Source organism: Podarcis vaucheri, assembly GCF_965113315.1.
Source record: "Podarcis vaucheri genome assembly, chromosome: 8".
Classification (NCBI taxonomy): domain Eukaryota; kingdom Metazoa; phylum Chordata; class Lepidosauria; order Squamata; family Lacertidae; genus Podarcis; species Podarcis vaucheri.
In genome coordinates, this window is record NC_138766.1 from 86044301 (window position 1) to 86182923 (window position 138623).

The following is a 138623-nucleotide window of genomic DNA, read 5'->3' on the forward strand; positions in this document are numbered from 1 at the left end:
TGGGAAACAAGAGCAGCTGTGGACAAGAGTGAATATGGGGCAAATGGGGACACAACCACCCTTTTGATTATTTTGATTTCATTATTTAATTTCTATACCGCTTAGTATATTTAAAATATCTCTAAGTGGTGTACAAAAAACTGAAGCAACAGCAGACATCTTATTACCAAAATACACAGTTACATTAAAAAATAATAATACATTAATACAAAGTTACTAATATATAGAGAACAGTGTCAATTCATTTTCCTTCTGACACACTCTGAGCCACCAGGTTCTCTTCTAGGGTCCAAACAAACTCTCAGCTAACCCACAAAAGTCTCACAATGAGAAGAGCTCCTGAAAACACTGGACATCACCCTAGTCTCTCACTCTAGGCTTGCTTTCTTATGGGCAGGCCCAAGGTGGAAGACACTTTCCCAGGCTGCTCACAGATATCCCATTCAATTGCATTTGCCACACACAGTTCCATGTGCAGCAGGTTGGCTGAGTATCCCAGGGAGTCCATGTTGGGAATCTGCATATGTGCAGCTACACACAGAGCCAATTAGGGTTTGGCCGACAGCCAAGGCAATGTGAAGGAGTAAGCCTGCCTAGTGATACAGAGGCATGGAGACAGTTCCATGATTGGTCAAGCTCTCTCACGGGAATAATGATTAATGACCTACTAACTGGAATGTGTACTAGAATGAGTGTGTCAGTGTAGGAGTTGTGAGTCGTGTATGAGAGAGCTAGTCAAAGATCCGTGTTCTGTTCTGTTCCTGTAAATAGTCCACTGTATATAATAAACACCTAACTACAAGTTCTACAAGTTCTTGGTTCCTGCTTCGTCCATCCTGTCTGCAGCCAAGTTGCCAATTGCTTTCGTGAACTCTGTGTTTACTCTGCTAGGTCTGGCTAAGGTCCTGCAACTAGTCAGAATTGCGTAACACTAATAGGTTTTGCCAATAGTCCAAAGAATGGGGAAAGGAGCCCTTCTATGAAAGAGGTGTGGAAGCTGGCATAAGAGCCGCTGGGCTCAGTTCAGTCAGCTGGGTCCTGGGGCAAATACACCAGCGTATCTCTGGCTGAGCCAAGGAGGGGAGTGTTATAGATCAGCTGTGCCAGGAACCTCCCACTTCAGCTAAAGTTCCACTGGATTCTAACCCATTCGTTCTGCTGGATCTTGCTATAGAATTGCTTCTGAGCACGCACACAAAGACTCTCTCTTTTGCATTTCCCAGCAAACTAGCACTTAAGGCTTATTGCAGTATGTTAAATTTAAAGCCAATTAAGCACAATGCTAAATCAGTGGAAATCATATTTCGGGATTTATCTACAGCATAATGAATACCATGTGTGGTGAGAGAAAAAAGGGGATTTGTACTGAATGAAATAACAAAATGCACTGGCAATTTGTGCAGTTCCCCCGCCACCCTTATGTCATACATCTTCATTATTTGGAAAATCCTCACTCTAATCTTTCATTGTAGGAGCATTATAAGAACACCTAAATGTATTAACTGACTACGTCTTCTTTTTTATTCATTCCTCCTTCCCCCTCCCTGCCAGGGTTTTTTTAAAAGGATGCATAATCCAGGAAGAATTCAACCCAATAATCTTTCCAAAGAAAGACATGGGAATTAAATCTCAGAAACTGACTACTTGTGGGAAAGGTTTTAGAACCAGCTGTCCCTAAAGCTTTCAAGAAGCCTGGCAATCTTCAAGATATTGATAGCAAGCTACTCAATTTCTACTCGTGGTTCTTGCAAGTTGTCAGGCTGAGTTGAAAAGACACCTTCATATATGGTTGCGCGCGCGCACACACACACACACACCACAGATGCTTCCAAAAACTTTCCTAGTCTTATTTCCAAAGAGGAATCAATGCATGTGAAATCCTTCCATTTTTACCCATGTTTTATTCTTCATTCTTGGGTACAAATTACTGCTTGTGAACAATTCATCACTGTCTCTAGCTGATTCGCATCTTTTCTACACTCTGTGTTAAAGAGGCATGTGATGGTGCTGAAAAACTTGATTGTCTTAATGACTGAATCAATATTCCTTTTGTGCGGTTGCATCTCATGTAGGAAAAATGGGGAAGCTGAGCTGCTAGCTGGAGTATGCTTGCTCTGGTGTTGGAAAGGTCTGTATTGGTTGGTATTTGTTTTCCAGGCTCAATTCTCAGAATTCTGAGATCCCCAGTGAACTCTCTCTGTTGGTGGTCCCCCACAGCTCAGATGTTTGCCTTGGGGGCTCTGTATTGTGGGGCCGATTCTGTGGAAGTCCCGTCCCTCAATGCTGAGACCTGAGCTTCTGGTGCTTGATGAAGACCTTTCTGTTTCAGCAGGCATCTTACAAATAAGCTTATCATATAGTCCAAAAATACTGAGAAAAATACACTTCAGAAGCACATAATCTCTTCAATGCCTTGCTAAATTCTCCCTGGAAATCTTTAGCAATTCTGCTTTTTCGCATTCCATGCACTCCTGACACTGTTACATCAACAGCACTATTCAGTCATCGTTAAAAACACTTATTCTATTCTAACAGCTTAATGCTACCTTAAGACATTTTCCTCTCAAATGCTCCTTCTAATTATGTTTCTCATAAGACTGATTGTACAAAGGACCACATTTATTCTGTTACATCAGTCTCCCCTGCACAGTTCTGCTTCATATTATTATTAACACAAACATCTGCTACTAAAACTTTAAATTGTAAGCCTTTTTATTACATTATGCATGCAAATATTGTTAGAAGAGCACCCTGCGTCTTGTAGAGATGCAAGGGGACGCAAAGATATAATGAATAAGAACTTTTTATCCTTAGTGTAATAGGATTTCTTTTTAATTGAAATCTTTATTCACTCGTAGAAATGGAGGTGTAGAGATACATGGTTTTTTTTGTTATTGGGGTTCTTAAGTATAACATGGGTATAGACACATCTGTACATAGCTGTCAACTTATTTGGTGGGAAAGTCCCTTATCCCAGTGCCGTGTCCCGCTGCTGTCCCTGATTGATGATGTCCCTTAAATTTCCCGGGTTTCAAAGGAAGCAGCTCCTCTCCCTCCCTCCCTCCCTCCCTGCCGGCCAGGGAGGAGGCGGGCTCCAACTGTGTTGCTTGGCTGCGTTGCTCACCCAATAAGGAGTTTAAGAACGACTGGGGGGGTGGAGCTCGCATGCCTTGTGCTGATCAAATCGGCCACATTGCCTGGGGACTCGCCTTTGCTCAGCGCTTCCCAGCAGAGAGGTGACGGTGGTTTTCCTTGCTGCATCCCCTTTGCCGGGTTGCTGCGCTGTGGGAACCACTGCTTGAGGCTTCGTTTGGCTGGGCTTTCTGCCTTTGGCTCGGAGGGGCTCAGAAGTTGAACATAGCTGTGCTCGCAAAATCCCTTATTTTGGCTGCTGATCCCTTATTTTTGAGGCTGCTGGTCCCTTATTTTCAAATCTGTAAGTTGACAGCTATGCATCTGTATCTCTCCTACAAACCTTTTTTTTTTTTATAAAATTTTTTATTGGTTTTACAAGAGTTTTTATAACAAACAAACATAAAAGAAAAACAGACAAACAAACAAATATAATTTCAAAATGTCCTTTCATAAACTTCTTTCCTCGGACTTCCCCATACCTCCCCTTTCTGCATCCTCATGTCCAAATTTTATAGCAACTTATAAATGTTTTTTCCGATCTTAATTCATCATAGTCCTTTCTTAATCTAATCTTATATTACTGCAACCCTTTCTCTCTGTAAAATCTCGACATTCTAAACTTCATCAAGTTTATAATAGTTCTTAAGATAAATCTTAAATTTCTTCCAGTCTTCTTCCGCAGTCTCCTTTCCCTGGTCACGAATTCTGCTCGTCATTTCCGCCAATGTCATATAGTCAATCACTTTCATCTGCCATTCTTCCAAGGTGGGTAAATCTTGTGTCTTCCAATACTTTGCGATCAGTATTCTTGCTGCTGTTGTTGCATACATGAAAAAAGTTCTATCCTTTTTTGGCACCAGTTGGCCGACAATGCCCAAGAGAAAGGCCTCTGGTTTCTTAAGAAAGGTATATTTAAATACCTTTTTCATTTCATTATATATCATCTCCCAGAAAACCTTAATCTTCGGGCATGTCCACCAAAGATGATAAAAATTACCTTCAGTTTCCTTACATTTCCAACATTTGTTATCAGGCAAATGGTAAATTTTTGCTAGCTTAACTGGAGTCATGTACCACCTATAAACCATTTTCATCACATTTTCCTTTAAAGCACTACATGCCGTAAATTTAATACCAGTGTTCCACAACCTTTCCCAGTCAGCGGACATAATATTATGACCAATGTCCTGTGCCCACTTAATCATAACTGATTTAACTGTTTCGTCTTGTGTATTCCATTTCAACAGCAAGTTATACATTCTTGACAAATTCTTAGTATTGGGTTCTAACAATTCTGTCTCAAGTTTTGATTTTTCCACCTGGAAGCCAATTTTCCTGTCTTGTTTAAAAACCTCCATTATTTGATAATAGTGGAGCCAATCTTGTACTTTGGGTTTTAATTTTTCATGGCTCTTTAATTTCAGTTTCTCTCCATCCTGTTCTAAGATCTCACAATACTTTGGCCATCCGACCTCCATATTAACTTTCTTGTGGGCCTTAGCCTCTAAGGGTGACAACCATCTAGGGGTTTTGTTTTCCAACAGATCTTTATATCTCATCCAAACATTAAACAACGCTTTCCTCACAATATGATTTTTAAAGGCACTATGCACTTTGATTTTGTCATACCATAGATATGCATGCCAGCCAAATGCATTATTGAAACCTTCTAAGTCCAAGATATCTGTATTCTCGAGGAGCATCCACTCTTTCAGCCAGCAGAATGCTGCTGCTTCATAGTACAATTTTAAGTCCGGCAGGGCAAACCCCCCTCTTTCTTTTGCATCTGTTAAAATTTTATATTTTATTCTGGGCTTTTTGCCCTGCCAGACAAATTTCGCAATGTCTTTCTGCCACCTCTTGAAACAGTCCATCTTGTCAATAATCTGCAAAGTTTGAAATAAGAATAACATTCTAGGCAGTACATTCATCTTAATCACTGCAATTCGGCCTAACATTGACAATCTCAGATTTAACCATATTTCTAAATCTTTTTTAATTTCTGACCAACATTTTTCATAATTGTCCTTATACAGATTCAAATTTTTAGATGTTAAATTAACCCCTAGACATTTCACCTTCTTAACCACCGTCAGACCTGTCTCTTCTTGAAACTTATTCTTTTCCATGTCTGTTAGGTTTTTCCCTAAGACTTTAGTTTTTTGTTTATTCAATTTAAATCCAGCTACCTGTCCAAATTGTTGGATTATTTCCAACACTCTTTTTGTACTAGTGTTTGGCTCCTGCAAGGTCAAAACAAGGTCATCTGCGAACGCTCTTAACTTATAGTGTTTGGTTCCGACCTTTACACCTTTAACCTGCTGGTCGTCTCTAATCATGTTCAGCAACACCTCCAGGACCGAAATAAAAAGCAATGGGGAAATTGGGCACCCCTGTCGTGTTCCTTTTTCTATCTTAAGTTCCTCAGTTATTACATTATTTACAATCAACTTAGCTTTTTGTTCGGAATATATTGCACCCATACCATTCTCAAATCCTTGTCCTACCCCCATCCCATGAAGATTCTTTTTCATAAAACTCCACGAAATATTGTCAAAGGCTTTCTCCGCATCCACAAATATCAAAACTGCTTTAGTATTTATGTTCACCTCTAATTTTTCCAAAATGTCTATTATATTCCTAACATTGTCTGAGAGGTGTCTTTTTGGGAGAAAGCCTGCTTGGTCTCTGTGAATCTTCTCCATCAATACTCTTTTAAATCTTTTTGCTAAAATGTCTGCAAAAATTTTGTAATCCACATTCAATAACGAAATTGGGCGGTAGTTCTTCAGTTGAGTCTTTTCAGTCTCTGTCTTTGGTATGAGTGAGATATATGCTTCTTTCCACGATTCGGGTGCCTTTTTTCCCTCTAAGATCTCGTTACAAACTTCCTTTAACGGTTGTATCAGCCATTCCTTTAAAGATTTGTAATATCTGGAAGTCAGTCCGTCTGGCCCTGGAGATTTGCCCAATTGCATGTCCTGAATGGCACCCTCTATCTCTTGTTCTGTTATTCTCTGGTTTAGATCCACCTTGCTATGATGAGAGATTTTTTGTAATCCATATTTATTAAGGAATTTATCTATGTCCTCTTCATTTTGTAATCCTTGGGAATAAAGTTTTTTAAAATAACTCACAAAACAATTTCTTATCTCGTTGGGTTTAGATATATTTTTTCCATCCACTTCTAGACTTGTGACTGTATTTAATTTCTGTCTTTTCTTAAGTTGCCATGCCAGAAGTTTACCACATTTGTCTGCCGACTCAAATGTCTTTTGTTTCATTTGCTTTATTTTCCATTCTATCTCTTGGTTCATCAATTCCATATATTGTGTTTGATACAACTTAATCTCCCTCAAAATCTCCTGGGACTTTGGTTTTGATCTTAATTTTTTCTCTCCTTCTTTTATCTTTTCCAAAATTTTTTCCTTTTTCTCATTCTGTTTTCTCTTCTTTATTGAATTTTGTTGAATCAAAAATCCTCGCATCACAGCTTTACTTGCGTCCCAGATCACTCTTTTTTCCACATCGCCCTTTAGATTGATTTCAAAATAGTCCTTTAGAGTTTTTTGGGCCTTCATGTGGATCTCTCTATCTCGGAATAGGGTGTCATTCATTCTCCATCTAAACTGACCAGTTGTTGTAAATTTCATTTCCATCTTCACGGCGTTATGGTCGGAACAGGTTTTTGGGCAGATTTCTACCTTCTTAATCTTCGGAGCCATTCCACTAGTAACCCATATTTGGTCGATTCTGGTCCAGGTCATCTTTGCATGGGAGAAAAAGGTTCCCTCTCTTTCAAGAGGGTTCCTTGTTCTCTAAATGTCTATTAAGTCCATATTTTCAGTCATTTCAAAGAAAGTCTTCGGGAGTCTCCCTTCTTTAGTAAGTGTCAGTCTTTGTGTCTTGTCCATGTTTGTAGAGACTACACCATTCATATCTCCCATGATTATCATATTGTATTCCAAATAATCCATCAAAGTTTCATGGAGTTTTTTGAAGAATTCTGCTTTACCTTCATTTGGTGCATAGATCCCAATTATCAAAAATTTTTCTCCTTGTACCTGAATCTCCACCGCTAAATATCTTCCTTGTTCATCTTTGAACATCATTTTTGGAGCCCACTTCTCTTTTACATAAATCACAACTCCTCTTTTTTTCACTTTGTCCGACGAAATAAATTCTTGTCCCAATTTTTTATTCATAAGCAGTCTCCTGTGTGCTCTAGTTATATGAGTTTCCTGCAAGCAAATCAAGTCCAGTTGTTCTCTATACAAAATATGGAATACTTGTCGTCTCTTCAAAGGACTGTTCATCCCATTACAATTCCAGCTAAGGAATTGCAGGGCCATCTTGTTACTTCTCTGGTATTCCTCCAACAGCTCCCAATTGTTGTTCCTCCTCTGTTGGTGGTGGAAGATTCTGTCCAAACGAAAGGTTCAGGATGTCTATTACACTCTTTTGCTCAGCAATTGGGTCTACAGTTCCTTTCTGTAAATCTTCTTGATTTCTTTGCAGGAACCTGTCTTTATCCTGTATCGTCTTTATTTTCACCTTCTTCCCCCTATAGTCAAAAGACAGTCCCTGTGGAAATTCCCACCTGAAGAGAATGGTGTTCTTCTTCAACAGGTAAACCAAATCCTTATAAGAAGCTCTCAAGTCCAAAATATATTTAGGAATGTCTTTAAAGATCTGTATCGGTGAGTTCCCAATTTGTAAGGCCTTTTCAAAGTGCAGTCTTAGAATTTTGTCTCTTTCCTCCTTCGATCTCAAGGTAATCAGACAGTCTCTCGGCGCCTTTCTGTTCTGTCTTCTGCCCAGTCTAAATGCTGTTGTAATTTTGAATTCGTCTTCCTCTAGATCTTCCCAGGAATCAGCAAACTCTTTCGTTAAAAAGTCCGTAAGATTGTCTCCTTCGTCCTCTGGAATTGATCGTAGTTTCAAATTCCTTTCTTTTCTTTGTAGTTCCCACAATGCCAGAGTTGCATCGTGGTCATAGACCTTCCTGGCAATCGGTTCTAATTTTTCCTGGGTCTCTCCAGCAATAGTTCTGGCTTCCTCTGCAATTTGACGTGTGGCAGAATTTTCTTGTGTAAGCCTGTTTATAGATTCTGTATTCAGGTCAAGTCTTGTTGTTAAATCTGCCAATTTCTGTGAATTCTCTGTCAATTTCTTGGTATTTTCAGCCGTCTGCTTTGTTAGATTCTCCAGAGACTGGTTTATCTTAAGAAGGGCTTGCGACACTGCATCCATGGAGACTGCTGTACCTTTTTCTTGTCCTGTTGTCACTATAGGGGTTATGCCTGAGATCGAGCCTCTTTTCTTGTGTTGCTGTAGCTGTTGTTGATATTGCCTTGTCTTGACTCTCGTGCTTATCTCGTCTGCTGGGCCACTCATATCTCAAGGTCGTTTCCCACGAGAGCCTTCTCCTAAAGGAAAATTCCACTGTCCCAAAGCGTAGCAACTTTTAATTTACCCTCTAGAGGGAGCAAATCAAAATGTCCGCAAACAAAGACAAAGAGTATTTAAGAAGCAAATTTATCGGGAGGCTTCTATATGTATATTGCAACACTTTCCCAATAGATAGAGTCCCAGCCTTCCCTGATATATTGTGTCCACAAAGTCCCAAAACTTTGTAACAAATAAGCAATGAGACTTCCACTTTGTTACTTTCACAGGAGTCTAAAGTCAGTTCAGTGTTCCTTTGTTTTAATAACAGTTTGTGCCAGGTTGAAGGCTGCAGAGAGTCCCCTTTCCTTTAAGTTGGTCATGCAGCTTATAAAATCCCTTATTCCTCCCCTCTGCCCTGCAAGCTAGAGGGGATAGTCAAAGTCCAAATGTCGGATTCAAGCAGTTAAAGACAATATCCCATATGGATGCAGCTCAGTAACTTTCGTTGCTTTAGTTGTCATGCAGTCGGGGGAAGGCAGACTTCCTTAATTTTCGCCTTTCCCGTTTTCAGCCTAATTTCAAGTAGTTTTGACACGAATAGAAGTTCAATCTTACTCACGGGTCTTTTTTGTCCAGATTATTCAGGAAGGGAATCGGCGCTCTCCACTAATGGCGACGCGGCTTCACCCTGCGGGCTGGGTAGCAATTCTCAGCACCGCGCTCCCCGTTGTCGTTCCGGAGCCTTTAAAAAGGCTCCTTCTGCGGTAAAGGGGGGCGCTTCAGGTGCCCACCGAATCTCCTTGTTCACAGGCTCCGTTCCTGTGATTTTAGGGGTCCCCCGCTTGCCGTAGCGGGTCAGACCCGAACTCGCAGAGCCGTCCTCTCTCCGGAGCTCGGAGAGGGAGCAGCCATTAGCGCTGGCGCCGAACCGGAAGTCCCTCTCCTACAAACCTTTTAATATATATATTATTTAATATATATATATTATTTGCAATGTGCTCCTATTGGTTGAGGGAGGGTGCATTAACATGGGACTGGTATGTGGGGGAAGGTACATCATGGGCATGTGAGCAAAATCGACTTACCAGCATTGTGATGCAGCCTGTTCCTTATAGGGGCTAGGTTGGTGAGTTGGCACATCCCTTATTCCTGTTGGTTGGGTAGTAAGCAGGGGCATGAAAATAACAGAACACATTGGGGAATCTTAAACATGAGTCTTACATTGTAGGGACTACATCTACAGTGTCTGCAGTGACCTAGGAGAACCAAATGTCCAGTAAGGACTCCAAGCATATTCCTTGGCCTCAGGGTTGAAGGGGCAGTTTACTACTGAAAACAAACATTCATTCATTCATTCATTCATTTCTTTTTTTTGTAAAATATTTATTAAAGGTTTTAAACAATACAACACCAAGCACATCCACAACCCCAAAACAATCAAAGACACCATCACCAAAATGAAAAGATACACACAGAACAACAACAACAAAAATCATATATAAGACATACAACATAGTTAAATTTCATAAACCAAATTTCCATAACCCTCTTTTCAGACTCCCTCACATCTCCCTTTCCTGTGTTCCCATTTACAAAGTCATGTTCAGCAATACTTCATCTTCTCTCAAATCTTGTTTTACATTCATTCATTCATTTCTATACAGTGGTACCTTGGTTTGCATACATCTTGGTTTGCATACTTTTTGGATTACAAACATGTCAAACCCAGAAGTGCGTGTCACGGTTTGCAACCTTTTTTTGGATTACAACCCATTTTTAGAGGGTTATGAATAAATTTTGGGGGGAGGCCCCATTGGGTTACAACCTGTTTTGGTTTACAAATAAACCTCCAGAGCAGATTATGGTTGTAAACCAAGGTACCACTGTACTGCTTTAAATTTTTAAGCGGGGGGGGGGGACCTCAAAGCGGTTTGCAATCTACGTTAAAAAATCAAATACAACAATCTAGAATAAAATGATAGCTCACTTGGTTAGAGCATGATTCTGATAATGTCAAGGTTGCAAGCTTGATCCCTGTATGGGGGTCAGCTGCATATTTCTTCTGACTCTATATGATTCTATTCCAGGCTTCCTCAACCTCAGCTCTCCAGATGTTTTTGGCCTACAGTTCCCATGATCCCTAGCTAGCAGGACTAGTGGTCAGGGATGATGGGAATTGTAGTCTCAAAATATCTGGAGGGCCGAGGTTGAGGAAGCCTGTCCTGTTCTATTCTATGAAAGTCAAGCATGCATTCCAAGCAATGTAGTGATCAGGAAGCAAAAATATTTTCTGAAAGATTTCAAAATAAAACATTACCTCTCAATGGACCCCTCACACTGGAGGAAAGCCCCCTTTTTCATCTATTCCTAATGGTTGTGAGGTCATCCCTTGTTCCTACTGGTGGGGCAAGGGGTGGGCCAACTTGAAAGGACTAGACACACTGGAGAATTTTAAACGCTGGCCCAGCAGTTGAAGGGACTACATCTGCAAATGAGCTCTACGTAAATCCATGTTCAGGGGGAACAACGGAAACAATTGAAATTAGCACCCACAGCTTAGGTCACAAGGACTTAACACTGGTTCCATCAGATTGGGGGCAATGAGTCGGTCATGTACATAGGTCACGCAACATCTTGAAACAAACTTTTTCCCAATTTTCTTAAAATATATAATTTATGTAAAATTCATATTAAATAATATAGGCATTATTTCAAGTCATATAAGCTTTATAAAAAGGGGTGGAACATCTGGTGAAAATGTGGTAGGGTCACCTGTCACTTTTTTGATGCGACATAGTAGTCCCAATATTCTTCAATTTTGATTTTATAATTACATTCATGTGATTTGTGAATGTGGGATGCTAGGCTTTAGAATTGTTTCATTTTACCAAGGCAAGATATTTACAGATAAAAGTACTTCCCTCTCCCTTTTTCTCTCTTTTTTTTCTTGTTAAAGAAGGTAAAATCCCATGGCTACAAATTATTGATTTCAAGATAGGTGGCTATTTGTGTTAATTTCCTCCCTTCCCCTTCTGCTCTTAAAAAAGAGTGAGAAAGATTCCACATCAGTCAAAATGGATGTTTTACCTGAAGCCACTGTTAAAGTCCAGACCAAGTTCATTCCAATGAACTGAAAAGTAAAGTATTTTTAATTTTACCTCCAATTATATCCAAGAAGATGAATGAAGCAGGGCAAATCCTTGATCAGAGCCAAAAGGGAGTCATAAATCATTCACTTAGATGATCAGATAATTTACAAACTCCTCAGGGCTTTGTGGGAATGGACAAGAATAGTTAAAACCTGTCTCTTCGCCACAGAACTGGGAGTCTGTGATAAATTAGAATCTGTCTTTTTTCTCCTCTCCAGTGATTGTCTTGAATACAACGGATATGTCCAGGCACCGGTTGCTTAATTGCAGATGGAACCCTCTCTCGCACTGAATCAATTCCCATCTTTTGTCAGGAGATAATGACAACACAGAGCGCTTCACCTTGAACAGCTAACAGGCTGTTCCACTCCGGGTCAATGCGAATGGATTCATTTCTCCAAATGGGTAGGAGGTCTAATTCGACTGGCATGCATGAAGTGGTTTATTAAACATACCATTCTTTTTTTAAAAATACATGCATGACTCACATCCATATGAAATGGAAAATCTCTTGCCAACTTGCATTTTTTAAGGTAAAAAAGGACTTAGTACTTGGAAGTGTCTGTAACACATTTTGTTTGGCTAGAGATAACATTTATAAGTAGATCAGCTGTGGCCTGTGCAGAGAATCCCTACCTTTTCTAACTATGACCATCCAGATGTCTATGAGAAGCGCATAAGACAGGACACGAGTACCATAGCATTCTCCTCACCAATGATCCCAGGCAACAGGTCCTCAGGAGAACTCTGCCTCTGACACTGCAGCCTGCTGTAGATAACATTTACCTCTGCAATAGTGTACTACAAGTCAGATGGATTGCTTAGGGTTGGCATATTTCAAAAAGTGAAAAATCTGGACACAAAGGTTGTTGAGCTTTCTTTCAGAGAAGTTGGGGAAAACGACACTGTTGACATGGGTTGCCATACGGCTGGAAATAATTTTGCTGATTTTCACTCGGACACTACTTCTGACTGCAGTATTCTGGGTATGTCTGGGAACGGGCAACCCTGGCATTGCTAGATCTGACCAAGAGGTCCATCTAGCCCAGGGATGGACATCCATGTAGGCTCTGAGGGTCACATGAGTGAGGGATTGCCCACTCACATACATGCAAACACACACAGCCTTCCATCCATTCACTGTCACACATGCACTTTCTATCACATATATGCACACACCTCTGAGTTCGGTGCAAAAACCGTGGGATGCAAATGTGAATAATATCAGATTACCAGGTGCGACACCATTTGTTATCTAGCATACTAGGATCCAGTTGATCTCTGGATCTGTTTGTTTTGGCTATGCACTGAGCAATGAATGTGGTCCCATTGCAAGGAATCAGAGGATGCTCTGTCCATTCAAACTAAGTGTGCCCCGCCCACAGCCAAGGAAGCTCAACCTAAGTATCAAGAGTGGTTCCTACCAAAGTTAATCCTCATAGTAACTGCTGTGCAGGAGAGTTTTCCCTGTCATAACCAATACACATTATGGATCATGTAAATGCAACCCTAATTAGTCCCCAGTTCTTCTATCACATTTAATGCAAGTAGACATAGTTATTTAGCGTTAATTAACTCTGGACAGTAGCAGAGGCAGCCTCTGGCAAGCGTCATCCCCTGGTAATTGGATTAAGTCTAGATTTTCATTGCTTGGCAAATGTCTCCACCTTTTCCCAGGAGAGCCGTCTCAGTCACGCAGCAGCATGTTCTGACCTCTCATGCCTAGCCAGCCACTCTCTGTCAGGGAAGCCATATTGCAATGTCTAATGACAGCTCCTTGACGGTTTCCTTTGTCTCTTGATGTCCCTACCACCCAGCCCTGACCTTAAGAAGTTCATCTTCTCTGTCAGAGCACATGCATGTCTTGAAATCTCTCCATTATAAATGGGCAACTCTCAGTCCCCACTTTGTTCAGCCAAATAATATCTTCCGGGAAGGTCAAAAAAGTTGGGCCAAATTCATTGGTTGCCCATTGGAACCGGTACCGTGGAAAGCATGGAGCCCACTAGTAGGTGGAGCCAAACCAATTCAGCCTCCACTGGTTGAATTCTTCAGCCTAGCACTACTTTATAGTGCTTCCCGACAAAGATTGCCAATGACCAACCAGAGTGGATGGAGTTCCCCCAGTAACTGGGAAACCTTTAGTATCTGAGGCAGAGGTGGGTGAGCAGTGTTCCTCCAGATGTTGGATTCCAGTTCCCATCAGCTCCAGGCAGCATGGCCAATAGTCAAGGATGATGGGACTTGCAATCCAGCAACATCTGGAAGGCCATAGGAAGCTACACCAATGTCTAGGCCAAGTGGATGACAACTGCCAGGCCAGGTACTGGAGCACCCAGTTCTACTTTCGCAGATAGTTGCTGAGTTCTGAAATATGTTTTTGCACAATCCCTAACATCAGTAAGCCAAGCTTGTTTTCGCCAGCTTTGCTGGCAATTCCGTCTCGGGCTTTCAGCCAGGCTTCAGCTTAGGAAGAACAACAGAAATAGAGTTAATGGTAAAGAATAAAACAGTCCAGAGCTCTGCGCTCAGGATTTTCCCTCTTTGATTTGCGTATTCATAATCCGATTTGAAGTCAGATGCCGGGTGGCATATGTCTAACAGAGGGAGATGGGATGTGGAAGCTATTTAAAAGGATTAAAATGATACAGTGTATCACTGGAAATGGCAAGAAGGTTGGCTTCCTCTTCCCTTCATTAGAATTTCGCACATCAATCCAAAAAGTTCCAGGAAGAGATCGAGGCAGGAAGAACTTACACGGGGAAATTTTAACGCTTTAATTACTTTTGTGGGTTTTTTTTTTTTAAATGTTCCCTCCGCCCCGCCCCCGGGAAGTCTCTTTCATTTGCTTTCAAAGGAAGAAAGCTAGATATGTCGGGAGCTGGTGAGAGTTAATTTGCAGGTCTGGCAACAAGAGCAAAATAAAGCAGGTATTCATGAGCTGGAATGATGAGAGGGATGAGAGTTTTGCACTGGCACAGAAGTGGTGTTCAGAACAGAATGCAAGTGGAAAGGAGCCATCTCTACAAAGGAATTACAGGCACCTGCTTCCGGCACTGATTGGGCTTTGTGGGAGTTTTGGTTCCGTTCTTCCAGTCCCCATAGTCCCAAAGCATAGAAGTTTCAGAGCGACCAAAGCTGAGCACTTTCAAACACCCAAACACATTTAAAGCACATCCGTCCCACAGAGAATCATGGGAACTGTGCTTTGACCATGGTGCTTGGCACTACAGTTCCCAAGACTCTTTGGGAGGGCAGATGTGCTCTAAATTTCTGGTGTGTTGCATAAAGGTAAAGGGACCCCTGAACATTAGGTCCAGTTGTGTCTGACTCTGGGGTTGCGACGCTCATCTCATTTTATTGGCTGAGAGAACCGGTGTACAGCTTCTGGGTCATGTGGCCAGCATGACTTAGCCGCTTCTGGTGAACCAGAGCAGCACATGGAAACGCCGTTTACCTTCCCGCTGGAGTGGTACCTATTTATCTACTTGCACTTTGACGTGCTTTTGAATTGCTAGGTTGGCAGGAGCAGGGACTGAGAAACGGGAGCTCACCCCATCATGGGGTTTCGAACTGTCGACCTTCTGATCAGCAAGTCCTAGGCTCTGTGATTTAACCCACAGCGCCACCTGCATCCCGGTGTTGCATAGTCCAAGTTTATTCATTTGTTCTCTACTTTTATATCCCGCCTTCCTCCCAAGGAGCTCACGGTTGCATGCATGGCCCTCTGCCTACCACCACCTGTTTTCCACCACTTCATGTCAGGGTGGGAATTCAAATGTTAGTATTTATACTGTATTTGTTAGAAAATGTATTTTACAAAGCAACAAATGATACTAGGGGAGAAGAAAAGCTACGTAATGTAACAGCTGCAAAATCTTGTGGCTCCAGTTAGGATCACAGATATATCTGTGTGTTGTATTAGTAGCAGTGGAGCAGAGTGAACCCTCTGGATATGAATTTAATTCATCCTGAGGGTCTGTGTGCACCTCAAAAAATCCATATCCAGAGGTGCCGCTTCTGCGCACGCATGGGGCACAATAGACCGCTTCTGTGCATGCGTGAGTGGCGAAACCTGGAAAAATACTTCTGGGTTTGCCGCTTTCACAACCCAAAGTTTACATTAGTCGAGAGTAAAGTAACCCAAAGGTCTACTATATATAACTAGGGGTTGTGCCTCTGCTCACTTAGCTCACCAACCTCTCCTTGCAAAGCCACCCCCCCTTTACTGCTTGAGAAAGCTACTGAATCCCTCCCTTTACTCCTCATGAATGCCAACCCCATCCTCTTTACTCTCGCCAAAACCACTCCTCTCATTTACAGTATTTTATACAGTTGGGGGGGGGGAAATACACCGATAAAAGAAAGATCCATTCAAAACTCATTCTCTGTGTTGGCATGCAGCCAAGGAAAGGGGGGCAATTGGCAGGCCCCCAGCTGGCTCCAGCCCACCGGCCAGTGTGCCGGGTGAACTCCGGTCCTTGGTGCAGCATGAATCTGTGGCCCAAACTTTAGAAGACTGAGCAGAGCAACACTGCGCAAACAAAAGTGGCACGGGAGGCTGTGTAAGCATATTTACAAGCAAGTTTATTCAGCGTAGATCAGGACAAAAGGAAACATGTCTGATCTCCTTCGTATCCAAAGCAAAGCAGCTAAAGCAAAAGCTATACACAAATGGAAGTTCCCAGCATACTGTGCTGGAGTGTAAACAGGCATGTGACACACAAGAATCATGCCTGTTCCTTAAGGTGGAATGGAATATCCCAACACTGCGTATTTACTATGAGAGAGAGACCGCAGCATCCTTGCCAAAGGGCCACACTGGAAATTTGCAAGCTGGAACTTGCCTTCCAATCAGCGTAACTGGGAAGTCTGACAATAATCATCTTTGGGAATTGTGACAGTTTTCCTCTCGCCTGCTGAGTCTGGAGGCCAGCTGGGTGACCGAGAATGCTGGCATTGCCGGCCCCAAATGTCCAAGAATTACGAAACAGGCCTTTCTTCAAAGCTGTGATATTTTAAAGAGAAAATAAATGTGGCTTTCCCTTTTATTTGCCTTCTGCTTTCTGAGATTTTAAGGTTCACAGTTGTTACACATAAATGGCAAATGTTGCCTCTCCCTTTCTGGCAAAGAAAGTTTGAAAAGGGAAAGGTTCCTCAATGGCAAATATAGAAGAGGTAGCACAATTGGAGGCAGGGATTTCATGTTTATTTAGAAAATTTAGATTCTGAAAGCCCTCAATGTGGTGTAAAAACATTTTTCAGGCAGGGCACATCAAAGCATCTCTGGTGCCCCACTTGTGCCTCCCATCTGCCTCCCCCCCCCCCAAGCAATTCCCTTCAGATATTTTTGCACTACAATTTCCACCAGCATCTCCAAGCACAGCTGGTGACCAGGTTGGATAGGAGCTGTAGACCAGCAACAACATCATTGCCAGAGAATCCTGGGAGCTGCCGTTTACCCCTCACAAAGCTACAATTCCCAGCACCCTTAACAAACCACATTGACTAAGATTTATGGGGGGGGGAGTAATGTGCTTTGAAAGGGACGTGGGTGGCACTGTGGGTTAAATCACAGAGCCTAGGACTTGCCGATCAGAAGGTTGGCAGTTTGAATCCACGCGACGGGGTGAGCTTCCATTGTTCGGTCCCTGCTCCTGCCAACCTAGGAGTTTGAAGAACGTCAAAAGTGCAAGTAGATAAATAGGTTCCGCTCTGGCGGGAAGGTAAACAGCATTTCCGTGTGCTGCTCTGGTTAGCCAGAAGCGGCTTAAGTCATGCTGGCCACATGACCCAGAAGCTGTACGCCCGGCTTCCTCGGCCAATAAAGTGAGATGAGCACCGCAACCCCAGAGTCGGCCACGACTGGACCTAATGGTCAGCGGTCCCTTTACCTTTACCTTAATGTGTTTTGATGTGCTTTAAATGTACAGTGTGGGTTGCATACCCTCCAACATCTCTCCAATGAAAATAGGGGTGCCCTATTCCACAATAATAGTTAATATAATGTTGTTATTTATACTCTGGGTGGCTTCCACCATACACAAAAACATAATAAGGAACATCCTAAGGAAAAGCGGGATGTTCCAGGATCAAATCAGAAACCTGGATGGCTTCTGTAAGTCCAGGACTGTCTCTGGAAAATAGGGACATTTGGAGGGTCTGGGGTTGTAGTGCAAAGCTGTATACAGAGCCCACTTTCTTGATGACACACAGAGAGAAATGCTCTTTATGAAACCTGTGGATCTAGATCTATATGTTTCATGACCTGTCTCTCGTGGAATGGGCTGATGTAATTAGAAAGGGAGACAGTATCAATCATTCGGCTAATGGCCTTTCTTTTTTCTATCATCAATTACTCTGAATTTCTCAGACAAAGGATCAGACCAGCCCTACCTCCTCACAGCCTACGATGCTGTCACCACGGCTAATAGAATTTTAAATCTTCCGTTGCATAGAGGTTCCTGCAGAGCCTATTTGGCAACTGCCAATTAAGGGGAAGCCAATTTGTGTAATCTCAGTGGAATTAGCCATAGATTTTCATAAATGTGGTTAAGGGTCCCTTGTCTGATTCAGAGCCATTCTTCTGACATTTGCTCTGTGCTAGGAGGGGAGAGGCTCTCACACACTGACTCTCAGTTATGACTGGAGCTAAAAAAAACATGCATAGTTCTACTACTAGCTGAGGGTTTAAAAAGCCTCTTGTAGAAAAGAGCAAATCATACAAGCTTAAAAAAAGGAGTTCTCGGCCAGGCTTAGATATGGAAGAGTTTGTGCTAAAGTGGACTTGCATTGGTTTGGAAAAGATTCAGCGGGGTTTCAAAAAGAAAAGCCATAGGAACCCATTGGGAATTTCACCCAGAATACCAAACCCACACATAAAAGGACATATTTGTCATTTATACCCCACCCATCTGAATGGATTGCCCCAGGCACTCTGGGTGGCTTCCACCATACACAAAAACATAATAAGGGAATTCTACTCAATATTGATCCAGAGCAGATTCCAACGTATACTAAAAACTTAAACATATTACAAGATTCCCAAAAAAACAGACCAGAGGCAATTAATATTTCATCCAGCTTTACTGCTACTTGAAGGCAAATGAGCATAATGGTCACAAATCCAATACAATCAGGATTGGCACTGTCCATAAGAAATCCAGACTTAACTTAAACTTACAGTAACTTATAAAACCTTAAAACTAAGCATACAGTGGTGCCTTGGGCTACATATGCTTCAGGTTACAGACGCTTCAGGTTACAGACTCTGCTAACCCAGAAATAGTACCTCAGGTTAAGAGCTTTGCTTCAGGATGAGAACAGAAATCGTGCTCTGGCGGTGTGGTGGCTGCGGGTTGCCCCATTAGCTAAAGTGGTGCTTCAGGTTAAGAACAGTTTCAGGTAAAGAACGGACCTCCGGAACGAATTAAGTTCTTAACCCAAGGTACCACTGTACTATGTATAGAACACCACACCAGAAGGAATAGAGATAGAAAGAGAAAGTGAAACCCTGGCTCCTTCTCGCCTATTTTTGTAGTCAGCCTAAACTTGACAGACGAGATCAGAGAACCAGTTTAAGTCAGCTGTACTCAGCTTCCCCTTCATGGATCACTGCCTTGCCGTGGCGAAGGGGCTTGAATAACTCAGAGAAGCTATGAGCTATGCCGTGCAGGGCTACCCAAGATGGACAGGTCATAGTGGAGAGTTTTGACCAAACGTGATCCACCTGGAGCAGGAACCGGCAGGCCACTCCAGTATCCCTGCCAAGAAAACTCCATGGACAAAGACAACAGGCATATAAAAGTTATGACGCTGGAAGATGAGCCCCTCAGGTCAGAAGGTGTCCAACATGCTACTGGGGAAGAGCGGAGGACAAGTACAAGTAGATTCAGAGCTGATGAAGCGGCTGGGCCAAAGCCGAAAGGACGCTCAGTTGCAGATATGCCTGGAAGCGAAAGGAAAGTCCAATGCTGTAAAGAAAAATATTGCATAGGAACCTGGAATGTAAGAACCATGAACCTTGGTAAGTTGGATGTAGTCAAAAATGAGATGGCAAGAATAAATATTGACATCCTGGGCATTAGTGAACTAAAATGGACAGGAATGGGCGAATTCAGTTCGGATGACCATCATATCTACTACTGTGGGCAAGAATCCCGTAAAAGAAATGGAGTGGCCCTCATAGTCAACAAAAGAGTGGCAAAAGCTGTACTGGGGTGCAATCTCAAAAATGATAGAATGATCTTGATACGAATCCAAGGCAGACCTTTTAACATCACAGTAATCCAAGTTTATGCACCAACTACTGGTGCTGAAGAAACTGAAATTGACCAATTCTATGAAGACTTACAACACCTTATAGAAATGACACCAAAAAATGATGTTCTTCTCATTATAGGGGATTGGAATGCTAAAGGAGGGAGTCAAGAGATAAAAGGAACAACTGGCAAGTTTGGCCTTGGAGATCAAAACGAAGCAGGGCAAAGGCTAATAGAGTTCTGCCAAGAGAACAAGCTGGTCATCACAAACACTCTTTTCCAATAACACAAGAGACAACTCTACACATGGACATCACCAGATAGGCAGCATCGAAATCAGATTGATTATATTCTCTGCAGCCAAAGCTCTATACAGTCAGCAAAAACAAGACCTGGAGCTGACTGTGGCTCGGATCATCAGCTTCTTATAGCAAAATTCAAGCTTAAACTGAAGAAAGTAGGAAAAACCACTGGGCCGGTAAGATACAATCTAAGTCAAATCCCTTATGAATACACAGTGGAAGTGAGAAACAGCTTTAAGGATTTAGATTTGGTGGACAGAGTGCCTGAAGAACTATGGATGGAGGCTCGTAACATTATACAGGAGGCAGCAGCTAAAACCATCCCAATGAAAAGGAAATGCAAGAAAGCAAAGTGGCTGTCCAACGAGGCCTTACAAATAGCGGGGGAGAGAAAGCAAACAAAATGTGAGGGAGATAGAGAAAGATACAGGAAATTGAATGCAGATTTCCAAAAAATAGCAAGGAGAGACAAGAAGGCCTTCTTAAACGAGCAATGCAAAGAAATAGAGGAAAACAATAGAATGGGAAAAACCAGAGATCTGTTCAAAAAAATTGGAGATATGAAAGGAACATTTCGTACAAAGATTACCATAATAAAAGACAAAAGTGGTAAGGACCTAACAGAAGCAGAAGACATCAAGAAGAGGTGGCAAGAATACACAGAGGAACTATACCAGAAAGAAATGGCTGCCTCATATACCCCAGGTAGTGTGGTTGCTGACCTTGAGCCAGACATCCTGGAGAGTGAAGTCAAATGGGCCTTAGAAAGCATTGCTAATAACAAGGCCAGTGGAAGTGATGATATTCCAGCTGAACTATTTAAAAATTTAAAAGATGATGCTGTTAAGGTGCTACACTCAATATGCCAGCAAATTTGGAAAACTCAGCAGTGGCCAGAGGATTGGAGAAGATCAGTCTACATCCCAATCCCAAAGAAGGGCAGTGCCAAAGAATGCTCCAACTACTGCACAATTGCACTCATTTCACACGCTAGCAAGGTTATGCTTAAAATTCTACAAGGCAGGCTTAAGCAGTATGTGGACCGAGAACTCCCTGAAGTGCAAGCTGGATTTCGAAGAGGTAGAGGAACCAGAGACCAAATTGCAAACATGCGCTGGATTATGGAGAAAGCTAGAGTGTTCCAGAAAGACATCTACTTCTGCTTCATTGACTATGCAAAAGCCTTTGACTGGCAAGTTCTTAAAGAAATGGGAGTGCCTGATCACCTCATCTGTCTGCTGAGAAATCTCTATGTGGGACAAGAAGCTACAGTTAGAACTGGATATGGAAAAACTGATTGGTTCAAAATTGGGAAAGGAGTACAACAAGGCTGTATATTGTCTCCCAGCTTATTTAACTTATATGCAGAATTCATCATGCGAAAGGCTGGACTGGATGAATCCCAAGCCGGAATTAAGATCGCCGGAAGAAATATCAACAACCTCAGATATGCAAATGACACAACCTTGATGGCAGAAAGTGAGGAGGAGTTGTTGTTGTTGTTGTTTAGTCGTGTCCGACTCTTCGTGACCCCATGGACCAGAGCACGCCAGGCACTTCTGTCCTCCACTGCCTCCTGCAGTTTGATCAAACTCATGCTGGTAGCTTCAAGAACACCATCCAACCATCTCATTCTCTGTCGTCCCCTTCTCCTTGTGCCCTCCATCTTTCCCAACATCAGGGTCTTTTCCAGGGAGTCTTCTCTTCTCATGAGGTGGCCAAAGTATTGGAGCCTCAGCTTCAGGATCTGTCCTTCCAGTGAGCACTCAGGGCTGATTTCCTTCAGAATGGAGAGGTTTGATCTTCTTGTAGTCCATGAGGAGCAGGCGTCTTTTAATTTCGTGACTGCTGTCACCATCTGCACTGATCAGGAGGAATTAAAGAACCTTTTAATGAGGGTGAAAGAGGAGAGCGCAAAATATGGTCTGAAGCTCAACATCAAAAAAAACCAAGATCATGGCCACTGGTCCCATCACCTCCTGGCAAATAGAAGGGGAAGATATGGAGGCAGTGAGAGATTTTACTTTCTTGGGCTCCATAATCACTGCAGATGGTGACAGCAGTCACGAAATTAAAAGACGTCTGCTCCTTGGGAGAAAGGCGATGGCAAACCTAGACAGCGTCTTAAAAAGCAGAGACATCACCTTGCCAACAAAGGTCCGTATAGTTAAAGCCATGGTTTTCCCAGTAGTGATGTATGGAAGTGAGAGCTGGACCATCAAGAAGGCTGATCGCCGAAGAATTGATGCTTTTGAATTATGGTGCTGGAGGAGACTCTTGAGAGTCCCATGGACTGCAAGAAGATCAAACATATCCATTCTTAAGGAAATCAGCCCTGAGTGCTCACTGGAAGGACAGATCCTGAAGCTGAGGCTCCAATACTTTGGCCACTTTATGAGAAGAGAAGACTCCCTGGAAAAGACCCTGATGTTGGGAAAGATTGAGGGCACAAGAAGAAGGGGACGACAGAGGACGAGATGGTTGGATGGTGTTCTCAAAACTACAAACATGAGTCTGACCAAACTGCGGGAGGCAGTGGAAGACAGAAGTGCCTGGCGTGCTCTGGTCCATGGGGTCACGAAGAGTCGGACACGACTAAACGACTAAACAACAACAACAAAACTCAGCTTCTCTGAAGGAATAACTCAAACATCATGAACCTCCTGCTTGTTACTTTCACACAGAGAATCTTCCAGAACCCTCTTGAATTAATTAGAATAGGAAAAATCTCTAAGGATCAGATCAATACTTTATCCGCTAAGAAATGCAAACTGACATGACTGACCCAAAGTCAAGCAGTGAGCTTCAGTAGCAGGCACAGAGTGGTCCAAGCCAGGATCAAGAGCTGTTCGACAGTGGAATTTGCTGCCAAGGAGTGTGGTGGAGTCTCCTTCTTTGGAGGTCTTCAAGCAGAGGCTTGACAACCATATGTCAGGAGTGCTCTGATGGTGTTTCCTGCTTGGCAGAGGGTTGGACTCAATGGCCCTTGTGGTCTCTTCCAACTCTATGATTCTAAGACCATGGAATAGGGGGAGGGGAACTTCAACAGTCTTGATCAGAACTTGATCAGAACTGCCTCCTCCTACAACTGGTGACTGCGATGGAAGATAAGTTCCCACCAAGGAAAGCTTTATTCCCATTGTAAATAGCAGGTCAGCAACCATGAGAGGGAGAGGGAGAGGGAGAGGGAGAGGGAGAGAGAGAGAGAGAGAGAGAGAGAGAGAGAGAGAGAGAGTTTTTTCACAATATACATGGATAGCTGTGATAGTACGTTTCCGAGCACAGTTCAAAGTGTTGGTGTTGACCTTTAAAGCCGTAAAAGGCCTTGGCCCAGTATACCTGAAGGAGCGTCTCCACCCCCATCATTCTACTTGGACACTGAGGTCCAGTACCAAGGGCCTTCTGGCAGCTCCCTCACTGCAAGAAGCAAAGCTACAGGGAACCAGGCAGAGGGCCTTCTTGGTAGTGGCGCCCACCCTTTGAAATGCTTTCCCATCAGATGTCAAAGAGAGAAACAACTACCTGACATTTAGAAAACGTCTGAAGGCAGCCCTGTTCAGGGAAGTTTTTAATGTGTGACATTTTGTTGTATTTTTAATCTTTGTTGGAAGCCGCCCAGAGTGGCTAGGAAAACCCAGCCAGATGGGCGGGGTACAAATAATTTATTATTATTATTATTATTATTATTATTATTATTATTATTTCTCCATTGCAGGAGATTGGACTAGATAATCCTCTAGATCCCTCCCAACTCTACAATTCTTGACCCCATGACACAAAACAGAACCATTAGCAAACAATGCTGGTCTGCCTCATAACAATGGAGTACGCCAAAGACAAAAGGTTGTTATCTGCATCACAAAGGCAACTGAAGGCATCTCCGCTGTATGATTCAAGGGAGGGCAAGAGTTTTTGTTGGTGGTGGTTCATTTATTGAAACAACATATGAATGGAAACTGTGTGCTATCAAAGTGATTACGTTTAGCTTTTCTTGAACAACCCTCCCAAGTGTTTTATTATGCCACCCAGACTTCATTGGAAATGCAATCCCCTTTTTCTGTTATCTATGCACATAGTTTTAGCAATGAAAATTTCTTCCATTGGTTTACATCCCTAAAATAATGATTATGACCATGATTAAATGTAATAGTTTGCATGTTTTTAATCCAACTCACTGAGTTTGGATTTATGTTTGGGGGCAGAGAAGGCAACAGTCCTCATAGAGAATTCCATTTTCTGTTTTAAAATCATTTCGTATTGATTTTTAAAACACACACACACACACACCAGAAATAAATAACAACAATTATATGGGTCACGTCTGCAAGCAGCACTTACAATCAATGTCCGCATCTGTTCAACACAGCCACAGTGAAAAACTGACCATATTATTCAAGGTGGGAGAAAAATACGTTTGCAACTTTAGTTGGATTGAAAGCTCTGAAAAGTGAAAAATGAAAAAATGAAAAATATCCTGGGGTTGATCTATGATACCCTGATTAAATTGAAAACTCTTGCTGGATGCTCCCCTCTCCCCAAAAATACCTCTTTTACAGCACCCACAAAGCAGACAGCAAGAACATTAATGACTGATAACAGCACCTAAAGAAAGCTTTAAGTCTGTCTACAGCGGCTTCACTAGCGAAACGACACTGAGATTTTTGCCTCAAATAGCTAGCCAGTGAGTCCACACCAATGGGAAAAAAAAACATTCAGCTTATATCACCTGTGAATGGCAGGCTAGGAAAATAAGATTTCCTTTCCAGGTCTTGCTGAGTACCCCTAGCAAAGCATAGGATCAGATTAGCACAGGTGAGCTAGGGGAGGAAATAGAGGATAATTCCTCCAGCATCCTCCAGGCCCAGCTGATACAAGTTGTTCAGAGCAGCCGAGGAAGCTTAAGAGGAGATATCCTGCTAAATGAAGAAATAATTCCCCCAGTGTGCTTTAGGCAGGAAGGGGAGATTTATCTGTTCCACTTTGAATTTAAAGTTGTTATTGGGGCCTGAACATTTTTCCTGGTGGAAAGAAAGTGATGAGTCCAAGCAGAGAACAAGAGAAGCATCTATTTCTCTGGAGACTTAGCATGGCGGCCACCTTGTGGAAACGGACAAGGTGTGGACGGGAAGAGAGACTGGTGTTTTGTGGCAAGTTTTGGTACTCATCAGACTGAGAAGAGCATTACTGAATCAGGCCAAAGGCCCATTTTGTGCAGCATCCTGTTTTCACAATGGAGGTAAAGGCCATCATGGCTACTGTGCTGCCAAATACAGCAGTTCTTTCCAAGAATATCAGGACAAAAGGAATGAGGAGGTCGAAGGGGAACCAAAACAGTTTTATTAACAAATAAACAGCAGGCATGCAAAGCATAAAATAAAACATACCCGACAGGGGCTACCCAATCTCCCCTTCAGCTGCCCAGAGCCCCAGGTAGAGCAGCAGGAGAAAGACCCCAACCGTCGGTCTCCCAGCATCAGGTCCCTTGATCTGGGTAGAAGCTCTCTGGGCCCCTCCCACCTATGGCTTTTATAGCCTGCCTTGATGTAATCAAGAGCAGCTGGCATTAATCATGAGCCCAGGACCCTGAGATGGAGCTAACACAGAGCGGCTGAGAGTCTCCCACTACCTGCAGCTGGGCATCCAGCCAGCACTTGCAACACAGAAGAACCCAAGAAACTCCCGACAGGTGTGTGAAACACAAGAATCCAGCAGACTTCAAACTGGGGATGTTAACAGGAAAGGGACATGCCTCCTAACTCCTCAAAATACATTTGTCTCCCACATTTCCACTACAGCTACTAACCGCAATGGCAATGCTCTAACCCATGGAAGACCCCATGTGTCCCTATTTTCCAGGAACAGTCCTGGATTTACAGAAGCTGTCCCCATTTCTGATTTGATCCCAGTATGTCCTGCTTTTCCTTAGGACGCCCCTATTGTCACCAGGGAAATGTTGGAGTTATGTGACCCCTGAGCCAAGGAGATCAGTAACTATGCAACCCGTAGCAGACATCTGAAGGCAGCCCTGTGTAGGGAAGTTTTTGTAATATTTAGTGTTTAATTTCTATGTTGGAAGCTGCCCACCAGAGTGGTTGGGGCAACTCAGTCAGATGCATGAGGTATAACTAATAAAATTATTTATTATTATTATTGAATAGGACATCCCTATTTTCATTGGAGAAATGTTGGAGGGCATGCCATGGTGAGACGCAGTATGGTTCTGCATACTATTTTCCAGTGCTTTCTTTCTATTAAAAAAATGTTTAGGGGTACTCTCATTTTCCTATTCATTGAAATACTGCACCTCAATAAGACCAAACTTAGATTCACAAAATGTTTAGGGGCATGTATACCCCCTGTGTCCCCCCAGAAAAAAGCACTGCTATTTTCTGGAAACTATGGGGGAGGATGCTCTTGTGTGTAGGTCCTCCTCATGAGACCCAGTGTGGTGTAGTGGTTAAGAGCAGTAGACTCATAATCTGGTGAACCGGGTTCGCTTCCTTGCTCCTCCACATGCAGCTGCTTGGTGACCTTGGGCTAGTCACACTTCTCTGAAGTCTCTCAGCCACACTCACCTCGCAGAGTGTTTGTTGTGGGGGATGAAGGGAAAGGAGATTGTTAGCCACTTTGAGACTCCTTCAGGTAGTGATAAAGCAGGATATCAAACTCCTCCTCCTCCTCCTCTTCTTCTGATATGCATCTCCCTCTCTGCTGTGAGAGCAGGGTGCTAGACTAGATGGGCCATTGGCCTGATCTAGTGGTTTCCCTTGTTGTTTTAATGGCCTACCAGATGTCTCTGGGAAGCCTAAAGATTGAACACAGCAGTTCTCTCCTTCTTTGGGAATCCCAGCAACTGGCAGGCATTTGATTGTTAGTTATTTTGGGTTACCTTAGACAAGATAAAGCAAATAATAATGATGGTGATAATAATAATAGCCGGCACACTGCCTGTGACCGTGGATGTAGGATATTGGCGTCACCATTAATATATTTATCCTCAGCTACAGCAGGCATGGCCAATAGCTGAAGGTGATGGGAGCTGTAGTTCAATAACATCTGGAGGGCCAAACACCCCCCACCCCTGATATAGGGAATCTTTTATAGTGGTCATCAGCACTTGGGCTGGGGAAGAAATTTCACTGAATTCATATTTAATGGTGGATCTACCTAATTTTCAGTTTTTGAAACATGAACTGAAAACACAGATTTGCATGTCTCAAAATATTTTTAATGCGGTTCTCTAGCCAAGTCAGTTTGTACAAAAATGTGTACAGAGAGATACATGTACATAAATTGTCCACATATGTTGGTGAACATAACATACAAAGGTGCAGTATATTAGGGAACATTGCTTTGCAAAATTGTATATACTAGGCAAAATTGCACACAGATATGTGTACCTTAAGAGAAATTTGCACTAAAATTCTGAAGGATTTCCATGAGGTCCCCTTTAAAATGAAATATAATAAAACTACAGCTGCAAATTTAGACAGTCTCAGATTGCAAAAGGAAGGCTATTAGAATAGCTTGTAGTCTAGCTGTCAATCCACAATTGAGAGTTTATGTTGGGCACCCTCTGCCACCTATGGCAATCTGGGTGTGTTTGACCCCACCAAAGATGCTGTCTTTGGGGTAGGAATTTCGCACCCCTGGGAAACTTTCTCATACTTTCATCTGTACAGAATTGATCTAGCCTGAATATTTTAATGATTTCTTCATGTACTTTGACTCTCTTGGTATGTGTGCCCACAGATCCGTATCTGTATCTTTATGAGGCTTTGCCTTTTGACACTTGTTATTAGAATATCATCCGACTTGATCATGTGTAAGCTTTATGGAGGCTTAGCTGGCTTTGCAGTGACGATGTCAAGAGGATTTCAGTTCTGCTTGTCTGACAGATGTCAGTTTATACCATCACCACGCAAACGTGCCTCACCTCCTACGTATGTGAAATGTTGGTGGGAGGCTTTTTGAGTTAATCGTTTTGCCCCTGGATTCTAGTAGCAAATTTACACAATCAGCAGACTCAGGCAGTAAAGGACCATGGCTCAGTAGTAGAATAGCTGCCTTGCATACAGCTCCAAGGTGAATTCCATCTTAAGGCAGGGATGGGAAAGACCCCTGACAGGAACTCCTGGTCAACCACAACCAGTTGGTGTAGACTAGGGGAGGCCCATGTAGTGCCGATGTGGGACAGACAAATCCAGTCCAGTCATTCTGCTTTAGTCTACTTCCTTCACCCAACATATTGAGAAACCTTCCTTTTGATTCCCAGCAGCCCCATTTGGGCCCTAAAGCCGTTGGCACTCACCCCCTGAGCTTGTTATTATAGGGAGTGATAGTTAGGATCATGGAGTTGAAAGGGACCCAGAGAATCATCTAGTCCACAGTTTCCCAAACTTGGGTCTCCAGCTGTTTTTGGACTACAGCTCCCATCTCCCTAGCTAGCAGGATCATTGGTCAGGGAGGATAGGAACTGTAGTCCAAAAACAGCAGGAGACCCAAGTTTGGGAAAGACTGGTGTAGTCCAGCCCCCTCCCACGCAGAAATATGCAGCTGTCCCTTTTGGGGATCAAAACCGCAACCTTGGTGTCATCAGCACCATACCCTAACCATGCTCTAACCAGGGGTGGAAGGGAAAAGGAGATTGTTAGCCGCTTTGAGACTCCTTCGGGTAGTGATAAAGCGGGATATCAAATCCAAACTCTTCTTCTTCTCTTCTTCAGCTGAGCTACTCAGTTAGAGTCAGGTTATTTCAAAGCAGAAGACAGGACCAACTGGATGCTGAACAAAACAAATTTGTTAAGATCAGTCTGAAAACAGAGCATAGAGAAGAGCCATAGCTCAGTGGTGAAGCATTTGCCTTGCATAATAATAATAATTTTTATTTATACCTAGCCCTCCCCGACCAAGACCGGGCTCAGGGCAGCTAACACCAGATATAAAAACAATGGATTAAAATATAACTTAAAAACAAGAATAAAATACAACATTAAGATGCAGCCTCATTTCATTTCAGTAGAAACTCAAATCAAAAACTTTTTGGGGCTGAAAACGTCAAATCTTCACCAAGGCCAACTATCCAGACTAGTCCTACGTGGGCCAGAAAAAAAGCCAGGAAAGTCTCCAAATAGGAATCCCATCACAGAAGGAGAAAGGGAAAAGGAAAGAGGGGAAGAGGATCAAGTTGATTCCAAGCCAAAGGCCAGGTGGAACAGCTCTGTCTTACAGGCCCTGCAGAAAGAAATCAGATCCCGCAGGGCCCTGGTCTCATGAGACAGATTGTTTCACCAGGCGGGAGCCAGTGTTGAAAAGGCCCTGGTTCTGGCTGAGGCTAATCTGACTTCCTTAGGGCCCGGGACCTCTAGGGTGTTGCTATTTATGGACCTTAAGGTCCTCCGCGGCGCATACCGGGAGAGGCAGTCCCATAAGTACGAGAGTCCTAGGCCATGAAGGGCTTTAATGGTCAAACCCAGCATGCAGACAGTACCAGGTTCAATTCTCAGTATCTCCAGGTAAAAAGGTAAAGGTAAAGGGACCCTTACCATTAGGTCCAGTCATGGCCAACTCTGAAGTTGCGGCACTCATCTCGCTTTATTGGCCGAAGGAGCTGGCATACAGCTTCTGGGTCATGTGGCCAGCATGACTAAGCTGCTTCTGGTGAACCAGAGAGGTGCACGGAATCACCGTTTACCTTCCCGCCAGAGCGGTTCCTATTTATCTATTTGCACTTTGACGTGCTTTTAAACTGCTAGGTTGGCAGGAGCAGGGACTGAGCAATGGGAGCTCACCCCGTCGCGGTGATTCGAACCGCCGACCTTCTGATCAGCAAGTCCTAGGCTCTGTGGTTTAACCCACAGCGCCACCCGCGTCCCTCCAGGTAGGGCTGTCTAAACCCCGGAGGGCTACTACCACTAAGTTTTGGCAATAATGAGCTTGATCTGACTTAGTACAAGGCAGTTTCTAGTGATCTTCGGTGCCTCAACTCGGGAAACAGCACTATCTGAGGTCAGCTTAGTCATGTAACAGTTGAAACTCGATTATACTTCTGCAACCCCATTGAAACATTTGTGAACGTTGACAGAAGCAACAAACACATTCATTAATCCAATCTGGACACTTTCCTAGGAATTATCACTGCAATTAAAATTGCCCGTTCCAGTCATTACATAGAGCATTACCCATCACCAGCACATTAGGGAATAGACTGCAGGCTTTGTGTCAGTTTTGAATGTGCCTCATGTGTGCTAGTAACTTCTAATTCAGGTACAAAAGGAACTTCCGATTAGTCACCCCCATGCACGGCATTCTACACCAGAAGCCAAATCTGCACCCCAATCAGGAGCAGGCGGTATATCCGTCCTCCTGTTGATCACCTCTGACTTGCTGGTCTATGCCTTTCCTTCTCTGAGCTGTTTCCTAACCCCCCTCTGGGCTCTTGTTGCTCGACGTCTGGCTCAGCAGCGCCTTCAGCCATTCGGAATGTTTCCTTGGCAAAGACAACGCTCAGTTGCTGAGATCAGGACTTTTAACAGCCTAGATGAAGCATCTGCAGAGTGCTTTTCCCGATTTCTGCTTGTCTTTGCAGAGGCAGCTCAGTTGGCAAGCTTCGCACATGGCTGATGGCGGTTAACGAGTTAGTACTTTGTTCGGGGCTGTTGTAAGGAGCAGCTGGCTTGCTGGGCCATTCCTTTAGGGTTGCCAAATCTTTCTCTCTCTCCCCTTCCTCTCTCTCCCCCTCCTCTTTGATTAAGAGGCCTTTCCCTTGCAATCAATTGGCTGCATCGCTTTTGATGTTCATTTTGAATGCCAGTGCCTTCTGAAGGGGATTACAGCAGGAAAGGAGATGAGAAACATTAGATACCCCCCTTTTTTTGCAAGCTACGCCATTTAACCAAACATCCATCTGGGCTCCTCTTTAATCTTAACACTGCACCAGATGCATTGGGAGGAAATGTTTACAGCCATGTTAAATCCAAAAGGAAACGGCGGGCGTAAGGTGGCATCTTCTGTTGTAGCAAAGTTCAATCAGAGGTATGCCCACCATAATGGGGAACGTAAACACAGAGGAAACAGCATAAGGGGGATCCAAAATGCACTATCAGAGATTTCCAAGTTATGTAGGCAAAAAGTCCAATCTCGCAGCTTTGAGAGCTTTCTTGATATTGTATTATCTGGTTATTTTCAGCTTGGCTATTTGGAACTTGCTTCAAGTGTGGTCAGTAAAAGGTAGCAGCAGCTAACCTACCCATTTCCATTTCTCTCTGTTGTGATTTTCTCCTGACATACACACATTTGTGTTCAGTTTTGCCCAATATACAGATTTTTGCAAAGCAATTTCCCCTGATGCAATTCTTTTGTTGCACACTGTTTCACCAATATATACGTTTTTATGCACACTTCATCCTAGCATATGCATTTTTGCACACATTACTTGACTGGAGAACTGCACTGCAAAATTCAAAGAAGTGCGAATTTCAAAAAATGACTGTGTTTTGATTTGCAGATTGTTCTCGGGGAGTGTAAATCAGGTAGCTTTGCCTTTAAATTTGAACTGAATCTAATTTCCCTTCATTCCTAGAAGGAGGTGCAAATCAAAAAAATCATAGAAATGACTGGCTCGCCTTGAAAACTCATCTTGAATTGATTCAGACTCCTACCCTCAAATGTCTGCAATAGGGTTATTGGGTCTTTGGCTGCAATCTGTTTTTCTGTGGAAAGAGGTCTATGGGGATTTTGCCCTCTCCCCCATGTCTGGTAGGCTATGGGGCTGTAATATACTGAAGGCAGATGATCCTGGCTCAATGTAATTAGAAGATGCCCATATAGCAAAAGATGAGGCCCCATGACAGTTATATAGCACTAGTCCAGTGGATTGACTGCAATAAGAAAGCCCAGCTGCCCTCCTCTTCATATAATCCAGGTGCAGCCAACACAATGCTCTTCAGATCTTGTTGGACTGCAGTCCCCATCAGCCCTAGACAGCCAGTGGTGAACAGACTAACTCCCTCAACACTAGAATTCAGCCTAAAAGCTTGAATAGCAATCATGCTTTGGGTTCTGTTGCTAGAGACTATCAACCTCATAAAACACTTAAGAAAGATAATTAGTGTTTCAATTAAATGGCCTATCATTGTTCTAAAACACTCATGCAAAAATTATCATTCCTTTCTGTGCTTCATAATTGCTCTGTTATGTGTCTGTAGAAGCACCAATCATTTGAAGTAAAGGCGAATCTATAAAAAATATATTTGATAACCAACCCACCCCTTATTGCTTAATTTTAGCTACTACTTTGGGACTTGATATTCTATTTTTCCCTTTAAAAAAAAGAAAATCCGTTAATTTGAGTAACAGTTCCAACTGCATGAACTAGACTCTAGCTGTCAAAAATTGCTATCATAATGTTCAAATCTAGTTTGTTGAAGCGTTGGCAATAGCATCATCTATCTGGGATTCCATCCTATAATCCTATGATTTCTGAGGATCATAGGTGTGCCGGGCACAGCAGTATGAATGAATTTTATTATATACGGTCACAGACCAGTTCCGGGTCACTTACAATATCAGGAAAATCATAAAACACAACAGGGATACATTGAATTGCAATTGGCTACAACAGAGACAATTCAGATATAGCAGCAGTTTATATATATATATATATATATATATATATATATATATATATATATATATATGCTTTCGTAGATTTTCACGGGTACAGGAATGCAGGTTTTGGTGTCTTCGGGTGTCTTCCCGTGTAAGAGTCGGGGTGTCTGTGCGACCAAGGGGTCTATGAAATACCCTGCAAAGTCTGCCCAGCCACGTACATTGGACAAACAAACAGACGAATAAATGCACGTATCGCAGAACACAAGAATGCCGTCAAAAAAGAAGAAAAAACTTCCTCTCTTTTCCAACACATGAAAGAAACAGGACACGAAATTAATTTTGCAGATTCCAAATTGCTCTTTAACATGGAACATCACCACAAGAGAATAATCATGGAAGCCATCGAGATAGAGAAACACCCTCACAACATGAACAAGCGTGACGACACGTCCCGCCTGCCAGACATCTGGAAATTAGCCCTCCCCACAAAAACCGACACCAGAACCAGAGGCACACAGAACGCCGTCACCAATCAACCACACCAGACCCAAACCCAGACCCTCTCCACAGACATATTACAGACTCCATCCAGTAGCCAAACTATAGTGGCACCTCCGGATGCTGCACCCCCCTGCAGTCCCTACACAGATCTGGCTGGCACAAGGCACAAAACCACAGCTCGCCCCTATACACGAAGCCAAGCCAAAGCACAACTAAATGCAGCACAGCCATCTTCTCAAAAAAACTCTTCACAAGCTCAAGAGGTCAAGACACGAAAGCTTTAGCAACTAATCTACACTTAATGACCCACCCAGTGGTATTCAGAATATCACTCATGAAATCACCCAAGATATCCCTCAAGTAATTAAGGAACAAAAGAAGAAAAGGCACACTAATCTAGGAACTTCCTCTCTGCCCAGAACGTTGGAGGCTATACACCACACCCCTCAACAGTATTTATAGGAACTCAAACACCAGACTCTGCTCTGTTCCAGTAACAAGAAGCCGAAAGCACCAGCCTGAAGATGACGAGTGAGACCTCGTCGAAACGTCGCACAGACACCCCGACTCTTACACGGGAAGACACCCGAAGACACCAAAACCTGCATATATATATATATATATATATGCAGGTTTTGGTGTCTTCGGGTGTCTTCCCGTGTAAGAGTCGGGGTGTCTGTGCGACGTTTCGACGAGGTCTCACTCGTCATCTTCAGGCTGGTGCTTTCGGCTTCTTGTTACTGGAACAGAGCTCTGTTCCAGTAACAAGAAGCCGAAAGCACCAGCCTGAAGATGACGAGTGAGACCTCGTCGAAACGTCGCACAGACACCCCGACTCTTACACGGGAAGACACCCGAAGACACCAAAACCTGCATTCCTATACCCGTGAAAATCTACGAAAGCATATATATATATATATATATATATATATATATAATCATGATCACTAAAATATAACCTATAATTATCATTTAAACCTTAATCATTTTGGTAGTACAGCTTGTTCCCTAAGTTTTATGGCAGTTGCACAGAATTTGGCCACCCTTAGCGTAATCTCCAGTTCCTTGTTTATATCGGGCACAGCAGTAGCTAAATACAACAAGACATAAGATCAGTGCTTTTTTTCTGGGGGGATGCAGGGGTACGTATACCCCTAAACATTTTGTGAATCTAAGTTTGGCCTCATTGAGGGGCAGTATTTCAATGTGAGTAGGAAAATGAGAGTATAGCCCTAAACATATTTTTTTTTAAGAAAAAAAGCACTGCGTAAGATCACTTGTTTTCTTGGACCAGCTCAGCATGGCTCAAAACACAATATCTCAAGGATCACCTTCCCCCTAATGAACCAATCTAGATCCTGCAATCATCATCTGAAGCCCTTCTTCATGAGCTTCCTCCATGACATGTCCACAGGGTGGCAACACAACAACAGGGCCATCTCTGTGGTGGCTACCCACTTGTGGAATGCTATCGCCAGGGAGGTTTGTCTGACACTTTCTTTACATATCTTTAGGTGCCAGGCAAAAACATTCCTCTTCTCCCAGGTCTTTGGCTAATGAAATGGTCTATGGCCTTTTAAACTGGGAGGAGGGGTTATTGTTTTCGTTTGTTATTATGGTATGTGTTTTGTATTTTGATATTGTAAACCGTCCTGTGATCTATGGATGAAGGTTGACCTAGAAAGTTAATTAACTAATTAACTAATTAATAATAAACATTTCTAGGCATACAGCTGTAACAAATCAAAATGTAAGTGAAGGGACGGGATGAGGACTGGTTAGCTACTAAGCTGGTTTTGTTCTCTCCTGGATATGTACCATGAACTTGACAGCTTGTTCAACAATACTCCAGAGTTGTGTTTACTGCTTTTTTCCATGTCATGAAATCCATATTTTTCTTGCTTAACACACGGTCTTACGAAAAGCATAGGAATGGATGAAACGATCAGTTTTAGTTTCTGTTATTTCCCCCTTTCCACCCCCCCAAAAATCTTAAATTCAGTCCATCTTATTTCTGCAGCGGTCTGCAGTTTGTAGCCAGTATACACCACACAGTGGGATAATAGGTGTGGTGTTCTTCCGAAAAAAGGATAACGTTTTTAAAGCCACTCCAGTTTCCTGAGACTGGGAGTAGCCTCTGCCTGTTAGAATAGGAACATACTGTAGCTGTCAGACCATCTCTCAGTTTAAGAACCTAAGACACCCAGCAAGACTTTTCAGTTTAGGAAAGATACCACAGCTCACCCCCAGATGAGCATTTCACTTCCCCCCTTCAGACTGTAAAATCCAACGAATTTTATCAACATGATAATATTGGTGGTTTTGTTGTTGTTTGCTGTGGCTGTTTCAATGTGGACATAGATTAAGAACATAAAATTAGCCTGCTGAATCAAGCCAGGTGCCCATCTAGACCAGCAATCTGTTCTCACAGAGGCCAACCGGGTGTCTGTGGGAAACCCACAAGCAGAATCTGAGTACAGTGGTACCTCGGGTTACATACACTTCAGGTTACATACGCTTCAGGTTACAGACTCCGCTAACCCAGAAATAGTACCTCGGGTTAAGAACTTTGCTTCAGGATGAGAACAGAAATTACACAGCAGCAGCGGGAGGCCCCATTAGCTAAAGTGGTGCTTCAGGTTAAGAAGAGTTTCAGGTTAAGAACGGACCTACAGAATGAATTAAGTACTTAACCCAAGGTACCACTGTACAAGAGCATTCTCCCCTTCCGTGGCTTCTAGCCACTGGCATTCAGAAGCATTGCACCCTTCAAATGCTGAGACAGGGCATAGACATTGTGACTAGTTTCTGCCAGGCAGTGTAGTATCGTCTACAGTGATTGGCAAGCACTTTCCAAAGCTCCAGGCAGGAGTGTCTCTTAGTCCTACGTGAAGCTCTTTAGCAGGGCAAACATGTAAGAAATACATTGATATGCAGCGGCGTAGCGTGAGTTCTCAGCACCCGGGGCAACGCAAGTAATTTGCGCCCCCTAACCCGGGGCAAGGCACGTAATTTGCGCCCCCCTACCCCCTAACCTGCGAGTTGCCGCTGGCGCTGCTGCCCAAATGACGCCGCTTGCCCGGAGGAGGAGGGGGGCAGAGAGACGAGGAAAATGCAACGGCCCAGCAGCTGCAGCAGCACCGGCGGAGGCGGGGCTGTGAGGAAGGGCTGCCTGGCGCGTCCTCCGCGGCGAGCGCTGAGAGCCGCTGCCTGCCGGGCGCCTTCAGCCGGGCGCTGGGAGACATGCGGCTCCGCTACAGCCTGCGCCCGAGGCTCTTCGGCGACTCCGGAGGCAGCGAGCGCCCCCCCCCCAGAAGTTGCACCCGGTGCGGCCGGCACCCCTGGCACCCCCCACGCTACGCCACTGTTGATATGCCTGCAAAATCTCATCTCCTTTCTTTATTTCGTCCACGTGCTACTCACAATTAGTTGTTTTCTCCTTCCCTCTTCTACAGTTTGCCTTTCTGCTGCAAAATGTAGGTGTCACAACTGTGAACATAATTGCACCCATTCCACAATGCCACGCATATGTACAATTTCATGTGCTTTCCCCCCTCCTCCCAAATTGCTTGCTTTTTATTGATAGTTTCCTGTCGTGATTACGAGAAGTGTGTTATTCCTCTATAACTTGATGATTCATGGCTTGCATTTCCTCTTCCCCCACCTTGACGTCGGCTGCTGCTTTGCAAACAAGAAACTCAAGAAATTGGCAAGAGGGTGCCTTGGCAAGGAATTTCACTTTTGGGTAAGCCTGCAAGGCAAAGCAATTGTGGGACTTTCAACTTGAAGTGGGAAGCATAGAGCATTTGAAGTGGTTTTCCAAGAAATGGCTTCCTTTTTGAAGCAGTGCAATTGCTGAGATTAAATTACTTAGGATGACTGTTGTACTTTATAGAGAAATGTATATATATATTTCTCTACTGTCTTAGTGTTTGGTGGCTGCTTTGTTGCATTGATGACTGGTGTCAAATTGGTGTGGGGGGGTTAATGGTAAGTTATAGCACAAAACTAACTGTAATGATGATGTTGGAGAGCTTGATGGGGGGGGTAAGATTGTGTGCTAGCAGAGAGGAGGATTGCTGGGGAAGGAGTGCTCTGCTGTGATGGCGACCCCATGCTTCACACTTGGTGGTTGGGAATAGGGATGGTGAATCTCTCAATTTCAGTTTCCACCAATTTCTCATTTTTCTGACCTTAGGCTCTGTTCTGCGCCTGTCTACATCAGTTTGTGATTCTTATTATTATTTAAAAAAATATTCTCAGCATTTTAAGTCAATTTTCTCCCAATATATCTGTAGGAAATTTTGCCTAAGTACACTGGTTCCTCAGGTTAAGAACCTAATTCGTTCTTAACCTGAAATGGTTCTTAACCTAAGGTGTGCTTTCGCCAATGGGGCCTCCTGCTTGCACTTATTTTTATCATATTTTTAACCAAATATTCTCGAATGCTGCCAAATAAGCTCAGATTTAGTGGAAATGAGCCAACTATGAGATTGTTTGGTCATATAAATCACAAACAAGCAGAATCAATGTCTTCCGGGGGGTCCACATCATGCCTTTTAAAACACTATTTTGCCGAGGGAATTGCACAGGGGTTTATCGGCACTGGCAAACAAATTTAAATGAGCCAGTGTTTTGCCTGCTGCCCACCAGTGCTCAGAGTGCTGCTGTTGTACTGGTGAATTGAAAGACACAGCCACTGATGAAGGCAGTACCTCATGAAAAGTGGAAGCTGGCTTTGCTGCTGGCCAAGGTGCATGGAAGGCAGATCAATAGATCTGCTAGTTAAAGGGTGGGAGCCCTGAGGACCTCCAATTGTCAGAAGACTACAGCCCCCATCATCCCTGACCATTGTCAGGTATGCAGGCTGAGACCCTACCTACCCACTGACTGTCTTGCCCGAGTGGTACATGCTCTGGTTATCTCCCACTTGGACTACTGCAATGCGCTCTACGTGGGGCTACCTTTGAAGGTGACCCAGAAACTACAACTAATCCAGAATGTGGCAGCTAGACCATTTAACACTGGTCCTGAAAGGCTTACATTGGCTCCCAGTACGTTTCTGAGCACAATTTAAAGTGTTGGTGCTGACCTTGAAAGCCCTAAACGGCCTCGGTGCTGTATACCTGAAGGAGCATCTCCACCCCCTCCATTCAGCCCGGACACTGAGGTCCAGTGCCGAGGGTCTTTTGGCAGTTCCCGCACTGCAAGAAGTGAGACTACAGGGAACCAGGCAGAGGGCCTTCTCAGTAGTGGCGCCCACCCTGTGGAATGCACAACCACCAGATGTCAAGGAAATAAACAACTATCTGACTTTTAGAAGACATCTGAAGGCAGCCCTGTATTGGGAAGTTTTCAATGTTTCATGTACAGTGGTACCTCGGGTTACATACGCTTCAGGTTACAGACTCCGCTAACCCAGAAATATTACCTCAGGTTAAGAACTTTGCTTCAGGATGAGAACAGAAATCGTGCTCCAATGGCACGGCAGCAGCAGGAGGCCCCATTAGCTAAAGTGGTGCTTCAGGTTAAGGACAGTTTCAGGTTAAGAACAGACCTCCGGAACAAATTAAGTACTTAACCCGAGGTACCACTGTATTATCACTTTAGTAGTAGTAGTAATAATAATAATAATAATAATAATAATAATAATAATAATAATAATAATATTCTGTTGGGAGCCACCCAGAGTGGCTGGGGGAACTCCACCAGATGGGTGGAGTATAAATAATAATCATAAATGCTACTACTACTACCAATAATAATAATAATATTGTCCATGCTGTCAGGGGAGGTGGAGTTCACCATGTTGGCTACACCTATTTTAGGGGGTTGTATCTGCTGGGAGGGGTGTTAAGTCTGGTTGGAAGACCCTTTATAGATTATGGAGGCCAGCAGGGAGGTGTGAATTGCTTTTATGTTCCAGTTTTAATCTAGGTAGGAGAAGAATTATCAGGCTTTGAAAGCTCACCTCTGGTCGGATACAGGCTTTTAAGAAACCCTGAAGTTTATTTCTAAGACTGTTTTGGGAGAATATTGCAGGCAACACTAATAAACATGGGAATGAGGAACTATTAAAATACTTAAATTGGTCTGTTTTATGCAGAAATGCCACAGGTCAGTAGCCAGTTTGCTCCCCTTCCTAAAATAAAAGGCGTGATCTGAGCCTAGGGTGGTTGTTTTCCCAGTGTACAAAGAAAATATAATATATTTTTAAAATTCTCTGTGACTTCATTATAGTTTGTATCCTACTGGCAGAGACTGGATTTGACATGAAAAAATCTACATAATTCTCTCGCAGCATTTTTATTAACAAGGTATTTTATTTCACGGAGTTCAAATAAGCACAAAACTATTTGGTAAGTACATTATAATTACAGATTACAGACTAATTGGAGTGTTATTTATGCTGGAAGATTATGTAGTAATTATGTATGATGTTATTATGAAAAGGGGGGAAATCTGGCGAGTGCTATAGAAAGCAATTACCATAAAAATTAGAACTAGATGCCATTTGATTTTATGATTATTCCTACCATATGAAAGAAGAAAGTGCCAACCAAAAAATAAAAATAAAAAAAATCTGACCAGGTTTGCTTGTTGCAGGGAATGCCAACAAATGTTGTGCACTTTGCAGTGAATTACAATTTTGACATTCACTCTGTTATGTACTGAGTTGAATAGGATCCAAATTGCAGCAGTCTGATTGGTCCTAGAACAATAGGATCCAGAATGCAGCGGTCTGATTGGTCCGCAGGAGCCAGCCAGTCCAACTCCAGGTGGAAGTGAATCTGCAACCTGATTGGCCTACAGGAAACTCCCTGAATTAGCCAATCACATGGGGCCCACTGTGTAAATAATGTATATAAAACAGATATTTCAGGGGAACTTCCATTCCTCCTCACTACTATGAGTTGAATTAAGAGCATGAAATCCACACTCAACTCCGAGTATATTTCACACTCAAAGCTTTTTCAGATCTGGAGCAAGAATTTGATTCAGTGGGGTGGCACATATGAATTAATTAAGCAACAAATGCCTCTAAGCCAATATATTATGTCTTCCTTTTCAGATCCACCTTTAGCACCAATCTATACTTTAGAGAAGGGTGGCACTGTGGGTTAAACCTCAGAGCCTAGGACTTGCCGATCAGAAGGTCGGCGGTTCAAATCCCTGTGATGGGGTGAGCTCCCGTTGCTTGGTCTCTGCTCCTGCCAACCTAGCAGTTCGAAAGCACGTCAAAGTGCAAGTAGATAAATAGGTACTGCTCCAGCAGGAAGGTAAATGGCGTTTCTGTGTGCTGCTGTAGTTCGCCAGAAGCGGCTTAGTCATGCTGGCCACATGACCCGGAAGCTGTACGCTGGCTCCCTCGGCCAATAAAGCGAGATGAGTGCCGCAACCCCAGAGTCGGTCACGACTGGACCTAATGGTCAGGGGTCCCTTTTCCTTTACCTTAATATTTTAGAGACCCCCTGACTACATAGCCCATGTGGAGCAGCATCCTCTTCTCACAGTGGCCAACAAAATGCCCCAGGAAGCCCACAAACAGGACCTGGATGAAACTTCTCTCTCCCCGCCTAAGGTTTCCAACAACTGGCATTCAGAAGCAGGCTGCCTCCAAGCTATGAAGGAGAAATATTTTTAATTTTATGGTGATGATCTTGTGGTTCAGAGCTACCTTCAGTCAGCAAATGAGCTTTAGTGAAAGTAAATGTAAAGACATACATTTTGGGACACCCTTTCCCCAGTTAGAGCTTTCTATCTGTCCACACTGATGTGACTACTAATGCCTGCTCTTTGGTTCGCAAATGCCTTGGTTCCCAAACACCAAAAACCCAAAAATAAGTGTTCTGGTTTTCAAATGTTTTTCAGAAGCAGAACGTCCGAGACTGCTGTCGGCTATTGTTTCTGGGTGCCTGCACCAATCAGAAGCCGCTCCTTGGTTTTTGAACAATTTGGAAGTCAAACAAACGTCCAGAATGGATTAAGTTCGAGAACTGTATTTGGCGCTTTTGGTTTTGCTATTTATTTTGCCTTTTTGTTTTTGAGGCTTTTTTGGTTAATTTGTTTTTGTGACTTTGTGGAACCCAGTTCAGCTGATTGATTTTGTGACTGCGGAAATGGATAGAAGTCCCCCCTCCAAACAATGACTATCATCAGAACAAGTAAGAAAATAATAATAATTTTAATTTTCATCATCTACAATACTTATTTATTTTATAGTACAGTACACTGATTTTTGCTTTCATTTATGGATCAATGGTCTCGTTAGAGAGTAAAATTCATGTTAAAGTGCTGTTTTAGGGGTTGTTTTTAAAAGTCTGGAACAGATTAATCCATTTTGCATTACTTTCTATGGGAAAGCATGCCTTGGTTTTGGAACGCTTTGGTTTTGGAATGGACTTCCGGAACAGATTAAGTTTGAGAACCAAGGTACCACTGTACAGTGCTATGCATGCACTTCATGAGACACAACAATCTGCTGATTGTTGTGTCTCATGAAGCACATGCCTTAGCCTGCAATATTTTCCTTATGAACTACACCCAGTGCTCTCTTCTTCTCTTTTTTTAGCCAGAAAGCGCCAGAGCACACCTCGGGCATGTCTCAGTTGGGTGCCATTGCGAGCTGCTGGTCCCCCCCCCTCTTCTTGCCTGTATGTACTTCTGAAAAGCCCAAAATGACCACTTCAAGTCAAAACAGATGCTGGCCAGCTTGTGTGAGTCTTCACTTATTAAAAGATCTATGAGCCCATTTAGGTCCAGCCACTCCTACCGATGATTGGTCAAGCTATGGGGTAAGGCTAAGTCATATTTCCTTTTCTTCAACTCATCTCCTGTGTCACAGGAGCGGACTCTAAGCTTTCCATCCAGGTTCTCTACGAGCTGCCCTAGCCATCTGCTTGAATCTAAGAGAACGATGAAAGTGGGGGCGCATTTATTTGACCCACATCAGAACCCAGGGGAGACCCCCAAACCAGTGAGGGAGACAGCTTGCCATAGTTTTTAGTGCCTCGGCGGGAGGTGAACATGGCTTTTGTCAAACTAGCATCTGTTCAGCGCTGTCCCATGTTGCCTGGCGACTTACTGTAACAACTTAATGGTGAGTTCCGGCGCCCTTTCAATTGTTCTTATGAATGTTCGTGATAAACACTGTAGGCCTGGGGCCTCCAACCTGGACACATTCATCAGAACATCTGCAGAGGGCACCTCAGCAGATAGCTACAACATCCTAGCAGTTGCAGACGCTATGTATGGCCATTACCCATAGAATGAATTCCCCAAAGGGTAAAAGATTAGCCTTCTGTTGCTGGTAGCAGCTAGCCAGGAACTGGATGGCTTCCCTGATTCCCCTTCTACCAGCTGCTGGCTCCTGGTGGTGTGCTGGCAAAGACTTTCCATTTAGCTGTTATGGCTAATGATAGCTGATAGGATCATTTATGAATCAGTTCTCTGTCAATGCAGCTCCAGCACCAATGCATGTAAAATGAGCCCAGTTAAGCTTCCTCTATGGTAGGTTTCTTAATGTCAAATGTCAAAATGTTTCCACTTTGACATCAGCGTTTTTCAACTTTTCAACTTCTTATACTTAAGCACTCCTTCGCACAAACAGAGGTGTCCTGAATTGATTTGTCCAGGTGAAATAGAAAGGACATAAGAGATTCAATGAAACAATATGGATCCTTTATTTATGCATTGAGTTTATTTATCACTCCTCTGCCAAGGCACTCAAGGCAGTTTACAACTCTAAAACCCTACAAAATGGAGGAGTTCTCTCAGGATGACCGATGGTCCATGCAGGAGCCAATCACACTCATTCTCTAGACTGGGCTGCCTTGCGTCTGCCTTCCACCAGGCCTCATTAATAATAATTATTAGCATTAAATGTTCACTTTATTTTTAACAACAATGTCAAATGCAAATGATGGCACCAGGCGTATTTCTTTGGGGAGAGCATTCCACTGCGTGGTGGTGTGGGGGACTCATTCTTGTGTAGCTTCCTTCCTCCACAATCTCGGTTTGAGGCAGATGGAGAAGGGTCTTTGTTGAGGACCGCAAAGTTCAGGTTGTTTCATGTGAAGAGAGGTGGTCCTTGGGATATTGGGGTCCTAAACCTCATAGGGGTTTGTAGATTAAAAACCAGCACTTTGAACTGAACACAGAAACTACTTGGTAACCAGTGCAGCCATTGTAATATGTTCAGACCTTCTCATCCCTGTCAGTAATGTGCCTTACATAGCCACAGGGAAAGGGTTGGGTGGGCTTCTCCTCTGGTCATTATTGATTTATTCAGGAGCATCAGCCAAGCAGTCTCCAAGTACCCAGGCACCATTGTCAGCAGTTGAAAGACTTGCTTCCCTACTTGTTGGACACCTGACCTCACACCCAGAGGTCAGGGAAGAAACTATGCCTCTTGTTCATCACTGTCAGCTCTGATGTCTTGGCAGAGAGCTGTGTAGCATGGTTCCTGCACTTCTTGATCTTTGTCATCGATGTTAAGAGAAGCTGACTAGCATTTCTGATAAATTTAAGAAGGAGCCTTTTCACATTTCATTGTATTTGACACCGTGGATCGCAGAGCATCTTTTCTTAAACTCCTCTGCGTCACACTGGCTGGGCATCTGGTCCTCTCAATTGCTGGGGTGAGATTTATGGCTTTCCACTTTCCGCCTGTGGTCTATGACCTCTGAACTATATTTAGTGAGAATGTCTCCCTGTCTTGCACATTTCACCGTAGTTGAGTTGTAAAGAAGATTCCAGATTCAGTCCCTGACATCTCCACTTGGAAGGATCTCTAGTATAAGACATCCGCTCCTGAGTGCTTGGGGATTGTTGCCAAAGTGAGTAGACAATTGCGAGTTAGATAGATCAATGGGTTGAGTACATGACAGGTTATATGTACACAGGGCGAGCCCACCTGTAAGGCAAGCTGAGGCGGTTGCCTCAGGTAGCAGATCTCAATGATCTCAATGTTTATCTTTCTTTCCCTCTTGTTCCTGATGTAGATATTCACTCACCCCTTCTTTTCTTTCCTGGCATCATTTTGGGGTCTGCCTCAGGTACCAGAATGTATTGGGTGCCTTGTGTGTACAGATTGAGAGTATAATGTGTGTGTTCTCATTAACTAACACCTATCCCTATTTCAGCACTGGCTTTCCCCCAAAGTTGATTTATTCCATTGAAAGTTTCACAAGTTCTAATGGGACACCAGCCTGTTTCTCATTCTGTGTGCCTCACATCTCGCCATTAAAGGCCAGTAAAATGCCCTGCCAGAGCTGTAAAGTATTGATTTGTGTTTGCCAACCTGAGAATTTGGGTTAAAAGGTAATTATGCATTTTCAGAATGTTATAATAATTCACAATAAATCTTTTTGTCAGGTTGCGTGAGTTGCAAAAATGATCTGCACTGCCTGTTCTATTACTCATTGTAATAAGGGGAGGGTGCCAAGAAGACCCTCCCCATCTAGATGCTTTGATTATGAACAGCTGATGGGATTCACTGAGTCACTTTTCATTAGGCTTATAAAGATGCTTGGAATATCCTTATTCACAAGAGCACCGAAATGTTCTCTTGCACCTTACCAAGAGAACTGACATTTCAAAAACATACAGAGCAATGCAACAGTGGCTTAGAGCAGATATCCAGGGTCCTGCTTACCAGAATTAACAGGAGACCCCCAGCCAAAATGTAGCAAGTTCATTAACCACATATCAAGTAATATCATCTGCAGAAAGGTTTCCCAAACTTCTGAGTTTTACCTCCACATTCACCTATAAGAAATTGACTAGTGTGCTATAAATTTTCAAAGCATCTATTTCAGAGGTCTTTTGAATCCAAACTTTTATAATTAGTTAGTAAATCCATTTCTAGTTTGGTTATTATTGTGGAGGTTTGTTTTTTAATCTATGGTTTTTCTTTGATGTAGATACTTCTTGTCAATGCTTTTGTAGCCTCCCAAAAGTTGGTAGGATTAGCATTGTCATTGTCATTTTCCTTAAGCAAGGAAACATTGTCAAGTATTTCTGCTTGCCAAAATTGCACATTCATTTTGGACAGACAGGCGTTGATATTATAAATTACCCTTCTTAAGATAGAAGATGCTTCTACATGCCTCAGGCTTAGGAAATATAATTAAAAGACTCGTGGGTCACTTCACCTGTCTTGTGAATCCTGAGAGCTCTAAGTCTTTTACTGTAAAGAAACGTTTTTGATGCTAGTGAAAGAAGAACATTTCTCTCTCTCTCTCTCTCTCTCTCTCTCTCTCTCTCTCACACACACACACACACACACACACACTTTTTCCTTACCAGTAATGCTTTCCCCCTTTCCTGGCTTCTGAACAAAAGGAATTGTGATATTTTGTGGATGACTGGGAAGAATTTAGGTAATGGCTTTTAAGGCTGTTCAGTGATTTGCACTTAGAGCTAACACAAAGCACAGAGAGATGTCTTCTTCCTCCTTCTCTTCTTCTTCTTCTTGCTTTAAATGACCTTGCTATAGAAAACAGAACTCTTGGGTTTATTATTCTCTGTTACAAAACACTGCATGTTCCCACCACCAGACCTAGAATGACCTTGAAGGTAAGGCAGCAGAGGCTTGGACTAGGATCTTATTATAGATGGTCTCACAAGGCCTCAACCCCCACCTCTTTTAAGTAAGGGTGTATCACAAAGGGTGCGGACTGTGAGTGAACAGGTTTTGGGATCAAAATCCCTGTCAGCCATTAAAATTCAGAGAGTGGGAACTAAGGCAGGCTGCAATTTCTTGCCATCAGTCCCTACTTTTGCCAACTGATATAAAATAATAGTGATAATAAAGCCCAAATAGTTTGTATCCATTCTCTCTGAAAGACTGCATTTCCTCATATGAACCAGCCTTGGTTTTGAGATCTTCCAGGGAGGCCCTACTGTTGGTCCCTCTACCACCACAGGCTTCCTTGGTAGGGACATGGGAGAGGGCCTTCTTGGCAGAGTCTGCTACCCAACTGTGGAATTCCCTCCCTACAGACTAGCTCCCTTCTTTTCCTTCCTCCAGCAGGTGAATTATTTCTTGTTCCAACAGGTTTTTGGGAATTGGCTGCTTTTAAATAAAGGACTAGCACTGTTCAGTTTTTATTGTAATAGTCTGTATGTTTTTAATATAAGATCAGATAGATAGGTGATGGGTAGATATAGATAGATAGTTTATCAATGTTTTTTTAAGGATTCTTTTCCTTATTTTTTTAGCTGTTCTTATTTTTATCTGTAAGCTGCCTTGAGTCCCTGTAAGGGGAAAAGGCAGGGCATTAATAATAATAATAATAATAATAATAATAATAATAATAATAATAACCATACCAGCAGGAAGCCTCCCATCCACCCTGTGTCCCACATTGCCAGAGCATATATTTCCATGCTACTTCCTTTGTCTTTTCCAATAATCAATGCAACAGAGAATAGAACCACAGAACTGTAGAGTTGGAAGTAACCCAAAGGATTGTCTAGTCAAACCCTCTGCAGTGCAAAAATCTCAACTAAAGCATCCATGACAGATGGCCACCCAACCTCTGCTTGAAAACCTCCTAGGAAGGAGTGTCCACCACCTCCTGAGGGAGACCATTCCACTGTCAAACAGCTCTTACTGATGTTCAGTCAGAATCTCCTTTCTTCTAACTTGAAGCCATTGGTTCGAGTCCTTACCCCGCGGAGGAGGAGAAAGCAAGCTTTCTCCACCTTCCCTGTGATAGCCCTTGAGATATTTGAAGAGGGCTGTGTATCTCCTCTCAGTCTCATGAGTTCCACCACCTCCAAGTGACTTGGCCTGCTGCAAAGCCCTCACTCACACACCACCACCATGGTTTGCTCTTCACGAAAACAGTGATCATCTGCTTCCATCTCCCCTTGTATTTGCCAGTGTATCCCATCTGTTCCCCGATGCTTCCATCCCAGATGGCTATCAGCACGGACTGGCTTGAGGCAATTCTTTGAATACTGCCGTGAATAACAGGAAGTTTGGAGCGTGTAATTTTCTTTTTTTTAAAATCTGGCCATTGAAGAGAATCATTATAAAATTCTTCCTTTTGATGATTTCTTTCTTCTAGCCAATTTTTTTAAAAAAGAAAAAAAGAAACAGTATAGGAAAGGGTATGTGTGTGTTTAAGGAGATTGGTTGCTCCAAACTCCCTTGTTTCCTTTGATCTCGCAAGTGTCTGGTGGCTGAAACCACACATTCCAATGTTCCCAATCTATCAAGGATAGGTTCTGTTATTTTGTTACCTATCCCTGGGAAATCATTGCCAGCAAATTCTTAAAGAAGATGCAAGAAACTGTAGCTATGGTGAAAAGGGTTATATTTATGCAAATATAAGAACATAGAAGGTATGCAAACGATCAAACAATAAACCACAATTACCCAAATCAAACTATAGTCTGGCCACTGGAATTTCCCTGCTCCCTGAATGGCACTAGATGAGAGATCCTGGTATACTTACAATGACTTTATTGGGAATACACCAAAGCTTGCAGGCAGGCCAGTCCTTTCTGCACCCCCCCCCCAAAAAAAAGAGAGCGAAACAGAATACAGAAATGCCTAAAATTTGTCAGTCTCAATTCTTGTGTACAGATATGTTTTTAGAATCATTCCTCTCTTTGAAATAGGAATACAGTCGTACCTTGGTTTTTGAACGCCTTGGTACTTATACATTTTGGCTCCTGAATGCTTCTGCTTGACTGCAGGAAGCTCCTGCAGCCAATCAGAAGCCGTGCCTTGGTTTTTGAACGGTTTTTGGAGTCAAATGGACTCCAGGAACGGATTAAGTTTGAGAACCAAGGTACCACTGTACAATATATCTCATCGTATTGGTGAAGAACATGACCTGGTGGCAGATTTTGCATGTTTAAAACTTGAATAAAAGATTTATAAGGAACACATTGTAAGACAATTCTGTAGGCAACCCCCCCCACTAGCTTTTAAATCAATAGAGAGGCTTCAGCAGAGTAAACCATTTCATAATATGCTTCTAACAACAAAGAACTGAGAGGTACAGTGGCTGGAACACGACTGCTTGGCATGAGAATTGGAGCAATCTCAAAGCAGGTGTCTTGTTTTCAAATGGGAAAATATTGGGGTTTATATATTTGAATGTAGCACTTTCAAAAGCTTCCCTGACATCAGGGGTGCCAACTTGAATAAAATATATTGGGGGGGCAAGTAAGCCCCACCACGCATAATCAGTCACGTGACATGATGAACACACACCATTTGAATGGCAACACCCATCAACTTTTTTGGGGGTGGCCCCCTCAAATATTTTATTGGGGGGGAGAAGACTCCTTGGCCCCTAGGAGTTGGCTCCTATGCCTAACATCACACTGCAATCCTAATAAGGATCCTTTAAAAGTAGGTCAGTATGAGTGTACAACTCATGTTTGCTTGTTTGTTAAATTTATATCCCACCCTTCTTCTAACCCTAACCCTTCCAACTGTCCCATTCAATGTTTCTATGAAAATAAATCAACAAAGTATTTAAAACACCTTAAAAATTGCAGATGGAAAAGAAGGCTAAGGAATTATGTGGCTTGGCTAAGGCCATAAAGTCTTCTTCTTCTTCTTCTTTGGCAATTACTCGTAGCTGAGTAAGATTGTCTTCCATAAACACAGTTTTAACAATGAGTCCATAAGTGACTGTGGAGGCCAATTCTGGACCCACATGTCCTTCCACAGTGGGGACATTGGTTCCTCAGCAGGAGTTGATCACGGTGTGGATTTGCCAAGCGTGCCTTCCTCATATCCCGTTTCTCCCTTGCATTCTGAGTTTGAGTGTCTTCAAAGTCCATGACACCTTTGGCAAAGGCTGTCCTCCAACTGGAGCACTCACAGGCCTGTGTTTCCCAATTGTCGGTGTTTATACTACATTTTTAAAGACTTGCTTTGAGACAGTCTTTAAACCTCTTTTGTTGACCACCAGTGTTACGCTTTCCATTTTTCAGTTTGGAATAGAGTAGTTGCTTTGGAAGACGCTAATCAGGCATCCGCACAACATGACCAGTCTAATGAATTTGATGTTAACGAATCATTGCTTCAACACTGGTGATCTTTGCTGCATCCTGTATACTGATATTAGTTCGCCTGTCTTCCCAAATGATGTGTAAGATTTTTTGGAGACACCGTTGATGGAATCTTTTGAGAAGCTGAAGATGGCGTTTGTAAGTGGTCCATGTTTCACATGCCTACAGTAAGGTTGGTAGTACAATAGCTTTGTAAACAAGCATTTTGGTTTCCCTGCAAATGTCCCGGTCCTCAAACACTCTGCACTTCAATCAATAATGGCAGGAGGACTTCTTGATCCATAGCTCAGTCACCTTCCAGCTCTGCCACACCAGCAGCTAATCCACATTCCATCATTGCATTGTGTCACCTTCCAACTGTCAACAGCTTTTCCTGGAATCTTCTGATGCCCTTCCCTTGATTGTCTCCCAGAATTCTCTTAGAGGTTCTGAAATGCCTTATTTATACAGAACAGTGGTGCTGGGCTCAGTTTTCCCCTACTCACAAGTTATAGAAAGCTATGGTAAGTCTGGGTGCTCTTGGCCTATTTGCCTTCCATCCTGTGGGATCTACCCTCTGCATGGTTGAAGGGATTTCTCCAGGCAGATCTCATTACTTCCCAGTTCTCTGGCTGATCCTGTTGCCTGAACTAGAGCTGTGCACCGGATTCATTCAAATCCCAAGATGAACTGGGTTGATTCAGGGGAGATGATTCAGGCTTTGGCCAGGTTGCATCAAGAGAGCCCGGGAATCACTCTGGCTCAGTTATTTATAGCCCAACATTCAGGATATAGGTTCTAGAAGGGCAGTTTAAAAGTAACGTTTATTTACATATTTTAAAGACACAGAAAAGGGTATCTATGTATTGAAAACACACCGGGATAATTCACACAGTGCAGTTGATGGTAGATCACCTCGCAGGGGGAATTCAGTTTGAGTAGGCCTGGCAGTGGTTGTCTTTGCCTGACTTCCAACCTCCCCATTTGAATAGCTAACATGATGCCCTCATGCTTAGAAGATTTCATTCCACACTACTTTTAGGGAGACCCCAGGGAAATTTGGAAATTGGATTATAAGGGATAGCCTCATGGCAATAATTAAGCCCTGTCTCATGGCAGCAGCTCTTTAAAGGGGGGGGAGTCAGCTGAGCAGAGGCGTGCATTCTGTCTTAGCTGGGAAGACCCTAGGTAGGCTGTATGGTGGCCATCACAGAAGAAGAAGAAGAAGAAGAAGAAGAAGAAGAAGAAGAAGAAGAAGAAGAAGAGTAGTAGTAGTAGTAGTAGTAGTAGTTTGGATTTGATATCCCGCCTTTCACTCCCTTTAAGGAGTCTCAAAGCAGCTAACATTCTCCTTTCCCTTCCTCCCCCACAACAAACACTCTGTGAGGTGAGTGGGGCTGAGAGACTTCAGAGAAGTGTGACTGGCCCAAGGTCACCCAGCAGCTGCATGTGGAGGAGCGGAGACGCAAACCCGGTTCCCCAGATTGCGAGACTACCGCTCTTAACCACTACACCACACTGGCTCTCGCAAATAAATGCCTTGCCTCCATACCTTGCTTAGGGACGTCCTGCAGGCATCTGATCAGCTGCCTTCTACCAACAACACTATCTTATTTCCCCCCAGGTGAGCCTTTTTTATGACTTCTACTCAGGAAACCATGGACAAAAAGGAGGCGCCAACTAGTAAAAAACCCAAGAAACGGGTGAGGCTGGAGGCTGCATGCAAGGTACTGGGTTTATAACACATTGAAAATCAAAGTTTCTGTGTAATTGTTTCCCAGGTTTCAGATACAGCATTACTTATAAGCTAATAGTACAGTTTGGTTCATAATATATTGGGTGGGGTCTAGAAATAATCATGGTGAAAGTAGACCCACTGGACTCATTTCAACGGGTCTTCTTTAAGCATGACTAAGTCTGAATCCAACCCATTATACTACAGTATTATTTTTCATGTTTTTAAAAAAGTTTTATTTACATTATGTAAGTGATTTTGCTAACATTTAATTTCCTTCACTAAATTGTTTTTCCAGGTCTGGTTTTAGGCAGATTTTAAATGGGTTTTCTGTTGTTGAGTTTGTTCTGGCTTTGATATGGTTTTATATACTGATTGACATTTGTGTTGCTTATAGTCAATATTTATTTATTCTTGTTTATTTATTTGATTTTAATCTTGTATTTGGTGTTTTACTAATGTTGAAAACTGTTCAGGGGAATAAGTAAACCATCATAATCAGATTTCTCCTTCTTTAAATCCCTGGGATCTTCAGAACTCCAAGTGGCCTCTTAGTATCAAAGACCCCATGGGATGATTATGATGATGATTTTGGATTGTTACATCTCCACAAAAGTTGTAATTGTCAAGGAATATCTGCATGTCCACCAAATGTACCTCCCTTGAGGACTGAATGCACCTCTGTCTTTATTCTATCTTTCTGCTTCTTGGTTGTAAATACACCTAATTAACAAGAAAGAAATGCAAGTATTTTGCCCTGTCTCATCACAGTATCTCCTACTTCTTCCTGTAGGACTTGTCAATGACACTTCTTTGGGTGTTGTTTGCTGCCTGCCTCCTGTCTGCAACCTATGGTTACAACACCTGGCTGATCTACTCACCTTCTGTGGTACAAATGGCTTCTTTTATTTTGTGGGCTGTGTTCCCTAAGGGGTAATTTGTTGTGCCTCTGAAAGTGGAGGTAAGCCATAGCTATTGTGGCTAGCAGTCACTGACAGTCTAATACTACATGAGTTTGTCCAAGTTAGTGACTGTCAGTGCCATCAACAGCGACTGTGCTGCTTGAAGGAGTGCTTTCTTTTGACTCTCCTGAATCTTCCAACATTTAGATCCATTGGATTTCCTCAATTTCTGGTGTTATAAGGGAGGGAGGGGGAGACAAAATAGCATAAACATTTGTAAATTTAGAGAAATCCACACTTAAAGGTGGTTGAATTTTCATGAGGACTTCAAAAACATCACAAACTGATACGGACCGGAAGAGGACTGAACTTAAGAAGGGACAAATGAGAAATTGAGAGAGATTGACAGGCTCTCCTATCCCTGGTCACAACCGTTGAGATTCTGCTGTCATGTGATGTGTAGAGCTGTCCTAACATCGACTTTTCTGTGCTTCTCTCCTAGCTCATAAAAGACTTTTATAACGTAACCACTTTCCCCCCGAAGATGAACCCCAACATCAAGTTATTCTTGATGTCCTCCTCCATCGCTTTATATCCACTGGGAGGTACATTTGGGACACTTCTGATTGGCGTCCTGGAGGATAGATGTGGCAGGTATAGACAGAACCATGACTGATGAACTGCATGCCCTAGGCTGGTGAGAAGTGAGGGGACATGAGTTGCTTCTGACCTACATGCCCCGATCTGTCGCATTGCTCACCACCACAGATACCAAATGGCCCATGAAGGGGGAGGAGGTCACAAGAAGAGCATAAGACGGGCCCTGCTGGATCAGGCCAAAGGCCCATCTAGTTCCAGCATCTTGTCCTCACGATAGCCTACAGGTGCCCATGGAATGTCTGCGGATGCCTATGGAAAGCCCACAGGACAGCTACTAATAACTTAAGAAAGCTTTCCCTGAAGTGTTACCCAATTCTATAATGGAATACTACCTGAAGAACTCCTGAAATGTTTCTTATTGTTCTTAGATTCTTGAGGCAGTATCTTTTGTATTGTGTTTTATCGTCTGCGGCTTTGGTAGCTTTTGGCCGCAACGTGGTTATAAATCTGCAAGATGAATGGAAATAGAATCATAGAATTGTAGAGTTGGAAGGGATCACAAGGGCCATCTAGACCAACCCCCTGCATTGCAGGAATCTTTGGCCCAATGTGGAATTCAATCCCACGACCCTGTGATTAAGAGTCTCATTCTCTACTCACTTTAAAAAGCATGCTCTGGGTGCCTCCCCACACTTGTAACCACCATCAACTGGTCTGCAATCCCCATAGTGACTCAGGTAGTTGAGGATATAGCCACCAGGGCTAAGTAAAGTTTCAAAGTTCTAGGCAGACAAGAAAGGAAGATAAGACAGGGTCAGCACCTTGGAGAGGGACCAAGCAGTAAGCTTCAGGGCAGGCATACACAAACTCAGCCCTCCAGATGTTTTGGGACTACAACACCCATCATCCTTAGCGAACAGGACCAGTGGTCAGGGATGGTGGGAGTTGTAGTCCCAAAACATCTGGAGGGCTGAGTTTGCATATGCCTGCTTCAGGGGAAGTGAGGAAATACAGTTGCTGCAGACCTACATCTCTGCAGTAGCATCTAATAACTGGCCTTATGATATACCCTTTAGAAAGGTAGCTCAGAGGTAGAGCACAAGCTTCCATGTAAATGATCCCAAGCTCTGCACCCCTCGCGGGAACATAGCAGGGTTGCAAAACCCAACTTACTAGACCTCATGGAAACACGTGAGCAATGTCTGCTGAAATCCTAGAAAGGGCTTGGATAATTTTAAAGTGCTTAAGAGTAGGGCAGTCAGTGCCTTGCAGGTCTCCACCCATAACTAGCAAAGCGCAGAACCAAGTATCCATAGAAAGCTAAAGGCCTTATTGCAATTCCATAGCTGCTCTCCTACTGCTGCTCTTTTGGTGGTATCATATCTTCACTAGCAACTCCCAACCCACACAAACTTTTCTGCTTTCCTTGTCTTTTCAGGAAAGGTACTTTGATTATTGCTAATGTTTTGTCCATTCTCTCTGCTGTACTCATGGGTTGCACACATGAGGTAACTACATATGAATTCAAAATGGTTGCACGCTTGGTGACTGGAATATGTTCAGGTGAGTCAGGGTACTGGATTGAGTTATTATTATTATTATTATTATTATTATTATTATTATTATTATTAAACACATTCCCATAACTTATACTGTTACCTGCCATGTCTCTGCATCATTTAACACAGTGACCTCTCATGCAGATCAGAAATAACTGATTGGCATTTTGCATACCTTCGTGGGGAACATTTTGTGGTGCTGACCAATTCCTGTTACTTCCCACTAGGGCCTCCTATACACCGTGGAGATATTCAGATGTTTATATAAATCATGTCACATGCAGATCATGAATTATCCCTTGATTTATCATCTAACTAGGAATAATCTTCAGTGCTGTTCCCATATACACTGGCGAGATATCGCCTGTAGAGCTGCGAGGATGCATAACCATGATGGCCAACTTCTTTTTTTCCATTGGTGTCTTGTTGGCTCAGACCCTCGCTCTTCGGGAAGTCCTGGGGAATGAAAAAGGTAATTTAGAGAAGAGCACCCTCTGCCGTATAGCAGATCAGAAGCACAATCCCCGTTGCTTTATTGTTCGCAATATCATCAGTTACCCTTCTTGCACAGGTTGGCCGATTCTGATGTGCTTTGCTGGGGTCATGCCAGCGTGTCAGTTCTTCCTACTGCCCTTCATTCCTGAAAGTCCTAGGTACTTATACATTCAGAAGAAGGATGAAGATGGTGCAAGAGAAGGTACAATACTATCAATTGTAGTGGGACCTTTATTTTTATTTTTTTTAATGCATTTTTATTGAAGTTATACACAGAAAACAGACATATATGAAAATACAGAGAAAAAAAATACAAGAAAAGAAAAAAGAAAAAGAAAAGCCACACATCCGAAAAAAGAAAAACACACAATCTGAACTTCCCTCCATCCTTTTGATAAGTATCAAATATCTCCTTCCATTACGTATTTGATTTTCAATCTATAGTCTTAAATTCACTCGCTGGTCGTATTGTTCTAACCCCGTCAATTCACTTTAAGCATTTATTCCAATATATTTCCAAAATTTACTCCAATTTTTCAGAAATTTCTGTTCATCCTGGTCTCTTATTTTACCTGTTAGTTTGTCAAGCTCAGCATAGTTTACCATTCTAATCTGCCAGTCCTTTATATTGGGGATGGTTTCCACTTTCCAATATTGTGCCAACATAATTCTCGCTGCTGTGGTGGCGTAGAGGAATATCGTCCTATCTTCCTTTTTAATTTCTTTATCCATCATTCCCAACAGGAAGGCTTCAGGCCTCTTGGGAAAGGTATACTTAAATATTTTTTTAAGTTCATTATAAATTAATTCCCAAAAGCCTTTCACCTTTTTACATGTCCACCATAAATGATATAGGTCACCCTCCACCTCGCCACATTTCCAGCATCTCTTATCCTTTAATCTATACATTTTGGCCAATTTCACAGGGGTGTGGTACCATCTATATAGCATCTTCCAGATATTTTCTCTCAATGCCATACATGCTGTAAACTTTATGTTACAATTCCAAACTTCTATCCACCTTTCAAAATCAATATTATAACCAAAGTCAATTGCCCATTTAATCATTGCCTCCTTCACCTCCTCATCTTTTGTGTACCACTCTAGTAATATATCATAAATTCTGGACAGGGTTTTATTATTGCCTTCTATTACTTCTATATTAAATTTTGATTTTTTATCATCAAAACCCGCCTTCCTCTTATCCTCTTTTAACAAATCATTCACCTGGTGGTATTGCAGCCAACCAGTGAATAATTTTTTTATTTCTTCATAAGGTCTGAGTTTGGGCCCTTGGTCAGTTTTTCTTAACATTTCTTCATAGGTGGCGTTTATCTCCTCCATATTTATTTTCTTAATCGTTAAGGCCTCTATTGGTGAAATCCACCATGGGGTTTTTCTTTCAATGAGGTTTTTGTTCCTTTCCCATGCTTGATATAATGGTCCCCTAAAAATATGGTTTAAGAAACTCTTGTGAACTTTCACTTTCCCATACCAAAGGTACGAATGCCATCCGTACCAATTATTAAAGCCTTCCAGGTCCAGTAGCTCTCTATTCTCCAGTTTTATCCAATCTTTTACCCAATATATACAAGCCGCTTCATAGTATAAGCTTAGGTCCGGGAGAGAAAAACCCCCTCTTTCTTTTTTGTCTATCAAAATTTTCATTTTTATCCGTGGCCTTTTCCCCTGCCAAATATACTTTGCCAAGGCTCTCTGCCACTCTTTACATTGTTTTAGGCCTTTAAGTATGGGGATGGTTTGGAATAAAAATAACATTCCAGGCAGAATGTTCATTTTAACAACAGCTATCCTCCCCAAAAAGGAGAGTTTCATCCTCCCCCAAATTTCCATGTCTTTCTTTATACTCCTCCAGGTGGCATCGTAATTATCCTTGTATAGATTTATGTTCTTAGCTGTAACCCAGATCCCAAGATATTTCACTTTCTTAGCTACCGCAATTTTGGTCTTTCTTTCTAGATCTATCACTTCTTCCTTTGTTAAATTTTTAACTAACATTTTGGTTTTGTTTTTATTTACCTTACGTCCTGCCACGGCTCCAAATTCATCAATTTTTTGTAAAGCTTCTTTTACGCTGTTTTTTGGGTCTTCTAAGGTTAGTACAATGTCATCTGCGAAGGCCTTGATTTTGTATTCCCTCTTTCCTACCCTGACTCCTGTGACTTCTGTTGCCCCCCTCAGTCTCTCGTTTAATATTTCTAATACTATTATAAACAATAGAGGGGACAGGGGGCAGCCTTGTCTAGTTCCTTTATATATACTAAAATATTCTGTTGTGGTGTTGTTTATTACCAATTTTGCCTTCTGTTCCTTATATATAGCTTCTATGCCTTTTCTAAATTTCTCTCCCATTCCCATCTTTTCCAAACTTTTCTTCAAGAAATCCCACGAGATGTTATCAAACGCTTTCTCAGCATCTATGAATACCAAGGCCGCTTGTCTATCTATGCTCATATCCAAATATTCAATAATGTCTATCAAGTTCCTTACATTGTCCCTTAATTGTCTCCCTGGGAGGAAGCCCGTTTGATCTTTATGTATTCTGTTGTTCAAAACCTTTTTTAGTCTTTCTGCCATTATATCTGCAAATAGCTTATAATCATTATTTAGTAGTGAAATTGGCCTATAGTTTTTCGCTTCCAAAGTATCTGCCTCTTTTTTGGGAATCAAAGTAATATATGCTTCCTTCCAGGTATTCGGGATCCTTCCTTCCTTTAATATATTATTCATCACTTCACCTAACACTGGAGATATTTGGTTACTTAGTGTTTTATAATATTTGGCTGAGAGCCCATCTGGGCCTGGCACTTTCCCGTTTTTCATCTTTTTAATAGCCTTCTTTATCTCTTCTTGGGTAATTTCCTGGTCTAATATCTCTTTTTCTTCTTTTGGGATTTGTTTTAAATGATGTTCTTGCAAAAACTGCTCTATTTCTTGTTTTGTTTCATTTCCTCTTTTATATAAGTCCTTATAATATTTTTGAAATATCTTCCTTATTTCTTTTGGCTCTTCCACAATCCTTTCTCCTTCCCTTATCTTACTAATCGTGTTTTGTTTTCTTCTTTCTCTTATTTGCCACGCCAAATATTTGCCTATCTTGTTTGCGGATTCAAATGTCCTCAGGTTCATCATTTTAATTTTCCATTCTACCTCTTGATCAATTATTGTAGAAAGTTTAGCTTGTAATATCTTTATATTCTGTTTTGCAATCTCCTCGCTGGGGTTGATGGTTATTTTTTTTTCATTTTCCATGATATGTGTTAGGATCTGTTCCTTCTTTAACTCTTTTTCTTTTCTTACTTGGCTATTTTTCTGTATTAAAAAGCCCCTCATAACTGCCTTTCCTGCGTCCCACACCGTCTCTATAGCAGTTTCCCCGTTTAGATTCCATTTGAGGTAAACTTCTATTGTCTCTATTGCCTTATTTACGATCTTCTGATCATTGAATAGAAATTCATTCATTCTCCATCTAGTTGTTTTAATATCCTTGCCTTTCAGCTCACTGTAAACCGCATTATGGTCAGATATATTTCTTGGGAGAATTTCTGATTTAATTAAATTCTGAGTTAATTCCTTCGAGATCCAAATGCTATCTATTCGCCCCCAGCTCTGATTTGGGTTTGAGAAAAAAGTGTATTGTTTTGTAGTGGGGTTTTTGAGTCTCCATGCATCAATTAATCCCAGATTATTTACCATGTCCAAAAAAGATCGCGGTAATTTACCTTCCTTCTTTTCTTGTTTTTTTGTTAGCTTATCTAAATTTGGAGACACCACCCCATTAAAGTCACCCATTAAAATCATTTTTTGATCCATCCATTCCATCAATTTATCTCTTAATTCAGAATAGAAGGCAGATTTTTTATCGTTTGGAGCATATATTCCAACGACAATTATTTTTCCTCCCTGAAACACCATCTGAACAATGATTACTCTCCCTTGATCATCTTTATATAATAGTTGTGGCTCATATTTTTCCTTAATATATAATACCACCCCTCTTTTCTTCACTCTATCTGATGTCACAAAGTCTACTCCCAGTCTCTTATTACATAATAGTCTCTTATGCTTATTTATTATATGCGTCTCTTGGAGGCATATTAAGTCATAATTCTTTTTCAATAATACATATGTAATCTGGTTCCTTTTGTTTTTATTGTTCAGTCCATTCACATTCCAGTTTAGTATTTTTAACGTCATCTGTTCTATAATATAAGTTAACTTATCAAACCTATGCGCAATCTACTGTTCTTTGTCTCCTTTCTCTAGTTCTTCTCCTTCTCCTTTTGAGCTCTCCTCTCTTTCTTCTTCTTCACTCCCCCCATTTTCTTCCCCCTGCTGGTTCCCCACCTCCTCCTCTCCCATCATTTTCCCCAGGTCCTTCTCATATCTCCTTGCGAATTTTTGTAGTTCTGAGATGGTAGACAGTTTGAACTTTTTTTCTTTGAAATAGAATGAAATGCCTTCCGGAAACTCCCATCTGTACAGGATCCCATTTTTCTTCAATTGATTTGTTAATTTTTTATATGGGTCCCTCCTTCGAAGAAATCTCGAAGGAATCTCTTTATAAATAATAATTGGGTTTCCTCCAATATATAACCTTTTGACATAATTCTGTAGTGGGACCTTTAGGAGTGGACACCGTGCAAAACTCCTGTGATCATTCCCTGGCAACTCATATTTAGGATCCCATTAGGAATGGTGGATAGCTTTACAATACTTTGAACTGTACTGGGACCACTGGGTGTGGGCAACGTACACAGTGGGGGTACTCCAAAAGCCTGAAGAAAATTTGCCCATCCCATCAGACAAGGGTAGGGAACTTTTTCAGCTCCAGCGGCCAGTGGGCCAATGTTGACATGTGGATGGGGCAAGCTACCTGTCAATCCCATAACATCCTGATGACATCACATGGTTGATGGGTGGGTTCCCCCCGGTTCCCCCCGGTTCCCCCCCCCACAGGTCAATATCTCCCATTTGAGCATGGGAAAGTGTTTCACCTACCCTTTTAAAGATTGCTGGAGCCATCTTTTAAAGGTGGAGTAGCAGAAAGACCCGATCACTCTCCTGAGCACAGTGGTAAGTAAACTCACTTTCAACAGGGGAGGGGAAAATCCTGCTTACTGCTGAGTGCAGCTGCACCAGAGAGTTTGCTACTCAACAAAATCACTCCCCCTTTGCATCGGATGACATAAAGGAGGAGCAATCCTACTTAGTGTTTGGTCTCTGCTTTGCCCAGTGTGGTGATCACACAGGGTCCCCGGACGTTTGACGGTCTATTGACCCTGTGCCACCACTGTAATTGCTTTCTTCGCTGCCACCAACCCGCTTCTCACAGGTACACACGGAGTCCAGACAGTTGTTAACATTAACAAATAATCAAGTTTATTTTATAGGCATGAACAAGCTTATGGTTTCAGTTAATTTTTCTTGGCAGTTTCTTAATCTTAGTTCCTTAACTGTCCTATTAGTTCCTAACAACTTCAAACTGATTATCCCAACTATCTATCTATCTGACTCCACCTAATAGTCCTAACAGTTCCTCTCACTCTCTCACCACACCACTCGACCAACCCACAGACTTATATCCTCCCTCTTCCTTCTCCAACTCCCAACCTTCAACTGACTTTCACACAACACCCACTCTAACTCCCACTATCAGTTTCCACTGGCCAATCACATCACACTCATTTTAACCCATTCCTTATGACCCACCTAGGAGGCAAACGCCACACCCAGCATATCAATGGCTCTCAACAACCAGCTGGCTGTTGGACGCTTCGTGAGCTACACAAAGTAGTTTTGGTCAAGCACTGCACTTTTGGTCAGGCCCCTTCCTTGCCTGTTTGGCATTCGGTGTAGGTGTGGGCGGGGACTTCCGGGGTGGCGCCATCGGCAATGGCGGATTCCCTCTGATCCGGAGGGACCAGCTCCACGGGAAACGGGTCTTTCCTGCTACGGCGAAGCAGGGACCCTTTTAAAAATCACAGGCGGATGAAGCCTGTGACCATGGGACTGGGCGGGCACCTTTAGCGCCCCCCCAACCCGCAAAGGAACCCACTAATGGGCTCCAGAGTGAAGAGAGGGAAGTGACGTGGAACTGAGAGTCAACTGCTTCTTCCGTGGAGCGAAGCCGCACAGCCGTTGCCAGAGAGCGCTGCCTTTTTCCTGGGACAATTTGGCTTTTAAAACAATTACCCATGAGAACTTTAATTTTGGACAATTGGACTTTAAATAATGATTTGCGAGTAGGAAGGAAAATTGGAATAAGAAATTTACCTCAATTTGGCACTGAAACGGGAAGGTCTAAACAGGAAGTCAGCCTTCCGTTTCTTGTAGATAGATTAAAGCAAAGACATGGTAAACTAGAGTTCAGAAAATCACTTGTAAAGGATTAACTTTCATCATTTAAAATTGTTGAACCCCCTTCGGAAGCAGGAGAAGAGGGGGGATTTTTTCTGGACTGTTTAAACCTGCAGAAGAGAGTGTAACGCAAAGTAACTTTCCACCATCTTGATCCTGGAGCGGGGTGTCAGGACTGACGTTCTTTGGGAAGCTCATTGACCAGAGACAAACGTCTTTGACAGATAGTTAAAAGAAGAGAAACATAGTGATTCCATTGTTCCCCTTCGCATTTTAAAGGAACAAATATTGACAAAATATCAGAAAAATTTGCTAGATTTGCCTTTAAAAGAAAAGAACAAATAGAAGCTCTTCCCCTAGAGGGAGCCTGTGAAACTGTTACCAATTCTGAATTGGGGAGCTTGCAGCTGCAACAGATTACGATCGTGGGAATAGACTTCTGACCTTGCAGAACAATGTATTCAGAAGCTCTGCTGCGTGCTTTCTGTAAAACAAGTGCCCTACTGGAACAGCTATATGAGAAGACGGACTTGATGACTGTTGCGATTAGAAATTTTGGACAGTTAGTGGGAAACTATATAGAGCCCACCCAGGAATCAAATCAGGAGTGTGCTTTGACAGAACAGATGAGGGAAGAGGATGTTGCTGAACCTTGGGCGCCAGAGATGGAGGGAGCTGTGGCCCAGCAGGAACATGAGTTCTTGGATTTGACAAATGAACTTGGAAAAAGCCAGATTTGGAAAGATAAAGTTTGGTTTGGTTTGGAAATGGGGGGTTGGATAGACCCCCCTATGCAGCGATGTTTGGACTTTTCAAGTCTGGCAATGGGCCATGAGATGTTTGGGGTTGTGGGGGCTCTTAATTCTGGAGGGACTTTGAAACATGTTGTTAATTACCACATGGAGTTTAGTGTGGACTATGGAAAAGAGGCTGATTTGTCGAGAAGGGTCAAAAACACTGTTAAGTTGGAGTTCCCACGAGTGAAAGGAGCAGGAGACAATGTAAAGTACAGGATTCCCTACTGAGGGGAACAGAATCAGTGATCTGTGGGCCTGACAAGATGTCTCGGGAAGTGCGCTGTCTCCCCGGGGCTAAGATCCAAGATGTAACTGAACGACTGCAAGGAATCATAAAACCCACTGACAAATACCCCTTCCTCTTGGTTCATGTGGGAACCAATGACACTGCAAGCAATAGCCTCCAGAAGATCAAAAGAGACTACGAGGCTCTCGGCAGGTAATTGAAGCAACTAAATGCACAAATTGTCATCTCATCTGTCCTCCCAGTTGAACAACGTGGCCCAGGGAGAGAGGGAAAAATAGTGGAAGTGAACAGCTGGCTTCACAAATGGTGTAAACAGGAACGGTTTGGATTCTTAGATCACGGACTGCAGTTTCTTGAAGATGGACTTCTGGCAAGCGATGGGCTGCACCTCACAACGGTTGGGAGAAATGTTTTTTGCCAAAAATCTCAGAAACCTCATCAGGAGGGCTTTAAACTGACAAATGTGGGGGAGGGAGACAGTGCTCCTGAAGGTAGGAGTCTATCAATTGATGAAGATGATCATCCAAATGTCATAGACCAAATGGAGCAAACAGCATGCAGACCTAGTGGTGGGAGGAAAAAATCCTTAAATAAGAGACACGGGGGAATGATTAATGGACTTCAATGTCTGTACACTAATGCGCAAAGCATGGGAAATAAACAAGATGAGCTTGAGCTCTTGGTACAGCAAACTAAATATGACATAAAAGGCATCACTGAAACCTGGTGGGATAAGTCCCACGATTGGAATGTAATAATGGGGGGATACAATCTATTTCAGAGAAACAGACCAGACAAGAAAGGAGGAGGAGTGGCATTATATGTCAGGGATGTGTATACCTGTGAAGAGATCCAAGATTTAGAACCTCAAAGCCAAAGTGAGAGCATTTGGGTCAAAATTAAGGGAGAGAAGAATTACAGAGATCTCATTGTGGGAGTTTACTATAGATCCCCAAGCCAAACGGAGGACATAGATGATGCCTTCCTGGAACAGATGGCCAAGCATGCAAAAGGAAGGGAGATAGTAGTAATGGGGGACTTCAATTACCCGGATATTTGTTGGATGTCAAACTCAGCCAAGAGCTTAAGGTCAAACAGATTCCTCACTGGCCTTGCAGACAACTTCATTGTCCAGAAAGTGGGAGAAGCAACAAGAGGAACAGCCATTTTAGATCTGGTCCTAACCAATGTTGATGACCTGGTTAGTGGGGTAGAAGTGGAAGGATCATTAGGCGCGAGTGATCATGCTCTTCTGAAGTTTACTATACAGCGGAAAGGAGCAGCCAAGCATACTAGGACTCAATTTCTTGACTTTAAGAAAGCCGACTTCATAAAACTTAGGGAAGTGCTGGGTGAGATCCCATGGACAACAATACTAAAAGGAAAGGGAGTTCATGATGGCTGGGAGTTTGTTAAGAGGGAGATAGTAAAAGGACAACGCCAGGCAATACCAATGAGACGGAAACATGGAAGGTGCCTAAAGAAGCCAGGGTGGCTATCTAAAGAACTTTTAACTGAATTAAGATTAAAAAAGGATGTGTACAAAAAATGGAAAAGGGGGGAAACCACCAAAGAGGAATTCAAACAAATAGCCAGCACGTGTAGACACAAAGTCAGAAAAGCTAAAGCACAGAATGAACTCAGGCTTGCTAGAGAGGTTAAAAGCAACAAAAAAGGCTTTTATGGGTATGTTCGTAGCAAAAGGAAGAACAAAGAAACAGTGGGGTCACTCAGAGGAGAAGATGGTGAAATGCAAACAGGGGACACAGAAAGAGCTGAACTCCTCAATGCCTTCTTTGCCTCAGTCTTCTCCGATAAAGAAAACAATGCCCGACCTGAAGAATTTGGAGCAAATGATTCAGCAAAGGAAACACAGCCCAGAATAACTAAGGAGATAGTACAAGAATACTTGGCTAGTTTAGATGTATTCAAGTCTCCAGGGCCAGATGAACTGCATCCAAGAGTATTAAAAGAACTGGCAGATGTGATCTCAGAACCACTGGCAGTCATCTTTGAGAATTCCTGGAGAACAGGCGAAGTCCCGGCAGACTGGAGGAGGGCAAATGTTGTCCCTATTTTCAAAAAGGGGAAAAGAGAGGACCCAAATAATTACCGCCCAGTCAGTCTGACATCAATACCAGGGAAGATTCTGGAGCAGATCATTAAGCAAACAGTCTGTGAGCACCTAGAAAGGAATGCTGTGATCACCAATAGTCAGCATGGATTTCTGAAAAATAAGTCGTGTCAGACTAACCTGATCTCGTTTTTTGACAGAATTACAAGCCTGGTAGATGAAGGGAACGCAGTGGATGTAGCCTACCTTGATTTCAGCAAGGCATTTGACAAGGTGCCCCATGATATTCTTGTAAAGAAGCTGGTAAAATGCGGTCCTGACTATGCTACCACTCAGTGGATTTGTAACTGGCTGACTGACCGAACCCAAAGGGTGCTCATCAATGGTTCCTCTTCATCCTGGAGAAGAGTGACTAGTGGGCCCGGTCTTATTCAACATCTTTATCAACGACTTGGATGATGGACTCAAGGGCATCCTGATCAAATTTACAGATGACACCAAACTGGGAGGGGTGGCTAACACCCCAGAGGACAGGATCACACTTCAAAACGACCTTGACAAATTAGAGAACTGGGCAAAAACAAACAAGATGAATTTTAACAGGGAGAAATGTAAAGTATTGCACTTGGGCAAAAAAAAATGAGAGGCACAAATACAAGATGGGGGACACCTGGCTTGAGAGCAGCACATGTGAAAAGGATCTAGGAGTCTTGGTTGACCACAAACTTGACATGAGCCAACTGTGTGACGCCGCAGCTAAAAAAGCCAATGCAATTCTGGGCTGCATCAATAGGAGTATAGCATCTAGATCAAGGGAAGTAATAGTGCCACTGTATTCTGCTCTGGTCAGACCTCACCTGGAGTACTGTGTCCAGTTCTGGGCACCACAATTCAAGAAGGACACTGACAAACTGGAACGTGTCCAGAGGAGGGCAACCAAAATGGTCAAAGGCCTGGAAACGATGCCTTATGAGGAACGGCTAAGGGAGCTGGGCATGTTTAGCCTGGAGAAGAGGAGGTTAAGGGGTGATATGATAGCCATGTTCAAATATATAAAAGGATGTCACATAGAGGAGGGAGAAAGGTTGTTTTCTGCTGCTCCAGAGAAGCGGACACGGAGCAATGGAACCAAACTACAAGAAAGAAGATTCCACCTAAACATTAGGAAGAACTTCCTGACAGTAAGAGCTGTTCGACAATGGAATTTGCTGCCAAGGAGTGTGGTGGAGTCTCCTACTTTGGAGGTCTTTAAGCAGAGGCTAGACAACCATATGTCAGGAGTGCTCTGATGGTGCTTCCTGCTTGGCAGGGGGTTGGACTCGATGGCCCTTGTGGTCTCTTCCAACTCTATGATTCTATGATTCTAAATATGAAGAAGAACCGCGGAAGGGACATGGAAGGGACTTAAGGGCCTCGGACATAAGATTACCAGGTTAATGCGCTAGATTGATGGGATAGAAAGGACTGACAAAACCCGGGACCAGGAGGAAGAGACGCTGGATGAAGATTGGAAGGGGGGGGATTTATTAGGATTGTTTTATAAAATTGATGAATGTTAAAAAAACGTTGGAACGAAATTATTTGGCTTTAGCAAAAATGTTTAAAGAATTATGTAAGAATATTATGGTTATGAGAAATTGGTATAAATAAGATTTAAGTTTTAAGGTCTTTTATAGTAAGATAAGATTAAAATAGATTAAGGTAATGTAATGACAGAATATTATGAAATATGGAAAGGATTTGCTGTGAAAATTAATAACAAGGAAACAAAAAAAAAAAGGGAGGAGTGAGGAGGTCAAAGAAAGAAGGTAATGACAGTTAAGGATTTGAGAATATTGGATTTGTTTTTAAATGTTTGTGGTATATTTTTGTCTTTTGATTGTGCTGTGTTATTTTTTGATTTTGATTTTTATCAATTTGTATTGTTTGATTGTGGTTTGTTTTTTCTTTTTTCTTTTTCTTTTTCTTTTCTTTTGTAATTCTAAAATTCTTAATAAATATCTTTTTTAAAAAAAATAGGTGTGGGCGGGCACAGCTTGCCCAAAATAGCTTCATTGGCTAAGCTGAGAACCTCAGTGGGGCAAGAGTGACTCGCAGGCTGGAGATTCCTTACTCCTGTCATGGGATCTCAGCACTCCGTCATTATTGTATCATTCCTTTTATCCTGATGTTGTGATTAACACAGGGGCTTTGCACTGCCTTTAATTAGGTGTTTAAAAAACCTCATTTCCACTGACCCCTTTGCTTATTTTGTTTTTTTTATAAGATATTTTATTAGATTTTCACAATAAAAACATACAAAAACAGAAAAAAATGCAACATCACAAAATAGAAAAAAAAAGAAAAAAGAAAATACAATACAAAAATACGAACATTAAACACATCAAAAGAAAAGGAAAAAAAGAGATAAAAGCACATATAATAACAAAAAACAAAAATTCCCTCTTTCTTAATTTTCATCTTCAATTAACTTATTTTCCGGACTTCCTCACGTCTCCCATTCCTGTATCCCTTTTTAAATTAATTCAGCAAATTCTTATCCTGTTAATTTATCTGTTGTTAATCCAATCTTACATTTTACTTTGTTGCTAAAACCCCTGCAATTCATTCCAATGTCCTCAACATTCATACATTTTACAATATTTCTGCAAATATTTCTTCGCTTATTTTGGAAGTCACCTCCTTTCTGCCTCTACTCCCACCTAGCCTTGCAGATGTTGAGAAGACGGGAAGACGTGGAGGACGAGATGGACGAGCTCCGCGAGGAGTTCTTTGCTGCGAAGGCAGAAAAGCCTTTGAACACGCCCAAATTGCTCTGGAAGAGAAGCCTGCGATGGCAAGTCATCACTGTAATTACCTTGATGGCTTCCCAGCATCTCACTGGAGTCATTGCGGTAAGAGAGATGCAGGCCAAGGTGTTCTGAGGTTGAGTCAGGTGAAACAAAGACTTGTTTTGAACACAAAGTTCACAGGCGATGACACCAGTCATTCATGCTGTGTATCTAGGGAGATGGTCATATTCTCTGCACTCGGTTGATATTCTGTTCTCCAGGTCTGCAACTATCAAGCACCCCAGCACTTTTAATAATTAAATGATTACAGTTTTAATTGATTGTACTTCTTTTAACATTTGATGTTCTCAGCCATGGACTCCAATGGGAGGGAGGGTGGGACAGAAATGTAATAAACAAATAAACAAATTACTTTGAGCTAAAACCTCTGATTGTTCTGGTCTAATTTCAGGCTTACTATTATTCAGAGAGAACCTACACGTATACACATATAGGAAAAGACAATGTCCGCTTCATGAGTATAGCTACCACTTTGAGTTTCTGCCTGGCAAACATATTTTTGGTAAGCATCTCCCGACTCCTCTCTCTCTCATCTTAGCTCATTCGGTAGAGCATGAGACTCTAAAATCTCAGGGTTGTGGGTTTAAGCCACACAAAGATTCTTGCATTGCAGAGGGTCGGACTAGATGATCCCTGTGGTCCCTCCCAACTGTACAATTATTGGATTCTAAGGTTTCATCACCATACATTTAACGCACATGGCTTCTCCCCAAGGAACCATTGGTGCTGTAGATTATCCTTCTTGGAGCTGCAGTTCCTGGCACCCATAGGCACCAACTCCTTAGGGCTGACTTGTCTTCAGCCCCCTCAGTATTGTTGATCAGGGGGCTCAGCACCCCCCAATACTGAGGGGGCTGAGGAGGCCAAGCGCTGAGTGGACTGTGGTAAAGCAACAGTAGCAGGCTCTTCTGGAGCGAAAGAGAGGAGCAGCCGTGGCCACGGAGGGGACAGTGAGCAAACATTGATTTATGAACCTTGGCCAGGCAAGTGTTTGAACTGCTTCTTTGCCTCTTTCTCTCTCTAGATGTTTTTAGTTGATTCTGTGGGGCGGAAGATTCTGCTTCTCTCTGGCTTTGGCATCTGTGGCATCCTCTGTGTTCTGTTAGCAATTACTGTGGAATTGCAGGTGGGTAATTCAAAAAGTTTGGGCATCTGTATAGCCATTTGAACCTGGGCACCCTCCCCTTTAGTATGTTCAGAGTAAGTGGTAGCCATTGTTAGCCTTCTCCTCCACGAACTAGTCTAATCCCCTTTGAAAGCCATCCAAGCTTGTGGCCATCACTGTGGGGAGTGAGTACCATAGTTCAACTGTGTGCTGCAAGAAGGACTTCCTTTTTTCCATCTTGAATCTTCCAATATTCAGCTTCGTTGGAAGTCCAATGCATACTCTGAAATTTAAAATCCAGTAGGTTTGTGTATGAAAGCTTCAAGACGTGAGTGACAAGGAATTGCAAAATTTTCCTGGAAAAGTCACTTGGAGAATAATAATAATAATAATAATAATAATAATAATAATTTATTTATACCCCACCCATCTGGCTGAGTTCCCCCAGCCACTCTGGGCAGCTTCCAATCAAATGTTAAAAACAATACGGCATTAAATATTAAAAACTTCTCTAAACATGGCTGCCTTCAGACGTCTTTTAAAGATAAGATGGCTACTTATTTCCTTCACATCTGAAGGGAGGGTGTTCCATAGGGCAGGCACCACTACCGAGAAGGTGCTCTACCTGGTTCCCTGTAACCTCACTTCTCGCAATGAGGGAACCGCCAGAAGGCCCTCGGCACTGGACCCCAGTGTCCGGGCTGAACGAGACGCTCTTTCAGGTATACAGGACCGAGGCCGTTTAGGGCTTTAAAGGTCAACACCAACACTTTGAATTGTGCTCAGAAACGTACTGGGAGCCAATGCAGATCTCTCAGGACCGGTGTTATGTCGTCCTGGCAGCAACTCCCAGTCACCAGTCTAGCTGCTGCATTCTGGATTAATTGCAGTTTCCAGGTCACCTTCAAAGGTAGCCCCACGTAGAGCGCATTGCAGTAGTCCAAGCGGGAGATAACTAGAGTATGCACCTGTCAGGGCTGCCTCAGGTCTCAGCTCACAAAAGACCAACGCCAAGTTCTTCTTATATACAAGGATGTTTATTGCAGTTCATAATTGGTTCCACCACCGAGGCGTGCAGCCCCCACGTCTGTTAGCCTTAGACGGTTGAAGTCCCCTCTGAATCAGTCCCTCCCCTGCACCAGCTTAAGAGGCTTACGCTGCTCCACCTCTTTCTCTCTTTCCTTTTCCGCAGGGTCTTTCTGCCCGCTGGGGTTCCGCTCCTCCTGGATTGCCCTGACACTGAATCCCCAGACTGCTCTTCCCCCCTCCTACGGGCTTTGGGACCAGGCTCCTCCTCCGGGCTCCCTGTACTTCCGTGCGCCTCCACATTTGAACTTGGCACGCGCGCCCAACTTCTAACTTTCCTTTTGACAGTTATACTACTCCCGTCACTGCCCTCCTCCCCTTCCGGGATGATGGCTTGCTCTGACCCCTCCCCTTTCTCTCTCGCCGGGGCTGCTCCTTCTGACACACTGGAGCCTCCCCCCCCCTTCGCTGCGCTCTGGTGGGGAGGCTGGCCCTGATTCCCAGCTGCCGCTTTGGGGTCCCCTGCTGGCCCCCCGCTCCTTGCATTCTCCCCCTGGGGCTCCCCTTGCCCTGACCACGGGCGCCCCCTTCTGGGAATCCTCTGATTCGCTGGAGAGACTCATAGAATCCCCTGCGTCATTGCCATCCTCTTCCTCGCTGTCCTGGGATTCCTCTCCATCGCTCTCCATTTCCTGCCTTCCCTGTCCCTCTGTCCCTGTACCCCTGACATCCATCCCCCCCTCGAAGCCCCCCCTTCCCCCCTCCCGCTGCTCGGGTGCAGGTTCCGGAAGGTCCGTAGTTGCCGGGGTAGATGCTGGATACAGCTCATCGACGTCGATCTCCTCTGCTTCCAGTTCAGTGTACGTGTGCTCGAAACCGAGGTCCTCGCCCAACACATCCATGTCCTCCCCTCCCCCTGTTACTTCGGACGATGCTGTTTGCCAAGGCCCTCTTAGCCATTTCCTGCGCCACTCCTCTGGTTGATCGTCCCACCAGTAAGAGCGGTCCGTGTCCACCCCCGAGCACGATCCCCTTGGAGGGCTCGATTCTGGCGTGGTCTCCCCTGCGGAGGAGAACCCTCGGAAAGTGCTGTCTGAAAGAGTGGGCGTAAAAAGCCAGTCGTCGAAATACTCCGCTGGCATAGGCCTGTGTGGGAAGAGTGCATGGAACTCGTCCTTAAGAAGAGGTTCCTCCAGAGCATAGTCCGGCACCCAACTATTGGCACTGGCTGGGGCACCCTCTCTGGCGAGGAGGTATTCTACTCCCTCTTCCCCCCATCTCGAGTCCAGAATCAACGTGACCTCGTTAAGTGTCACGGCCCTTGGTGACTCCCCCCCCGGTGACTCCCTGCGAGGGTCTGGTGCCGTCCCTGGCTCCTGAAACCTATGTGGGGCTTTGTAGGGCGTGAGCACCGACCTATGAAAGACCGGGTGCATTCTGGAACCTTCTGGGAGGGTCAACCGAAAGGCTACGGGATTGATTTTGGCCTCAACCTGGTATGGCCCTAGCTGTTTGCGTCCTAGCTTCTTCTTAGCTAATGACTTAGGTGGCACCGCCTGGGCTGCTAACCATACCCAATCCCCCACCTGTATGTCTTCTCCTGCCCTCCTGTGCCTGTCTGCCTGCACTTTGTAGGCATGTTTAGCTAGCTCTAAGTGCCGTCGGAGTTCCTCGTGGACTTCTTGCAATTCTGCCGCTAAATGCTCAGCTCCCTGCGCCTCTCCCTGCGATGCCGTCTCCAATCCCGGAAAGGTTCTGGGATGCCGCCCATTGTTGGCGAAGAACGGTGTCACCCCCGTGGACGCGTGCTTCGTGTTGTTGTAGGCAAACTCGGCCATCGGTAAGTAGTCCACCCAAGTTGCAGGCTGCTGATTGGCATAACATCGCAGGTACTGCTGCATGATGGCGTTGACCCTCTCCGCTTGGCCGTTGGTCTGCGGGTGCCTCGCCGACGCTAAGTTGATCTTGACGTTCAGGATACCCAGGAGCTTCTGCCAAAAACTGGAAACGAACTGGCGACCTCGGTCGGACAGGATGGACCGTGGCAAGCCGTGCACTCTGAACACGTGGTCTATGAACAGCTTGGCGGTCTGCTCCGCTGTCGCCACCTTCGCGCAAGGAATGAAATGCGCCATCTTGGTGAACAGGTCTACAACCACAAGCACTGCCGTCTTGCCTCGCGAACTGGGCAGATCAGTAACAAAGTCCAGCGCCACCCTCTCCCACGGTTGTAGTGGCGTCTCCAGCGGTTCCAGCAGTCCCGCTGGCTTCTTGTGCACTAGCTTGGACCTCTGGCAAGTGTCACACCTGGCGACATAATCCGCGAACTCTCCTCGCATCTGGGGCCACCAAAAGTCTCTGGCTACTAATTCCGCTGGGTGCGTCGTGCAACTGCTGCAGAACCTTCGCGCGGAGATCGTCCCCCGGAACGTAGAGAGCACCTTTACGGGTTAGCAGACCGTCGCGTATCTGGAACTCGTCGTCCTTCGCCATGCCTCTCCGCACCTCCTCCATCTTGGACTGTGCGAACGGATCCGACTGCAGCGCGCGACGCACCGCCTCCAGGTCCACGGCGGCTGAAGCGCACGCCCACGCCTGCGGTGCGAAAATGTGCTTGGCTGCCACAGGTGCCGCTTCCTCGAGATATTGCGGCTTCCTGGAGAGCGCATCTGCTATGACATTGTTGTCGCCTGGGATGTACTCGATCCTGAAATCGAAATCCGCAAAGAACTCCGCCCAGTGTATGTGCCTCTGGCTCTGGAGCTTCGCCGTGTGCCAGTACTCCAGGTTCTTGTGGTCCGTGCGGACCTGCACAGTGTGCTTGGCTCTGATGAGGAAGTGCCTCCACGCCTTGAACGCTGCGTGGATGGCCAACAACTTCCTGTCCCAGATGGTGTAATTCTGTTCCGTCTTGCTGAGCTTCCGGGAGTAGAAAGTGCAGGGCCTCCAGTTCCCCTGCGGGTCTTCCTGCAAGAGGACGACCCCCACCGCTCTGTCAGATGTGTCAGTCTCAACCCTCATGGGCCTGCCGGGATTCACGTGTAGCAGCTGTTCTTCGGACACGAAAAGGCTCTTAAGTCTCCTGAAGGACTGCTCCGCCTGGTCCGTCCAGGTGAACTTCTTCTTCTTGGAACTGAGGGTGTCCGTGATAGCTGCTGTCTCCTTGGCGAAATCCCTGATGAACTTGCGGTAAAAGTTGGCGAAACCAACGAACCTCTGGACCTCCTTCCGATTTCACGGGCTCTTCCATTCCAACATCGCGCGGACCTTGGCGCTGTCCATGGCTAGTCCCTTGTCGGACAGCCTATAGCCCAGGAAATCTACCTCCGTCACGTCGAATTGGCACTTCTCCAGCTTGGCGTAGAGCCTGTGCTCCCGTAGCCTCTGCAGGACCCCCTTAACGTCACTCTCGTGAGCCTCCTCTGAGTCCGAGAAGATCAGGATGTCGTCGAGGAAGCATACGCACTTCTTGTAGAGGAGTCCTGCTAGCACGTGGTGCATGAATGCTTGGAAACAGTGGGAGCCATTTTGGAGACCAAACGGCATAACTCTGTATTCATAGGTGCCCAGCGGCGTGAACATGGCCGTCTTCCACTCATCACCCTCTCACATGCGTATGAGATTGTATGCTCCGCGCAGATCCAACTTGGTGAAGATCCTCCCCTTCCTCACCGTCGCGAGCAGGTCGTCAATCCTGGGCATGGGAAAGGCCGTGGGCTTTGTCTTCGAATTTATGAACCTATAGTCTACGATCAGCCTTTTTGGGCGGCGTGTCTTTCTTCTTCACGAAAAACACAGGACTGCCCCCTACTGCCTTGGATTCCCGGATGAATCCCCGCTTCAGGTTGTGCTCTATGAACTCCCTGAGCTCCTGCATCTCATCCTCGGACATGGAATACAGCTTCGCAGTGGGCAGCGTTGTCCCTGGCAAGAGATCAATTGCGCAATCGTAAGGCCGGTGTGGTGGCAACTGGTCAGCCTCCTTTTCGCAGAAAACCTCCAAAAACCCCTTGTACTTGTGGGGTACTGCTTGCGCCATGCCGAAGTGTAGCTGCTGCCCTTCCTCCTGGCCCTCCTCCTCCTGACCGGTTTGGATGCAATGCTGCGCACAGTAGGACGAGCAAAAGGTGAGCTGCCGCTGGTACCATGCCAGAGCTGGGTGTGCCTATCCAGCCAACTCATGCCTAACACTATAGGCGTGTCTGACAGGCGTGTGACGTTAAAACTGATGACCTCATGATGGTTCCCAATCTGCAGCACCATGAGCGGCGTCTGCTGTACCACTTGCCCGCCCAACAACTTCCTGCCATCTACCGTGACGACGTTCAGGGGCAGCGTGGCTGGTAGAAGCTGTATGCGATGCTGCTTGACAAACTGCGCCCCCACGAAGTCTGCGTTGCTGCCAGAGTCAATTGTGATGGGAACTTCCAGGGTGAGTCCATTAGGTAGCTGGAGAGTTGCAGTGAGCTGCACCACTGGCTTGGGTGGTAGTGGATCTGTAGGCTGCAAAAGCGCTGGGGACTGCTTTACTGACTCGCCTGGCTGTGCCCCAGCATTTCTGCTTCCAGCCAGGCATTGTCGTTTCCCTGAAACTGCTCTCCGTGGAGCGCTGAGTCTGTCACTGTTGCTAAGGCTGCAGTGTGCTTCTGGAGCCTCTGGGGACACTCTCTGGCCATGTGCTTTGCACTGTCACAGATGTAACACTTCCTGTTCCCTCTAGGAGGCTTCGCCTTGGCTGCTCCGGACGCTGGGGCTCCGGCAGCTGCCGGAGCCTTTGCACCACCCAGTTCCATAGGCTCCTCCCCTGCCCCCATTTGAGGCGAGGGATGCGTACGTTCCAGGTCCCTGGGAGGAAAAGGAGGCGCTCTAGCTGGTACACGGACCTGGCGACCCTCCTCATGGTGCCAAGGGCGTTCTTCGTGGCGTACCCCTATTGTCAGCGCCCGCTGCACGACGTCTGCTAGGGTTTGAGGTCTGTCCTCCCTTGCCAATTCATCTTTTACGGAGCCAGAGAGCCCTTCTCAAAACAAGTCTCTTACTGCCAGGGAGTCTTTCTCCCAGCCTAGCACGTTCAGCAATGCAAAGAAGCGAGAATGGTACTGACGCACTGTAGCCTTGCCCTGCCGCAATCCATGCATCTCCCTGCGCGCCACATCCACATCTACGGTAGATTGGAAGCAAGCGTCCATGGCTTTGATAAATTCATCAGAATCCCTGCGAGCAGGACCATCTTCGCGCCACAAATTGCGCAACCAGGCTCTCGCTTCCCCATGCAAGTGGGACACAATGAAACCCACTTTCTCCTCCTCATCTTTAAAGTCCTTCCGAAGCAGGTGCAGCGCATATACGACGTCTGCTCGGAAGCTGGGATACTGCTTCAGGTTCCCATCGAAGTGGGACACCAAAGTGCCCCCCCCCGCCGGCCCAGTCCTATTCCTTCCGATCTGGACCCCGGGAACCCCACTTTGCATGCATGATCCCACCTGGCTTGCAGATCCTGGCATCGCTTTTCTGATTCTTCCCCCTTCTGCTGGGAGACCACTACCGCAGTGGAAAGCTCGGAGACTGCGTTGCGCAGGGCTGTTATCTGCTCCTCCATATTCACGGCCGCCAAACTTCGTGAGCTGTGTAAAAAAAAAAATTTGCGTTCTTTTGTGAGGGGACTTACTGTCAGGGCTGCCTCAGGTCTCAGCTCACAAAAGACCAATGCCAAGTTCTTCTTATATACAAGGATGTTTATTGCAGTTCATAATTGGTTCCACCACCGAGGCGTGCAGCCCCCACGTCTGTTAGCCTTAGACGGTTGAAGTCCCCTCTGAATCAGTCCCTCCCCTACACCAGCTTAAGAGGCTTACGCTGCTCCACGTCTTTCTCTCCTTCCTTTTCCGCAGGGTCTTTCTGCCCGCCGGGGTTCCGCTCCTCCTGGATTGCCCTGACACTGAATCCCCAGACTGCTCTTCCCCCCTCCTGCGGGCTTTGGGACCAGGCTCCTCCTCCGGGCTCCCTGTACTTCCGCGCGCCTCCACATTTGAACTTGGCGCGCGCCCAACTTCTAACTTTCCTTTTGACAGTTATACTACTCCCGTCACTGCCCTCCTCCCCTTCCGGGATGATGGCTTGCTCTGACCCCTCCTATTTCTCTGCTGCCGGAGCTATCTCCCCTGGCACACTGGAGCCTCCCCTCCCTTCGCTGCTCTCTGGTGGGGAAACTGGCCCTGATTCCCAGCTGCCGCTTTGGGGTCCCCTGCTGGCCCCCCGCTCCTGACACTCTCCCCCTGGGGCTCCCCTTGCCCTTACCACGGGCGCCCCCTTCTGGGAATCCTCTGATTCGCTGGAGAGACTCATAGAATCCCCTGCGTCATTGCCGTCCTCTTCCTCGCTGTCCTGGGATTTCTCTCCATCGCTCTCCATTTCCTGCCTTCCCTGTCCCTCTGTCCCTGTACCCCTGACAGCACCACTCTGGCAAGAGAGTTCGCAGGCAGGTAGGGTCTCAGCCTGCGTACCAGATGGAGCTGGTAGACAGCCGCCCTGGACATAGAATTAACCTGCGCCTCCATGGACAGCTGTGAGTCCAAAAAGACTCCCAGGATCATGTATTTTGATTTTCCCCATTACAAGGGATCTCACGGGGGCTTCATTTTTGATTTTCTGTGGCACCTGCTGCATTCCGTGGGCCAGCAGTGCTGTGGGAAAAGACATGGAAATTGTAAAGAAGGGACATCCTTGAAGATCAAGGGGGTAATCAGTGTGGTAGACCCCAAACTCCCATCATCCTCAATCAGCATGGTGAAATGGACAGGGATGACTGGAGTTGTGGCTTCGCAACTTGCGGAGGGCACCATGTTGGCTACCCCTACTCTATGTAAATGGTAGTTAGCAACTTTAGTAATACATAACTGACATATACCCAACTTTCCCTAACAGGACACCATAAGTGAGATGTCGTATTTCAGCACAGTTTTTATTCTCCTATTTCTCCTTGCACAGTGCATTGGCCCAAGTAAGTACCAAGCTCCATGGAGGATGTAAAGGATATGAATAGGAAAGATAAATTACTGAGTCAGTGAAAACGTTGCATTCAATGTTCTGAATCCTTTCTCTCTACCAAGATTCAACTCCGTGTCTAATTGTATTGGAGCTGTTCCTTCAGACATCGCGGGCCTCAGGCTTTGTGATTGCGGGCTTTGTACACTGGTTCATGAACTTTGTATCAGGAGTGCTTTTTTATCACACAGAGGTGAGTGATTTTGATGGTCAGTTTTGACGGGGAGTTCATGGCTTGCTTTAGGGCTGTGCAGCAGATTTGGCTGAGGCCTGAAACAAATCGGGCCTATTTGGAGGGACTCCGTTTTTGGATGAGTCAGGTTCAGACGGCCACAGTTGACTGCAGGTCATGTTGCATGGCCCAGAACAATCCATGGCTGTTGGGGGTGGGGAATTAGGCATGAGGGAGAGGCAGGCAGGGTGGGGGAAAACTGCATGACTGCTGGATGCTTCCTCCTCCCCACATGACCCCTTCCGCTCAACAGCTGGGTGTGGGTGATACTGTGCAAGCAGCTTTCCTTTAGGATCTGGGTGTCAGGATTGAGCCAGCAATAAATCACACTGTGCATGTTGGAGTTAACTCATTATTACCAGGTACACTACAGACTTGGTTGAATGTCAGGCCTAATGAGCAGAAGAGTTCATTCCGTGTGGTCTTACTCCATGAAAAGAAGATGAAGAAGAAGAAGAAGAAGAAGAAGAAGAAGAAGAAGAAGAAGAAGTTGATTAAAATACAATTTAAAAAACAAGATTAAAATACAACATTAAAACATTAGGATGCAGCCTCTTCACAGGAGGTGAAAGGAAAAAGAAAGAGGGGAAGGGAATCAAACTGATTCTAAGCCAGAGGCCAGGTGGAACAACTCTTTCTTACAGGCCCTGCGGAAAGAAATCAGATCCTGCCGGGCCCTGGTCTCATGAGACAGAGCGTTCCACCAGGCCGGAGCCAGTGTTGAGAAGGCCCTGGCTCTGGTTGAGGCTAATCTAACTTCCTTAGGGCCTGGGACCTCTAGGGTGTTGCTATTTATGGACCTTAAGGTCCTCCATGGGGCATTCCAGGAGAGGCGGTCCCGTAGTTACGATGGTTCTAGGCCATGAAGGGCTTTAAAGGTCAAAACCAGCACCTTAAATCTGACCCTCTACTCCACCGGGAGCCAGTGCAGCTGGAAAAGCACTGGGTGAATATGCTCCCATGGCAGAGACCCTGTGAGGAGCCTCACTGCAGCATTCTGCACCCACTGGAGTTTCTTGGACAGCTTCAAGGGCAGCCCTGTGTAGAGCGAATTACAGTAGTCATACCTGGAGGTGACTGTCACATGGATCACTGTGGCCAGGTTGGGATGGGAAAGGTAAGGGACCAACTGTTGTCAAAAATCAGTTGTCAAGGCTGAAAGTCCCCTCTTCCCCACAACAGTCTTAAGTCCCTTCCTCTCTAGGGCTTTTCCCAAGCAATCTGAGACTGTGCCTGTATGCAGCCAATCTCTCCTCTGCCCTTTTCATGCCACTTCTGGTTCAGGGAGAAAAGGAGGGAGGGGAGCTTGTCACAGCAGAAGGAGGAGACACTTGTGACTCCTCACCAGCCGAACTCATCTTGGCCTCTTGACCTCCCTCCTCCTCTGCTTCAGCTTCTGCCTTTGATTCTAGATTTCACTCTGCCACAGACTCTCCCAGCTCACCAAGTCCTGCTACCCCTTCAGCTTCTGGCATCTCCTCTTCCCAGCCTTCTCCCTGTGACCACTCAGCGTCATCCCACCACCACTCCCTGGGCTCTGAGCTTTTCTTGGTGCTTCCTCAGCTTGTTCCTCCCACCATTCCTCTTTGCCCAACCAGTCCATGACACCGGGGATGGGGTGGCACCCTGGTCTCGGTAGGGAGAGGGGAAGGAGACACAAGGTTCCTTCCCGCACCCAACTCCTGACGGTGTTTAGAAAAGCTTTAAAAACCCTAATTAAAAATTAGCCCTGGCCACAAACGTATTCAGGAACAGATTGGGGTGAGGAGTTGGCCCCCAGGTTGACCCTGGATTGGAACCATAAAACAGATGGCCAGTGATTGGCACTGGTAAATTAATCCCAGCCACATGTAGCACCATTACCTCCCCCTCTAATTAAATCTACCCAAATATAAAGTAATATGGTTGTACCCCCCTCCCATTTGCTTGCCCCTAGAAGCTTTAAGCTGTGAAGCAGTTTATAAATTTCTGGGTTGTTTTCTTTAAAAAGTTATTTGATGCCATATAAAGCATCAAAGCTATCAAGTCATTGTGCAACAACATTCCTTCATCTGCCCCAAACATGCCTCTCCCAAATCGGTCTCTAGAGCCACAGCAGGCACTGTAATGGTCCAGTGGTTTGGCTTCACTCACCTACCCACCCCAAGGCACATCTGAGACAGATGGATGCCAACTATTGCATCGTGGATTGGGGCTCGGAGCTACTGTGTAGATGCCCATGTTTTGGTGCCTTCTGCAGTAGTGATGTATGGAAGTGAGAGCTGGACCATAAAGAAGGCTGATCACCAAACAGTTGATGCTTTTGAATTATGGTGCTGGAGGAGACTATTGAGAGTCCCATGGACTGCAAGAAGATCAAACCTATCCCTTCTGAAGGAAATCAGCCCTGAGTGCTCACTGGAAGGACAGATTCTGAAGCTGAGGCTCCAATACCTTGGCCACCTCAAAAGAAGAGAAGACTACCTGGAAAAGACCCTGATGTTGGGAAAGATTGAGGGCACAAGGAGAAGGGGACGACAGAGGATGAGATGGTTGGACAGTGTTCTTGAAGCCACTAACATGAGTTTGACCAAACTGCGGGAGGCAGTGGAAGACAGGAGTGCCTGGGGTGCTCTGGTCCATGGGGTCATGAAGACGTGATTAAATGACTAAAGAACAACACGGTCATGGAAGGGTATAGTAATACCTAAATTCAGGCTGTGTGATTGGTGGGCCATGTCCAAGCTCTGGATTGCTTCTTTCACATGACAATACCAGCATATTGTACTTCTCCGGACTCCGTATCAAAACATGACGTTGATAAACTGACTGGGTTGAAGAATTCACACTGATTCTGTAGTCTAAGCTAAAGCTTCCCCAGACTGACCCTCATTCCCCTCTTCCAGGGTGTGAATGAGGATTTAAACACACAAACACATACACTATGTGCATGATAGATACAGTAAGTAAATAAGCTTCCGTGATATGCTCATCTCTCTCTCTTCCCAACCTACCTCCCCCATTTCCTTTCCAACTCTAGAAGTTGATTGGATCCTACTGCTTTCTGCTTTACTTCCCTGTCTGCCTAGCCACCTTTTTGTTCATCTTCAAGTTTCTCCCAGAAACTAAGAAGAAGACCTTTGTGGATATCAAGAGAATCATGTTGCTGCGGTCAGTCAAGAAGGTCTCAGCCACGGTGGCTGATTAGAAACTCGAGAATCACCCTATGGGATTTTTTTTGTTTTTGTTTTTGAATTTTCAAACAAACGATTCTAAGAAAGCTCTTATTGGTATCCCCCAATTGCCTTAGTTCAGCTAATGTAGTAATAATATAAGATTCCCTCCTGATCTAAAAACAGTCTTCTTCTTTTTTACATTCAGTCTTACCTGTGAAAACAGGGACAAACTGAGAAAGCAGCTTACCTACATTTTATTAGCTGCCATCGTTTCAATATTTTGGCTGAGTCAAAATATATGGAGATCGGAGATGGGCAGTAGCTCAGTGGGTTTACAGGAAAGAGGTCCTAGGTTGAACCCTGAGAACCTCCAGGTGGAGCTAGGAAGGATTTTAACCTGAAGACCTGGAGAAGTGCAGCCAGTCCTTGCAGACAGTATTGGACATACCAGTTGCCCAGCTTCAGCATAAAACAGCTTCCTCTGTTCATTGATTGTTATCTCAATGGCTTTGTTTGAGCTGCTTGTGTACAGAAACGGATACATTGGGGAGCAACTTGCTTGCAAAAATGTGCTCTCAGGCAAAATTGCATACATGATGTGCATTTTAGTAGAAATGCATGCTAAATTGCTGGGAAATTTTCATTAGGCAAAGGGAATGTGGTGAACTGAACCTAAGACTGGAATAATGAAATATATGTATAAACTGAAATTCATCATCCCTAGGGACACTTCTACATTTCGTTTTCTGAGTTTCATATTTAAATATATAACAAATCAGTTTGTCAGAGAAGTGTTTACCCACCTCTGCTTTCTGTGACTGGTAAATGGCTCTGTTTTGTCCCCCCTTTTTGTCTTTTCGAGATGCCTTTGTTTGTTTAATACCCTGCCTTTCTCCCGGTTCAGCACCCAAAGGGGCACATAGCATGAATGAAAACAGCTAAAAACACACACTATTAAAAACAACACTGAAAACACTGAAAACCTTTTAAGCACACAAGTCAATGTACAACACTCAGCCTCAGAAAACCCAGCCATAACAGTAACTGAGCACCCGAAGGCCTGTCTTAACAACAACAGCAACAAGTGTTTGTCTACCGGTGAAAGTAAAGCAATGGATTGGGGGGGGGCAGGCCCTAGTTTTCCATGGAAGGGAGTCAGCTCCACAATCTGAGAGCAGCTACCGAGAAGGCCTTATTTGCTGTTAACATATCGCTAGCATGGTTTGCCTGTAATGTCTCTTTTAATGGTTCAGTTACATCCCTGGGATTTTTAGAAGGTAAATTTCTAAGACGCATCTTGTCTCTTAATGCATAATGTATGTAGAATGCACACACACAAATACTAAACTGCCATTTAACAGGCTTATGACATATGTTTTGGGCAGATGATAATAGATCATTGGACAACTGTTGTTCCCACTCCAAATCTTATCAGCCTAAAGAGTAAATGCTACATTGGGCTTTAAAGGAGGATGCCATACAGAATACAACAGTCTTCAGCAATATGTTATGAGAATGTTGCCCCATATTGATCCTTGGAATGAGAAAAAATGGTTGTCACAGTATTTCTCAGTGCAAACTTTTGAGTGGTGTTGAACATGAATGAACCCTGTAGATCCATCCAATGAGAAAACGAGCAACACAGTCTATTGACAAATCTAGAAACCAATCACACACATATGACAACTTGCACACTTTGTGCCAATCCTGGAAAACTTCGTGGGAAAGAAAAGGTTTAAGTTGCAATGTGCAACATGGATGTGAAACTGCTTTGAAAACTACTTGGAAACTCATGGGTGGTGGGGAGGTGTTGGAGAACAGGCCTGTGTGTGCCATGTTGCGTACCTTGGGACCACCTAAGCTAGCCTGCTGCTCTTGGGTACAGTGGAAGATTCTGACGCATGGCAAGGGTTGAACTAAAATTCCGCTGCCAATCTATTTATACATGGACCCGTGGTACATCTTGTCCTTCACCAACCCCAGTATTTATTGGGGATCTATGTCCCATCCCTCTTTGATTCATATGTAATCACCCCCAAACAGGTAGCATCTACCATTGCAGCAAAACCACCACCATTCCAAAGTTTGGCAGGCTTCGTCCCTTCATCGGGGTGACCATTCCGGCATCTTGCATCCAATTATGGGCAAAAATAAAATATATACAAACATTCCCTTTGTTTTTGCGTTTTTAGACACCAGACTTTAAAGTTCCCTACACGAAAACCCCTGGATGTATCTGTCTACAATTTGATGGAGCAACTTTGCCTGCAAATTTAATCCACTTCTGTGAAAGAAAGAATAGCTATGTATATAGGGAATGGGGGCAACAGAGTTTTGTTTTTAACAGATTTCATTTGGTCTCAAATAACAAGAGGGCCTGGTGTTCTCTGGTCCATGGGGTCATGAAGAGTCGGACATGACTAAATGATTAAACAACAAGAAGTTGAACTGGAAAGACACAGAGGCTCCCAAACAGTTTTGTGCTTCCCAAAGCTACAGATACATGTCATATCTTGTCAATGGCATCTGAAGGGCACCATATCACCCACTACTCCTTTACTTCCATTTATTTGGGCATTGAAATGCCATCTTTCCACCACCCCATCTCCCAGGTATTCTCCTTTGTATGTAACATTACCTTTTCTACCCTTACCTCTCATAGTATTTTTTTTCTTCCTATGAAAATGACTAGAGAAATGGATGCAGTGTTCAAAATTCTACATCCAGGTTGGCACAAAAGTCAAAATTTCATTTTTTAAAAACCAACCCTAATTTTATCTAGCAAAGGAACTAGAAAATTAATTACATAGAAGATTAGTGTCACAACATTATAATAAATGGACACCATGGAAGACATGAATGATTGAAAACTTAATATGAACCAGATCTGTAAGAAAGTGGAACTCTTAATATTTATATGATCCATTTAATAGATTTCCAATTTATTTTGGGGCACATCCATTTAATAAGTAACTGATTACCCTGATCTGGAGCAAATTGACCATAGTCCGTGGAGCTCCATTATGTACATCATTAAGTATGAGCTCATGCACTGGATTGTGGTGTGTTTGTATGTTTGTGTGTATGTGTTTTGGTTTATACCTGTACCCTAACCACCTCCTCTGTAGCCTATCAGGAGAGCTTAAAAATACAAATGAGAGCTTAAAAAAAGAAGAAGCAGTGATGGGCAATTACTTTTAGGTTTTACATAGGGGATACCTTTGAAGGTGACCCAGAAACTACAACTAATCCAGAATGCGGCAGCTAGACTGGTGACTGGGAGCGGCCGCAGAGACCACATAACACCAGTCTTGAAAGACCTACATTGGCTCCCAGTACGTTTCCGAGCACAATTCAAAGTGTTGGTGCTGACCTTTAAAGCCCTAAACGGCCTTGGTCCAGTATATCTGAAGGAGCGTCTCCATCCCCAACGATCAGCCCGGACACTGAGGTCCAGCACCGAGGGCCTTCTGGCGGTTCCCTCACTGCGAGAAGCCAAGTTACAGGGAACCAGGCAGAAGGCCTTCTCGGTAGTGGCGCCTTCCCTGTGGAACACCCTCCCACCAGATGTCAAAGAGAACAACAGCTACCAGGCTTTTAGAAGACATCTGAAGGCAGCCCTGTTTCGGGAAGTTTTTAATGTTTGATGTATTATAGTATTTTAATATTCTTTTGGAAGCCGCCCAGAGTGGCTGGGCAAGCCCAGCCAGATGGGCGGGGTATAAATAATAAATTATTATTATAGCTAATTTGCCCTACCCTCTCAATATTGGAAGAACTTGTGATTTTGTCAGTCTGAGACAATGGGAAATGGCTGTCCCCTCTCTGTGTCCCTGCTAGCCCTTTCCATTCTCAGAAGCTATCACTGATAGCCTCTTATCTCCAAAACACCTTTCTCTGCAAGTGTCAGCTGTGTGTACATCCACATATATTACAGGAGAAAGTGCATGCAAAATGTATACAATTTAAATGCAATGCTTTCCCTGCATTTTTTTTTAAGTCCAGAGAAATGAGTCGGATTGAGCTTATAGTTGAGCATACAGTGGTGCCTCGCAAGACGAAATTAATTCGTTCTGCGAGTTTTGTCGTCTTGCGATTTTTTTTGTCTTGTGAAGCACGGTGTTGGAAAAGTTTTGGAAAAGCTTCAAAAATCACCAAAAACCTCAAAAAAGGCTACCACATGGTGTGCTATGAGTTGCTCCTTGAAGTCAAGTCGCAACTGTATTAACGGTTTTAAGAAAAAGGAAACAAACTTGCAAGACGTTTCCGTCTTGCGAAGCAAGCCCATAGGGAAAATCGTCTTGCGAAGCAACTCAAAAAACCAAAAACCCTTTCGTCTAGCGTGTTTTCCGTCTTGCGAGGCATTCGTCTTGCGAGGTACCACTGTATATGCACAACTCTAGGAATGCCTTTCAGTTCCAAATCAGTATGTAGAGTGGTATTCTTTATTTGTAAGTTACAGTGGTACCTCGGGTTAAGAACTTAAATCGTTCTGGAGGTCCATTCTTAACCTGAAACTGTTCTTAACCAGAAGCACCACTTTATCTAATGGGGCCTCCCGCTGCCACCGCGCGATTTCTGTTCTCATCCTGAAGCAAAGTTCTTAACCCAAGGTACTATTTCTGGGTTAGCGGACTCTGTAACCTGAAGTGTCTGTAACCCAAGGTACCACTGTATTGAACTGGAAAAATAAACTCTTGGTAATGTAAGACACATATTTTTAGTTTGTACAGGCACCGATCATTTTAGGCACATCCAATTGATGCATGATCAACACACGGTTCCTTTTGGACCCAGAAGAAGGCAGAATGGGGGTGGAATGGGGTGGGGCATAACATTTCCAGAGATCAGAAAGAGACTTTTGTCTGTGTTTGGATACAATTGGGCACCTTTTTGAATAAAAATGACAGACTGAACCTTTCAAAACTGCACTGATTTGAACCACTGATTTTGAAACTACACTGACCTTTTATTTTTTTTGCTCCTTTTAATTTATGAGCAATACTGATTTGAGACTGCTAGTATAACATAAAATATAAAAGAAGGAAAGGTGTGTTTCTCTCTTTTAGTTGGTAAAGCAAATATCTGGATTCTTCACTGTCCATTTGAGGCGAAATCTCTGAGAAAGTGGGATTGTGGGAGGAGAAAAGGAAGAGAGCAGCTGACAAAATATTTCTGTTAATAAAATGATTGCATGGATAGCCAGAGGGAGAATGACCTAATGTAAAGGGGATGCATTAGGATTTACAGTAACATCAACATACGTAGCTATTCCATATTAAGGAGACAACCCTACAGGTCAGTTCTGAATTGCTAAGAGACAATGGTAATTTTAGTGAGGAAAGGAAGCAGACATAATCAGGACTAAATAACAGGGTTTTCTCCAGCTCCATTGAAAAATCTCAGGCTTCCTGTTTTTCTCCATTATTATTTCTCCCACATAACATCATGGGATACAATCAAAATGCAGTATCAGTCAATCAACAATTGCAATATATTCTGCTGCAGTTTCTTTGGAAGCATTTAAATTGTGCAAACTTACCTAAAGTACAAATTTTCCATGCATTCTTCACCCTAAAGTATGTTTCCACTAGTGCTGTCCGCGGTCTAGAACTGAAGACTTGGACCCAGACTGAAAGCCTTCATGGAGTGGGCTTGTTGGTGGATTCAGCCTGGTTATGGCACATTAAAAGAGCCATGGTGGATCAAGGGCCCATCTAGTCCTTTGAGAAGGCTGCAATCAGGACATGAGCTCAACAGCACTCTCAGAGCTAGGAAAAGCACTGAACAATCATCAGTCGTTTACCTTTCTCCAACTCAGGCCTTATGCTTTTCCATCTCCAAACCCCAACTCCAAACTCCAAACTTTGGCTCCTCAAACAGAACTGCACTGGTTACACATGTTCCCTGCCCCCACAAAATCTGACATTCATGCAAAAGCACACACAAGTCCATTACTTGTGGGGCAGATTACCAGATGTCTTGGATGGAGAGTTGTGGTTGTTGTTGGTGATGGTGATAGCAGTACGCTGCTGAATACCAGCTGCAGAAAATGCCAGGAAGGCAGAGTACTCTTGCACCCAGAAGAAGAAGAAGAAGAAGAGTTTGGATTTGATATCCCACCTTTCACTCCCCTTCAGGAGTCTCAAAGCGGCTAACATTCTCCTTTCCCTTCCTCCTCCACAACACTCTGTGAGGTAAGTGGGGCTGAGAGACTTCAGAGAAGTGTGACTGGCCCAAGGTCACCCAGCAGCTGCATGTGGAGGAGCGGAGACACGAACCCGGTTTCCCAGATTACGTGACTACCGCTCTTAACCACTACACCACACTGGCCACACTGCTTGCCAGGTTTTCACAGTTTGCTTCTGTAAGAACATGTAGCTGGGCTTGATGGGCAAATTGGGGCATGTTGTTGTTTAGTCGTTTAGTCGTGTCCGATTCTTCATGACCCCATGGACCAGAGCACGCCAGGCACTCCTGTCTTCCACTACCTACCACAGTTTGGTCAAACTCATGTTGGTGGCTTCAAGAACACTGTCCAACCATCTCATCCTCTGTTGTCCCCTTCTCCTTGTGCCCTCCATCTTTCCCAGCATCAGGGTCTTTTCCAGGTAGTCTTCTCTTCTCCTGAGATGGCCAAAGTATTGGAGCCTCAGCTTCAGGATCTGTCCTTCCAGTGAGCACTCAGGGCTGATTTCCTTCAGAATGGAGAGGTTGGATCTTCTTGCAGTCCATGGGACTCTCAAGAGTCTCCTCCAGCACCATAATTCAAAAAAATGGGACATACTAGACATATTAATACCACATAGGCTGAGCCTGGAGGATAGTAGTTTCTGAGTAATCTATCCTCAAAGCACTATAACAGTTGTTTTGGCAGCAGCATCTCAAAAGCAAAAGCCAAAATGTTTTGTTTTGTAATTTATAATATATGAAAAGCATCACAAGCCTCCTACATAACTGCTGTGAATGGCATTAATAGGGTTGCCATATCTTGAAGAGCAAAAAAGAACCAGCCCGAACCAGGGAAGCCAAGGAGCCTCTTTCCCCAGTTGGGACTGGCAGCAGTAGCAGTTTGCAGAGCAGCCCAAGTCTGAGCCCAAACCGTCCGAGCCTCCCAAAATCTCCCAAACCTGGACATTTCCGTGAAAATGTAAAAATCAGCCCAGATGGGCATGCTGGCTGGGATCACATAGTGAAGGAGGAAAAAGCTGTAATAGATAGGGGAACAGCTATAGGCATGTGCTGGGAAAGAAACACATTCTCCATGCAATAGTTTTTTTTTTTCACAAAGTAAGTTAGGTTCTGACATCACAATTTACTGAGAGCCACTGTGGTGTAGTGGTTAAGAGCGGTAGACTCGTAATCTGGTGAACCAGTTTCGTGTCTCCGCTCCTCCACATGCAGCTGCTGGGTGAACTTGAGCTAGTCACACATCTTTGAAGTCTCTCAGCCCCACTCACTTCAAAGAGTGTTTGTTGTACGGGAGGAAGGGAAAGGAGAATGTTAACTGCTTTGAGAATCCTTAGGGTAGTGATAAAGCGGGATATCAAATCCAAACTCCTCCTCCTCCTCCTTCTCTTCTTCTTCTCTTCTTCTTCTTCTTCTTCTTCTTCTTCTTCTTCTTCTTCTTCTTCTTCTTCTTCTTCTTCTTCACTCCCCACAAGAACAAGTGAGTGTTCAGTCCAGTCCTGCAATTTAAACATGATATTGCTGTGTTTGGGGGCATCAAAGTTCAACCATGGGACACCTACCAGCTCTTGCTTGCATCCGAAGAGTGAAGTGGAAGGAGAGGAGTACCAGAGGTAGGACATGGCCCCTCTTAGCAACATGGAGACTCCCACTGAAAAAAGTTCCAGGTGGGGTGATGGTGGAGGAAACAACATGACGAGGAGGAAGAAGGTGAGAAGAAGCCACTGAGGAGCAGGAGCAATGGCAAGAGCTTTCTTCCCCTTCCAAGGGAAGTGGGTCCAGTGGTCTGCCCTCTGTCAGCAAGGAAAACCAGGAGTGAGCTGCAGCCCTCACAAAGCCCCGGAGGATGAAGAGGATAGCCCACATCTCTTAAGGCATCACTCTGGGATCCCACATAGCAGTTGCCTGGGCTGTTCCCAGGCACCTCCTCTGAACCAGGTTGCCACTTAACTAGGTGAAAAGAAGATCAGTAAAGTCCCTGGTTTAACATGCCAGAGACTTTGTTGTTGTTGTTTAGTCGTTTAGTCATGTCCGACTCTTCATGACCCCATGGACCATAGCATGCCAGGCAATCCTGTCTTCCACTGCCTCCAGCAGTTTGGTCAAACTCATGTTGGTAGCTTCGAGAACACTGTCCAACCATCTCATCCTCTGTTGTCCCCTTCTCCTTGTGCCCTCCATCTTTCCCAACATCTTTTCCAGGGAGTCTTCTCTTCTCATGAGGTGGCCAAAGTATTGGAGCCTCAGCTTCAGGATCTGTCCTTCCAGTGGGCACTCAGGGCTGATTTCCTACAGAATGGAGAGGTTGGATCTTCTTGCAGTCCATGGGACTCTCAAGAGTCTCCTCCAGCATCATAATTCAAAAGCATCAATTCTTCTGTGATCAGCCTTCTTTATGGTCCAGTGCCAGAGACTTAAGTTTGGGGTTAACGGGGCACAGAGGTAAGGGAGACCTGCGTGTACTTCCAAGGCAACCATCAAAGGGGAAAAGAGACACCAGTTTGGTGCTGCATTCAATGCTACTCAGAGTAGAACTAGCATGAGCTACAATGCACGTGTCCCTAACCTACTCCCTTCTGAGGTCACAAAGGTATTGAAAAAGAAGCAATTTTATCTCATCCAGTCCCAGCCCTTAAATAGAAATAGTAAACACACAAAAAATTGGATGGGATCATTAAGTGTGCAGTGCTAATATGTGTAGCTTCTTCTGTTCCTGGAGCGCTGCCGCAATGAAGTCATTCAAATTCTCCCTGTTTGGCTGGCAGAGTGCTTGCTCAGGAGAAGGGGAGGGGGCGTCCAAGAACAAGCTGTCCCAAAGGAAACCGCCCACAAGGACAGCCGTTAGAAGAAACAACCCAGAGACATTTGCAAAGAAAACACACACACACGCCTGTGTTTCATAAGGATTCAAGTCTGAAGGGTGTTAACAGTAACTGATTTCAACACTTCCTTGAGGCCTGATCTTTCCTCTATTAGCTCTTCTGAAGTGGTGGTTTGTCTGGGGAATGGTTCCAAACACTCTGAGATGTTCCATCGCCCACAAATGGGCCCTCTTTTTTTTGAACAGGGGAGTGACAGTCCTCTGATGGGGGTTGCAGAATGGCAGTATCCCAAGGCTTCGGGGTTCTGAGGCAAACTTTTCATAACTTACAATGCCTGGGAATGAATCCAGGACCTTGTCCATGCAAACCTCATCTTCTTCCGCTGAGCTAAAAACAACAACAACCAAAGACAAGTGTGGAGCCTCAACCATGGAATTAAGGATGCACCAGAATTATGTAAAAGTTCCAATTCAGATTCAGTTCAGATTTCATATGGACTCCTTGAGACAGCTTAAGAGCCCAGTTCAGAATGAATCTGCACCAATCAGAAGATGTGCCTTGGTTTTCAAACATTTCGGAAGTCAAATGGACTTCTGGAACGGATTAAGTTTGGCGCTTTTGTTTTTGCTATTTATTTTGCATTTTTGTTTTTTGAGGCTTTTCCGGTTCATTTGTTTTTGTGACTGTGTGGAACCCAGTTCGGCTACTGATTGATTGATTGATTGATTGATTGTGTGACTGCGGAAATGGATAAAAGCCCCCCTATCCAAACAATGACTATCATCAGTGCAGGTAAGAAAATAATAATAATTTTATTTTTTTATCATCTACAATAGTGTCATATTTATTTTATACTACAGGGACTTCCGGGTTAGCGCCATCGGCAATGGCAGAGTTCCTCTGACCGAGAGGAACCCGCTCCGTGAAAATTGTGTCTTGCCGCCGTGGCGAAGGCGGAGACCCTTTAAAAATCCCAGGCGGAGGAAGCCTGGGAACGTGGGATTCGGCTGACACCAGGAGCGCCTCCCCTACTCGCAGGGAAACCCTTTTTTGGGGATCTGAAGCAACTTGGGGTGAGTGGCGTGGTGTTTTGAATCAACCACTACTTTTACGGAGTGAAGCCGCACAGCCGTTGCTGGAGAGCGCTGACTTTTTCCTGTGGACAATTGGACTCTAAACAAGTACCCATGAGTAGAATGGAAAATTGGATTAAGAAACATTTTAATTTGGCACTGAAGCGGGAAGGTTCTAAACAGGAAGACCGCCTCCCATAAATAGATTGAAGCAAAAACTTTGCAAGCTAAAGTCTGGAAAGTCGTATATAAAGGTCTAAATTTCCTTCAGTTATTACCACCAAAACCCCTCTTGGAAGCAGGAGAAAAGGGGGGGGGGATTTTTGACTGTTCAAGCCTGCAGGAGAGAGAGTAAAGAAAGATAAATTTCCACCGTCTCAAACCTGGGAACGGGGTGTCAGAGACAGAAATTTATGGGGAAGTTCATTGACTGTGAATGGAACGTCTTTTGACAGATAGTTAAAAAAGAGAAACAAATTGATTCCAATGTTGCCTTTTGCATTCAAAAGAAACAAAATATTTGAAAAATGAAAGTAACTTTCTTTTGTTGGTCCTGCTTCCAAAAGATGGATACAAATAGAAATTGTCTCCTCTAGAGGGAGCTTGTTAAATTGCTGCTGGAGTCGATCTGGGGATTTCACAGCTGTGAAGATTAGGATCGTGAGACCAGACTCTGACCTTGAATAAAAATGTGTTTAGAAGAAGCTTTGGTGCTTGCTTTTTGCAAGACAAGCGCTTTGCTGGAGCAGATGCATGAGAAGATGGATTTGATGACTGTTGCAGTTAAAAACTTTGGACAAACGGCGAATACCCATATAGAAACCATTCAGGAACCAACCCAGGAACCTGTTTTGACAGGGCAAGTGCAAGTGCAGAAGATAATGGAGGAGGTTGCTGTTGAACCTCAAGTAACACAAATGGAGAGACTCAAGGCCTTGCAGGAGCATAAGCTGCTGTTCTTGAAGTTTGAATCTGGAGTGGACCGGGGGGGGGGTCCTGGGGTTGTGAGGGCTCTTAATTTTGGAAGGACTTTGAAACATGCTCTTAAATACTTTCTGGATTACAGTGTTGACTGTGGGGAATGGGACTGTGGGGAATGGGCTGATCTGCTGAGGGGAGATGGAGATATTTTTGGATTGGAGTCCTCCCGAGACATACCCCCCAATGAGAAAGGAAAGAAATTAAGAAAAAGATCAACAAAAGACAAAGTAAAGTGCAGGTATAAACAAGAAGAAGATCTGCAGAAGGGACATGGAAAAGACTTAAGAGCCTCGGACATAAGATCACCAGGTTGATGGACTAGATGGAATGGACAAGAAGGACTGACAAAATCCGAGACCAGGAAGAAGAGACGTTGGATGAAGAAGAAGAAGAAGAAGAAGAAGAGTTTGGATTTGATATCCCGCCTTTCACTCCCCTTCAGGAGTCTCAAAGCGGCTAACATTCTCCTTTCCCTTCCTCCCCCACAACAAACACTCTGTGAGGTGAGTGGGGCTGAGATTGGAAGAAAGTTTTTAAAAATTTATTTTGAAAATTAGTGTAAAATTAATGAGTATTAGGAAAAATGTTGGAATGAAACTATTTGGCTTTAGTAGAAATGATATAAGGAGTCATGTACAAATAAGTATTAAGTTTTAAGGTTTTTTATGGTAAGATAAGGTTAATAAATTAAGGTAAATTGAATGACAGAATATAGTGAAAGATGGAAAGGATTTGCTGAGTTAATTAATAGGTTAGATTGTTAAGATAAATTATATAACAATTGAGAAAGATGGAAAGAATTTGCTGAAACAATTAATTAAATTAGAATACAAAAAGGGAGGTGTGAGGAGGTCGATGAAACAAGTAAATGAAAGATAAAGATATGGAACATTGGATGTGTGTTTTAATGTTATTGTTATGGATCAGTGGTCTTGTTAGATTGTAAAATTCATCTTAAATTGCTGTTTTAGGGGTTGTTTTTAAAAGTCTGGAACAGATTACTCTATTCTGCATTACTTTCTAAGGGAAAGCGCACCTGGGTTTTGGAACGCTTTGGTTTTGGAATGGACTCCCGAAAAAGATTGAGTTTGAGAACCAAAGTACCACTGTATCTGAAAATAATAATTATTTGGGCAGTTCACCAGCATTTCTACTCACAATCACATTGGATCTGGGTACAGAGATGCATATGAGCCCATTCTGGTCAATTAGATTGTCATCTAGGTAAAGGTAAAGGGACCCCTGACCATTAGGTCCAGTTGTGACTGGGGTTGTGGCACTCATATCGCTTTACTGGCCAAGGGAGCGGCGTACAGCTTCCGGGTCATGTGGCCAGCATGACTAAGCCGCTTCTGGCAAACCAGACCAGCGCACGGAAATGCCGTTTACCTTCCCGCCGGAGCGGTACCTATTTATCTACTTGCACATTGACGTGCTTTTGACTGCTAGGTTGGCAGGAGCAGGGACTGAGCAACGGGAGCTCACCAGATCGCGGGGATTCGAACCGCCCACCTTCTAATCGGCAAATCCTAGGCTCTGTGGTTTAACCCACAGCGCCACCCGTGTCCCAGATTGCCATCTACTGCTCTGCATTTACTTGGAGGAGGGCTTTAAGCATGGCAGCACTTTGTGGAATAGCATCCCTGTTGAGATACGACAGCACCTGCTATCTGCATTTTCAGAAAACAACTGAAGGCAGTTTTGTTCCAACAGGTTTCCCAAGCTGTATAAATGGGCCTTTGCATTGCTTTTTTCTCTCTAGAAAAAGATATTTGATAAGCAATAATTCTTCTCTGAGGGGGAAACTCAGTTTGTAGCACCTTGGGTGCTATGCTTTAACCTTTTTTTTTATTATGTGAACTGTATTTTTCTCCGTTCACAGCTGAATGCAATCATTTAGGGGTAGGACTTGGCCAGATAACTCCATTCAGATTTTCACCAGATTTCCAGGGCCAGTGGCAGTGCTATCTCTACTTAGAAAGGTAGAAGGTTACATCTTCTTTTATTTTTGAGATTAGCGGCATGGAACAAGCCAGGCATGATATTGACTGTCCTTGAACTCTGTCATCGGCTGCAAGTGTTGCAGAAATAACAGCCTGCGTGAGACTGAAGTAATCTTGGACAATAGGAAGATGGTAAAAAGCTCCACAGCTGTGGTTCAAAGTCATAAAATGATGCATACTGAATATGAAAAAGCAGAGGAGATGAAGGAGCCGCCTGAAGACTAGATCCAGCTGCTGGGGCTGCTCTGTGTTGCCCCAGCAGACAAGCAGAAGTATAAGCTGATGGTATGAAAACTTGATGGTATTGTACATTCAGTTGGACCAATATTATTTTGTGCCATGTTTTGCCAATGTGCAGAAGGAAACATGGGCACTGATAAAGTATCAGGATGAAATGATACATAATATAATTAACTGATGAAGTATTTCCACCCGTTTATGTGCTCCTGAACACCATAGCTTCTAAGCCATGTGAAATAAAGTTGCAAATGAATGGTAGGTAAAACCAGTTAATCATAAAAATAATCATGGGGCAGGGCACCATGCCTTAAATGCCCACTGAAATTTTAAAAACTCTTTAGGTGCAAGAAGTTCAGTCTCAGACAGAAAGATTCCATCTAAGAATCCATATCGAGGTTCCTGCTACTACTTTTGTTGTTGTTGCAGTGTTTCATCACTAAAGGGATGTCCACATGTGCAGATTGTTGATGTAGTTAGGAAGAGAAAAAAGAGCAAAATAAACAAAAGCTGCATGCATACTCAAATTCCACAGTGATCTTTTCTATTAAGGAATCCTAGATTCACAAGAACTGGGGTTCTTAGATGGATCTAAGGGAATAGTAAAGGAATAAAATGGTTATGGGGCATTCTCTCATCTACATGATTTATAGACCAATCCTGCAATCCCCTATGTGTTATATTCTTTTAAAACCCCTTTCACTCAGTAGCCAAACTTTGCAGTAGAGAAATCCAAGAGTTAATTACATGCTGTATGTATGAAGAAGAGTGCTCTCTTTGAGGCCTGGCCCTACCATTAGACTTATAGAAATTTATTAAGAGAAGAGGGAGGAGAGTTAAAATTGAAAGAATTTGAGGACTTGAGAGGGCATAACATTGTTAGTTGTTTAATGTATGGTTATTGTGTTTTTATTTCTGGAGAGAAGTAAATGGGGTATTTTATGACTCCAGGGACAGAACAACTTGGCAAGCTTTGAGTACTGTACCTCTGTATTTGGGACAATTGTTGTTTTGCAATTTCAAAATATCTTGGTTCCGTCCTACCTTCTCTCATTACTGAATGACCTGCCCCTTTTTCTTGCACTGAAAAAGAAACTATGCTTTCTTCCTCAGATACAGAGAGTGCACCATTCCATCCCATGGAAGCAATTAAGCACTAGCAAATGTAATGTTTCTGAAGAACCCTTGTTCAGGCAGAAAATATATCTGCAAGACTTGCACCTCTTTCCAAGATTTTTTGCCAGGAGGAACACGCTGATGAATGTCACATGCTGCTCTGAATTCAGGGAAGGATCTGTTGGATCTGCAATGTCCTCATTCCAGTCCCAAGCAGATGGAGAGTTTGACACACACACACACACAACTACAGCTTTCCGTTTACAGTTGCCTTGACATAGACACAGACACTTGTGGTCCAAGACATCTGCCTATATCTCCCTTTTAGTATAAGCATTAGATAGGAATCACAGCACTATGATTGGAGAAAAAGGATAGCCCTGGTAAAATCAGTTCCTGATTGGAAGCTGTACTTCAAGGATAGGGAACTAGACCTGGGCCCAGATTGACAGGTGTATGGGTGCCCCACCTGTTGCTCACCTGGCATCATTATGACAGTGGGGCTGCCAATACCAACCAGAAAATTGGCACCAACAGCTTGCTTTGAAAGGAGAGGGCTTCCTTCCTTCCTTCCTTCCTTCCTTCCTTCCTTCCTTCCTTCCTTCCTTCCTTCCTTCCTTCCTTCCTTCCTTCCTGGTATTCCTGAATGAATTGCTACTTCGAGCATTATATTTGTGTTTATTACATTTATATATAACCCTTTTCTTCCAAGGAGCTAAAGGTGGTGCACATGGTTCTGTTCTTCACCATGTCATCCTTACAACAACCCTTTGAGGTAGGTTAGGTTGAGAGATGGCGACTGGCCCAGTGTCACCCAATGAGCTTCCTGGCTGAGTGGAGATTTGAACCCTGCAGTCTCCCAGGTCGTAGTCCAACACTCTAACCACTACACCACACTGGCTCTCAGGAGATGGCTTCTGGTCCCATCAGCTGATTGATGGCGAGAACAATCCTTTCAGAAGTCTCTGTGTAAATGGATTGAATGCAAACCACTTGCAGACAGAAGTCAAAGGGCTGGTTCTCCACACTCATGAGACGATTGATAGTCCTTGTAAGTGGTTTACATTCAGACTGTGAATTTACTTCAGACTGCTTAGGACATGAGCAGCAATCCAGTTAGGTCAAAAGGCAGGCAGTGCCGGCTTAGTACTGAGGTTTCATAAATAGGGAGTTAAATCTGAGTTAAGCCTGACATGAGGGAACTGGTCCTTCAGATACTGTTGGACCCCCAACTCCCATCTCCCATGAATTTTGACTATGCTGAGTTCAGCAGATATGTATTAGTCCAATAATTTCGGGAGGGTCATTCCTGAGAAGTTATCCCCAGCATGAGTTACACACTTCTCCATCTCTCCTTACAGGAATTGGCTCAAACTTAACAGGCCTCTGTTTCCTAAGCTGCCATTGCTGCATATCAGTAACAAATAAATAAAACTGAGCTGCAGCCAATTCCAGAGGTGCATCTAGTTCAGCCCAGCCCAAATATCAGCCACGCAATATTCACAAACAACTGCAGAGGTCTAGAAGGGTAGCAACCGATGAGGCGTATGTCTGTTGTTTTCTTGAAATATTCCCGCTTTCACAGAAAAGACAGGAAACTGGGGTGGAGTGGGATGAGAAAAGAAGGTCTTGTCTTCAGCCCAGGAGGGAAGTTGCTACTATTGAAATTTAGCCAACTGGGCATAAAGAGTTGAAGGATAACAGTAACTACTCTTTTGGAATCCTTCCATTAGTCTCAAAAATCTATTTAATAGACAAACAAACAATCTGCCGAAAGGGGTGCTTCCTGAGTTTCTACTTTTCCGCCTGCTTCTGGATGTGGACCTTCACGGCCTTTTTCAATGCTGTGCGTCTCCTGATACCCACAAAGGTCCTGTTTTTCGTTTCTGGGACATACCGGAAGATATAAAAAATTGTGGCTACAGAGATAGGCCAGAAAAGAAGGAAAATGAAGGGTCCAATATATGCCTAGAGATGAAAGAAAAGGAGAGGGGAGGAAAGAATCAGAATCTTTTTATTCACCTGTTGTACAAATATTCTCCTTGACTTTCTCCCACAAAGAGATCAAGACCAGTCACCCTCTTACCCTTGCTGCCATATTTGTGCCAGATGGCAGTTCAGGATGAGGGGTAGATTGTGAAGCTCCTGTCATTTCTGCCCCATATTGGCCTGCCTCAGTTTTGCTTCATGCTGTCTTGCACATTGAGGGTTGGGATCTTCCTGCTGCTACCACTTGTCCCAGAACCTTGCCAGTCCACCCAAAACCCTAGCTAAGTCTTTCTTGCCTTGGAAGGTACTATTGGTCTTGTGGGTGGGGGAGGAGACTAAGCAGAGTCTTCCCTACTGTTGTGCTGCTCCCTAATTATTGAGTCACCTCTATCCACTGGGGAAGAAGGGGCAAGATCTGTATCAGGAACAGGGTTGTGGTGAAATAAAGATCTACATCAGGAAACCAGCAGCACCTCCTTTTTGCCAAGAGGTCAGTATAGGGGTGGCATGGTGTGTGGCAGGGCCCAGATCCAGTCTCCAAGCTGTGCATGCTACAGCTGTTGCTGCCACCATACCTCTGTTGTAAGGAATAATGACTGGTGTCTCTCTTCCTTGTGGCGAGAGAAAACCAATCACAGTTATGAACATATAACAGTGCCTTCTACAGAGACAGACTACTTGTCCATCTAACTTGCTATTGTCTATGCTGCCTGGAGGCAGCTCTACAGCTTCTCAAACAGAGATATTTTGAGGACTTCCGTGGAGGTGTCTGACGTTCATTCTGGGACCTTCTGCATGCAAACCATGTGCTCTGTCAGTGAGATGTGGGTTATCACCTGAGAGCAAGAGTGATTTGCCCAAAGACATGGGTTGCTCATGGGCTTCATGACCAACTGGGCATTTGAACCCCAAGTCTACCTACTAAACGTAGAAGTCGTGGCCACCTAGAAGTTGTAGGGTTCCAACTCCCATAAGCCCTAGCAAGAATGGCGATTATGCAGAGATGTTAGAATTTAAAACCCATCAACATCTAGAAGGGCAAAGTTTCCCCATCAATACACCGAACCCAGCTGACAAACGTATGCTGCATATTTCTGAAACAATCTAACATTCAGCTTTAACAAAACACACTGACTGGATTGGGGAAGGGGAAGGAATAATGGCAAATAAATCAAAATCACTCTAAAGACTTGTGGGTTTGGAGGGGGACAATAATGGTGTGGGAAGGGGTTGAGCTTAGTTTAGTGACTGGAAAGATGCGCTCTTTATCAAACTGACATTCAAAATCACTCACCTCCACATAAATGGTTGTCATGTCTGCAAAATAGCTCGTTAACCAATGCACTATTCCTGCGATCACAAGGGCTGATGACCGAGATGACTGAAGAAACAACTCCATCACAATTACAGTTGGAACAGGACCTAAGTAGAGAGAAATGATTCAGAAATTAAATACCATCTTTTCACCTTTTGGGGGGAGTATCTATTGTATTCATATCTTTTGCATCATCTAAAGAGCACAGAACATCATCTGAGCACTTACCTGTTCCTAAGCCTTCTCCAAAGATGAACAAGAGGTCAGTAACTGAGCTGAAATACACCATTTCTGGGAAGGTGTCCTGTTGAAGAAAGTAGGGTAGTATTTCCATTACATACTGGGGGTCATTTATACCTGGATTTCATGTGTCCATATTTAGGCAACATTTTCCACATGTAAAAGGTAAAGGACCCCTGACAGTTAAGTCCAGTCATGAAGGACTCTGGGGTTGCGCCGCTCATCTCGCTTCAGCTGCAGCTGCTGGGTGACCTTGGGCCAGTCACACTTCTTTGAAGTCTCTCAGCCCCACTCACCTCACAGAGTGTTTGTTGTGGGGGAGGAAGGGAAAGAAGAATGTTAGCCGCTTTGAGACTCCTGAAGGGGAGTGAAAGGCGGGATATCAAATCCAATCTCCTCCTCCTCCTCCTCCTCCTCCTCCTCCTCCTCCTCCTCCTCTTCTTCTTCTTCTTCTTCTTCTTCTTCTTCTTCTTCTTCTTCTTCACTGGCTAAGGGAGCTGATGTTTGTCCGCAGACAGTTTTTCCGAGTCATGTGGCCAGCATGACTAAGTCGCTTCTGGAGAAACCAGAGCAGCACACGGAAATGCTGTTTACCTTCCCGCCAGAGTGGTACCTATTTATCTACTTGCACTTTGACGTGCTTTTGAACTGCTAGGTTGGCAAGAGCTGGGACCGAACAACAGGAGCTCACTCTGTCGCGGGGATTTGAACCGCTGACCTTCCAATCAGCAAGCCCTAGGCTTAGTGGTTTAGACCACAGCACCACCCATGTCTGAACATGTAGTCCCTCTCAAACAGCTCCTATTCTGCATGTTCCTCCCTGTAAATTCAAATTTCACAAATCCAAGGATAATCCAAATAAAAATAAAAATAAAAAATACAACTCCATTCAAGGCAAAAGACACATCACCTCACTTTTTCCCCAGTGGGATGAAGTATCCTTTTTGGCTACTCCCATTTCCACACACCCTACCTCCCCATAACACCAATACTGTGTGGGTAGCAGTGGCACCTATTGCTATGATCTCTGCTGTTTTGTTTCTCATTTTTATTTTTATTTTAATCAGATTTGTGCAATTCAGTAACTGAAAATGATGAATTCTCCAGATCTCCCTGCTTCATTCCCCCCCTTTTACCATTGATTATAATAATCTTCCTGTTTTGGAACTGAAAATGCCTATCTTTTGGGGATTGAACGTAAAATGAAGTATGCCATAGAAGTTTGCAATGAATTGGGGATGTGTGGATATGCGCTCTCTGTGCTATTGTGACAGATGCAATTTCTTTGAAAATGCTCATTGTCGTCTTAGCTGATTCCTGCATGTATGCCCAGTTTGTGAAAAATCAGCACATTCTTTAAAAAGCAACCTGGAAGACAGGACTAAGACAAAAGGAAATGCCAGCTGGTACTAATGGGAATGAGTGGATTTTTTCTTCGATTCCAACTGCAAATGTACATGTGTGTGTAGGAAACATGGATGGATTCAAACAGAGGAAACATGGATTCCACGTGAGATTAGGCTCAAATGTGGACGAACCCCTAATGTCAGGTGTCCTTCATGTAGCTCAGGGGCAATCAATGTGGCATCCTCCAGATGTTGCTGGATCATAATTCACATCATCCCTAATCATTAAGCATGCTGGTTGAGGCTGATGCAAACTGGAATCCAACATCTGGAGTATAGGAACTCTTGATACATCCCATATTTGCAACTGCCACCTCTTAAAAAATATTTCATTTATTTGCTTTTCTGATAACATTCCACATCAATAAAGCATAAACAAAAATGATACAAAAAAGAAATATAGTTCCTTTCAAAGATTTTAAATAATCGACAAAAAAATCAGAAAACATTCATTGACTTCCTATCTTCTCTTTCCATGGTTCTTTTAACCCTTCTTTTCCTCGTGTTTCTTTAGTTCACCCTGTCTATCACAACCACTTTTATATTCTTGAATTATTTCTTACTCTGTTGAAAATTTTACCATCCTGCTAGGTAAAATGTTTGCTCATAATACTTTCCCATATATTATGTAAATAGTATCTGGTCTTCTTTACATCTTTCATCGTTTTGGTTTCTTATTCGAGTGGTTATCCCTGCTAACTCCACATATTCTAACAGTTTAATATGCCAGACTTCTTTCATTGGCACTTTATCATTTTTCAATTTTTGTGCTAATAATATGCGGGCAGCCGTTGTGGCATACAGAAACTGTTGGGATTCGCAGGATACTGGATAAGTCTGCAGGCTTCAACAGGATGATGCAATACTCTGCTGGGTCAGAGTGACTCAGCAGGAGTGTGATAAGTGTAACTGGCTATCACCTGTTTTAAAAAGGAAAGCCTGTTTAACAGGGGGTGTGGTGGTTGTGCTGTAGTGTGGTGGTGCTGTGGTGGAGAGTATTCATTTGTAAGTACTCTGTATGGACTGTTTCTTTTGTATATAGCCTGTATAAAGCTCACATTAAAAAAGGACTGCACTGAAAAACCTGGAACTCTTAGGAACTCTTAAGTGTTTTGCTGAAAACGCCGTGTGGAATACGCGACAGGGTTATGGGCCCAGCACGCTCCCGCTGCGCAAGAGTACAGGTGGCAGTTATCTAGCCGTGGGTGCTGGAGGTGAGCTGCAGGGATGGAGCAGTCCAGAACTGGTGTGTTGCTGGAGAAGCTGACGGCCACGAACTACAGCATCTGGTCGGTCCGCATGGAACACTTCCTCAAGCGTGAGGGCCTGTGGAAAGTGGTGGAAGAGCCACCGCAGCCCCCTGAGGAGGATGAAAAGGATGAGAAAGCTTTGGCTACGATCATCCTTGGAGTGGACGACAGCCAGCTAGTCTACGTAGCTGATAAGGTGACGGCAAGTGAGGCGTGGAATGCGCTCAAGGCTGTCCATGTGCGAGAGACAGCTGGCTCACTGATAACACTGACCAGGAGACTGTACCGGTGTCGGAAGAAACCGGGGGACTCCCTGGTAAACCACCTAAAATTCCTAACAGGCTGTTTCCAGGAGCTAGCCTTAAGAGGGAGGCCTGTGGGGGAAGAGGACAAAGTCTTTATAGTCCTGAGTTCCCTTGATGACAGCTATGATATGCTGGTCAACTCCCTCGAGTCTGTAGAGACTGATAAGCTGACTCTGGAATACGTGACCGGACGGTTGTATGCAGAGGAGGACAGGCGTGCAGAGCGAAAGATGACCTCAGCCCAGCTGTTGGAGCATCCCAGAGGGAACAACAGCCAGGAAGAGCAGAGGTGTCGGGAGCCGGAGAAACAGCCAGGAGGAGCTGCTGCAGACCAGCCGGTGGTCAACAAAGTAAAAAGGTGTTTTTGCTGCAAGTCCAGTGGACATCTGCTCCGGGACTGCCCGAGAAAACAACAAAAACAGCGGAAGCACAAGTGGCAGCAGAGGGAGTCTACCGCTTGGGTGTCTGCAGATGGTCAAGAAAATGAGGAACTGTGGGTTCTGGACAGTGGAGCTTCTCAAACTTTTTGTAAAAGAAAAGGACTGCTAACTGATGCTAGGGCTTCAAACAAAAAACATGTAAGTCTTGCTACGGGCCAGAAAGCTAATGTGGTTTGTGAGGGGGAGGTTGTGTTCCCACAGCTGGGACACACATTCAGGAATGTGTTGTGTGTGCCTAGTTTGCAAAACAATCTCCTGAGCATTCCTGATTTGGCAAAAGCAGGCTTTGAAGTAAATTTTGTGGGAGATCAGTGCCAGATAAAGCAAAATGGGGCAGTGTTGGCAAATGCTAGCCTTAGAACTAATATGTATGTACTGCAGTGTGAATCTAAGGTTGCAAATGTGCAAAATGTCCCGACCCATGATATGTGTATTCATCTCCTGCACAGGCGTCTGGCTCATGCTAGCTATAAGGTGCTAAACAAAACATTGGAGTTGTGTGGGGGGATGAAAAACATAAAAAGTTGTAATAATTACTTAGACTGCAATATCTGCAAGGAGGTTAAAAGCAGGGCTTGCCCAGTAGCAAGAGCAAGCCAGAGAGAAACCAAAAAACCACTGGAGTTGATCCATGCTGATGTAACTGGTCCTTTTCCACCAAGTGTCTCCCACAACAAGTATTGTTTAATCCTAGTGGATGATTTTTCTAGATTTGGCTGGGTTTATCCATTAAAGCAAAAATCTGACGTTGCCCAAACTTTGAAGTTCTGGGTAAGAGGGGTAGAAAGGCAACTTGGTGAAAAGGTGTGCTCTATTCAGTCAGACAGGGGAGGGGAGTTTATGGCAAGCTCCCTAAGAAACTGGTTGCGTGCCCAAGGGATTAAACATAGGCTTACCAATGTGGCCACGCCTCAAGAGAACGGAGTAGCAGAGCGTAGGGGAGGTGTCTTGCAGACACAAATGAAAGCATTGTTAGCAGATGCAAATCTTCCAATTAAGTACTGGGCTGAAAGTATTAAGACCGCGAATTATATTGGGAATCGCTTGTGGTCAAGGGTACTAGATGACATACCCTATAAAATTCTCTATAACAAAAGTCCCAGTTTGCAACATTTAAGAATCTTTGGGACAAAGGCATGGGTTGACATACCTGTGAAAAACTGGAGAAAAGGTGGGAAAAGGGCACAGCAGTTGCTATTTCTTGGGTATGAAAGTGGTACGAAAGCCTACAGGTTTGAAGATGATAAAAACCTTTTGAGTTATAGTCGATCAGCCAGCTTTAATGAGCAAAGAAATTGGCCCAAGATACATGCAAACCTGCTGCCAGAAAAAGTTTTACTGCCGAGCATACCTGATAAGGCAGCTGAAACAAAGCTAAGAATTGGCAGCTCTCCCAGAGAAACTGAAAGGGAGGAAGTAAAGGTTGAGCATTTTTCTCCAGCTGCTAGTATGGAGCAGGGGAGAGAAGAAAGTGCAACAGGGACAGGAGGAGGTAGATCTGCAGAGTCAATCCACCCCAAAAGCAGTCCTGAAGGTAGCCCAGGGGGTGAGATTAATGAACCAAGGAGGTCTGCAAGAAGTAATAAAGGTCAACCTCCAGACCATTATGGGTTCCCAGCCACCATAAACCAGGTTTGTGTAACTGAGCCAGAAAACTTTGAAGAAGTGCAAGAGTTACCTACTCTAGAGAAAGAGGCGTGGTTAAAGGCAATGCAGGCAGAGTATAACTCTCTGCTAAACAACAATGTGTTTGTACCTACAGAATTGCCTGAAGGTAAAAAGCCCATAAGCTGTAAGTGGGTTTTTAAAGTGAAAAAGCTGGCTGATGGTAGTTGTCAGAGGAAAGCCAGGTTGGTTGCACGGGGCTTTACACAGAGGAAAATGATACATTATGATGAAGTGTTTGCCCCAACAGCAAAGGCTGAAACAGTAAAATCAGTTTTAGCAATGGCAAGTCTGAGAGGGTTAAAAGTTAATCATTTTGATGTTGCCTCAGCATATTTAAATGCTCCTATTGACGCTGAAGTATATTTACAGCAAATACCAGGTTATGAGCTAGAAAAAGACAGCATGGTATTAAAACTGCAAAGGGCACTATACGGGTTGCACCAAAGTGCACGTCTATGGCATGAATGCATAGACACAACTTTGAAAAAGATGGGATTCAAACAAAGCCTGGCTGATTCCTGTTTATATTCAGCAATGGTGCATGGAAGTGTTTGTTATTTACTTTTGTATGTTGATGATATCTGTCTAATAACAACTGCACAAAAGCAAGTGTCTTGGTTTATAAACAGCCTAGGTAACAAATACAAACTGAAGTATCTGGGAGAGATTCAAAATTACTTAGGAGTAGAGGTTCAGAGAAATGAAGAGGGCATTTATTCTCTGAGTCAGAAGGAAAAAATCGAAAAGTTACTGAAGACATATGGAATGGAGAGGGCAAATGAGGTTGACACTCCCATAACTAAAGGTAAAGGTAAAGGTACCCCTGCCCGAACGGGCCAGTCTTGACAGACTGTGGGGTTTGTGCGCCCATCTCACATTTATTGGCCGGGGGCCAGCGCTGTCCGGGGACACTTCCGGGTCACGTGGCCAGCGTGACATCGCTGCTCTGGCGAGCCAGAGCCGCACACGGAACGCCGTTTACCTTCCCGCTGGTAAGCGGTACCTATTTATCTACTTGCACCCGGAGGTGCTTTCGAACTGCTAGGTGGGCAGGCGCTGGGACCGAGCAGCGGGAGCACACCCCGCCGCGGGGATTCGAACCGCCGACCTTTCGATCGGCAAGCCCTAGGCGTTGAGGCTTTAGCCCACAGCGCCACCCGCGTCCCCTCCCATAACTACCCAGTACAAAAATGAACCAGAAGGGCAAAAATGTGAGAATGCAACAGCGTTTCATTCTCTGTTGGGTTCTTTGTTATATTTAAGTTGTTGGACAAGACCCGACATAACATTGGCAGTGCACATGTTAAGCCAAAGAAGTGCAGACCCGGCTCAGAGAGATTGGGTAGCACTTAAAAGAATCCTAAGGTATCTGAAAGGCACAAAAGATTACAAACTGGTGCTGGATACAGAATATGATCAGCAAGTGTATGCATATGCTGATGCCAGCTGGGGGGACAGAGAAAATGGAAAGTCTACCACTGGCTATGCCATATATATTGGAAATGCCCTGGTTCAGTGGAAATCCCAGAAACAAACATTTGTTGCCACAAGTACTTGTGAAGCAGAGTACTCAGCCATAAGTGAATGTGTGTCACAAATAGAGTGGTTTGCTTGCCTAACAAAAGAGCTTGGAATACCTTCTAAAATGCCAATCACTGTGCTAAGTGACAACATGGCTGCACAACAGCTTGCTAACCAACAGAACTTTAAGAGCAAGAGTAAACATATTGCGATAAGATACGGAAATGTGAAAAATGCTTTGGAAAGAAATGTGTTAAAGGTACAGCACTGTAACACAAAATGTAATGTGGCAGATTTGTATACAAAATGTTTGGATGCTCCTAAATTTCGAGACTTAAGAGAATTATTGGGTCTCAAGCCTTTGACTTAAGGAGGAGTGTTGGGATTCGCAGGATACTGGATAAGTCTGCAGGCTTCAACAGGATGATGCAATACTCTGCTGGGTCAGAGTGACTCAGCAGGAGTGTGATTAGTGTAATTGGCTATCACCTGTTTTAAAAAGGAAAGCCTGTTTAAATAGGGGGTGTGGTGGTTGTGCTGTAGTGTGGTGGTGCTGTGGTGGAGAGTATTCGTTTGTAAGTACTCTGTATGGACTGTTTCTTTTGTATATAGCCTGTATAAAGCTCACATTAAAAAAGGACTGCACTGAAAAACCTGGAACTCTTAAGTGTTTTGCTGAAAACGCCGCGTGGAATACGCGACAGAAACATCTTTCTTTCTTTATTGGAAACTTTTGTTGTTGTTAACCCCAGCAGTAGTGCTTCTGGGTTTTTAACAAAAGGTTTTTTTAAATCATTTCCCAATAATTTTAAATTATGCTGCATAACCACCACATGTGGTAGAAGGTTCCTTCTGTTGTTTTATACTTCCAACAGTTACCTTTTATTGATTTTGGCATTTTTGCTAATCTGTTGGTTGTCAGATACCACCTATGCTATATCTTCATAATTTTTTCTATTAAGCAATTACCATCTCTTATTCCATAGAACTGCTGGCCCAAAGAGTGAAGATCTCTTTGAGAGCTCTTGCCTTGGAGTGGAACACCCACCTGACTTTCACAGGGAAGATCAGAAAATGGAAAATATTTCAAGAAAATAAATGTTCTGACACATCTACTGCCTATTTGCCCAGTACTTTGGAGCTGTTACAGAGGAAGGAACAGAGGCAAAGAGCAGAACCCTTAGTCATTCTCAGTTCCAAATGCCACCAATCACAAACCTGTAGTTCCAGGCTCAGGGTTAACAGAACACAGGAAATGATACTCATTCCAAAGCCAATGAGAAGCATCAACCTGTGCCCCTTGGAATCAGCGAGATAGGCCTAAAGAGTATAAAGAGAAAGAAAAAGATCTTCTTAGCTACAAGCTAGTTAGCTTATGCCTTTACCTGTACAGCTGGCAGAAAGCACTATTAAAGATAAAATTAAAAGCATATATACAAACAAGTCATGCTGAAGAAATCCTAGCTTGGTTTCTCTCCCTGCTAATGACACTTTTGGATTTCTTTGAGTGTGTATAAGAAAGCATAAACGATGCATATTGGGGCAATTCTCCCCACTAAGATCTCCCCACTACACGGTGGGCAGCTCAAGGAAAATGTTGTCCCCAGCACATGGCAGCTGTGAAAAAAAAGTGAATTCTCTGTAAGGGATCAACAGGGAGGAGACTGAAGATAAAACTCCTGAAGCAATAATGCCATTAGACAAAATTTTCACAACAACAATATCACAGCATTGGAAAAGGTGTAGAAGAGTCCAGCCATGATTATAAGGTCAAATAGTTCAGTTGCTTAAAGTATGGTGCTGATAACAGCAAGGTTGCAGGTTTGATCCCCATATGGGACAGCTGCATATTTCTGCATTGCAGGAGGTTGGACTAGACTCAGGATCCTTTCCAATGCTGTGATTCTATGAAGTAACTCCCCGGTTTGGAAAGAGTTGAACATTGGGGCAGGAGATTCGTTTTGGGGGGGAGCAAAGCAAGGGGGCACATGGTAGAGGTGTACAGAGATATCTTAGCTAGCAGTCTTTAGGTAAGAACTGCATCCCAGGCTCATGAGGTAACAACTGCATCCCAGGCTTAGGTAACAACTGCATCCCAGGCTCATGAGGTAACAACTGCATCCCAGGCTTAGGTAACAACTGCATCCCAGGCTTAGGTAACAACTGCATCCCAGGCTTAGGTAACAACTGCATCCCAGGCTTAGGTAACAACTGCATCCCAGGCTCATGAGGTAACAACTGCATCCCAGGCTTAGGTAACAACTGCATCCCAGGCTCATCTTAGGATGCACTGGATCCCCTGGCCTCAGTTATCCAACCCCAGCTCAGCCAATGATATAAGTTGGCAGAACTGGGGGCAGTGTAAGTTCCAAAAAAGGGGATATTCTGGGTGTGTGGCAGGGATGGGACCAGAGAGTGATGACTTAAGCACATTCAGCCCAGTCACGTGACCTGGCAATGTGGCGTAGAGTGCTATTTTAAAGGCTTGTTTAACAACAACAACATTTTATTATTTATACCCCACCCATATGACTGAGTTTCCCCAGCCACTCTGGGCAGCTCACAGCACATATCAGAACATACTAAAACATCAAACACTGAAAACTTCCCAATACAGGGAAGCCTTCAGATGTCTTCTAAAAGTCAGTTGTTTGTTTCCTTGACATCTGAATGGAGGGCGTTCCACAGAGAGGGTGACTCTACTGAGAAGGCCCTCTGCCTCGTTCCCTGTAACCTCACTTCTCACAGTGAGGGAGCCAGTGGAAGAACCTTGGAAGAGGATCTCAATGTCTGGACTGAACGATGGGGGAGGAGACGCTCCTTCAGGTTTACTGGGCTGAGGCCATTTAGGGCTTTAAAGGTCAGTGCCAACACTTTGAATTGTGCTCAGAAATGCAATGGGAGCCAATGAAGATTCTTTAGAACCTGTGTTATATGGTCCCAGTGACCACTCTCAGTAACCAGTCTAGCTGTTGTATTCTGGATTAGTTGTTTGTTTCTGGGTCACCTTCAAAGGTAGCCCCACGTAGAGCGCATTGCAGTTTCCCCTCTGCCATGGTTAAGCAGAGCAGCAGCAACCCTAAAATTGGATGTCATGTACCTTGACACCATGTAAATGTACACTGGCTTGCTCTACACCAGCTTCTTCTGTATAGGATTGCTCCTTTCTGCTTTCTCAAAGGATCTTGGGAACTGCAGTTCTATGATAGAAGGATGTGAGTTTTCTTTTCTATCTCAAGTGGAGAAAAAATAAGAACATCAAACATATTAAAACAAATTTGAAAAGGGATTTTTCTTTAAAAAAATAATAATAATAACCTGCTTCAGTCAATTTGCAGTTTCCATGAACCGCATTTAAATCTATGTTCTCTTACAAAGAAGAATGAGGGAACCTTCATAGACCTACAATTCCCATGATTTATTGAGGGCGGAGGGAGCTGTTGCATCATAAATAGCCATGGAAGGGATGTAAACAGTCGCAGCAAAGACCAGTCCTTTTAAGAAGACTGATTTTCAAGAATTAGAAAGCATGAGAACAAAAATCTGGCGAGGCTTACCGTAAATGCGGTTGCACAGCAATAAAAAGCAATTCCGCCTATAACAGTCAGCTGGATGCTATCTATTTCTACTCCCATAGCCAGGTAGATTCTTTTTGAGTAATAGTATGCCTGAAATCAGACCAACACAATGGAAAGCCTTGAGTGACTGGAAGAAACAACTGGTGGTCACCTAAGGTTATTAGAATTTGAAGACTCCACTTTGGGCTAATGTGAGAAACAGGATGTTGAACTCAGTGTTCTGATTCTGCAATGTTCTTTCTCTCTCTCTTTTTGGACTGAACCTTGTATGTCAGCTGCTCTTAGTCTAGAAGATAAACTACTTCCAGGTTCCTTGCGACCCAGTGTGGTGTAGTGGTTAGAGTGGTTAGACTAGAACCTGGGAGAAAAGGGTTCAAATCCCCACTTGCCCATGAAGCTCACTGGGTGATCTTGGGACATTCAATGCCTTCACAAAGATACAGGGAAATACTGAGCACAATTTATCATTTATATGGGGCAGGACTTACTTGCCCCCCTCCCAATTTTTTTTTATTGACACCCATGTTTCCAGGAGAACATGACCATTCATGATGGAAGAGACACCCAGATGTTTTGGAACAAATCCACCCATTATTCCAAACATTATTGTTGATGACTGCTTTGGTTATATTTGTTGTTATGTATTATTTTATAAGTTGCAAGCTGCCTTGAGCATCGATTTAACAAATAAAATGAGTGAGTGAGTGAGTGATTCCTAATCATTAGCCATGCTGGCTGGAGGTGATGGGAACTGGGGTCCAACAACATTGGCTGGGCCACAGAATTCACAGTAGGGTGGGTTGGATAGTCCCAGCCCCTGGAATAGAATCCGGAGAACAAAACAGCTCCCTTGGTGAAAAGATCTGGGGCATTCCTCGAGACAAAAAGTGATAACTGGTGCCTCTGAACTTGGTTTGAAATGGACCCTCGTTTTACCAGGCTCACCCTCCTAACATCTTAGGATCTTGCTTTCCTTACCGAATTGAGGGCATTGAGCTGTTCTCCACCAATCAAGGCAACTATGGGGAACACTTCTCGTCGTAGACTTGGGGTCCTCAGCAGTTTTAGAGGATTCATATTCTTTTCTTGCTTCTCAGTGATGTCCTCCAGCTTCAGCTCTTCAATCTCATCCTCCACATCATCCCTTTCTCTTAGCTTCTTCAGTGCTGGATTAGAAAGGATTAGACGTCAAAGGAGGAAAATTCCCCAACAGCATACGAATCACTATGGCTAACCTGACCCAACAACCAGCCTTCCTCCCTCAACAAACAAGCCACACTGCAGTCAGCTGAATGCAGCCAACCAAGCTCGGGACCCCCTAATCTCTCAGGTTAACAATAAAATGAAATACATAAACAAAGGACCTACCCACATGATGCTGACACAAACCTACTAAACTAAAAATAAGCAATAGAACAAAAGAACAATAACACATCTCTCTCCCCCTCCCTTTTCCCTAAATGCAAGATGTCTATGACAAAAGTTCCAGTTACAGATAGGTAGCCGTGTTGGTCTGCCATACTCAAAATAAAAAAATTCCTTCCAGTAGCACCTTAAAGACCAACTAAGTTAGTTCTTGGTATGAGCTTTCGTGTGCGTGCACATTTCTTCAGATACACACTGTATCTGAAGAAGTGTGCATGCACACGAAAGCTCATACCAAGAACTAACTTAGTTGGTCTTTAAGGTGCTACTGGAAGGATTTTTTTTATTTTGACTATGACAAAAGTGTCTCTCACTATATGTAAAAGAACTGTGAAAAAGACTATGAATTGAAATTGGAGGCAATAGATATATGTTTGCCTCTTTATCTGTTTTGTAATATAAAAAACTTGAATAAAAATTAAAGTACATGGCTAGGCATAAGCTAAGACATTGTCTGAATGCCTGCCAGAGCCCCTTGGCTCTCATTTTGAAGAACTGGGTGGGCACAGTCATTTGAATAATTCTTGTTCCAAGTGATGGGCAAACAAGAAGGCACTTCAACAAGTAGGCTGAATCTGTTTGTTGCAGTGCATCTGACAGTGTGTTCTTGGACACTGGGCCTGAATCTGTATGGCCAGCTCAGTGTCCAACTCAAGTTTTGTGTATCTCTGGTTGCTGGAGCAATCTGTCCCTCCTCCGCTAGGATGTCCAACACCAGTGGAGTACAAATGTCTCCAAGCAGACTGCTTCCCAGCAACAGACACAGAGAGCAGATCCCGTTCCTCCTCTCCCTGTGAGCAGCCCTGGCACAACATCTCCATGTGGTTCATGGCAATGGGTTGTAGTTTAAATCCTATTCAGAGTAAACCTATTGAAACCAATGTACCTAGGTTAGTCATGTTTATTTACTTCATTGGATCTGTTCTGAGTAGGACTAGTATTCGATTCCACCTCACGTGTATCTGCTTTGTTACAGAATGGCTGTTGATAACTCTATATTAAGAAGATTAATAGAAACTGTACAATTCAGAATATTTTACCTTGTCTTGCACTCACTACATCCTTCCTCTGGATGAAAAGATACCTAGGACTTTCAGGAAGGTAGGGCAGCACAAAACTCTGAAGTACTGGCATGATTACAGGAAAGGTTGCCAGAATTGGGTGACCTAAGCAAGGAGATAGTGTGGTGATAATGCGGGGGAGAACTGTGCTGGAACATTTTATATGCTGTAAGCCAGTGGCATAGCGTGGGGGGTGCAGGGGGGGCCGGCCGCACCGGGCGCAACATCTGGGGGTTAGGGTTAGGGGGCGCAAATCCACGGGTTAGGGGGCACAAATTACTTGCCTTGCCCCGGGTGCTGACAACCCACGCTACGCCACTGCTGTAAGCCAAAATATTAATTCTTTTGAATTACCTCGTGGGGCCCCAAGGAGTTGCTGAAGAGCAAGTATCTCAAACAACAGATAACCGAGAGAAGAAAACAGATGGTGCATCATCGTTATGCCTCCTCTCAGGCTTTTAGGGGAAATCTCAAGAAGATACAGAGGGACAACACCGAAGATTATTCCTGGTTCGATGATAAATTAAAGCACAATTCACAATGAGTGTGTGGCATAATGTGCAGAAATGTATAAACAAGTATATGATTTCAAGGGATCCTTCACAATATGCACATGACGTGATGTGCAGAAATGCATAGGCATGTCTGCATGGCACAGCGAGTCACATTTTTGCTGCATAAGATGCACCTGACCATAAGACGCACCTATTTTTTAGAGGGGGAATGCAAGGGGGGGAAATTCTTTAAAGAGAGCACTGAGCAGGCTCTGCTCGGCGCTTCCTTTCACGAGCCGCGTGGAGCGTGTGTGCGGCGCTTGCAAGCTTTTCCCCAAGGAGGGAGGAGGGCAGCCCATCACTGAAGGGCTGCCCTTCTCCCTCCTCAGGGAAAAGCCCCCAAGAGCCACACACACACACTGTGTGGCTCTTGGGGGATTTTCTGGGAGGTGGGGGAAGGGACTGAGGGGCTAAGCCAGAAGCTAGAACAGCAAGAGGGAGCGCTGCACAGTGATCCCTCTCGTTGTTCTGGCTTCTGGGATAGCAGCGCAGACTGCATTCGCTCCCTAAGACGCACACACATTTCCCCTTACTTTTTAGGAGAGAAAAAGTGCATCTTATAGAGTGAAAAATACGGTAGGTAGATTCCTATGATGTCATGATGTCCCCTGTGGGCTTCTGCAAAATGCCATTCTGTCCTTCACAACTTGTATGTATGGCCAGTGGGTCAAACTGCAAGGTGAGATGGCATTTGACACCATAGATATGAAGATTTTGCCCACTTGTAAGCAAAATTGAGCACAGAAAGTCAGGGTCCTGAATAAACACAGAAAGGTGTTCTCAGTTGCTGCCTCTCAACTTTGAAAATTTCTTTCCCATGCTCCTTGCCAAAGCTAGAGCATTTGACATCATAAATATGATGATGCATTTAAGCTAGCTCCACTGAACACGCTCAGCGCAGTTGGCAGAAGGGCCAAAGGAAGAAGAAGACCAAAGACTGAAGATCATGGGTGGAGTCCTGTCTCATTGGACTGGTTGCCCAAATCCTGAAATGGGTTCAAGATTCTTGCAGGAGGCTGGAACGGACATACAGTATGCCCAATGCCTGAGCCAAAGTTCCACCTACATCTGCAGCCAATAAAGTTGTGGCCATTTTTAAACTAGATCGTTGTCTGAGTTCATCTTATCACTCCTTAATAAACAACTATATGACATCTAGAAGACATCTGAAGGCAGCCCTTTTTAGGGAAGTTTTTAATGACTGATGTTTTAATGTATTTTTAACCTTCTGTTGGAAGCCGCCCAGAGTGTCTGGGGAAACCCACCCAGATAGACGGGGTAGAAATAACCACCTTGCAACGGGCCTTCTTTTTCTTTTCTTTTTTAAAAAAGCAAGATGTTGAATCCAGGACCCTGACTCACCTGAACATATTCCACTATAGAAGAAGGTGAAGAGGATGCCTCCATAGAATCTAAACTTACGCGAAAAAAGCGATACCACAGAAGAGGTAATGCACAAAAAGTTAGTTATCACTAACGCACCTTTCCTGTAAAGACAGTAAAAGGAGATTGGGGGTGCGATACCAGGGAATGTAAGGTACAATCAAAAGACCAGACAATTGAGAAAAACTATGGAATTGTAATACAGTCAATAATGTTTGGGCAATAATTTCTTTTGGTTTTGCTAGTTTTGAAAACAGACAAAAAGTACCCAAGGCATTGAAGTTCCCACTGCCAAGCCTGGTAAAATTGCCCAGGAACCCTCCCCGCCCCCACCTACAGATTTCAGGAGACGTTGCTCAAAGTTTATATATAACTGGAGGGTGTCTTCCCACCTTCTTAAAAACAAAGTTTCATTACCTGACTAATGGTCATCAAATAGGATTTGAGGCACCTCATTAGATCATACTTTTTCTTTCCCTGCCACATCCCTCTCTGAAATGGCTAATAATAGGGGAAGGTGATCTGACATCACTTAATTTCCCTCCTGAGTTTCCCTTTACATGTGGTTGAATGTCCTGGGCACGGGGAATGAAACCAGCAATACTGATGACATTGTATCATTTATTTGATGTTACGGGGGGGCATGTAGGTCAGCAGCCCCACCACCACCATGACAATCATAGAATCATAGAATTGCACAGTTTGAAGGGACCCCGAAGTCATCTAGTCCAACCCCCTGCAAAGCAGGAAAGCAGGACTAGTGTAGTTTACCTGTCACGTGTTTATTTTTATACCTGCCATATCTCTCCACCAACCAGCCAACAACAAGGGCCCCAGCAATGTTTCCAAAGAACATGAACGTCATTTCAGTTGCGACCAGGCCTATCTCAGAAATTTCGACCTGCACCTCAGTATATCCTGTTAAGTTAAAAATGTCCCGAATGTCCTGTGAGAGAAACACATAACGTTCAGGATTAGGACCCCTCTAACAGATTATGTGACAGGAAAAGCTAAGAGCACCAGAGCTGTAGGAAACCCTCAAGAGCATGGCCAGTCAGCCAAGCCCACATTCCCGGCACGTTCACACTTATGTCTCAGCAACATCTATGCTGACTTAGTTCTGTCCACAGAATGGGAGATGGAAGAATCCCGAAGGACAAGCTCTAAGGGGAGCTAGTTTTATCTTGTATGTTTACAGGTATGCCCTGAGATCTACAAATGAAGGGAAGTATACTACTACTTAAACGAGCAATGCAAAGAAATAGAGGAAAGCAACAGAATGGGAAGAACCAGAGATCTGTTCAAGAAAATCGGAAATATGAAAGGAACATTTCGTACAAAGATTACCATAATAAAGGACAAAAGTGGTAAAGATCTAACTGAAGCAGAAGACATCAAGAAGAGGTGGCAAGAATACACAGAGGAATTATACCAGAAAGATATGGATGTCTCGTACACCCCAGGTAGTGTGGTTGCTGACCTTGAGCCAGACATCCTGAGGAGTGAAGTCAAATGGGCCTTAGAAAGCACTGCAAATAACAAGGCCAGTGGAAGTGATGGTATTCCAGCTGAACTGTTTAAAATTTTAAAAGATGATGCTGTTAAGGTGCTACACTCAATATGCCAGCAAGTTTGGAAAACTCAGCAGTGGCCAGAGGATTGGAGAAGATCAGTCTACATTCCAATCCCAAAGAAAGGCAGTGCCAAAGAATGCTCCAACTACCGCACAATTTCACTCATTTCACATGCTAGCAAGGTTATGCTTAAAATTCTACTAGGAAGGCTCAAGCAGTATGTGGACCGAGAACTCCCAGAAGTGCAAGCTGGATTTAGAAGAGGCAGAGGAACCAGAGACCAAATTGCAAACATGCGCTGGATTATGGAGAAAGCCAGAGAGTTCCAGAAAGACATCTACTTCTGCTTCATTGACTATGCAAAAGCCTTTGACTGTGTTGACCACAGCAAACTATGGCAAGTTCTTAAAGAAATGGGAGTGCCTGATCACCTCATCTGTCTCCTGCGAAATCTCTATGTGGGACAAGAAGCTACAGTTAGAACTGGATATGGAACAACTGATTGGTTCCAAATTGGGAAAGGAGTACGGCAAGGCTGTATATTGTCTCCCTGCTTATTTAACTTATATGCAGAATTCATCATGCGAAAGGCTGGGCTGGATGAATCCCAAGCCGGAATTAAGATTGCCGGAAGAAATATCAACAACCTCAGATATGCAGATGACACAACCTTGATGGCAGAAAGTGAAGAGGAATTAAAGAACCTTTTAATGAGGGTGAAAGAGGAGAGCGCAAAATATGGTCTGAAGCTCAACATCAAAAAAACGAAGATCATGGCCACTGGGCCCATCACCTCCTGGCAAATAGATGGGGAAGAAATGGAGGCAGTGAGAGATTTTACTTTCTTGGGCTCCATGATCACTGCAGATGGTGACAGCAGTTACGAAATTAAAAGACGCCTGCTCCTTGGGAGAAAGGCGATGGCAAACCTAGACAACATCTTAAAAAGCAGAGACATCACCTTGCCAACAAAGGTCCGTATAGTAAAAGCCATGGTTTTCCCAGTAGTGATGTATGGAAGTGAGAGCTGGACCATAAAGAAGGCTGATCGCCGAAGAATTGATGCTTTTGAATTATGGTGCTGGAGGAGACTCTTGAGAGTCCCATGGACTGCAAGAAGATCAAACCTATCCATTCTGAAGGAAATCAGCCCTGAGTGGTCACTGGAAGGACAGATCGTGAAGCTGAGGCTCCAATACTTTGGCCACCTCATGAGAAGAGAGGACTCCCTGGAAAAGACCCTGATGTTGGGAAAGATGGAGGGCACAAGGAGAAGGGGACGACAGAGAATGAGATGGTTGGATGGTGTTCTTGAAGCTACTAGCATGAGTTTGATCAAACTGCGGGAGGCAGTGGAGGACAGAAGTGCCTGGTGTGCTCTGGTCCATGGGGTCACGAAGAGTCGGACACGACTAAACGACTAAACAACAACAACAACAATACTACTACTACTACTACTACTAATAATAATAATAATAATGGGGTGGGAGGGTGTGGGGGATTCCTTGGTCCTGAATGGGGTAACTGTGCCCCTAAAGGACCAGGTGTGTAGCCTGGGAGTCATTTTGGACTCACAGCTGTCCATGGAGGTGCAGGTTAATTCTGTGTCCATGGTGGCTGTCTACCAACTCCACCTGGTACGCACGCTAAGACCCTACATGCCCGCGGACTGTCTCGCCAGAGTGGTTCGTGCTCTAGCTATCTCCCACTTGGACTACTGCAATGCGCTCTACGTGGGGCTACCATTGAAGGTGACCCGGAAACTGCAATTAATCCAGAATGCAGCAGCTAGACTGGTAACTGGGAGTGGCCTCCGGGACCACATAACACCGGACCTGAGAGATCTGCATTGGCTCCCAGTACGCTTCCGAGCACAATTCAAAGTGTTGGTGCTGACCTTTAAAGCCCTAAATGGCCTTGGTCCTGTATACCTGAAGGAGAATCTCCACCCCCATTGTACACCCCAGACACTGAGATACAGGGCCGAGGGCCTTCTGGCGGTTCCCTCATTGCGAAAAGTGAGGTTACAGGGAACCAGAGGGCCTTCTCGGTAGTGGCGCCCACCCTGTGGAACACCCTCCCTTCAGATGTGAAGGAAATAAGCATCTATCCTATCTTTAAAAGACATCTGAAGGCAGCCTTGTTCAGGGAAGTTTTTAATATTTAATGCTGTACTGTTTTTAACATTTGATTGGGAGCCGCCCAGAGTGGCTGGGGAAACTGAGCCAGATGGGTGGGGAATAAATAATAAATTATTATTATTATTATTATTATTATTATTATTATTATTATTATTATTATGCTCTGCAGTCCTTGTTTGTTCATTTATTCAGAAACAGCTTGCTCCTGATGCGGGTTGCATTCATAACTTGACCATAATGGTCCCTCAATTTTTTATACAGAATATTTTTTTGAAGGCTCAGACTAAAGATCGACGTAGCTTACAAATTATAGGTTACCTACAACACAGGCGAATCCAGTGGTAGTGGTTTGAATTACAGTGGAGCAGTTGGAAGGGATATGGGGTGAAATGGAATGGAAGTCGTGCATTTTCACTGTGCATCCATGTACGTGAAGATTCGCATGCATGTGCAGCAGGGGCCAGATGAAACCCCCACCCTAGTCAGAGATTGAGGTCTTCTATGGGACCTTTATCATCCCATAAGATGCATCCTGCAATAAGCAGCCTTTCAGGGGCCGCATTCTGGCATTCAGATTTTATCATGCTTTGTGTTAAAGTTTCATTTGATTGCTCTAAGAGAAGAAGCAGAAGAAGCAGAAGAAGCAGAAGAAGCAGAAGAAGAAGAAGAAGAAGAAGAAGAAGAAGAAGAAGAGTAGTAGTAGTAGTAGTAGTAGTAGTAGTAGTTTGGATTTGATATCCTGCCTTTCACTCCCCTTCAGGAGTCTCAAAGCGGCTAACATTCTCCTTTCCCTTCCTCCCCCACAACAAACACTCTGTGAGGTGAGTGGGGCTGAGAGACTTCAAAGAAGTGTGACTGGCCCAAGGTCACCCAGCAGCCGCATGTGGAGGAGCGGAGACGCGAACCGGGTTCCCCAGATTACGAGACTACCGCTCTTAACCACTACACCACACCGGCTCTCAGTGTGATTATCCATTCTAGCAAGCAAGGAGGTATTGCAACAGTTCCAGCCTGGCAAAAGGAAATGTGAGGCAGGACTGATGAGAGGATTCACCTAGTGACTTCCCAAGGGCCAGAGAGAAAGAGGTTTTGGTGGCATGAAGTTCCCATCTTGTTGAGCTCATATATACCCATGAAGCTTTAGAAAAGAGGAATCCCCACCCTCTCTCTGCAAAAACAAATTTATGGTCAAGTAACAGAGTAAACCCCTTCATGAATCACTGGCTTGTCATGGTGAAGGGGCTTGAATAACTCAGAGAAGCTATGAGCTATGCTGTGCAGGGCCACCCAATACGGACAGGTCATAGCCAAGAGTTTAGACTAAATGTGATCCACCTGGAGAAGGAACTGGCAATCCACTCCAGTATTTTGACAAGAAAACTCCATGGACATAAAAAAGGAGAAGCTTTGAGAAGAAAGTGAGAGTTTCCAAGGCATACTCTGGTTCATGGGGTCATGGAGAGTCGAACGACTATGACAACTAAACAACAACAAAAACAGAGTAAAAGTGTGCATAAAATGAATCCACTATTAAATGTAACAGTCAAAAAAATGGATTATATTAAGGAGAAATTCCTTGCACAAATCTATACAGTAGTCAAAACGTAAGACAAAAAATGAGAAAGATTATTAGAAAAAATATTAAAGAGTTTTCTTTTCACACAAAAAATCAGCATCTCGCTGCAGAAAGGTGGGAGACTAAATCTAAGATTGGGAAAATGAGAAACTGTTCAAACTGAAACTGGAAGATCCTTTCACCCCTACCATCAAATTACCCTGGACAAAATGTGGCCCTCAACAGCGCAAAAAAAGCCCCCAGCCCTACTGTAACCCCTGTATTAAAAAGCCATCTCCACTGCATGCCATCTTACCATAGATGAAGAGAAGAGTACCCCCATACTGAAACCGTCATGCTGTGATAGGAGGCAGGAAGCCAATGAAACCCAAATAAGCATCTTTGACAAGTCCTACAGAAAGGAGCAGCATATACTGTGAGGAGAATGTACAGGTCAAAATACATGTGGACAGCTTCTGACATAGAACAGGGGTCAGCAAACCTTTTCAGCAGGGGGCCACTGTCCCTCAGACCTTGTGGGAGGCTGGACTATATTTTTTTGGGTGGGGAGGATGAACCAATTCCTATGCCCCACAAATAACCCAGAGTTGCATTTTAAATGAAATCACACATTCTACTCATGTAAAAACACCAGGCAGGCCCCACAAATAACCCAGAGATGCATTTTAAATAAAAGGACACATTCTACTTGTGTAACACGATATAGAAGCGATGCGGCCGCGAGCTGCTAGCTTGGAAGCAAAACATAATGGGAATGTTGGGACCATTTCCATGGGAAACAGAGGGACAGTCTTTTCACAGTGCGAAGCACCGGAATTAGCTCACAGTGTAATATGAGCTGTACAGGAAGTACAGGAGGAGTTTGTCTCTCTGCTGTTGGAGTTTGAAGAGAGCAGACGTGTTTTTCTGTAACGCTGCAAAGACAGAAATAAAGGCATGTAAATACGTTTCTGTCTATCTCTTTCCCCTGCCCCTGGGGGGGGGCAGGAAAGAGTGGTGTGTTCTCTTCACGTTGAGGAGGATCGCCAATCGCGACCTTGCCTGGATCTTGCCGGGAATGCAGACAGGGAGGTCAACCGGTGATTCAAGCCGGGTGCCTGGAGAGTGGCCAGTTTCTCTTGAAGACAAGCTTGAATCCCGACAAACAACACGCTGATTCCTGGACCATCCACGGTCCGGATTTAGAAGGCGATTGGGCCAGATCCAGCCCCCGGGCCTTAGTTTGCCTACCCATGATATAGAAGTTCTATAAGCTTGTGGGTGTACTTTCTGCGCCATTGGGTTCTTTCATTGTGTGGATCCCATGTTTCAGATGTCAACACTCCGTGTGGATAGCAGGAGCACAGGGATAGATGTAGCACTGGGGGAAGAGGCAGAGAGCAACTCCCTGATGCACCTGGGATTGCCCTACACCTATTTAACAACACATGAATAGGGCTAGTGTCTACCACACTGTTCCTCTGCATCCTAACACTGAGAACATTGTTTCTGGTATCTTGCTGGAAGCACCCAAGTCATAATTGGCATATTACTAGTTTATTTCTCATGTTTCTCCCCACTTGAACCATCAAGGTCCATTGCAACTCCCATCACGTCCCCAGGAAGCATGGATGTTCCTGGAAATATTCCTAAATACACTGTAAATACTGGAAATATGACATCCAGATTTCAAAAGGGACCACATATAGTTGGAAATGAGAAGCCACATGTTCTTTGTCTCCACCCCATCTTACCCTACCCACTTGTTCAAATTTTCAAATTTCTCAATTTGTCTTCTCTGTTTCTTGATCTGCAAAAATTGGTACCTGGAATCGATTTATATTCAATTAGCAAAAAACATTTTTAAAGGGCTTCCCATGTTCACTCAAGCTCCAAAATACTGGGAAATTGAAACTGTTCGGGTTCACACCCTGAGCGGATGTGTGGTCTGCGCAATATGGATCTGGTATGGCATCCTACCTTGTGGTTAGTTCAAGCTTCACCATAACCTTGGAGCTGGGTGACTTTGTACAACAGAGCCAATACAACAGAAGCTGCCAATACAACTCTGCTGCCAACCAAACCCATCCATAGAGATAGAGCTGAACGTGATCATCATCCAGTCCAACCCCCTGCTTGGGGGTAAGATAGGCACAGGTGAAAGACTGGAATGAGGCAGATGTTTATTAAGGGAAAAGGCTTCTCTTTGTTGGCACTTTGCTGATCAAAGTCTTTCCCCAGCTATCCCAGGACCCACTCTGATGTTTGCTCAGCATGCAGTAAATCCCCCCCCCCCCACACACCCTGCCACAGCTGTTAGCTGTACATCTATTCTGCTGCTCTGTTGTCTCTTGGTTATGACATTCCTACGAAATCGCTTAGCTCAGGATTTTGATTTTGTAAATTATAATTTACATAATGGAGGTTAACATGGAAACATATTAAATAACACATTGCATTACATTGCATGAATAAAATGATGATATGAATTGATTACTATTAATAGTAATACATAGGTATAATGCTATTATACCTTAATATACTGTCTTATCAGTTCTTTGTTATACTATATCAACATATTAAATAATCATAGAGATTTAATATATAAATTGCCTTGGATCCATGGATAGAGAAAGCACAATGAAAGCTGTTCATTGGTACTACAGTACTACAGTACTCTAAGAACGACAAATTCTGAACCGAAGCTGGATGAGTTGAGGTTGGTTTAAATTGAATGAATGAGCGATTGAATGAATGAATGAATGAATGAATGCATTCTGGGGGCATGGTGAGGGCAGGACCAGAATGGGGAGACTTTGTATGGCTCTTAAGCCCATTCAGCTAACATCAAGTTATTGTCCATAGGTTTGCACCCTTAGAACGACAAATTCTGCATCAAACCCAAAGTACTATGGGTACCTTTTGGAAGTCTGGAAAAGATTTATGCATCAACTTAGATTTCCCATAAACCTCAGTGTTTGGACAAAGTCCTCCAAGCTCACCCGTCTCCTTAATGCTGCATTGACGAGCTTCTTATTTTTAATCATGTTTTCTTCTGTAGCAGTCAGAAAATAAGGCTCACCTGTTGGAGAACAAGATAGTGTTTCCGATTTGCTCCAAGCACTAGATTGATACAGCAGGAGTAATTATGAGATGTGTTGGATGCATTAGGATAACTGATGGACCTTCCTTGCTCTGCCTGGTGAATGAGCTGGTAAAGCTTGTGACATTAGCTTAGAGGAAGTTGGACTATGGAAAATAATCAAGTCAATGCTTGGTTTTTACTTGATCTTTGATGGGGTTTCTTCTTCATCACACTAGCTGCTTAAATTTTAACACTACTTTGCAATATTGTTTGCACTTCTAATTAAAAGCTAAAAGTTGCATTTCCTTTGGCTGAAGATCTTTTGATAAAGCTTATTGTTGCATAGTAGTTGAAGGCTCACAGGAGTACAGCCATGCAGATCCAAGTAAATTGAGCATTGCTGCCTGACTTTTTGAATTCTCCTTGGGGATACAGGGAAGGATCTGCCATGATGAATTATTATTCATTTATTAAATTTGTATTTCACGACTTCATAGATTATCAGAGCACAACTGGCCATCACCAAATCATTGGCAGCGAGATAATCATGGCAGGGAACCATGTTAGTCCTCTTGCACTGACCCTTTTAATATTTGCTGAAATTCCTGAAGGATCTAGTACAGGAGCTATTGAGCCCAGTGCCATTAATTGTATAAATAACCACAGAACTGGCTACAGATAGAATCTGTCTATAGGCAGCCTCCCCACCTGGCTGTGAGGAGTATTAAGCAGATTAGTGTTTGATGAGTAGGCAAGAGTTCACAAACTTACAGTAGCTTTCTCTTAATTGTGAGGAGAGAGGAACTGAGTCAAGTCCTCCTTTATATTGGAACAAAGCATTCAGAACTATGGCAGTGTGGTGAGAGCCAATCAGAGGTTGGATGTCTGAAGGTTCCAGGAAGCTGTTGACAGTTGAGATGATGAAATATCTCTGCTTGCAGTGGAGAATGGTTTAGGGTTGCATTCTGATGATAAATTAATGTGGGTTATTTGGTGGGACGATAGGTCTAGAATACCAAATCTGGGAAATGGTTGAGCTATGAATCTGGAAGTCCTCATCTGGCATGCATGATTGCATAGGTGGCCCTAGACAGACTACATCCTGTCTCCACCTGCAAGATGGATTTAATCATAGTGACCTACCTTCCAGAGTGGTTCTGAGGACCGCAATATGATGTCCTGGAAGGGACGGTAAATTGCTTTATACAAATGCTACATCTCATGTAGCTTCCAATGTTTCACGTTTCATAATAGGGAGCTGTTTTTTTGGGAACATGTCAGTTCTCATGCTGGATATCCACGTTCTAACCACTGCCTTTCCCTGCCAATCCTGTCCTTCTCAACTGGAGGCTCTTTTACCAGCTAGCATATGGTGCAACTCTATATTAGCCGCTCCTCCATTGATAGGGCTGGCCCAATACATTTTGGCATCTGAAGTGAACCACAAAATCCACCACCTCTTCCCCGGCTAGGAAGAAGGGGTGGGTGAAGAACTACATCAGGAACAAGAGGACTATCTATCTATCTATCTATCTATCTATCTATCTATCATCTATCTATCTATCTATCTATCTATCTATCTATATCTATCTATCATCTATCTATCATCTATCTATCTATCTATCGCGGCCCATAGACCCATAAAACAGTTTCAAAACAAGATACAGTTAAGACAACCAAACAACAGGCGAAAGAGACTGAGGTAGTGATATGTCTAGAGCATGATGGTCTCTGTTTCTTGCGACCTCTGAAAGAAACTTTGCCATGGTCACTGCAATATCATTTGACCTATCCTTCAGGAGGTATTTAATATGGGAGGCTTCAGATTCCCCCCCCCCAAATTTGCTAGTAAGGGTTTGACCAGCTGATCCCTTGCTTGCTCATACTGCCCACAATGCAGTAGGATATGGTTTATGCAATCGACATCATGAGAACATAAACAAAGCCTATTCTGATAGGGGATGCCACTCAGTCTACCATTTAGAACTTCCAATGGAAATACATTTAATCTAGCTTTGGTAAATAAACGCTGATAGGTGGGTACGGACAAATTCCTAAGATATGAGGCCAACTGGAAGTCATGCCCTTATTGGATTCCAGCTGCAATCGGGCCACAGATTACATTGGATCTGGATCGCAGGTCGCTATGTGAGATGTCCCAAAGCTTTTGCCTCAGGGATACAAGGGTGGTGGCGTAGCCCAGTTGATACAAAAGGGATGGTGACAGTCCAATTGAGGTGGCTTTTCTGGCCATAGTTTTCAGCCATGGACTGATAAACTAAGACAGGGCTCAGCAAACTTTTTCAGCAGGGGGCTGGTCCACTGTTCGTCAGATCTTGGGGGGGGGGACTATATTGGGTTTGTGTGAATGAATTTCTATGCCCCACAAATAACCCAGAGATGCATTTTAAATAAAAGGACACATTCTACTCATGTAAAAGCACACTGATTCCTGGACTATCCGTGGGCTGGATTTAGAAGGCGATTTGGCCGGATCCGGCCCCTGGGTCTTAGTTTGCCTACCCATGAACTACGTAAGAGGAGGATAAAGATCGGCATCAAAAGCTGCTCCTCCAGTGGGTCATGCCACATGAGGAGGTTGCCTTACCTTGCCTGATGGGTGGAATGGCCCTGACCATTGATATGGAAGGCAAGATTATGCTTTAGAAACAATTGGGGGAGGGGGGAGAATCATCTTAAAATATGTGCTATCTAACCTTTCAACTTTTGATGATTATATTTTTATAAACAAAACAATTTGCTGCCAAGTGAGTGGAATGCAAACCATAATCTAATTTTCATTACAACTCTCTATTCTCTGCAGCCATACTTCTGTATTAGAACATGTTCCTTTCCTAGGAATATTCTTTCCAATATATGCAACTTTCATAATAAATTTGCTGTAAATCAGCAATAGATAGATGTAGATGTAGATGTAGATGTAGATGTAGATGTAGATGTAGATGTAGATGTAGATATAGATATAGATATAGATATAGATATAGATATAGATATAGATATAGATATAGATATGGTACCCTTAGGTAAGAACACTGACAATTTGTGGACAAATGGGCCCAGAGTTTTTGTTTGTTTGTTGTGCTAGACACCTTTGAGGATGAAATGGATTTGGCAGCTGATTTACAGACCTCCAGTCAGCAATGGCTGCACCCCTGTAGCTATTCTCTGGAATTCTGGCAATATTCATTGCCATCAAAAGGGAACCTTGCTTGCAAATTTCTTCACCTGTTTTTTTTTTTTAATGTTTCTACCTTGAAATCTAAATGTAAGGGTGTCCAAGACAAGAGTCACTGGACCTATTGATTTAAAACCAGTATATAATGGTTACCATGTCTGAATAGTTTGTTCACTTCTCTTAGAAAGCCATTTTTAGGAACTTCCAAATAGTAAAACAAAAACAAAAACAGAAAATGCAAGTGAGCCCCAAACCATACTGGTTACCCTTGTGGGAAAATTGATGCAGGTATCTTTCTGAAATTTTGCTTTTAGAAGCAAAATTTAGCACCCTTAATAAACAAATTGTATATATGGTTTGTCCCTAGGTATTAGTTAAGTACATAATAGTTAAGACCATAAAATAAGAAATTATAAGCCTCTGCATTAGATTTTTATTCACATTTCATATATTCATATAGATACCATTTTCCTGTAACACGGAAGCACAAAAAGTACATTGCAGTCAAAACCAAGTGCTGAGAGCACATTTTGTACTTTAAAAAGAGGGGCAGAAGATACCTGATGGAACATTTCATGGTTAGGAAAGTTGCAATGTACTGTTTCAAGGCTTCATGATTGAATAAAATTAAAGAAAACAGGATGAAGTGTTGAAGATCTTTTTTGTAAAAAACACACACCTGCTTTATAATCTTTTATCAGTCTAGAAATTAGAAATGTTATTAGCCAATTATACAACCTTTGCTTGCTACCATCCCTTGAATAATCAGTGCAAACCAGTGTGAATCCTGTGTTGCTGAAATTTGGACAGGGTATGGTCCTTCATCGATGGAGATATTTGCTTTTCTATTTAGCTTTTGCATTTGGAAGCCTATAAACTTTTGCTTTGCTATGATGGGGTGTGATCATTGTTTGTTTTCTTGTTTACACAGCAATGTTCTTTTATTGCTATGGACGATGTCTGATGCAAATAAAGTTTCATTCATTCATTCATTCTGCTGCCATTAAATAAAAGATTGTACCATATGTGTGTGTGTGTGTGTGTGTGTGTGTGCGGCCACCATGATGAGAGAAATGATTTACCTCAGTACAGTGGTGCCTCACGTTAAGTACTTAATTCGTTCCAGAGGTCCGTTCTTAACCTGAAACTGTTCTTAACCGGAAGCACCACTTTAGCTAATGGGGCCTCCTGCTGCCGCCGTGCCGCCGTGCCACCGGAGCACAATTTCTGTTCTCATCCTGAAGCAAAGTTCTTAACCTGAAGCACTATTTCTTGGTTAGCGAAGTCTGTAACCGAAATCGTATGTAACCTGAAGAGTATGTAACCCGAGGTACCACTGTACAGTTGGGATACCTCCTTTTCTGAAAGGCCCTACACCGTTGAGAAGGGGCGCGAGTGGTGCTGTGGTCTAAACCACGGAGCCTCTTGGGCTTGCTGATCGGAAAGTCAGCGGTTCGAATCCCTGTGACAGGGTGAGCTCCTGTTGCCCTGTACCAGCTCCTGCCAACCTAGCAGTTTGAAAGCACAGCAGGGCAAGTCGATAAATAGGTACCGCTGTGGCGGGAAGGTAAACATCATTTCCATGTGCTCTGGCACTCATCACGGTCCTCCATGCTCCAATAGTGGTTTAGTCATGCTGGCCACATGACCCAGAAAACTGCCTGTGGACAGACACCGGCTCCCTCGGCCTGAAAGGGAGATGAGCGCCGCAACCCCATAGTCGCCTTTGACTGGACTTAACCGTCCAGAGGTCCTTTACCTTTTTTTAACCTTACACCCTTGAGAACAATTGATGTTTCCCTTAAAAAATTAAAATGTGTTTCTAAAGACTATAACTTCCTTGTCTGGTTACGTTACGTTACGTTATGTTATAGTGGACCTGTGGATTTCATTTGCGTGTTGAGTCCCACAAGCCACCCTCACCAAATAATTCACACTTCACACGTTAATTTTGTTTAAGGTTTTTGGCATGATTTTGGCCACAACTTTATTCAAATACAATATACGTGAGTGGTTGCTTAGGCATTGGTTATGACTATCTGTCCTTGCCCAGGGACAGGGCTGGACTTCCGGATTCCAGCGGAAGCCAGCCTGGGAAACAAGTATTGGGTGAGAAGGTGAGGCTGGGTAACAGTCCCACACCTCTCACCCTCATGTTCCTGTGGGGCTTGCACGGCCCAAGTCCGACTCCGGGGACAAGGACGAATGAATGGCAAGCCCCTGGATTCCTTTAACGGAATTCCCTTTCCGCACCACCATTGGAGGGGTAGGCACTTACCCCTCCCAACCAATTTTAACCAATGCCTAACCGCCACTGGAGCCTTAAGCTCGCCGCCAAACCACTCACGAACCCAGCCAAGACCTTAGCTTAGCTACCACCGCACCCAACCACGCCTTATTCCCTAAGGCCGAAAGATGCACCCCATCATCCCTGAAAAGAGATTCATCCCTAGCCAGAATCTCGGGATGGGAAATCACGTCACCTCCCAACTCGAAAACCTTTTTCGAGACCGCCGAATTGATCCGCTTCCTAGCCCTCTCGGTGGCAGTTGGGCAACGACTGCCTCTCCAACTGCGCCTTTGCAAAAACTTTGACCAGAAAATTTTTGTTGCCGGCACCAGTGCTCGCAGCATTTCAAGATCACCCAGGATAGCAGCACGTAACGAAGCACAGTCCATAGAAACCAGGTCGTTTTCACCCAACTGCACCACAATGGCCATGGGCGGCCCTTCCTCAGCCAGCTGCCTACGAATCAGTGGCAGAAACTCAGTCCAGGACATTCCCCTTCTGGCCAGCCAAGATACACGCACGTGAGCAGGAAGGCCGAGACCTGGTCCCAATCCGAGTTGCCTGGCTCCAACACCGGCCCAGTGTACGATACTGTGCCCCACCATCCATACGCGTACGGCTGCTAAACCTGGTGTAGAGAAACAAAATATGAAAACCTGATGTTAGTGAACATAGCCTTTAAACGCGTTCGACTTCCAGCGACCCAAATTCTTTATTCTGCCTGCAGACAGGCCCCAATGGGCTGCCGTCGTGGCAGCCCCAATCCTGAAAGAATGTGGGGCAAAATCACTAGCAGAATCACCACAAGCCGCAATGGCCTTCCGCATCACCCTTGCAAACTGTCGCCTGGACAGAGGCGACCCATCTTCGTGCTGCAACAGTGGACCTTCCCCCGGGGCCCGAATGGACAAGTACCTTCTGACATCTTTGACCGGACACGGACCCACTTCCCTTGTGGCCGGGAGACGAATGAGGGCTCCCCTTCCACCCTGGTCTGTTTTTGAGTTCCTAATGAGAAGTCTCAGCTCATCCGGAGATAGCTGTGCATCCTGAAGCAATAATCCCCTAGAACGGCCATTATTGTGTTCTTCCCATACGAGCTCACCTACCCTTAGCGCTCCGAAAAAGGCAATAGAAAAGGCTGCAGAAAAAAGGCGAGCCTCATACCTCGACCAGCAAACCTTCCTCAACACTTTGCGCATCTTGCACAGCAAATCATATGAGATAGGGTGCCTAGTAGCTGGCTGGGAAGGACAAAGCCTACCCCATCCCTCAAGGGCCTTGCGCACGGCAAACTTAGCGCAAGGATCTTTGTCGAAATAAGCCTTGCAGAAAAAGGCAATGGCAGCTGCCTGGATTTTTAGCGTCTTAGCTGCACGTCCTAGCTGAAACAGGTGCGCCAAATATCTTAGCACCTGAGAAGTAGAGGGGGAAGCCCCCCTCTGCTCCCCGGCTGACTGATAAGTAAAGGACAAAAAATCAGACCATGCTTTGGTGTAAGACCTGAGAGTAGAAGGGGAAATAGAAGCCATTACTCCCTGAAAAACTAGCTCCTGCCAAGGCTCCAGAGATGATCCGGGAAACATTCCGGACGTTTCCGAGCCTCTGGAACCAGAAGTCTGAACCGCTCCATCTGAAAACGGGACAGAGCATCGGCAATTTCGTTAGACACCCCCGGAACAAAACGAGCGGAAAACACTATGTTATAACGTAAACAATGTAAAACAAAAGCCCGCAACAGGGCCGACACCCTAGGAGAGCGGGACGACAGCTTGGCCAGCACGTCCACCACCGCCTGGTTATCGGTCCAAAAGCAGACACGTCGGTCTCTGAACTCTTCGACCCACAAGTGCACTGCCACTGCAATGGGAAAGAACTCAAGAAAAGTTAGGTCCCGCGTAATAGCTGTTCCCTGCCAATCAAGAGGCCAGCGCTTGGCACACCACCTGCCCATCCAATATAGGCCAAAACCTTGGGACCCTGCAGCGTCTGAGTGCACCTGAAAATCGTTCTGCAAGTTCAAAGTGTCTTGCCATAACGATACCCCATTGAATTCCTCCAAAAATTCAAGCCATATGCTGAGATCAGCCCTCACCTCCTTAGAAAGACGAACACGATGATGCGGGGCCTTCAAGCCCACCGTGAGGCGAGCCAAACGAGAGCAAAAGGGGCGACCAGGGGCCACCACCCTACAGGCAAAATTCAGGTGACCTAGCAGCGATTGGATTTGCAGCAGGGACACCTTCTTCAAGGGAAGCAATTCCTCTATAACCTTTCTCAAAGCCACCAGCTTAACCTTTGGCAAGCTGGACGTTTGAGACACCGTATCCAACAGGATACCCAAATACGTAAGCTGAGTCGAGGGACCCTCAGTCTTCTCTGCCGCTAACGGGACCCCTAATTCCTCAGTAAGGGCAGCTAGAGCACGCAACAGGACTGAGCAATTGTCAGATTTGCAATCAGAAGCCAATAAAAAATCATCCAAGTAATGAGTAACCCCGTCCAACCCAGTTTTCAGCTTGAGGGCCCACTCCAAAAAGGTGCTGAAGGATTCGAAAGCAGCACATGCTATAGAACAGCCCATGGGCATGGCCTTGTCAAAATAGTATTTACCCTCAAACTGAAAACCAAGCAGCCAGAAATCCTCCGGATGAATTGGCAGCAAACGGAATGCAGACTCTATATCGCATTTTGCCAATAACGCAGCCGGTCCAAACTTCCGGATCATCTTGATCGCATGATCAAGAGAGGCATACCTGACTGAGCAGAGCTCTGGAGGAATCACGTCATTAACTGAGGTACCCCTAGGATGTGATAAATTATGAATCAGACGGAATTCACCTGGGGCCTTCTTTGGCACTATTCCCAGTGGGGAAACATGTAAATTAGGAAATGGAGGGGCACAAAAGGGGCCAGCCATTCGATGCATAGCCACCTCCTTCGAGATCTTCCTTCGGGCAATTTCTGGCAATTCACGAACTGATTTCTGATTAGACGAGTTCCGAGCCACGGGAGGCTTGGCTACCGGAATCCGAAAACCAGCCGAAAAACCATCGCTCAGGTAACGAGCGGCCTCCCTATCTGGGTAAAACTTGAGCCATTTTTGAAGGGCCGGCAGACGAATAGGAGTCTGGGCCAAGGAAGTCAGCACCTTATTTTGCTGTTCCTGAGGTAGAGGGTGTGGGGGGGGCTGCTTTGGGGGGCTGTTGAGGGCCCCCTTTTCCCCCACGAAAGGGCCGCCGCCCAGCAAAACAAGAGGAAGCCGGATGCAATCCATTGCATTTCTCACAGGTGTGCGCAAATCTACAAGTTGAACGCTGACAAGAGGTCCTGTTAAAATCCCAACACGGCAATCGACGGCCAGGTCTAAAGGCAGAGACGCCCAACTTCTGCTGCTCAGGTACCTTTTTGTCAATGAGCGGAGCGACGTAGGTAGTCCACACATCGAGATCTTTCCGATCCCAGCGTGCAGACGAGATCTTGGCCGCACGACGCCTAAAGTTCTCATCGTATTTGATCGCGGCCTTATCGCCCGCCTTGGTAAAGGCAGAGCGCACAATCGATAGATAAACAAGCAAATGAAGGGACCTACGCGGATAAGCTGCCATAACTATACCGGCGAAGACCTGAAAACAGTCAAGCCATTGTTCGAAAGTCCTGCCCGCCACAGAAACCCCCGAGCGTTTTTTGGTGGAGGCACTTCCTTTTTCTTGCTCTTCAGAAGGCGGGGCTAATTTGAAAATGTCTACATAGCGCCCATTTAAAATCCTGGCCCGCAACTTCGAAGACAAGTGTGAGCCTGGGATAATATCCCTGGCCGAATTGGTTGAGACTTTAACGTCGGGAACCAACACACCATCTCTGCATTCTTGAACAGCTCCATACTTTGCCCGATGAGCGTTGGACCTACGTTCCCAAGCCCACCTAGGAAGCCCTGAAGCCGATTCACCAAAACCCCAATAAAGTTCCAAGTGAGAACCCTCGTCATCAGAGCTAGAGGAAGACGTACCCGAAGAAGAGGAAGTGGAGTCATCCTTCCTGCGCTTCGCACGTTTTCGAGACGCCTTCTTGTGGCGACGCTTCCCTCCCATGGACTTCCTGGCGGGAACCGGTAGACTGTCTTCGACGGAGGACTCAGAATCAGGATGCTGCTGAGACGGAACTGAAACAGACTGCGTAGAGACAACATGTGAGATACCAGAACCGGAGGCCACAACCGGTGAAGACCGAGCAGGCGTGCGCCGGCGAGTGGACACAGCCAATGGTGCACTTTTTTCCGGGGCCCGCCTGGAAAGGCGGCCTGCCCTCCGAGGCCGGCTCTGTATCACAGGTAAGCCAGGGGACTGGGATAACTGTGGGTTCCTAATTAAACCCTGTGATGACGGTCCCTCTCCCTCATCCTCGCTAGATGATGATGAGACCAGAGGCGGCAACACAGCTGCAGAGGGCGGCCCTCCAGACGTGGACGGTTGAGAAGAGCGATGCTGCAGGAAGAGGTCCAAGTCGGCTGCGAAGCGAGATAGAGCCGCAGGGTCACCTGCCATGCCTGCCACCAATGATTGCACTCGCCCCACCGGTTGGCTGGCGGGGGGAGAGCGAAGCGCTTGGGATGGACCTCTAATAGGCCGTTTTGACGCGATGACCGAGCTGGAGCGCGTAGCAGCTTTCTTTGGAGCCATACCTGCTAGCAGGAAATAAAATCAACCAGGTAAATGCCAATCGCTAGCGTAAGAAAGCTAGCAACCACCAAACAATAAGCCCAGTTGGGCCTTCCACCAGCTGCTGCCGGATCACCTAATTGAAGACCAGGCCGCAGCTCAGAATAAAGCCTGTCTCTAGGCCAAGGCAATAGCCAGGTGTATTTGCCTATTAAAGTACCTATCTAACTATCTATCTACTTATTGAAAGACAAACAACACGGTCCTAAGCCCTGGTGCTAACCCAGGAGGCCGCAGCAGGCCCAAGCGCAAAGAAATTACCACCAAACAGAAATAATTAGTACTTGCCCGGTCAATCAATTAATCAACGTGTAAATAATATACTAGCAGCCAACAGAGGGCGAGGGGTAAGGGGGAATGCGGCCCAGTCCTTCAGAAAACCACTGAGGCGCAGTACCTTTCGTATCCACTAGGGGGAGCCGTCAGCAAGAAGGTGCCCAAAATGGCGGAGCCAGTTAGAATGACTCCGCAATTGCAGCCAGTCGACGAGCGCACCCAGGCCGCAGCGCCGCTGCAAGAGGCCTGTATGCGCCCCCCCCCCGCGCTCCCACGCGAGGCGGGAGGGCCCGCTGGCTCAAGCCTGGGGCCTGCGGAGAATCCCCCGATAGCGCGCACCTCCCCCACCGCCGCCGCGCGGCCACCGGACACAGCCCCGGAGGGCGGGACGCCGCCGACGCGGCAACGGCCCTCAGCAAAATTGGGCCTAAATCCAGCCGCCCGCCGCGGCCGCAGGTAGGCCCGCACGCGCGGGAGCCGCGAGGAGGGCGGGGGGCAAGAAAGCGCTCCGCGCCACGGAGCTGAGGGTGCAGGCGCTTCTAACGGCGCCGGGAGGAAGGCCTCCCCCGGGCTGGGGGGGGGTGGGGGGTGGGGGCACCCCACTCCCCTTAAAACCGCTGGCAATTAAATTAAAGAAATAAATCAAATTAAATTAAACTACATAAACCGGAACAAAAGAAAAGGGGGTGGAATTAGACAAAAGGAGGGAGTGAAAAGGGAAGGAAATTAATAAAGGGGAAGGAACAAAAGGCAAAAGGCCCAAGAAAGTCAGCGGGAATTAAGCAATTTTTTATACTCAATACAGCCGGCTCGAGACGATCTGCTCCGTGATCCGATGCAGAGGCCAAGAGGACGCTCCCACGTGAGTAACCTATATTTATAGCCTCTGCCCCTTCCTCCATAATTGGCAACATGCTAAACTCCCCAGTAACCCAATTAACCCTTTAAAGGGGGTTCAACTTTATCCAAACCTGCCTAGCAACAACAGGGTGGCTTGTATTCTCCCAACCGCAACACGTGCTCTCATTTGATGGAGAACACGCTTTTCCTGAATGATTGGCTGTGGAAGCCATTTTGAGAAGGTTGCTGTGTAACTGAGGCAAAATCTACTTTTCTTTGGTGGCCGTGATTGGTTTTTTTTGTCATTTATGTAAATTGTATCATTGAGGTAGGCTCCATATAAATGCATAAAGGTCAGGTAAAGGTACCCCTGCCCATATGAGCCAGTCGTGACCGACTCTGGGGTTGCGTGCCCATCTCGCTTAAGAGGCCGGGGGCCAGCGCTGTCCGAAGACACTTCCGGGTCACGTGGCCAGCATGACGAAGCTGCTCTGGCGAGCCAGCACCAGTGCAGCACACGAAAATGCTGTTTACCTTCCCGCTATAAAGCGGTACCTATTTATCTACTTGCACTTAAGGGTGCTTTCGAATTGCTAGGTGGGCAGGAGCTGGGACCAAACAATGGGAGCTCACCCCGCCGCGGGGATTCAAACCACCGACCATGCGATCGGCAAGTCCTAGGCGCTGAGGTTTTACCCACAGCGCCACCCGCGTCCCATATAAATGCATACATACATATATATCTGTAAAAACCATTAGGACAGAATAGTGTTATTTCTTGATGTTTGAGAATTCTCAGTGTAGTTTGCCACTGTACAATTCCTTCCCTGTGAGACTCTGTTAATTGTATTATTCATTTTGATGAATGATTTTTGATATTTGATATTTGTTAACTACCAAACATATTTGATATATATTAACTACCAAACTTTTAGAAGACATCTGAAGGCAGCCCTGTTTAGGGAGGCTTTTAATGTTTAATACGTTACTGTGTTTTAGTGTTTGCTGGAAGCCACCCAGAGTGGCTGGGGAAACCCAGCCAGATGGGTGGGGTATAAATAAATTATTATTATTATTATTATTATTATTATTATTATTATTATTATTATTATTATTATTATTGTTGTTGTTATATTTCGAATGACTAAGACTTTATCATTTCGATTACTGTGATGTTAAAAGGTCTGCCTTGGATTCGTATTGAGATCATTCTGTCATTTTTGAGATTGCATCCCAGTACAGCTTTTGCCACTCTTTTGTTGACTATGAGGGCCACTCCATTTCTTTTATGGGATTCTTGCCCACAGTAGTAGATATGATGGTCATCCGAACTGAATTCGCCCATTCCCATCCATTTTAATTCACTGATGTGCAGGATGTCAATATTTATACTTGCCATCTCATTTTTGACCACATCCAGCTTACCAAGGTTCATGGTTCTTACATTCCAGGTTCCTATGCAATATTTTTCTTTACAGCACTGGACTTTCCTTTCACTTCCAGGCATATCCACAACTGAGCAACCTTTTGGCTTTGGCCCAGCTGCTTCATCAGCTCTGATTCTCCTTGTACTTGTCCTCCGCTCTTCCTCAGTAGCATGTTGGATGCCTTCCGACCTGAGGGGCTCATCTTCTAGCACCATAACTTTTATATGCCTGTTGTCTTTCTCCATGGAGTTTTCTTGGCAGGGATACTGGAGTGGCTTGCCAGTTCCTGCTCCAGGTGGATCAGGTTTAGTCAAAACTCTCCACTATGACCTGTCCGTCTTGGGTGGCCCTGCACGGCATAGCTCATAGCTTCTCTGAGTTATTCATTTTTTTATATAAATTTTTTTATTGGTTTTACAAAGTTTTTTAAGACAAACAAACATATAAAAAGACATACAAACACGTATAGTTTCATAACATTTTTTCCATAAACCTCTTTTCTCAGACTCCCCCATACCTCCCCTTTCTGCATCCCAATGTCCAATTTTTTTTAGCAACTTCTAAATATTTCTGTCCAACCTCTGTCGTCTTAATCTTTTCTTTAATCTAATCTTATATCACTGTAACCCTTTCTTTCTCAAAACCTCGACATTCTAGCATTCATCAAGTTTATAATTGAGATAAATTTTAAATTTCTTCCATTCTTCTTCCGCCGTCTCTTTTCCCTGGTCACGGATTCTGCCAGTCATCTCGGCCAATGTCATATAGTCCATCACTTTCATCTGCCATTCTTCCAGGGTGGGTAAATCTTGTGTCTTCCAATACTTTGCGATAAGTATTCTTGCTGCTGTTGTTGCGTACATAAAGAAAGTTCTATCTTTCTTTGGCACCAATTGGCCGACAATACCCAAGAGAAAGGCCTCCGGTTTCTTAAGGAAAGTACATTTAAGTACCTTTTTTCATTTCATTATATATCATTTCCAGAAAGCCTTAATCTTCGGGCCTGTCCACCAAAGATGGTAAAAAGTACCTTCAGTTTCTTTACATTTCCAACATTTGTTATCAGGCAAGTGGTAAATTTTTGCTAGCTTGACTGGGGTCATGTACCACCTATAAATCATTTTCATAATATTTTCCTTTAAGGCATTACATGCCGTAAATTTAATACCAGTGTTCCACAACCTTTCCCAGTCAGCAAACATAATATTATGACCAATGTCCTGTGCCCACTTAATCATAGCTGATTTAACTGTTTCATCTTGTGTATTCCATTACATAGCTTCTCTGAGTTATTCAAGCCCCTTCTCCATGACAAGGCAGTGATCCACGAAGGAGCTAAACCTTAGCAATATCATATAGACATTTCCAACAAAAAATAAAGACCCCAAACTACATCCCTGATAGTTTGATAAAATAATGAAGTTACAGTCTCAGCCATAAGCAAAATAAAATGAAAATGAAAAACAACAGCAAGGCTCAGAAACTAGGGTACACTGATATCAGTAACAAGTATTGCACTAGTTATCTAGGACAGGCAAAAAAATAGGGTTCAGTTCAGTTGAATGTTAAAATCAAAACTAACTATTTTCTCACTTAGGAAGCACATCCATTTAAACTAACCTAAGTTCATGTGCATAATTTAGAAACAGAAAAGGAAAATAAATAAATGGTGTGTGGTAGCTACAGCTAAATTTTCCATGGACCTTGGAGCTGTTACCTACTGTAGTACATATTATGGGTTGGATGGCAGGGAGAGGGAGAACAAGGTCAAAGTCATTCTCAACTCCAAATGCCATCAATCACAAACCTGCAGTTCCAGGGTCATGGTTAACAGAACAGTGAAAATGTTGCAGATCCCAAAGTCAGTGAGCAGAAGAAACCTGTGCCCTTTAGAATTAGCGATAAACATCTAGAGAAAACAAAGATAAGGCTGGGAGATCTGATGAATTACTCACTGGCTGACTTATGTTTCTTCGTGGACAGCTAATGAAATTCATTTTTATAAATAAATAAATAAATATAAGATTACCAAGCATACAGATGAACAAATCTTGCTGAAGTGGTATCAGCTTGCTTTCACAATATGTAATTCCTTCTGATCGGATGTGGTGATGACAATGACAATGACGATGTGTCAGTATAAAGCAAGTATAAAACAGGTAAAGGTACCCCTGCCCGTACGCGCCAGTCTTGACAGACTCTAGGGTTGTGCGCCCATCTCACTTAAGAGGCCAGGGGCCAGCGCTGTCCGGAGACACTTCCGGGTCACGTGGCCAGCGTGACATCGCTGCTCTGGCGAGCCAGAGCTGCACACGAATGCCGTTTACCTTCCCGCTAGTAAGCGGTCCCTATTTATCTACTTGCACCCAGGGGTGCTTTCGAACTGCTAGGTTGGCAGGCGCTGGGACCCAACAACGGGAGCGCACCCCGCCGCAGGGATTCGAACTGCCGACCTTTCGATTGGCAAGCCCTAGGCGCTGAGGCTTTTACCCACAGCGCCACCCGCGTCCCAAGCAAGTATAAATGATGCATATTGGGGCAATTTCCTCATCTAATTTAATATAAAACCCAGAGCTTCCCAAACATGGTTCTCCAGCTGTTTTTGGACTACAATCTCCACCCCCATCGTTCAGGGCCTTCTGGTGGTTCCCTCATTGTGAGAAGTGAAGTTACAGGGAACCAGAGAGAGGGCCTTCTCAGTAGTGGCACCCACCCTGTGGAACACCCTCCCTTCAGATGTCAAGGAAATAAGCAGCTATCCTATCTTTAAAAGACATCTGAAGGCAGCCCTGTTCAGGGAAGTTTTTAATATTTATTGCTGTACTGTTTTTAACATTTGATTGGGAGCCGCCCAGAGTGGCTGGGGATACTCGGCCAGATGGGCGGGGTACAAATAAATTATTATTATTATTATTATTATTATTATTATTATTATTATTATTATCTTCCCTGATCACTGGTCCTGCTAGGTAGGGTTGGTGGGAGTTGTAGTCCAAAAACAGCTAGAGACCCAAGTTTGTACACTAACAGGGGCTGAACTCATCAGAGTCTGTAACTGACCATGGAAAAGCACTTGGGGCCATTGTGGACAGCTCAATGAAAATGCTGTCCCAACATGTGGCAGTTGTAAAAAGGTGAATTCTCTCTGTTAGGGATTACCAGGAAGGGATTGACATTAAAACTGCCAATAATATCATAAGGCCGTTAGACAAACCTGTGGAGCAAGCAAACTTGCAATACCATGCACAGACCAGGCCACCACAGCATGAAAACAATATTGTAGAGTCAGAAATGGTGCAGAAAAGGCCAACCACAATGAAACAGCTGCCAAAGTAACTGCTCCAAAAGGAAACAGCTCAATACTGGAGCAGGGGATTAATTTGCAGAAAAGGCAAGTAAGGAACCAACGGGAGAGTGAATTGACTTGGCAAAGTCATACACTTGACCTCTGCTCTGTTGCTATGGTAACCCAGTGCACCTGGCCTCTTATCTCAGAACATCCAGCTGTGTGAAGAGATGTGCTAACTCAAAAATGAGCCCAAGCACTGTGCAATTTAACCCAATGTTCACATTACACTGATGCTCCAAAGTTCTTCAAAAGATAACAGTCAGTGTTTTAAGCTGCCTCACTTTGTAAGGCCTTCGCATCTGGTTGTCTATTTTTCTTATATGTAACGTAATGGCTTGTGAGTTGTGCATTTTAAACCATCAATTTTTATTGCACTATTTGTTATTTTAAATCATACACTGTGTGGGGGGGGGGCGGGGTTACATACTGGTCTATAAAAGACTGGTCTTTTGAAGGAGAATGATTTTTCAAAACTTAGGAGGTGAAAGAGGAAAAGGTGGAGAAGACTTACTGCCAATGCAGTTGTAGAGGAATAAATAATGGTAAAGTAAAGGTAAAGGGACCCCTGACCATTAGGTCCAGTCGTGACCAACTCTGGGGTTGCGGTGCTCATCTCGCTTTATTGGCCAAGGGAGCCGGCATACAGCTTCTGGGTCATGTGGCCAGCATGACTAAGCTACTTCTGGTGAACCAGAGCAGTGCATGGAAAAGCCGTTTACCTTCCTGCCGGAGCAGTACCTATTTATCTACTTGCACTTTGACGTGCTTTCGAACTGCTAGGTTGGCAGGAGCTGGGACCGAGCAATGGGAGCTCACCCCATCATGGGGATTCAAACCGCCGACCTTCTGATCAGCAAGTCCTAGGCTCTGTGGTTTAACCCACAGCACCACCAGTGTCCCATAAATAATGGTAGAGCTTATCAAACCCAGCTGAACTATCTCCAGTTTTGGCCCTGTCAACCAATAGAGTCTCTCCATATAATAGCAGCCTGAAATCAGACAAACATAATAAAAATTATTAGATGAATTGAAGAACTGGCAGGGTTCTGAGCCCCTGAAGAGTCTGGTCAGTTCTCTTTCTGCTTTTAAGTTCTGCACTTAATCTTGGATGTCAGCTGCTCTCCGTCTAGAAAATATTTACCTTTAGTTTCACCTCTATAATTGTCTAAACACTTTAAGCAGTGAGTCCTGCATCTCAGAACTGTCTTCTCTTCTCATTTCCCCCACCACCTTGACTAAATTTTTCTTTAAATAAAGCACTGACTACCATCATCATTATTTATCAAAAAGATTACAGTTTTAGACAGTGGAAGAATAACAGTAACAGCTCTTTGAATAATTTCATTTATTTAAAAAAGCTATTTAATATATACACAAACAACAAAATAAACTGCATAGGATTCTTCCTGAGTTTTTACTTGATGTTCCTCTTCTTGGTATGTTTCTTCCTGGGCTTCGGGATCAGCATGGATCTCCTGATCTGTACAAAGGCCTTCATTTTTGTTTCTGGTATAATCCTGAAGATAACGAAAAAGGTAGCTACAGAGACAGGCCAGAAGAGAAGGAAGATATAGGCTCCCATACTTGCCTAGAGATGGAACAAAAAAGGGGCAGTAGAGAGGAAGGAAGGAGAGAAACAGAATCTTGGTTATTTATTTGTCACACACATATTCTTTTGGAGTTTACCCTTCAAGGAGCTCAAGACCAGACTTCCAGATATTTGCCACAAGTGGTGGCAGTGGTGCATTTTGGACCAGCTCCCCGCCCACCTAATCCAGGTTGACCTATCTCTGTTTCGCTCTACGTTATTGTGCACATTCAGGGTTGGCTCCTTCCTGCTTGCTTACTATGAGCCCACCGGCAATTCCACCCAAAGAAGCCAGCTATGGCTTTCTTGTCTTAGGAGGCACCATGGGCTCTGTCCAGGGCACTGAAAGAGCGCATGAAAGAGTTTGACTGTGTGGGTCAAGAATGCAGGCAGAGATTACAAGCAGGTCCTCCTCTGGAGAAGCATCTGCAGAGTTGCTCTCCTTAAATA

General features: G+C 44.2%; 3 protein-coding genes across 8 annotated transcripts in view; 1 reads left to right on the top strand and 2 right to left on the bottom strand.

Moving 5' to 3' along the window:
* The first annotated feature begins 49786 nt into the window (after positions 1-49786).
* On the top strand, positions 49787-80066 carry LOC309539452 (solute carrier family 2, facilitated glucose transporter member 5-like). The gene is made up of 13 exons (XM_082235730.1): positions 49787-49898; positions 50999-51101; positions 51903-51998; positions 52514-52665; positions 54050-54174; positions 54490-54642; positions 54742-54867; positions 66871-67058; positions 67408-67518; positions 68041-68142; positions 76072-76147; positions 76257-76384; positions 79443-80066. Exons 2-13 carry the CDS (start codon positions 51012-51014, stop codon positions 79608-79610), a joined length of 1515 nt encoding a protein of 504 aa, XP_082091856.1. The 5' UTR covers positions 49787-49898; positions 50999-51011; the 3' UTR covers positions 79611-80066.
* A 15662-nt stretch (positions 80067-95728) lies between these two features.
* Positions 95729-121367, bottom strand: LOC309539463 (solute carrier family 2, facilitated glucose transporter member 5-like). 4 transcript variants are annotated; one of them, XM_082235753.1, is made up of 13 exons: positions 121261-121367; positions 120407-120486; positions 117721-117816; positions 112929-113080; positions 112114-112238; positions 110552-110704; positions 110177-110302; positions 108690-108877; positions 107691-107801; positions 105352-105453; positions 97532-97607; positions 97283-97410; positions 95729-95967 (listed from the first exon to the last, which is right to left on the bottom strand). In XM_082235753.1, exons 2-13 carry the CDS (start codon positions 120449-120451, stop codon positions 95794-95796), a joined length of 1476 nt encoding a protein of 491 aa, XP_082091879.1. In that variant the 5' UTR covers positions 120452-120486; positions 121261-121367; the 3' UTR covers positions 95729-95793. The 4 variants fall into 4 exon arrangements, with proteins under 4 accessions (XP_082091879.1, XP_082091880.1, XP_082091882.1 ...); XM_082235754.1 differs by having other exon boundaries at positions 121198-121277; XM_082235756.1 differs by lacking the exons at positions 120407-120486; positions 121261-121367 and adding an exon at positions 120487-120590.
* Positions 121368-137913: 16546 nt separating this feature from the next.
* Positions 137914-138623, bottom strand: part of LOC309539444 (solute carrier family 2, facilitated glucose transporter member 5-like) — a 21965-nt gene continuing 21255 nt past the window's right edge. For all 3 annotated transcript variants that reach the window (XM_082235715.1, XM_082235713.1, XM_082235714.1), the window contains one exon: positions 137914-138173. In XM_082235715.1, the coding sequence (XP_082091841.1) occupies positions 138000-138173 (174 nt within the window). In that variant the 3' untranslated portion in view covers positions 137914-137999. The remainder of the gene's footprint in view (positions 138174-138623) is intronic.

Excerpts from the sequence above, each read along its gene's own strand:
- LOC309539452 (XM_082235730.1), top strand. The coding sequence starts at position 51,012 with ATGACTTCTACTCAGGAAACCATGGACAAAAAGGAGGCGCCAACTAGT. Across the intron at positions 54,175-54,489 it reads GGTGACTGGAATATGTTCAG|GAATAATCTTCAGTGCTGTT; the intron begins GTGAGTCAGGGT and ends TCATCTAACTAG. Across the intron at positions 68,143-76,071 it reads CAATTACTGTGGAATTGCAG|GACACCATAAGTGAGATGTC; the intron begins GTGGGTAATTCA and ends TTTCCCTAACAG.
- LOC309539463 (XM_082235753.1), bottom strand. The coding sequence starts at position 120,451 with ATGATTAAAAATAAGAAGCTCGTCAATGCAGCATTAAGGAGACGG. Across the intron at positions 112,239-112,928 it reads TTGGTGGAGAGATATGGCAG|GAAAGGTGCGTTAGTGATAA; the intron begins GTATAAAAATAA and ends CTGTCTTTACAG. Across the intron at positions 110,303-110,551 it reads ACTCCTTGGGGCCCCACGAG|GTCACCCAATTCTGGCAACC; the intron begins GTAATTCAAAAG and ends CTCCTTGCTTAG.